The 136535-nt window shown below is 39.2% G+C and overlaps 4 protein-coding genes across 5 annotated transcripts; 2 read left to right on the forward strand and 2 right to left on the reverse strand.

The window, feature by feature from the left end:
- Positions 1-18867: 18867 nt before the first annotated feature.
- On the forward strand, positions 18868-22411 carry LOC142162326 (uncharacterized). The gene is made up of 7 exons (XM_075218671.1): positions 18868-19128; positions 19207-19341; positions 19447-19755; positions 20528-20656; positions 20817-20891; positions 20985-21330; positions 22254-22411. Exons 1-7 carry the CDS (start codon positions 18868-18870, stop codon positions 22409-22411), a joined length of 1413 nt encoding a protein of 470 aa, XP_075074772.1.
- Positions 22412-23258: 847 nt separating this feature from the next.
- On the forward strand, positions 23259-38365 carry LOC107790663 (uncharacterized). 2 transcript variants are annotated; one of them, XM_075249278.1, is made up of 13 exons: positions 23259-23398; positions 23522-23571; positions 31517-31565; positions 31644-31692; positions 33634-33704; positions 34261-34319; positions 34550-34651; positions 35028-35085; positions 35265-35401; positions 35532-35588; positions 36470-36567; positions 37177-37382; positions 38057-38365. In XM_075249278.1, the coding sequence occupies exons 2-13, from the start codon at positions 23560-23562 to the stop codon at positions 38125-38127; spliced, it is 969 nt and encodes a 322-aa protein (XP_075105379.1). In that variant the 5' UTR covers positions 23259-23398; positions 23522-23559; the 3' UTR covers positions 38128-38365. The 2 variants fall into 2 exon arrangements, with proteins under 2 accessions (XP_075105379.1, XP_075105382.1); XM_075249281.1 differs by having other exon boundaries at positions 23288-23425.
- Positions 38366-39212: 847 nt separating this feature from the next.
- Positions 39213-43170, reverse strand: LOC107790662 (uncharacterized). The gene is made up of 8 exons (XM_016612616.2): positions 42978-43170; positions 42836-42901; positions 42651-42719; positions 41801-41860; positions 41657-41722; positions 40660-41268; positions 39751-39822; positions 39213-39612 (listed from the first exon to the last, which is right to left on the reverse strand). Exons 1-8 carry the CDS (start codon positions 43089-43091, stop codon positions 39379-39381), a joined length of 1290 nt encoding a protein of 429 aa, XP_016468102.2. The 5' UTR covers positions 43092-43170; the 3' UTR covers positions 39213-39378.
- A 6369-nt stretch (positions 43171-49539) lies between these two features.
- Positions 49540-116769, reverse strand: LOC107790661 (uncharacterized). Its single transcript, XM_075249291.1, has 52 exons — positions 116449-116769; positions 112079-112182; positions 107113-107247; positions 106981-107031; positions 106100-106194; positions 105917-106034; positions 105294-105395; positions 105023-105211; positions 104755-104915; positions 104214-104384; positions 99542-99634; positions 99114-99435; positions 98774-98878; positions 98604-98699; positions 96431-96498; positions 95935-96055; positions 95650-95853; positions 95336-95539; positions 95132-95241; positions 89202-89292; positions 89024-89122; positions 87974-88138; positions 87810-87884; positions 87268-87720; positions 86833-87180; positions 86613-86744; positions 72874-72987; positions 72613-72797; positions 72268-72376; positions 71660-71803; positions 71254-71544; positions 69971-70621; positions 69667-69861; positions 68345-68448; positions 63435-63724; positions 63259-63340; positions 62865-63179; positions 61764-62604; positions 61258-61421; positions 60398-60554; positions 59804-60073; positions 58352-58549; positions 56776-56818; positions 55904-56025; positions 55322-55780; positions 54452-55225; positions 54279-54352; positions 53831-54176; positions 53656-53754; positions 53406-53561; positions 52653-52834; positions 49540-52549 (listed from the first exon to the last, which is right to left on the reverse strand). Exons 1-52 carry the CDS (start codon positions 116543-116545, stop codon positions 49852-49854), a joined length of 12972 nt encoding a protein of 4323 aa, XP_075105392.1. The 5' UTR covers positions 116546-116769; the 3' UTR covers positions 49540-49851.
- Positions 116770-136535: the final 19766 nt, after the last annotated feature.

The raw sequence follows: 136535 nt of genomic DNA on the forward strand, positions 1-136535 counted from the left end.
CTTAGATTCATTGAAGATACCTAGAACAGTCCACAACCCGGATCTGGCAGCCGGATTTTGTACTCCATGCTTCATATATGATAGGTACGGTCATGAGGGGGATTCAATAATCCAATCAACAAACTGTGCAGCAAAGGAGTTCGTCAGAAGTGGGACGAGCACAGACGGGTAGCGTTCATGATAATGTTCCTGGGTCTTCTGGTATTTCCAAGGAAAGATGGAAACATTGATTTGAAGATATCTGGGGTCGTCAGCACTTTACTCACGCAAAGTGACAGTACTCTCGCGCCAATGGTGGTATCTGACATCTTTCGGGCTCTCACAGCTTGTAAAGCTGGGGGAAATTTCTTCGAAGGTTGTAACTTGCTCCTACAGATATGGATGACCGAGCACCTCTGCCATCATTCCGAGATTTTGAGCCATGGTTCCCCGGAAAAGACCTGCATAGAAGAATCTTACACGAGAACCAAAGAGATCATTTTGCCCAAAGGAGTCCTGGCATGGACCTCGTTCTTTCAAGCTCTTACTGCCAGCCAAATACAATGGACGTTGGGATGGTTGCCTGTTGATGAGATCCTATATATGTCTGCAGCTAAAACTCATTTCTTACTGATGGGGCTTAAGAGCATTCAACCTTACGCACCCTGCCGAGTTTTGAGACAGTTCGGAAGATGCCAGACAGTACCTCATGAGGAAGATCTTAGCACTCAAGCAGTTGAAATAAGTCCTAACGGACAATTCCCAGAAGCAAAGATTCGCCAAATCTGGAGTGAGTGTCAATATTTGAAATCAGATACTTGCGTGCGGGATCGAGCCAAAGGAGAGACGGCGCCAGGTTACCTTGCATGGTATAGAAGGGAACTTGAGCATGAAAGGCCAGCTAAGAGACCCCACATCCGGAATTTCACCGAATCATCGCAAAGACAGTGGGATTGGTTAGCGAAGGAAAGAGGCTATTGCGCCGAAATCAGCAGGTTAAAGCAACAAGTAGAAGGCTTGAAATATGAGCACAATGTGCAAACTACTACCAATTTGGGAGAACGGAACAGGTTAGTTCAGGAGAACGAAATGCTCAGGGCCCAGATCAAACAGATAAGGGTGGATGCGGATAAACAGCCAAGGCGTCGATCAGACGAACACCTGATAAAAAGGCTAAAAAGTGAAATCAGGGAATGGCAAGATGGTTTGGAGAAATCTGAAAACGTCATAGCAGAGCTCAGGGCACAGTGGGATGCAAGAGCAGATGAGCATCGCCGATACCTGAATCAATTGGAAGGCAACCACGAGAAAACTGTTGCTAAAATAAAGAGAGAGATGGCTGCATCTGAGATCAAAGCAGTTAATCAGGCCAAGGTTTTCCAAATTGAGAGCAGATACTGGTACGACTCAATAGCCCAGATGAGGTTGGAAGTACGGCGACTGAAGCATCAGCATATACAGGATGCTCAAGTATTCAAGACATGCAGCGATCAGATAAAACGCCTACTCGTGGAGAAGAAGCAAACCAGAGATAGGATCAAGGCCATTGCCCATGCCATCACCAGACGATGTCTACGATGTGAGAACATGTCCAGCGTTACCGTCCTCTCGGCAGTAATGGGTTATGTCAAGCAGACTATGCACGAGCTGGAGCAACTTGAGAGGGATCTCACGCCTAGGACCGCGGCGAGGCCGAACGATGCCCCGCGGACACCAATTTTCAAAACCATAATGCACTCATAAGTCGAATCTGTATCTTAGCATTTTCTGCCTGTTTTTCCATCAGGGTGATTTTAGTCTATGTTGAGTCTAGGTTTATTTTCGAAGTTTGCTTTTTCTTTTGCAAAATGTAGTTTGTAATAGACCACTTCAACAATAAAAAGGTTGCTTCTTTTACGCTCATTTGTGTTTTTCGAACTACGTAATGATCTGATTCACGCAGGCATCGTGATACGTAGGCAATCCTCATCGGATCCGGTCGTATTTCTTTTACTGCAAAATAAAAAAAACATAAAAGAAAAACAAAAAAAGAGAAAAAAAGAAAAAGAAAAGAAAGGGAAAAACTAATAAGAGGAAAAATGCCGGAATGACGCATGCTCTCGTAGCAAACATATAGTAATCCACTTAACTGTATAGGTGCATCATGCCCAACGTGAGATTAGCTATCTGTTATTTGCTACAAATTAACCGTGCGTTTGTCGTTGAGTATTTCCAGGGTTTTTGAAAAGACGGTTGGTTTGGTGAAAGTCTGGCCTCGCACTCATACTTCACGAGGTCAAGGAGAAGTGTTCATCTACCTGTTGTTAGGACCAGAAGAAGTACTCACACTTACTTCACCAGGTCAAAAGTAAGTGTGGAAATGTCTTCAGAAATTCCATTGCAAACAATCCCTGTTTCTGAGGAAAGCTCGATCTCAGCCGTCCTCACACCTGAATCCGCAACTGCGAAGGAAAATAGAATCCTACGGCTCCGCATGTTGGAAATGCTGGACGATTGGAATAATGGGAAAGAGCCGCCAAGTGTCGTCCCCGGATTCCCTGAATTATTCTCCAGGTCAAGTGGGACTTCTAATGTCCCCATAAATTATCCTGCTACCCCATTCGGGTACCCAGCCACCTCAGCCTTCTCTGCTGGATCACCTTCCGAGCCTCATCCCCGAATGTCATCCACTGATGCAAGCATGAACATCTTTACTGCATCGCCTTGCCCGGTTACGGCACAGCCTACCACGTACAAGCCAAGCTTTGACTCATCCTCTTTTACATTCCAAGCACCATCGTTCTCAATGGAACCAACTAGGTTCGCTACCAGTACTAATCCTCTACCGCCTCAGTGCGAGCTTGCACCTGGGCAGGATCAGAACCCCAGAATTGCAGAACAAAATGAGATTGCCAAGAGAATGAGAAGCCTTGAACAAAGTTTGAAGAATATGCAAGGGTTGAGCGGACAAAAGAGCGTCTCTTACGCCGACCTGTGCATGTTCCCTCACGTGCACCTGCCAACTGGTTTCAAGACCCCGAAGTTCGAGAAATTCGATGGGCACGGTGACCCCATTGCACATCTTAAGAAATACTGCAACCAATTGCGGGAGCCGGCGGAAAAGAAGAACTGCTAATGGCATATTTTGGGGAAAGTCTAGTAGGGATAGCCTCGGAATGGTATATGGACCAAGAAATGTTCCGATGGCATATATGGGATGATCTCGCCAGAGATTTTGTAAAACAATTCCAGTATAACATCGACATTGCGCCAGACCGAAACTCTCTGTCAAATTTGAAGAAGAAACCTTCGGAAAGCTTCAGAGAATATGCTATTAAGTGGCGTGAACAGGCGTCGAGAGTGAAGCCTCCCATGGATGAAGTGGAAATGGTCACTACCTTTCTCCAGGCTCAAGAGTCTGACTATTTCCAAAACATGATGTCAGCCATGGGTAAGCCATTCGCGGAAGCGATCAAGATTGGAGAGATGGTGGAAAATGGCTTGAAAACAGGTAGGATTCTGAGTCAAGCAGCCATAAGGGCAACCTCCCAAGCCGTCCAAAGCGGGTCCGGAGGAACGACGAGGGGGAAGAAGAAGGAAGAAACGACTATGGCAGCCTCTGAAGCAAGGGAGTATCGTCATCCCAGGCCCCATTTTCCGGAAAGAGCCCCACAACACTACTACTCCCACTCAAATTTGGCATATGCTCATCAACCTTATATGGTCATGAATGCCCAACCTTATAACCATCCACCACAACAAGCCAACCGAGGCCCAGCTCCACCCCCCAGAAATCAGCCTCCTTACCACAACCGCTATAACCCACAACCCCCACAGAATAACTTCCGCCCTCAGGAGCCACCCAGAAGGCGGACTTTCACGCCCATCGGTGAGCCATACTCAACTTTGTTCCCAAAGCTGGTCCAGTTGGGTTTCTTGCAACCAATCCCTCAAACAAGGCAAAACCCAACATCGCCTTCTTACAAAGCCGGAGTCAGATGCGCCTATCATTCAGGGGCCGAGGGACATGATACAAATGACTGCTGGTCGTTGAAAAGAGTGGTCGAAAATTTGATAGAGCAAGGGAAAATAGTGCTAAGGGACGAGGAGATCCCGAATGTAACTAACAATCCATTACCTGCTCACAATAATGGGCCGCTGATCGGAATGATTTGCGAAGACAAAGAATTTGACCCTGCTTTGAAAGCCATAATTGCCATTGTCGACACGGGGAAGAGGCCTGAAATAGACCAGAAACCAGAAAAGGGGGAGGAGGCCAAGGCTATAAAGAACAAGCCTGAAAAGAAGGTAGAGAAGAAAGTGGTACCTGTAAAAAATGAAGTTCTTTACATACCACGAGGTCGAGCTGAGAAGACGCAGAACTTCGGGATCAAAAAGACAAAACCTATGTACGTGCCAAAAGGGGCCTATGTGGTCCGGGGGACGATTCAACCACCTCGGCTGAATGAGCCAGTGGTTATCGGACGCGTGCCACAAAAGCCAATGACCAACCCGTCCACAGTGCCGTGGAATTATCAAAAGACTTTGGTAATGTACAAAGGTAAAGAGGTCATGGGAGAACTTCCAGAAAATACTTTCATCGGAAGGTATTCAAATACCCAAGAACTGAACAACGCCACACAAAGGCGCTTCCCGCCAAAGAAGCCCGTGAGTGTTGAAGAAGCGGAAGTGTTCTTCCAACAAATGAAAATATCGGATTACGAAGTGATAGATCAGCTGCGCAAGTACCCTGAGCAAGCATCCATGCTGTCATTATTGATGAGGTCGACCGAGCATCAAAAGATCCTACTGAAAACCCTGAATGAAGCATATGTACCAGTTGAAACCTCGGTGGAGCAACTAGAGCGGATGACAGAAAGATTCTTCGCCGTCAACCAAATCTCTTTCAGCAAGAATGATTTACCCTCGGAAGGAGTGGCACACAACAAGGCTTTGCATTTAACAGTTAAATGCGAGGACTACTATGTCAAGCGGGTAATGTTGGATGGGGGATCAGGTGTTGACATTTGCCCGCTCTCCACGCTACAAAGGATGGAAATTGGGACCGGAAGAATCCGACCCAACAATGTCTGCGTAAGAGCTTTCGACGGCATCAAGAGAGATACCATGGGAGAAATAGACCTGTTGTTGGTCATAGGACCAGTCGAATTTCAAGTAACCTTCCAGGTGATCGACATGGATACATCCTACAATTTTCTCCTTGGCAGACCTTGGATCCATGCGGCAGGAGCCGTGCCTTCCACTCTTCACCAGATGGTGAAGTTCGAGTACGAAGACCGAGAGATCGTGGTCCATGGGGAAGATGAGCATGCCATTTATCGATACCCATCCATCCCGTATCTTGAACCGAGAGAAGGGAGCGAACATATGGTCTATCAAGCTTCCGAGATTGTACTGGCCGAGCAGCACGAAGAGGGAATACCCTGCCCCCAGCCTTTCTTGTCTAACGCCTCGGTTATGGTGGCCAAAGAGATGATCCGGCATGGATTTAGGCCAGGGAAAGGACTTGGACGAACCCTCCAAGGAATAACAGAACCCATTACCTTGCCAGTCACCAAGAAACCTTTTGGACTAGGTTTCAAACCTACTCCAGCAAACGAAGAATGGGCAAAGAAAAGGAGAAATGAGGGTTGGAAGTTACCTCAACCGCTGCCGGATTTATATGCAACTTTCATCAGGCCAAGGTACGTTGAAGAAGAAGATGATTAGGTCTTCACAGCTGAAGAAATCGAGGAGATATGTGGGGCGATGAGAGAGATGCTCTACGAGGTCCACATGGTTCAACCAGGTGAAGGCACAAGCACTGCTGAGATGCTGTACATGGGGCCGAGCGCCCAACTTCAAAACTGAGAGGCCACGCTATTCCCGACTAGACGGAAGTCCGGGTAGACCTGTCCTGCCACCTTTCCTGTGTCACAAGTTATCCCCAGGACATAACTTGAACGTTTTCTTCCTTTCAATTTTGTTTTGAATTCCTAAGTTGTAAACATTGTTGTCTTCTAACTTTCCAAAAATATAAAAAAAAAAATCAATCATTTCTTTCCATTCTTTCTTTTTGTTCTGATTTTTGTTATTTTTCCTTTTATCTTTCTTTTCAGTCATAATAATGCGGCTTTAAATATGACATGCTTGCGGACTTCACGCCCAGATCACAATGAGTTATTTAACTGCGAATTAACGAACCCAGAACCAGAATATGATGCGGAAGAGGCTTTTAGGGAGATAAACCGAGAATTGGAATATTTCGAGAATAAACCTAAGCCAAATCTGAATGACACTGAACCGGTAAATTTAGGAACCCCGGAAGAAATCCGGGAGACCAAGATAAGCATTCACATGGACAAGAAAATGCGAGAGGCGATAATTCAACTTCTTTTTGAATTCAAAAACGTGTTTTCTTGGTCATATGATGACATGCCGGGACTAGGTGTTGATCTAGTGGTTCATAAATTGCCGATTCATCCTGATTGTCCTCCAGTTCAACAAAAGCAACGAAAGTTCAAAATTGAGGTCAGTGACAAGATTAAAGAGGAGATCACCAAACAACTAAAAACGGGAGTGATTCGGGTAGTCCAATATACAACATGGTTGGCAAATGTGGTTCCAGTACCAAAAAAGGACGGAAAAACTCGAGTATGTGTAGATTACCGAGATTTGAACAGAGCAAGTCCTAAAGATAATTTCCCGCTGCCCAACATCCACATCCTCGTTGATAATTGCGCCAAGCACGAGATACAGTCTTTTGTAGATTGTATGCTGGGTATCATCAGGTATTGATGGATGAAGAGGACGCCGAGAAAACTGCCTTCACCACGCCTTAGGGCACCTACTGTTACCGGGTCATGCCATTTGGTCTGAAGAATGTTGGGGCTACTTACATGAGGGCCATGACTGCCATTTTCCATGACATGATGCATCAGGAAATAGAGGTGTACGTGGACGATGTGATAGTCAAGTCCAAGACGCAGGATAATCACATCCAAGACTTGAGGAAATTCTTCGAGAGATTAAGGAAGTATGACTTGAAGCTAAACCCAGCCAAATGCGCTTTCGGAGTTCCGTCGGGCAAACTTCTGGGCTTCATCGTAAGCAGGAGAGGAATCGAGCTAGATCCAACTAAGATAAAATCCATCAGAGATCTACCTCCCCCGAGAACAAAGAAAGACGTGATGAGTCTGTTGGGCAGGTTGAATTACATCAGTCGGTTCATTGCCCAGCTGACAAGCACGTGTGAGCCCATATTCAAGCTGTTAAGGAAAGATGCGGCGATCAAATGGACAACTGAGTGTCAAGAAGCCTTTGATAAAGTCAAAGAATACCTTTCGAATCCCCCAGTCTTGGTCCCTCCAGAACCAGGGAGGCCACTTTTCTTGTATCTGACAGTCTTGGAGAACTCTTTCGGCTGCGTCCTCGGGCAACACGACATAACCGGAAAGAAGGAGCAAGCAATCTACTACTTGAGAAAGCAATTCACCGGCTACGAGGCCAAATACACTCTGCTGGAAAGGACATGCTGCGCTCTCACATGGGTTGCTCAAAAGCTGAGATATTATCTCCAAGCCCACACTACATTCCTCATAAGCAGGTTGGATCCTTTGAAGTATATATTTAAGAAACCAATGCCCACTGGGAGACTGGCTAAATGGCAAATCTTGCTTACGGAATTCGACATAGTTTATGTCACTCGCACGGCAATGAAAGCCCAGGCGTTAGCAGATCATTTGGCCGAAAATCCAGTCGATGAAGAATACCAGCCATTGGATACCTACTTTCCAGATGAAGAAGTAAACACCGTAGAAGTGATCTCGGAGGAAGCTCATGTTTGGAATATGTTCTTTGACGGAGCCGTGAACGCCAAGGGTGTGGGGATTGGGGCAATTTTGATATCGCCTTTCGGTCAGCATTATCCCGCCACAGCTAGACTGCGTTTCTTTTGCACAAATAATACAGCTGAGTATGAAGCCTGCATTATGGGCATGCATATGGCAATCGATCAGGATGTCGAAGACTTACTGATTATGGGAGATTCTGACCTGATCATCCGGCAAGCTCAAGGCGAATGGGAAACTCGGGATGTCAAACTTATCCCATACCGACAACATGTGGAGGACCTCAGCAAGCGCTTTACATCAATAGAATTCAGGTATATTCCGAGGTGTCACAATGAACTGGCAGATGCACTTGCTACTTTGGCTTCAATGCTACCATACCTGGGCAACGCCCACGTCGATCCTTTGGAAATCCAAATCAAGGAAAGACACGGTTACTGCAATGTAATCGAGGCGGGATCAAATACGCAGCCTTGGTACCATGACATCAAGAAATTCCTGAAGACACAAGAATACCCCGAGCATGCTACCGGAGATCAAAAGAGGACCATCAGGCGACATGCAAGTGGTTTCTTTCTGAGCGGTGAATTGTTATATAAGAGGACCCCGGACCTCAATCTCCTAAGATGTATCGATATCGAGGAAGCGAGAAATATCATGCACGAAGTACACGCAGGTGTGTGCGAACCTCACATGAACGGGTATGTCTTAGCGAAGAAAATCCTTCGAGCAGGTTATTACTGGATGACCATGGAAAAGGATTGCTTTAGCTTCGTTCGGAAGTGTCATCAGTGTCAGGTGCACGGTGATTTGATTCATGCACCTCCCACGGAACTGCATCCCATGTCCGCACCTTGGCCATTTGTCGCCTGGGGCATGGACGTCATTGGACCAATTGAACCAAAGGCCTCGAACGGACACAGGTTTATACTGGTTGCCATAGACTACTTCACAAAATGGGTAGAGGCTGTCACTCTCAAGTCGGTCACTAAGAAAGCTGTGATGGATTTTGTACACTCAAATCTTATCTGTCGCTTCGGTATTCCTGCGACTATCATTACAGATAACGCAGCAAACTTGAACAGTCACTTGATGGGAGATGTATGCGAGCAATTCAAGATAACGCATAGGAATTCCATGCCTTATCGGCCAAAGGCCAATGGTGCTGTGGAAGCGGCAAACAAAAACATCAAGAAGATTTTGAGGAAGACCATCCAAAGTTCCCGACAGTGGCATGAGCAGTTACCATTTGCATTGTTGGGGTACCGCACTACGGTACGCACATCGGTGGGAGCGACTCCTTATCTTTTGGTTTATGGGACCGAGGCTGTAATACCAGCAGAGGTAGAAATTCCTTCGCTTCGAATCATTGTCGAAGCAGAAATCGAGGACAGCGTGTGGGTCAAGACTCGGTTAGAGCAATTGACGTTGATTGATGAAAAGCGAATGGTCGCAGTTTGTCACGGACAGTTATACCAACGAAGGATGGCCCGTGCTTACAACAAGAAAGTCCGACCCCGGAATTTCGAAGTAGGTCAATTGGTATTGAGGCGTATTCTGCCGCATCATGAGGAAGCAAAAGGGAAGTTTGCTCCAAATTGGAAAGGCCCATACATTATAAGGAAGATATTGCCGAGAGGAGCATTGTATTTAGGTGATATCGAAGGAAATGACCCCGACACAGCAGTAAATGCAGATGCAGTCAAGAGATACTACGTCTAAATCATACTCCAGTGGTCCTGACACATTTGAAAATGGCGAAGGTTTTATTCCCCACTACTCCCCAAACACTACCCAATTCCCTCTACAAACCTTTGAGCCGCTTACAAAAAAAAAAAAAGAAAAAAAAAAAGAAAGGAAAAAAAAAGAGAAAACAAAACAAAACATTGATTGAGGCCTGAACTACGTTTGACTTGATTCTGAAAGGATACGTAGGCAGCCTCTCCCTGAGGTTCAGTCACACCAACAATAAAATCTCATTCGCCCTGAAATTGAAACCGGGGCACGTCGAGCAGTTGAGAAGTTAGTATCATCTACCTCTCTTTACCAAGCACAAGCCTTCAAATCAATTACCAAATGTGGTGGAGAACCAATAAGCGTCACAAATGGAGACCAGCACACTCTGAATTGAGAGAAATAAAATGAGAGAGTCTCGTCGGTGAAAACCTTCGGGCACCACGAGGCGACGGGAGTAGAGAAACCAAAATGAGAGAGCTTGTTTAGTAAAAACTCACAAAGAGTGCTATCAAGCGATGACAGGAAGAGAAATGAGAGAGGTCAGCCAGCGAAAACCCGCAAAGGGCGCTGTTGGCCGGAAAAGAATGACTCCACCCCAAGGAGGTCTCGACAACGTTCCACCGGTTTGGAATCACAGATCCGTTCTGGTTCAGAGAAACGCAAGTTCATGGAATGGTCAGGCGCCCAGTCCAAAGAGCATGTCATGTCATTTAAAGCCAGCGTTATCTTCCTCAGATAAGTCTTTCTCGTCCCAAAAGGGACACTCTCTTCCTGAAATTTGTGTTCTCCTTTCTTTGCTTCTCTTCGAATCCCTTTTGTGTTTTAACCCCAAGTTCAGGATACACCGGAGAGGGCAGGTGGCAGGTTTGTTTGCACGGAATCCCGTCTCATGAAGGAAAGCGCCTCATTTCGTTGGTACGATTGCCCAAGCCTGATGAATCGTGACGTGTGGTGGTGTTTAAAGTAAAGAGGAAAAGAGAAATTTCCCCCCAGCAAGTCCACTTTCAGATAAATCCCACAGAGTCTCCCTCTGTACAAATCCCCACAGAGTCTCTCTTTTTGTACAATCTCCCACAGAGTCTCCCCAATATAATAATGAAAAAAAAAATCCCCGTTGGAATTTCCTCAGCACATCCCCAGCGAGTCCCTTTGTAAATATTCCCCAACAAACTTACCCCAACAAACCCTGGGAAACTCGTTTTGAAATAAATACCCAGCATGCCCCATTGTACAAACTCCACACAAAGAATCCACTTTGTAAATATCCCCCCACAGAGCTTCCTTTTGTACAAATTCCCACAAGAATACCTCCAATAAAATCCCCGTTGAGAACCTTCAATCAAAACGGGACAAAAAAAGAGGGAAAAGAAAAGGAGCCTTACGAGGCAAATCATCACAGAATCTGGAAATACAAAGCCTGAGTAGTCAAAAGAGTTTCGCCATTTGAATCCAATCAACGGCAGGACTTCGCGACAGAAATAAGGACGCAACAAAGCAACAGGAACGATCAAGGTCACCAAACCGACCGTCATTTCCGAACTAACAATTGTTCTTTGTCTGAAAAGTTGAAACAGGTATAATCCAAGACAACCGTGCAAGAAGCAGGTGTCACCCAAAGAAGAAGGTACACGGGTACAAGAAATACTTTGGCAATGATGAATTCACTCGAAAGGTAAGTTTCCACGAAACTCCCTTTTATCTTCTACTAAAACAAGAAAATTCAAAAAAAGAGATCGTTTAGTATTCTCGAACTTTGTCCCCAGCCAGTCAACATTAGGGTTTTAAACCCTAAACTGAACTTTTTTCCTTTCAGCCAGCATTACGGTTTTAAACCCTAAACTGAGCTTTTTCATGCAGTCAGCATTAGGGTTTTAAACCATAAACTAACCATTTTCCTTTAATCAGCATTAGGGTTTTAAACCCTAAACTGAACTTTTTTCCTTTCAATCAGCATTAGAGTTTTAAACCCTAAACTGAGCTTTTCCATGCAGTCAGCATTAGGGTTTTAAACCCTAAACTGACCCTTTTCCTTTAATCAGCATTAGGGTTTTAAACCCTAAACTGAACTTTTTTCCATTCAGCTAGCATTAGGGTTTTAAACCCTAAACTGAATTTTTCCTTTAGTCAGCATTAGGGTTTTAAACCCTAAACTGAACTTTTTCCATTCAGCCAGCATTAGGGTTTTAAACCCTAAACTGAGCTTTTCCATGCAATCAGCATTAGGGTTTAAAACCCTAAACTGAATTTTTCCTTTAGTCAGCATTAGGGTTTTAAACCCTAAACTGAACTTTTTCCATTCAGCCAGCATTAGGGTTTTAAACCCTAAACTGAGCTTTTCCATGCAATCAGCATTAGGGTTTTAAACCCTAAACTGAATTTTTCTTTTAGTCAGCATTAGGGTTTTAAACCCTAAACTGAACTTTTTCCATTCAGCCAGCATTAGGGTTTTAAACCCTAAACTGAGCTTTTCCATGCAATCAACATTAGGGTTTTAAACCCTAAACTGAGCTTTTCCATGCAATCAGCATTAGGGTTTTAAACCCTAAACTGAATTTTTCCTTTAGTCAGCATTAGGGTTTTAAACCCTAAACTGAACTTTTTTCCATTCAGCTAGCATTAGGGTTTTAAACCCTAAACTGAGCTTTTCCATGCAGTCAGCATTAGGGTTTTAAACCCTAAACTGAATTTTTCCTTTAGTCAGCATTAGGGTTTTAAACCCTAAACTGAACTTTTTCCATTCAGCCAGCATTAGGGTTTTAAACCCTAAACTGAGCTTTTCCATGCAGTCAGCATTAGGGTTTTAAACCCTAAACTGAATTTTTCCTTTAGTCAGCATTAGGGTTTTAAAACCCTAAACCGAACTTTTCCATTCAGCCAGCATTAGGGGTTTAAACCCTAAACTGAGCTTTTCCATGCAATCAGCATTAGGGTATTAAACCCTAAGCTGAATTTTTCCTTTAGTCAGCATTAGGGTTTTAAACCCTAAACTGAACTTTTTCCATTTAGCCAGCATTAGGGTTTTAAACCCTAAACTGAGCTTTTCCATACAATCAGCATTAGGGTTTTAAAACCCTAAACTGAATTTTCCTTTAGTCAGCATTAGGGTTTTAAACCCTAAACTGAATTTTCCTTTAGTCAGCATTAGGGTTTTAAACCCTAAACTGAGCTTATTCCTTTAGTCAGCATCAGGGTTTTAAACCCTAAGCTGAACTTTTCCCCAGTTGGTCAGTATCAGAGTTCCGACTCTAAAACCGAACCTCTCCCCAGCTAGTCGGTATCAGGGCTCCAACCCTGAACTGAGCATGCATATCCTCTTTCATCAATTTTATGAACTTCCTGGCGAATAATTAACGAAATTTTCCTAGTGAAACTGGGGCAGAAAATTTCGTTCGTTTGTTTTCTCCCGCATGTCTAGCCTCGAGCCACATGGATCGAAACGACCCACGAGATGAGTCCTAGTTCGGAATCAAAGAAGAAAAAGAAAAAAAAAAGAAGATGTCCCGAGATATTGGAGTAAAAGGAAGGCAGATTGACTCCAACATTTGGTTAAGGTTCTGAACCCTGCCAATCGCGTCTCACTCAGTATCTCAGAGATTAAACAAGTCGCCGCAACTCGCAAGCATCAAGATTCAGATCGGAGTCTACAAGCAGAATCAGCTAAGACCCAAGATCAAGTCATAAAAGAATCATAGATAGGAATCTTGTAACTAGCAGTTGACATGCATATAAGTAGTTAGTTCAGTTTCCAATTTTCGTTTGGTTGTAATAAGGCGGTCAGTGACGCAGCAGTGACAACAGCAACAGCAGTAGCAGCAAGCATTGCAATCCCATGGTAGTCCCAGCTACCAAAACTTCCCGAACTACATTGACCTGATTCCTGTTTAGCCCAGGATATGTAGGAAATCTTTGAAGCAAGATTCGGTCAGATCTTTCAAAAAAAAAACATGCTTCATACGGAGTAGTCCATAGGCAAAAATCGCTCATACACGCTCACTTTATCTTTGCACGAAAACTCTTCGTGTTTCCGAACAAAGAGGGGCAGCTGTGAGCACGTGATTTTTGTTTCGCGCGACAATTGCTCCAAAAGAAATAAAAAAAGTAATAAAAATTGATCCTGTTGTACAATTTTTGGATTCTTACATGGCACTTTGTTAATTATTTATGATTTTTTCCCATTTTTACTTTATTAAAACAAGATACAAAAAATGTACGTGTCATGCGTAATCTGAACCGTAACACGGTTGTTAAATAGAAAATCATAAACATGCATCTTTGTCCGTGATTTTGTTTTGTTTGATTTTTACTTGTTTTGAATTATTTTAATGTGTGTGCAAATAATTGTATTAAGTGTTTATTTAATTTTAATTTGATTAAATTGGCCCAAACAAACTCAGCCCAAAACCAGGCCTACCCGGTCCACACCAGCTAAACACCCAGAGCATCCAAACGACGTCGTATTAATCCAGGTTGATCTGGGCCGTTGATCTCAAATTGATCAACGGTCAAGATCGATTCCCCACAACCCACTAAGGAAACCGACCCGTCTCCACCCGGACCAACCCAAACCTTTTACCCTTGAAACGACGTCGTTCCCTGTTAGTCGAAGGATCCTGGCCCTTCATCACATCTCATCCAACGGCCAGGATCCACCTACCCACTAACTATATAAACCCTTTACCATACCCTGCCCCCCTATCCAACACCCCAGCCTTCGTCTTCACCAAACCCTTCCCCTTCAAACCCTAGCCGCCCCTGTGTCCTTCACCATGAAAGCCGGCGGCATGGACGTCGGTGACCCTACCCTTAACACCATAGAACCCCCTTGCCATCCAGAACACGGATCTGCTAACCACATAGTTCGAATCCCTTCCCACCTTCTCGAATCTTCATTTGAAGATTCGAGTCAGAACCCGATTTACACCAACCGACCTCAACTTCACACCAGACAGTCCCCAGACCCCCCTCGTGACCAAACCATGCTTGGTTTGGTCCGAATCTAACCAGGGAAACACGAATCCCAGATCTAATTTTTTGACCCCTAGTTCTCCCCGTGTATGTTCCGTGTCTGTTCGAGCCAAAGAGATTAAGGTCTAATGGACCTTAATCGAAGTGTTTCTCATCTGAGAAACACTTCGATTAAAGTCCGTTCAGCCTTAAGAAAGGTGTGTTCGAATCCAAGTCAAGATTTTCTGATTTTTTGGGTTTTAAGGTGAGTTTGCTTTTCTTTATTTGTTTTAGTCCGTGTGATTTGTTTTAAAAGCTGTTCATAATTGTTGAAATCTGTTGTTTTGAGTTTTTATTAACTGTGTCCTGTCCACCTTGCCCGAGCCTTTGTGTTTGATTATCTTCTTTCTTCTACTTGTTCACTGATAATGGCATGTGTAAGCTGTGCAATCAAGTGAGTATTGAATTGGTTCATTCATTTAGCTCCTAGGGCCCTTCTGTGTTAACATTGCAATATGAACCCCTTGTGTGATACTGTTAAATGTCTGATTTTTGGCTACGATGGTATGTGTTATAACTAATATAGTCGAGTCGACATGTGTCGTCAATTAGTTTCAGATGTTTGAACAATAAACAAATCGACCTGCTTCTGTTAAGCATTGCCTGAATCGATTAGGAACTGAGTTTAGTTACTTATAATTGCTAATTTGATTTCAGAAATCTAAGGTGTAGGCTGTAATGGTAATCTGAATTGGAGGGCATGTGCACTTGTGCACAACATGTGCATAAAGGCCCTTTTTAATTAAAATAGTTTGACAGCATATGCTGTCAGACTACATTCTGCTGCCCATACTTTACTTTAGCCTCAAAAATAATAAACATTACTTAAAGTGAATCTGCCAGGGAATATCATGGGGGGGGGGATTTGTTTATACTTAATTGACTAAGTGGAACTGAAAAGAGGGCAGCACATGGGAGGTTGTTCGAATGGTCTAAACAGGCTGTTTAAAGGGATGATTTGAGGCTCAATAAAAGGGGGGACTTCCATCAGTTCTGGGGGGAGGATTTGGAAAAGAGAGAGAGGGTGATACACACTGAGAGGTATACACACACAGACATACATAGAAGAGAATCAAAAAAGAGGGGAGAGCAAAAAGACATACATAGATACACATAGATACAGAAATAGAAAGAGAGTAAGAAAGAGATAAAACAGATTAGGAAATCAGAAACTTGGTTTTGTTTGGTTGAAGTTCATCTGTTGTCAATGTGTTAGGCAGTGTTGCTTCTTCTAAGTTTCAATCGAGATTATTATTAGTGTTTTGTTGCATTAGGTATATCTCGGAATTGGATTGTCTGGAGTTTTGTTTCCACCACACTGTGTGCTGCTCCATTTGGCTGCTTTCTCTTCAACTATAGCTCCACTTCTTGCAATAGAATCTGTTCTGCTGTGTTGTTTCGATTGCTGCTGTTATTCTGATTCCTGCTGCTGCTGATCTTCCCTGTTATTCTCTTCTTCCTCTTTGCATTTCAGCATTCCAGGTACACATTTCAAATCCTATGTGGGTGTAAACTGTAACAGTTCGAAAGCATGAAATGAAAGGAGTTCCAAGAAGTTTAAATGTCTGTTTGTAATGCTCATGGTCTATTGATTTCTTCGTATAAATTGATCAGTGTGTAATTCAATAGCAAAAAAAATCTTGTTAGTTAATACTTAACTGAGTTTTAGCCTCTTGTATCTTAGTTTATAGTTGTTTGTTGATATGAGTTAAGTAATGGTGCATGTACGTAGAATGTACAAATATTTGACATAGTGACTGACCGGATTCTTGTTTTAGCTATAATGATATGCATAGGATAGGATACTTCCACCTTACGCAATGATGTTCTGTTTTATTTTAGTTTCTTTCGTCAAAACCCGCTAGGCAGTATATAGGAGCACGTTCAAACCCCCAGTGATAATAATGCCTAGTGGGTTAATTCCCTTAACCTAGCCTAAATGAGTCTAGTTTGAATTCAATTCAAGAGATGTTTTGGATATGAGCATAGCATTTGTCATGTAATTTCTTTGTCAAAGTAGAACATTTCTCATAAAAGTAGGACGTCTTTTTTACTTTATAAATAATTAATCAGAAATTGATAAGAATTAGGCCCAAAGCATATACTTGAATTGACGTGTATCTTCCTTCTTCTATTTTAGACTGAACATAGTAGAAATGTAGCCACTTTAGGATATCCTTTCTAAATAGAGACGAGCCTCGCCAAATAAAAAATGCAAAATTGCGGGGCCCTCAATAAATAATCATAATAAATATTTATAATTCAGGATAGGCCGTTTAGTAAATTTCATGGCTTCCTACAAATAATAATGCGCTAGACTCTTTAGGCGCGACTTAATTAAATTACATTCTTAAACTCGGGTGCACATTGATGTGACCCGAATCCAAATCTCAACGGAGTCGAAATGTGTTAACAACTACGGGTGCATTGATTGTGACGTGGTTCGAGATGCATTTTCATGACGTTGCAATTCTATAAAAATAAATGATAATAATAAAAGCGGTTTTAAACTTAATAAAAGCACATAAGTCACAACATGTATTTAAATCAGATATTTAGCCATTATAACAATTTAAGCGACCGTGCTAGAACCACGGGATTCGAGGGTGCCTAACACCTTCCCTCGGATCAACAGAATTCCTTACTTAGAATTTCTGGTTCGCAGACTTCATTTGGAAAAGTCGAAAATTTCCTCGATTTGGGATTCAAGATAAACCGGTGACTTGGGACACCAAAAGCCAAACCTTTCCCAAGTGGCGACTCTGAATTAAATAAATAATCCCATTTCGAATATTGTCACTTAAATTGGAAAAACTCCCATCGCGCATTTAACCCTTCGGGGCGGGGCGCGGAAAAAGGAGGTGTGACACACATAATTCAGCTACTAAGGGACCTACTGCCAGCTCAGATGCCAACTAGGATGCCATGTGGACGAGTAGTTAACTTAGCATATTATTGTTGTACCGAAAATTCAAAAAGACGGAAGGGCGGAAAAGTTAGTTAGTAGGAATTTCAGCTCATTTGATCTTCTTTTGCATTTTATTTGAATTCCTTATATTAGTCATATAAATAGGATAAATGTAAGAGGGAAAACACATTATTGAATACTAAGAAAATTCTGAAATCTCTCTATCTCTCATCTTCTCTCTTCTCCTTTTTTCTTCTTATCTCTTTCTCTTCATTTCATCACTGTTGCATTGATCCATACCTACAATTTGGTATCAGAGCTCGTAAACAATGGGACCGCGTAGAGCTATTGATGTGGTGACGGAAAATCAACCCACTGATTTGCAGGAGCAATATGAAGATCTGGCTGCACAGCAGTTAGATCTCAGAGAAGAGCTACCTCAGAAGCAGCAGGAATTGCGAGATGATATTGATAAGAGACATGCTGAGTTGCTTCATATGGTAAGTTCTCTCAAAAGTTCATTCGAAGGTTGGCAATTGAATCAACAATCGAAGGACAGTGCGTCCACTTCGAATGCCAGGGATAAGGTGCTCCAATCCGGGCAAAGGATCTTAGGTCCCAATCCTTATTGTGCTAACACAAATCGAAGCCATTACTTACTTTTCCCTCGTTTCAATGGGGAAATTTTGAAGAGTTAGCTGTACAGGATCGAGCAATATTTCTCTGTTGATAAAACTCCTCTTAATCAAAGAGTGAGTCTAGTTGCAATAAATTTGGATGATGAGACCTTAGAATGGCATTAGTCCTATATGAAATGTCATGAATCACTTGAAGTGACTGACTGGGATGACTACTTAGCTTCCTTGGTTGAAACATTTAGGGAAGAGTTTTCTGATCCTATGTTAGAACTCAAACAATTAAGGCAAACATGTTCTGTGAGAGAATTTCAGTTTGCTTTTGCTCGACTTCTAGCTCAATGTGATTTGTCTGTCAGTCAAGCTATCTCTTGTTTCCTGGGAGGACTCAAGGAGGAACTAGTAAATCCTGTGAAGATGCATGAACCTCAGACTCTCTCTAAAACATACATGTTAGCTAGGTTGGCGGAGGCTACCTTGGCTGCTAATGCTTGAGCACATAGGTCCAATTTTAGTGGACAACCTTCCCTTGCTTTGAGACGATCTATTTATGACTCTTCACCAGCCAGACCACATATTCCTAATTCTGCTCCAAACATTAAGCTAGCTTTGCCTGCACCTAGAGCTCCAGTTGTTCCTAAGTATAGGAGGACAAGTTCTCCTACTGAGATGCAAGCTAAGAAGGCTCAAGGCTTATGTTACTTTTGTGATGAGAAGTATTCACCTGGCCACAAATGTACACTTCCAAAACAATTATTTGTATTGGACTTAGAATATGGAGAATGATGAGTGTTTAGAGGACTCAAACCTAAAGACAGAAGGTGATGCTACCAATGAAGATTGGTTTGTTAGTGACAGTGATCCTTCTATGATCTCCTTATCTGCATTGAGTGGAATACAAGGTGCTCAAATAATACATATGACTGGGTACAATAACAAAAGGCCATTACAAATTCTATTGGATGGGGGTAGTACTCACAATTTTATAGATTGTGAATATGCTAAAAGACTTGGTTGTACCATCTCTTCTACTAAGGTTGGTTATGTTAGCCTTGGTAATAATTCTATGGAGGCTACATCTTGAGTAGTAAGGGATTTCCAATGGATGCTGCAGGGCACTTCTTATACTTCAGACCTGATAGTCTTTCCAGTTGGGAGATATGATTTGGTTTTGGGAGCTTTGTGGATGAAAACATTGGGACCAGTCACTATGGACTACACTGACTTAACCATGTCCTTTACTTATCAAGTCAAGTTCCATTTGTTGAAGGGTGCCTCTGAAGAATGAAAGTTGTCCAGCACTAAGGCTATCAACAAAATGAATGGAGACCAAGTGCAACTCTTTATGCTGCAGGTTTTAGTTGTTGAGCCTGAGCTGCCTTCAGGAAATCAGTTTGTTGCATTTATCCAAAGAAATTCATGTTCCTGCTATAATCGAGAACCTTCTCAATCAGTACAAACAGGTGTTTGCAGATCAACATCCTTGCCTCCACAAAGAGGTACATTTGATCACAGCATCCCCTTGCAACCTAGGACTAAGCCTATCAATATTAGGCCTTACAGGTACTCTTCTCTAAAGAAGGATATTATTAAGAAGCTGATTAAAGACATGTTACAGCAGGATGTGATCCAATATAGCAACAGTCCTTTTGCATCTCCAGTGGTATTAGTAAGAAAGAAAGATGGAACATGAAGGTCATGTGTGGATTATAGGGAACTGAATCAATGTACTGTCAAGGATAAGTTCCCTAATCTTATTATAGACGATCTACTGGATGAGTTAGCAGGAGCAGTGATATTCTTTAAAATTGATCTTCGATCAGGTTATCATCAGATAAGAATGGTCTCAGCTGACATACCTAAGACAACCTTCAAAACTCATCTTGGTCATTATGAGTACTTGGTTATGCCCTTTGGCTTAACCAATGCCCCTTCTATCTTTTAGTGTCTTATGAACCACTTATTCAACCAATTTTGAGGAAATTTGTCTTAGTGTTCTTTGATGATATCTTAATATATAGTAGAAGCTTATCATAACATGCTTCTCATCTACAACATGTCTTTGATATAATGGTTACTAATAGTCTGCTAGCCAAACAATCTAAGTGTGTTTTTGGAGTCTCCAAGATGGAATACCTGGGGTACTTCATTTCTAGTAAAGGAGTCTCTATAGATCTTAAGAAGATCAGTGATGTTCAATAATAGCCTACTCCTACTACAATCAAACAACTAAGAGGGTTCCTTGGGCTTGCAGGATATTACAGGAAATTCATTAAGGTGTATGGTCTTATTAGTCGACCGTTAATTGAGCTTTTGAAGAAGGATAGTTTCAAGTGATCTATAGCTACTGCTCAGGACTTTGATGCACTAAAGTTGGCCCTCACTACTGCACATGTCTTAGCATTGCCTGATTACTCTATTCCTTTGTGGTGGAGATTGATACAAGTGGCATTGGAATTGGTGTTGTTCCGATGCAGCTTGGCCATCCTATAGCCTTTATCAGCAACGGATTGGCTCCCAGACATGTTGCTTTATCTGTCTATGAAAGGGAATTACTTGCCCTTGTATTTGCTGTCACTAAATAGTCTCAATACTTGCTTGGCCAACACTTTATTGTGAAGACTGACCAAAAAGCTTTGAAGTACTTATTGGAAAAAAAAATTACACACTGATTCACAACTTAGGTGGTTAGCTAAGTTGCTCCCCTTTGATTTTGAAATTCAGTATAAGAAGGGGAAAGAGAATGCTGTTGCAGATTCACTCTCCAGGGTAGATGGCGTTACATTAATGTCCTTGATGGTCTCTTCTGTGTAGACTGATTTATGACAAGTTATTTCAGATAGTTGGCAAAATGATCCTGAGCTTAAAGCTCTCATTGCATCTTTAGTACAGGCTCCACAAAAGCACTTTACTTGGATCAATGAGCAGTTACGGAGGAAGGAAAAACTTGTAGTAGGAAATGATGATATTATGAGGAAGAAAATCTTAACTCTATGGCATTCTACTCCTTCTGGGGGTCATTCTGGTATTGATGTTACTACCAAGAAGATGATGGCTTACTTCTATTGGAAGGGAATCAGGAAAGACATACTGGATTTCATTCATAGCTGTGATACTTGCCAAAGGAACAAGTATGATACTTCTGCCTACCCAGGCCTCTTACAACCCTTGCCTATACCTGCTACACCCTGGACAAACATTAATATGGACTTCATAGAAGGCTTACCTAAATCAAGAGGTAAGACTGTCATTTGGGTAATCATTGATAGGCTCACTAAGTATGGACACTTTATTGCTCTTGCCCATCCTTATACTACCCAATCCCTTGCAACTCTGTTCATGGATTACATCTTTAAACTTCATGGTTTTCCAACCTTTATCACAAGTGACATGGATCATATATTCATTAGTTCTTTCTGGAAAGAGTTCTTATAAGTTCAAGGTGTTACCATCCAAACTTCAACTGCCTATCATCCACAGACTGATGGTTAAAGTGAGGTGCTCAATAGGTGTTTGGAAACATATTTGCGATGTTTTTGCACTGACTCTCCTACTGATTGGTGTTCCTTCTTATCTATTGCTGAATGGTGGTACAATTCCAACCCTCATTCTGCTATTCAAACCACTTTTTTTGAGCTTCTTTATGGTTATCCTCCTCCTATACACCTCCCTTATCTTCCTAGTGACTCTTCCATTATTGCTGTTGAGCACATTTTGTTGGTTAGGGATTTCAAACTTCAGTTAGCTAAATTTCATTTGGGCAGAGCTTAGCAGAGAATGCAAGTTCAAACTAACAGTCATAGGTCTGATCGTGTCTTTAAGGTGGGAGATTGGGTGTTTGTTAAACTCCAACCTTATCGCCAATCCACACTCTCTCTTTCCCCTTATCACAAGCTGACTTCCAAATATTTTGGTCCTCATCCTATTATTAAAAGGGTTGGAGCTGTTGCCTATAAGCTTCTCTTTCCTCCTTAGGTTCAACTTCATCCTACATTTCATATCTCTCAACTAAAATTCTAGTACTCCTTACCTTCCACTATTATGCACCCTCCTGTTTTGGACTTGGCTAGTCTTTTATGTCCCTATCCTGAAGCAATCTTGGCTAGAAGACTCATAAAAAAGGCAATAAGGCTATTGCTCAATGCTTGATCAAATGGACAGATTTAGATTCAGCTCAAGCTACTTGGGAGCTAGCTTCAGACTTGCGCACTAGGTTTCCACAGTTCACCCTTGAGGACAAGGGTATTGTTCATCGAGGGGGTATTGATACACATAATTCAGCTACTGAGGGACCTACTTCCAGCTCAGATGCCAACTAGGATGCCATGTGGACGAGTAGTTAGCTTAACATATTATTGTTGTACCGAAAATTCAAAAAGACGGAAGGGCGGGAAAGTTAGTTAGTAGGAATTTCAGCTCATTTGATCTTCTTTTGTATTTTATTTGAATTCCTTATATTAGTCATATAAATAGGAGAAATGTAAGACACATTATTGAATACTAAGAAAATTCTGAAATCTCTCAATCTTTGATCTCCTCTCTTCTCCTTCTTTCTTGTTATCTCTTTCTCTTCATTTTATCACTATTGCATTGATCGATACCTATAATTTGGTATCAAGTATTGGCCAATGTGCAATACAACATCAACAACGACCCAGTGATATTTCACTAGTGGGGTCTAGGGAGGATAGCGTGTACGCAAACCTTACCCCTACCCCGAAGGAGTAGAAAGGCTGTTTCCGAAAGATCCTCGGCTCAAGAAGACAAAAAGACAAAAGGAGACAATATCAGTAACAACACAGAAATAATATGAAAAATAGGAATAACATGCAATCAAGAAGAAAGATACAAAGCAAAGGCGAAATAGTATACCTACCGAACTAGTCTCATAAAGTCATGACATAAGGCAAGACTCAACTACCTCTTACCTTACAACCCTAATATTCGACCTCCATGTGTTCCTATCAAGTGCAAGTTAGTAAAAACAAAAGATAGATTGAAGTTTTTTTTTTACCATTTTGACATTTTTGATGCCGTGAGTATTATTTGTCACGTCATCACCGAAAACCGTCTCAAACAAGAACTCACAATCCGGGGCTGAAATGTAATATTTAATACTATAGGGTAGACAAGTAAAATTCCATAAAACTAATACTGTACTAAAGAACAAACAAGAAAAGAAGAAACCTTTTACTTCTGTTTCCCAGTTGCCGGAAGATCAACAATTGGACGACGAAACATTGAAACGAGGGATTTTCATTAGTTCAGTTTGTGATGGAGATCACAGTAGCTTCTAAATTTTAACTGTTGGTTCATCACTTTTTTTTTTTTGGGTAGAAAAAAGTTTTAGAAACGATCTTCTTTATCTTTTGAAATTTGCACAAGTCGATTTTTGGTGTTGTTAATTTCTGTGTTTTCTTTTTCTGCAGTGTAATCAAATTGAGGAGGAGGATTGTAGCTGTTATAAATGGGAGAAATGGTAATTTTATTGGAAAACTTTAGTTTTTGCCTTTTTTGCTTAATTTTTATTTAATTTTGGATTATTTCACGTATTGGGGTTCTTTTTTTTTATCAGCTTTTAGTACAATGTATATTATGAAAGTAAAAGTCTATGTTTTTGTCTTTTGAATTTGAGTACAATGTTAATCAGTCATTACAGTTAGAAGAATTATGTTTTTGAGGATAGCCCTTTTGCATCAGAGTTGTTTCTCTTGATGTTTTTTCCACTTTCTACAATTAGGTCTTCTTGTTTAGCATATAACAACAACATCCCTTCATGTTAAGATAAGCTCAGACAATTTTGTTTACCGCTATTGCTCTGAGATACATGCATTTGTTTGGGTTTGATACCGCAAACAGTGGCGGAGCTATGGGAAAACCTCCTTCATTAAAAAATTATAACTGTTGAAATATACTGTGAAAATAGGGGAAAAAGAATATTTTGTTTATACATAAGATAATAAATTCCCTTGATAAAAGGAAAAAGTCCAGTGCAGCGGCAAAGGGGGTTCAAAAATTCCTTTAGATCACAGGTTCATATCCCATACGTGACATTCTATTTTTTTAACCCCCCTGTATAAATTTATGGCTCCGCCACTGTCCGCAAGTGTTCTTTTTTTTTTGGGGGGGGGGGGGGAGGAGGGTCAATCAGACGAGGGAATAGCCTGGTGAGAATCAGAACCTGCACGAATAGTACACTAGGTAGCAGTTGTAGTGTTGAAAAGTTTCGGAGTGGCAAAGGAGGATAGCAACATTGTAGATTACAGGTGAAACAGAAACTATGAGGTGTCATTGACAACAGATGCTAAAGGTAAATCCCTTTTTTTAACAACATTAGTGTCTGGGGCTGCTTGTGCGTGTGTTGATAGTTTTCCGGCTACCTATAACTCTTACCAGCACAGTTATTGGGTTCTGTTTACCATGTATTAGTCAAATGGCAAAACCTAGTGTTGCTTCCGTTGAGAATGGAAGCTAGACCCTCTCCCTTGAGGGCATGCGAGCATATTATATCTACTGAAGATTTAACATAGCCATACTTGTTAAGTAATACAGCAACAACAACATACCCAGTGTAATCCCACAAAGTGAAGTCCGGGGAGGGTAAAATGTACGCAGATCTTACCCCGACCTTTGTGAAGGTAGATATATTGTTTCCGATAGACTCCTGGCTCATAGAAAAATTAAAAGAGGCAGAAATAACAAGTAGTAACAACAACAAGATAAAGAGATAAGGTGATAGAATAATTAAAGCGAAAGAAACAACATATAACAAAAGCAATTTGCGGATAGGAAGTTACGAAAATACTAGACTAATGTTAATGCTACCAGCATGAAAAGGAGACACGCATGCCTATCTACGAACCTTCTACCCCAATTCCCAACCTCCACACCCGCCTATCAAGGGTCATCTCCTCAGTAAGCTGGAGCAGCGTCATGTCATGCCTAATCACCTCTCCCCAATACTTGTTAAGTAGTGTCACTCTTATTTGAAACATGCAATGTTAAATTGTGAGCGCATGTGTATTGTCATGGGCGGCTTTCCAGCCGTGCCCCATGACCCCTTGGGCGCGCCCCGTGGCGTCCTAGCAAGCCTTCCAATGCCTAGCGCCACGGACGGCCCCGTGGTCTTGGCCGCGCCAAGTGACAAGCGCGCATGTGCCTCTGTCGCCCCACCGATATCCCTCGCCAGCGCCCAACCGCAGGCAGATGCCAACAGCGCCGCGCGCGCAGACAATGCCGCGCGCGCAGACCCCGATGCCAAAGACTATGCTGCCGACAACGGACCTGTTTCCTGCCTTATAGCAAACTAAGTCTTTTTTCATTGTAAATAGAGTAGTTTTATTTCATGTAATTCCATTATGTTTCTCTAGCTTAATCAAGTCTAGTCTTGTAGCTTTGGATTATTTTTTTAAGCATTATTAAGGGGGACCAAACAATCAAAACTTTCTAGCAAGCAAACAATTCTCTGTACTGGTGTCTCTCCCCCTCGACACCGCATTGCCTTTCTGTAATAGCTTTCATTAATGCAATCAAGCTTTCTTTCATTCTCAATTCTCATTCCTGTTCTCTCAATTTCTCTTGACATTGGTTTTCCCGTACGGCACTGACAATCTAGTCTAGCGTACGGAGGGGACCTCAGTTGGCGGACAGCAACTGCACTGACATCAGTTGCTTAGCCTTACGTCGCCCTTCCAAGGAATCTCAGGAAGGCGCCGCGTAACAGTTGGTATCAGAGCCTAGGCTCGACATCGGACGAGGGAACGCATTGCCATTACCACCATTTCTGACCATGGTGAATCATGGGGACCGCATTGCGGCCCTTGAACAGACGGTTGACGGATTACTGCCCATCATGGATACGGTGCCTGAACTAAGAACCAGCCCAGAGCAAAGGTTGGATGACCTGGACCGCAGGGTGCTCCAGGCCGAAGTTGACATAGAAAACATCAGTCGTGACTCCGAGGGAGATCGGCAAACGGCAGCCACAGAGGCAGCCGAAATTTTTGGCAAATTCGAGGGACTCCAACAGGAGCGTGCCGAGGATTTAGCTCACAGGGCACAAGAGGCAGACAGGGTGACTCCCATGCAACAAACCATTGACGACTTGACAGACAAGCTCAATGTTGTCAATGCTGCTTTACAGGGCCTACTGCGAGGCGGTGGAAACCAGGTCGGGGGCGCTGCAAACCCCACCTCCGCGACACAAAAACTGAAAATTCCTGAGCCAAAGCCATACAGTGGAGCTAGGAATGCCAAGGAAGTGGAGAACTTCATCTTTGATGTCGAACAATATTTTGATGCTGTTGGGGGCCTAGAAGAAGCTAAGAAGGTAGCAACTGCTGCCATGTATCTTCAGGGTGATGCTAAACTCTGGTGGCGGGTGAAATACGAAGCCATCAAGGCCGGTGAAGATGCTCTCGAAACATGGGCAGAACTGAAGGCAGCCATCCGCCTACAATTCTTCCCCGAAAATGTTGAATACAATTCAAGGAGAAAGCTACGGGAGCTCCGTCACACCAAATCTGTGCGGGACTACGTGCGGGAATTCTCCGCACTCATGCTAAGCATACGCGACATGGGGGACAAAGACAAGCTCTTCACTTTCCTAGAAGGGCTGAAACCTTATGCCCGTATGGAGCTACAAAGGCAACGGGTAGATACCCTGCCCAAGGCGATCCAAGCAGCTGAATGCCTTGGGGACTATCAAATGGAAGCTCGGAAGGATAGGCCTCAACCGCCTGCCCGAGCGGGATTCAAAGGGGGCCAGTCTAGCAATGGTGGCCCTAGCAGAAGTGGGGGAGATCGGAGCTCAACCAAACCTAAGGCTCCCTCCACAGGCAGCAACAGTGCTGCGTCTAACAACAATGATCGGGGGAGGAAGCCTCCTTCAGGGTGCCGTCATTGCGGCGGACCACATTGGAACAATGAGTGCCCACATGCACAGATGAATGCCCATCAGACTTTTGATGATGGGACGGATGACGATTCAGACGATGCGGATCAGACTGAACCAGTAGGTGCCTTCAATGCAATTGTTGGCTCCATTTCTGAGGCATTAGCAGAGACTAGTGCTGGTATCCGTAAGAAGAAGGACCCATGTCCAGTCACCAAGAAAGGGAAAAAGAAGGCGGATGATGAGACTCCTCTTAAGCACGAGAGGACCTTAATGTTCGTTGAGATGAAGGTGAATGGCAAGCCCATTCGGGCCATGGTAGACACGGGTGCTACCCACAACTACTTAGCCTCGACTCAGGTGGAGCGCCTTCGTCTAGTTGTAGGGAAAGGTAGAGGCCGTGTCAAGGCTATCAACTCACCTCCCCAGCCAGTGGGTGGAATAGCCAAAGAAGTACCGATGAAGCTTGGCCCTTACGAAGGAAAATTCAACTTGCGCGTGGTGATCATAGATGACTTCGAGTTGATAGTTGGATTGGAATTCCTGAGGCAAACCAACACCATGCCTGTACCGTATGCTGACATGTTACTGATGATGGGAGCAAACGGGGCCAAGCCCTGCGTTATCCCGTGCATGCCCATGAAGATGGCCGTTGAAAACATCTCGGCCTTGCAGTTGAAGAAGGGGGTCAAAAGAAACGAACCTACGTTCCTGGCAACCCTCTGCATCGAAGATGTAGAATGCTCCTCGGGTCCCATTCCTGAACCCGTGAAGGAGCTACTACTAGAGTTTGAAGATGTCATGCCACAAGACATGCCAAAGCGACTACCGCCTAGGCGCACTGTGGATCATGAAATTGAGCTGGTGCCGGGCGCGAAGCCACCTGCCCGGGCGCCTTACAGAATGTCACAACCCGAACTCACCGAACTTCGGAGACAATTGACGGAAATGCTAGACACAGGGATTATCGTGCCCTCCAAATCCCCATACAGGTCCCCTGTGCTATTCCAAAAGAAACATGATGGTAGTCTACGACTCTGTGTGGACTATCGGGCTCTAAACAAAATTACTGTGAAGAACAAGTACCCTATTCCGTTAATGGCAGACTTGTTCGATAGACTGGGTGGTGCGACGGTGTTCACCAAAATAGACCTGAAGACAGGTTATTGGCAAGTTCGGATTGCAGAGGGTGATGAGCACAAGACGACCTGTGTGACAAGATATGGGTCGTACGATTTCCTGGTTATGCCATTCGGCTTGACTAACGCCCCAGCTACATTTTGCACTTTGATGAACCAAGTCTTCCGGGAGTACATTGATGAATTCGTGGTGGTCTACTTGGATGACATTGTGGTATATAGCCAAACATTGGAGGAACACCTGATGCACTTGCGGAAGGTCCTAGCTCGATTGCGGGAGCATGAACTATATGCGAAGCTATCTAAGTGCTCCTTTGCTCAAAAGCAAATTGACTTCCTCGGACATGTCATTGAGGAAGGGCGGATCAAGATGGACCAGCAGAAGATTCAGGCAATCACAGATTGGCCGCCACCTAAGGATATCCACGCCTTGAGGGCGTTCCTTGGTCTATGCAATTTCTATCGGCGATTCGTGAAAAACTACTCCCTCATTGCAGTACCATTGACAGAACTCCTCAAGAAGGTCACGCCTTGGGAATGGGGACCCAAGCGAGCGGAGGCCTTCAACGCATTGAAAGCGGCTATGTCTAGTAGCCCCGTCTTGGCCCTTCCTGATCTGGCCAAGCCATTTGAAGTACAAACAGATGCATCTGACTATGCCCTCGGTGGCGTCCTGCTACAAGAAGGGCATCCCGTAGCGTACGAGAGCCGGAAGCTAAAAGATGCAGAGCGGCGCTATGCCGCCCATGAGAAAGAATTATTGGCTGTCGTCCACTGCTTGCGCCTCTGGAGGCACTATCTGCTGGGAACCCCGTTCGTGGTCAAGACAGACAACACAGCTGTTAGCCATTTCATGACTCAGCCGAAGTTGAATGGTCGACAGGCCAGGTGGCAGGAACTCCTAGCTGAATTCCACTTCAACCTGGAGTACCGAAGTGGGAAGACCAATCATGTTGCTGATGCGCTCAGTCGGAGAGCTGATCTAGCATCAGTGTGCTTACTCGCCACCTTAAGGGGGAGCGAAGTAGCCACCTCCATCAAGGACCAGATACAAGATTTACTCATCAAAGACCCTGCTGCACAGTATTTGGTTGATTTGGTAGGACAAGGCAAGACTCGCCAGTTCTACATGGAAGATGGTTTTCTGAAAGTGAAAGGGAACCGACTTTATGTTCCTAAAGGAGGAGATCTACGAAGGACTCTTCTAGCGGAATGTCATGATACTCTGTGGGCCGGCCATCCCGGTGAAGAACGCACCATGGCGTTACTTCGCCGTGCATATTATTGGCCTCAAATGGCCGATGACGTTGCTCAGTATGTGAAGACTTGTCTAGTATGCCAGAAGGACAAGTCAGACCGCTTAACACAGGCGGGACTCTTGGAACCACTAGCTGTCCCAAAGAGACCTTGGGAAAGTGTTTCCCTGGATTTCATCACCGGATTGCCCAAGGTCGGAGATCTAACAACTATCTTGGTTGTGGTAGATCGGTTTTCCAAATATGCTACCTTTATTGCTGCCCCACAATATATATCAGCAGAAGATACAGCTCGACTCTTCTTCTCTCATGTCGTCAAATATTGGGGCCTACCGAAAGACATTGTTAGTGATCGTGACTCACGCTTCACTAGCAACTTTTGGACCCAACTCTTTAAGTGCCTTGGGTCGAAGCTGAATCACAGCTCAAGTTTTCATCCGCAATCTGATGGCCAGACGGAGCGGTTCAATGGTATGTTGGAGGAATATCTCCGTCACTTTGTAACCGGATCGCAGAAGAATTGGGTGAAGCTTCTGGATGCTGCTCAACTGTGTTTCAATTCACAAAAGAGCTCTAGTACAAACAAAAGCGCTTTTGAAATTGTTACCGGACAGCAACCGCTACTCCCACACACAGTCAATGCACCAAATATGTCTAAATCTCCTCGAGCTGCTAGCTTCTCTAAAGAGTGGAAGCAAAATTTGGAGATAGTGCGGAGCTATCTTGTTAAGGCTCAAAAGCGGATGAAGAGGCATGCTGATCAGAATCGTCGCTTTGTTGAATACCAAGTAGGAGACAAAGTGATGGTCAAAATTCCAAAACGTTACTTATTTGCGGGGGTCCATGACCCTCGCTTATTGCAAAAGTATATTGGACCCTTGTCCATTGAAAGGCGTATTGGGAAAGTTGCATACCGGGTGGATACCCCAGCTTGGTGGAAAATTCATCCTGTCTTCCATGTCAGCCTCCTGAAACCTTTTCGGGAAGACACGGAGGATCCTTCAAGGAGCCAGCTTACAATACCCAGTATTCGAGGGCCCAATTCAACCGGGAAAAGGCGTGTTGAAGCTATCCTTGATGATAGAGTGATTCATGCCTCAAGGAAAGATCACCAGGAGTTCTTGGTGAAATGGCAGGGCTGTGATGCAGAGGAGAACACTTGGGAGGGGGGAACAAACCTCAAAGCCTACAAGAGCCTAATTGAAGATTATCTTGCAAGTAAGGCGCCGAGGACGTCGCCAACTCAGGTGGGGGAGAATGTCATGGGCGGCTTTCCAGCCGTGCCCCATGACCCCTTGGGCGCGCCCCGTGGCGTCCTAGCAAGCCTTCCAATGCCTAGCGCCACGGACGGCCCCGTGGTCTTGGCCGCGCCAAGTGACAAGCGCGCATGTGCCTCTGTCGCCCCACCGATATCCCTCGCCAGCGCCCAACCGCAGGCAGATGCCAACAGCGCCGCGCGCGCAGACAATGCCGCGCGCGCAGACCCCGATGCCAAAGACTATGCTGCCGACAACGGACCTGTTTCCTGCCTTATAGCAAACTAAGTCTTTTTTCATTGTAAATAGAGTAGTTTTATTTCATGTAATTCCATTATGTTTCTCTAGCTTAATCAAGTCTAGTCTTGTAGCTTTGGATTATTTTTTTTAAGCATTATTAAGGGGGACCAAACAATCAAAACTTTCTAGCAAGCAAACAATTCTCTGTACTGGTGTCTCTCCCCCTCGACACCGCATTGCCTTTCTGTAATAGCTTTCATTAATGCAATCAAGCTTTCTTTCATTCTCAATTCTCATTCCTGTTCTCTCAATTTCTCTTGACATTGGTTTTCCCGTACGGCACTGACAATCTAGTCTAGCGTACGGAGGGGACCTCAGTTGGCGGACAGCAACTGCACTGACATCAGTTGCTTAGCCTTACGTCGCCCTTCCAAGGAATCTCAGGAAGGCGCCGCGTAACAGTATGCATGTTTTTTGAAGTGGAAAAGGACTAGCTTTTGCGATTTCTTATTGTCTTTATTTATATTGTCAATGCTTATAACCTTTCTTGAAGTGGAAAGGACTAACTTTTGGGATTTCTTATTGGCCACTTTATTTATATTTTCAAAGGTTATGTAACCTTTTATTGGCTGCTTGTTAGGTTCTTATGCGAGAGGAGGATGTAAATCTGGACGCTGTACGGGCTAGATGTAACCTTCTCTTCTTTTGTGTCTTTGGTTTTTGGCCCATACATCATCCCACATTCATATTACTCCTTTTGCTGGCAGTTTCAAATGTTCTCAAAAGACATTCGGAGCTAGCAGAGCGTCTTTCTAGGTATTGATTCTTAAGACTTGATTGGTATTTACATGATCTGTTAAGTTTTTCATTAAATCACACATCTTTTCTCGAATTTTTGCTACGAATGACACATAGTAAAAGTTGCAAGCAAGAGAGTCTTCCATTCTTTTTCGGTCAAAGTTTAAGAAAGGAGCTGAAGTGTACACGTAGTTGCAGGTTGGATATTTGTGATGATAGGATGGCTAGGGTTTGAATAAGTGAATTCTTTAATGGAAGAATGTGAATAGAGGATTGTAAAGGTAAGGAAGAATAAAGGAATTCGTGAAAATGGAAACGCAACTAGAAAAGTTGAAAAGAAGATTTATCAGCATCCTTAATCTACTTTATAATCATGAGAAGACTTTTTGGCACAGAAATGTTGGAGTAATAAATAGAACTTCCTGCAATTCATTGTGTCTTAGCATGTACGACTTAAAAAAACAAATTCCAATGGTTGATCAAAAGGAAATACTCTTTGATTTTCTGCACTTTTTATTAATAGAATAGTCAACGATATGAGTTGTTTTTGGTTAGCAAAACACCAAGGAATATCTTGAGTTTTAGTTTCTAAAGAATAAAATTGAAGAAAATGTTTATTGATAAGATTAAATGCGGATTCCGTCAGACATTTTTTGTCATATAGAATGCTTCCTTTTTAATGTGCGACAAAAGTAGGACTGGACAGAAAGTCTGACATGTACTTTCTTAGGGGATGGTAAATAGGGCGGGGCGGGGCGGGGCAGGTGAAGCTTTACCCTGCCACATATTTGACCTGCCCTGCCGCGTTTAACAACTTCTCTTTTTTTAACCTGCCCTGCCCTACCCCGCTTAGCCCTGCCTCGCGCTGTTTAGCTTATTTTTTTTTTTCCTTCATTTTTTAAGTTTTCATGTTCTTATTTATTTGGACGGGTCTGATTCTAATTTCGATTCGAGCAAAAGTAAAAGCATACAAAGTCAATGGAATTTAACTACCTGTAAAATCTGAAACTTGTTAAAAGAAAGGAAACTCTAATAAAGAAACAAATTATATTATTTGAGGAAACTTAAGCCTGTACTTCATAAGATGTATATTTACTTGGGAATATTTTACAAGTACTTGAAGAAGAAATTAGAGTGTGTCTGTAAAAATAAATAATAATAACCAAACCAACATAGTATCATGTTTGACTCAGTAAATGTTCATGAAAGTTTGGAGTTGGAATTGGAAACTTTTTGATGTTGCAATATTAACATTTCAAATATTTGCAAGGAGAAGAAAGGACCAAATATTTTACTAAAGAGAAATCAGATTGTCTGCTCTAGGGACTTTATTTGATGTATCAGTAAAACACATAAGCTTATTAAACTAAGTGCAAATAACAAAGTAAGAAAAGAAAAATAGAAAATAACAAACTAACAAGTTAGTGATACTTCCACCAATATGCAATCCATTTGCATGTTCCCAGTGAAAACACATGGTATTGAAAAATGAAAAAATTTCAGTTTATTTTTATCAATTTTGCAGCTAAAACCCTTGCCCTACCACCTGCCCTGCCCCATTTATAATTTTCTAAAAATGTGCTTTGACCCGCCTTGCCCTGCCCTGCCCCGTTTAAGTAATCCCCTCCCCTGCCCTGTTAAGACCCTACCCTGCCCTGCCCAACTTTTGCCATCTCTAACTTTCCCAATTAAATTTACCTTGAGCTTATGACATAATTCTCAGTATAATTTAATTAGGAGCTATTTCATCAAAAAGAATTTTATTAAGAGCTCAAACTTTTGGCTCAGATAAAGTTACATGTTTATATCTCCCGAGCATGATAGCATCTTTGCAAGCACTTAGATTACTAAGATGGAGCTGAAAAGAGTGGTGCTTTCTTTCTGTTTCCATAGTAGTTGTGTTTTCTGCATTTACATTAGTGCGAATCACCAATAACTGTGACAATTATGGTTCTCTAGGGACTCTGACAAGTCAATTTTTGAGCGTCTACAGAGGGAATTTGAAGCCGCACGTGCTTCTCAAACTCAAGGTAACTTTGGTAGAATTCTAGAGCACATCTAGTCTTGATGTTCTCTTTTCTCTTGCTCTTGGTTGTGTTCTATTTAAGTTGTGAGCACACAAATAGTACTTGAATGGTTCGTTTATCATATGGAACGTAATGTTTAGTCTAATACTTGATTTTCGCTTGTTATTTTCTGCAAGTGTTTCTTGTGCCATGTTGTTTGATATCTGATCTAAGGAGCGCACCTAATAACAGCGGTATATGGCTGCAAGTGTTTTAAAGACTGCTACTTGAAAAAAAGCGCTTCTTAAGTACTTGCTCCTTCATTTTTGATTTTATGATGTTTAAACTATGTATTTAAAGAGTGAATTTGTAAAAAGTTGTTTCAGTAGCAATTGTATCGATCACGATGGGGATAGCTTATAAGTCAGCACTGCATTTTGCTGCATGTTACTTCTTGTTCCACATATAGTGATGAGTTCTTTTCCTCGATCGGTCCTGTTTGATCCTCAGTTATCCTTGAAATGTACTTGATCTAGTCTGTACAATATGTAACTCCTGTCTCATTTTGATTCTTTTGCAGAACTTAGCTTAGAAGGCGAGCAATGGAATGATGGCTTATTAGCAACAATAAGAGAGCGGGTATGTACAGTTAAATTATGTGATCCAGAGTGTCGGTTCTTCTCCAAGCTTGTTTATTCCTTAAGATATTTCTCTTTCCAACCAAGCAATCAGTAATCTTTCCTTTTTTGTCATCATATTAGAGGATGCCGGATTCAGACAGCTACATGTTTTAGCTTACTCTACTACTTTTCTGCTCCCGTTCTCAGATTCTATCACATAATTTTCTTGCATGGTTCAATCAATCTTAGGTACATATGGAGGCAGAGAGAAAGGCCATGCAGATGCCAGGGGACACAACCCAGTTGCCAAATCCTTTTCATGAAAAGATTACGTACAAAGTTGGGAATAAGGTATGTTGTGCCTGGTAGCTACAATTTATCATGGCTTATAGGAAAAATTATTTGTGAAAGATCCTTTAAGATCTTTAAGTTATGTGTTCTGATTTCTGGATTTCAAACCATTTTCTTGTAGTGTCTAATTCATTTGTTGATCTACTCTTCAGATTTCTTTCTTATAAAAAAAATTGTCGATCTACTCTTATTATTTGAGTAGTTTTGTGCTTTCTTTTCTTACTGCATCTTGGCTTTCCACATGTAGTTTAGTTTGGCTGGGTCTTTATTGTTTGCTGTGTTTACTATCAGGACAAGTTGGCAGTGCTGGAGGGGCTTGGAATTGTGAGGGATGTATACCTGACCTTTTTTTTTTAAATCCTATTTTTCTGTGCAGTTTATTTGTTGCTTAGATGGAGCAAGGATTGGCATACAATATGAGACTTCATTTGCAGGTACATCACGTGCTATTGTCTAGTGGTGGCTACAATTTTCCAGTTGGGAACATTCCAATACATATCTTGATATACCTGTACAAATTTCCCAAATGAAGTTTATTCTGTTGTAGGTGGGTTCAAAATTTGATTCTTCATCTAGATTACTAGTGAATGATGTCAATTTATCTAATTTACAGGCGAATCTTGTGACCTATACCACTGTGTGCTTGAAAGCAAGTCATTTCTTGAGAAGATGACTGTTCTGGAACATACAGTTCCTTTTTTCTTGCCAATACGTGAAGCTGAAAATGAGTTTCTCTCGTCAAATGCAATAGTATGGTCACTGCATCATTTGTGTTAGATCCTATTCTAACATGGTCATTGCTTCATTTGTATTAGATCCTAACTTTTTCCTGTATAGTACTGACTGGATACTTCTGAACTTGCATTCATGATTTCTTCAGAAATTTATTGACCATGTCGGAGATCTCTTGCAAGCCTATGTAGATAGAAGGGAACAGGTATGCCCTAACTTAGAGATAATGAATTACCAGAGTTCTTCCTTTTTGTTTGGGTGAACGATATCACTCAGCAGTTTCTTGCTCAGTCATGGCCTTAAATCACACACTTAATCTCCTTTCCCACTTTGCATTGGAGACTGTCTCCGAAGTCGTTAATCATTTGCTAGTTTCACAGAAGATTTGGTGGAATAATTAGGACAAAGTAGAGGCGATAGTTGAATTAAAGAGGTGGAATCACCATTGGAGTTGGACATTGGATGATGAAGAAAGGAACCTACAGATGCAAATACAGAGGATTTCAGCTTAACATTGTACTCCCTCCGTTTCAAAAAGATTGGCACTATTACTATTTGGGAAGTCTACGGTTGTTTTTTGACCACGTTTTTCTTAAATATTTTATAAATATTTTCAATTATGAATTATTATGACTTATAATATTTTTTATGTAGTTTCTGAAAGTATAAATTTTATTTAAAAAACTTGAAGAATCTATGTCCTAATTCACAGTCAAAGCTAAGGGCTTTGACCCTCGTACTCCGAACTACGCCATTCTTTTTGAAACGGAGGGAGTAATAAAGATAAAAATCTGAAACAGAAGATATCAATGGGAAAGCAGAGTAGAATGAGGCTTTTGGAATGTAGGGTATTTTATAATTCAGTACTTCAAAATAGAAAATCAACAATCTTTTTAGTATTCGAATGAAAATGATTTTGAGGGGGATGGATCTACTGTATGATGGATAACATACAGAGTATCCAGCTTTTGTAGTTCTTTAATAGGTTTTTCTTCAGTGCCGTTTAGGTACAAAGCTATTTTACCTCTCAAAAATATTTTTCATTGGCATGTTTGTATTGGTAAAATGCAACTTGTTCTTTTGCAGGTTCGGCTTATTAAAGAGCTGTATGGAAATCAAATCGGTGAACTCTATCATAGTCTTCCATACCATATGATCGAGTTTGTGCTTGAAGATTTTGATTCGTATGCTTTTCTTCCTTTCTGTTATTGTATCTTCCGTTTCACTATCCTTCATGAGAGGTTGGCTTTGTAGGTTTTATTCTCTTTTTTCCAACTTGGATCTTCCTTTTGTCATGGGTGGTCTTGTGAAGTACTGGACAGAAGCATTAAGTGAACCGGACTATGTTATTTAGGCTGCAGATGTAGGAATAAAGTTAGCTTTCTAATATCACTACTCAAAGAAACTAACAATACCGTGAACTATGAAGCGGCTAACTTGTATGGTATAACAATTGTGGTGCACAACTTGATTTAGCTTTGACTGGTGATAAAAGGTTTCAATTGTATCTCCCTATGATGCTCTCAGCCTATAACATAGCCTCACCCCGCTCTCCTGTTCGTGATATGTAGCGAATTTCTTCATTTTCTGGTTGGATCTTGTGTATACATGACTTGCCTTTGCGTGTGTCTAACTAACTACATTTTTGGATTGAGTGTTTCATTCAGATCTCATTATCTGTATGTATGCCAAAAGCGAATGTTTGATCTATAATCTTGGTTACTGAACAGACTGCAACTTATGGTTTAACCTGCAAACTCCAATTCTTACCAACATTTGGTTTCTTCTTGCAGGAAGGTGACAGTTAGTCTGAGATATGCTGATCTGATCTCTACACTTCCCTCTGGGGTTAGTGTCTTGGCATGGCCTATGCACCAATCCAAGAGATCCTCCGATACAATTCCCTCGAGTCAGAAAGGAAATGGAGTAGGAAGTCACCCTATCCCAGCACTTTTAACATACGCAGAGGATGCACTCCGGACCATGAGTCTGCCAGAAGGTTTTGCTTCTTTATCTGAATTCCCCCTGTTTACTTTACGTATTATTTGTTTGTCCAATGCATATTCTGTGTTAACCTTTAGGAAGAATTCTTAATATATTTCCTTTACATGGTAATGTAAAGGCTGAGTCACAAGAAGGCTTCTGGTGACTACATCTGCCTGTATGCTTTCTAGCTCTGGATAGATCAAGTTTAATTAATAAAGAATTACTGAACTGAGGTTAAACCCCTTATCTTATTGCCGAAGAGATGCATAGGATATTAAAATAGAGATTGAACCGATCCATGAGGTGGCAAGGCAACAATTATAAAGCTTTACTTTATATCAGAAATAGACTTAAAGTGGAGATGCAAAACTTTTTGCCTTCTTACTATTTGGAGAGCTGAAGACAATCTTCTTTAACCTCAGTTTTCAGGTTCTTTTTTCTGAAAAGTTATTCTATGAATCACTTTTTTTTCTTTTTCTTTTTGGGTCAAGGGTGGCGAAAGCAGTTAACGAAGTACGGCATTGATAAAATATGGAAAAGAGTGTCTTACCTTCTTCTCGAAAAAAAAGTATAGAGTAGAGTGAGAGTAAAGAACTCCCCAAGCTTCTTTGGATGTTGATTTACATTTAAAGTTGATTTTATGTATCGATTTGGACAAATTAGCAGCTGACACCTTGCTTCTTGCAGCATATGCAGAAATCGTGTTGAATCTTCCTCAAGCTCTGCAGGACATGTTTGAGCACACAAGCTCTACATAGTTGTATTTATTCATGGCCTGGAGTAGCAGCTGCTTCATCGCATTCTCTGTAGTGAATGCTGTGGTTGTTAACTGTATATTTTTACTTTATTTTTGATACTTGTATATTCTGAAAATCCAGTCTAGTGATTGTCTTCTTCCCTTAATATTGACTCTTTTACTTAGTTCAACAATTTGCCTTTGATATGTATTATATCCTTCATGTTTTGGGGAAGAAATGGGAGAGAATTTACAATTCACACATTGTGGGAAAACACATTTTGCTTTCCTTCCCTAACCCCACTCCCTTTCCTGCAAATGACAGTGCACCAGGTGAAGATAATATCAAGTTCTCTGCCTTATGATCTGCGCGAAAAGCTGCTATGGGAAACAGTTCGATTCTGAACTTGAGCTGCACTGCCGCATTCCGGTTGCACTTTGCTAAAGATGATAACCTACAAGTTTGATTGTTGAGCAACAGATGGTACTGACATAGGAGTTGTTTGCCTCAATTAACAAATTTATAATCCCATCCACCCCCCCCCCCTTCCAAACCCCAGTACCTTTATGCATCTGGTATCATTGATCCGACTAAATAATCTGCTTCACATAGGGCCCAGTGAAAGGGAAGCATTCCCAAAGAGTTTCTCCATATTCAGAGCTCGGACTTGAGTCCTACAGTAAAAAAAAAAAAAAAAAAAGGAGGGTGGGGGCGGGGGGATCTCAATTATTCAACCACACTCAGTGGTATTTATAAGGGGTTGTTCGAAGCATTCCCTATGAAATATGCCACAAAAGAGCAGAATTAAACTTGAGGAAATATTTTATACTTGTTACATATTTGAGGCTATCCACATGTGCATAACTATTCCCTCAAAACTCTCTAGTTTGGGTGAAGAAGGTGCCTGGTTAAGGGTTGATTTTGGATAGAACACTCTTGTGGGAGATCCAACAAGTTTTAGCTCAATTTGAAGAAGCATATAACAAACCAAGTGGTCACTGTCGAGCAGCAACAACCTTTATATTAGCTTCAACTAAGAGAAAAATATTCAGCATTTTCATTTCACCAGCAGTTGGAATATGAAAGCATTAAATACACACGGATCATACCGGGCAAGAATATTTCCTAAATAAAAGGTAATATTTCACAAACATACATGGTCCAGTAATACCATAGTTTTAGTCAATCATTTTGCTGCTTACAGTAGAGGTTGCAGCAGCTAGGAGAATAGTCCTTTTTCACATAAGCAATCACAGAAATAATGTGTGGCATTCAACACTCAGCCACAGGAAAAGCAGATCCAATGTTATCTCCCAAACGATAGCATTTAATATTAACAGGATATGGACCAATCTCAACATGGTTCTCTTCCCCTCCAACAAAGAAGCATAGAGTGTAGATAGCAACTTCAAATTCAGGGCTAACTCCAATCAAACTACTTGACACAGATTTTAGGACGCCGTTCCATTCAAACTGTATGGTCAGTAACTGAGTCTCTGAGTCGGGCTGCATTAGAAAGAAGGCAAAAGAGTTAACATGCTGAATGAATACAAATAGATACAGGAAAAACAAAAGTAGATATACTATATTTAGAACCCCTAGACTTCAGCCTCTAAGACCCAAATTAATAGTTGTATGACTTACAATCTCTCCGCGCCTTCGGGGGAAGATGTATCCTTGATAGTCAACACTGCCCTTAGCTTCCTCTAAATAGAACTGCAAACAACATAATGTATAAGAAGAATATATAAGCTCGCTAATTTCCCTTCTATAAGTCAGAAATTCTGCACTCACAATGCAGTTTATGGTGAAAAGCACATATACTAAGGAAAATTGGTAGAAGTTATGAACTCTATTGAACGGTGATTAGGCGAGTTGTTGTCCTGAATAAATTTGAAAATGCGCATTCTCTTTTGCAATGTCAGAATTAATTTTTTAGTGTAGGGGAAGAGTAATGTCATATATATACAAAATAAAATCCAGCTACTGAAGAGTGCAAAAGGTACTCATTTGGGTATGGCTCTTCAATTCTGCATTTTGTATTCAGATTCAGCGTGAAGGGGAGCCTTGGCGTAACTGGTAAAGTTGCTGCCATGTGACCAGGAGGTCACGGGTTTGAGCCATCGAAACAACCTCTTGCAGAAATGCAGGGTAAGGCTGCGTAGACCCTTATGGTCCGGTCCTTTCTCGAACCTCGCGCATAGCGGGAACTTAGTGCACCAGGCGCCCCTTTTATTCAGCAGTTTTAATCTATTTTGTCTAACTCCAAGATGACAAAGCTATATTCTTGAGGATCTTAATAGCTCTCTTTCACTCTGAAAGCTAAAAATGTTTTCCAGAAACTAATTCTAATCTTACTCAAGAACCAAAACTTGCCAATATAAGTCAGCAAACAGATAAAGCTGCTTGCTAATTTCAACTACTATTAGTTGGAGTTAATGAGAAATGCATAATCAATCAATTCCAACTATTTGTCCCTTTGCATCTAAAAGTCTTGTATATACTAGAGTATAAATGTAAATGCATCAAGTAGAAGAAAAGAATGAAGTGCACCTGAAGCCAGTTGTGAAATCCAGAAACTGATTTTTCCCCGTGCTCCTTTATCTCTCCAACAAAAACATGTTCAAAAGCTGAAGAGCTAGCAGATGTACCACCTCGACTATAAAGGTCGAACCAGAGATGAGTCATCATTCTCTTAAACTCTTCATAATCACCAGAAACTACGCGTTTCAATGATAGATACTTGTGCAGATATTTTATTGGCGCAGTTCTACTGATCTCTTCTATGAATGCTGTTTGTTCTTGCTTCTCTTGAGGTGTTACATTCTCCTTACAACCCTGGTGCGGATTATAATTATCTAAAAGGGAACAGAAACGAGAATAAGTAGGCTTGTTAAATACATCGTCACTCAACCAGGAAAATAAACATCCTTCGGCCATATCTTCCTTTTGGTAAACCTTCTTTCCTTCACCGCAATCAATCTGGTAATCCTTTCCTGGAACTAAGCGGTTAAGATCAAGTTCCCAAAGCTTGTTGCATGCTCTCGATAAATCTGAAAGCTCTTCTTCGGAGGGTTCCATGCCAACTCCATATTCAACCTCATTTGAATATTCTTGCTCATCAACAGGCTTTTTGTAATTGTCCCAATAATCCATTTTAACCTGTTGCAGCATTTCAACCATTTCCATATGATGACAAGCGTAAATTTTAAATGCACAACTGAAAAGCTTGAAGAATTGACAAGTTGCTCTATCTGTTATTTTTCATCTGAGAGAAGTATATTTAGTTTCCCCTTGCTCTTTTGGGTGTATATACGGAGCAATATAGTTTTTTTCTCAGGGTAAGGTCTGCATACACACTACCCCGACCCCACTGGTGGGATTTCACTGAGTTTTTTGTTGTTGCTGTTGTTGTATATGGAGTAATATAGTTTTCCTACACATCTTTTACTTAGTAACAAGAAAACATAGCTTGTATTGTGGAAAGACATCTACTCCTTGTCTGTGTTTTAGACAGTAAAACTAGTTCACTAAGTTGTGAAATAATAACCTTTTGATGCCGTTTAGTAGGCTTTTTCTGGACCGTCTCCCAGCCGTCATTGTTTCCCTCGTCCTCCTGCAGGAATACCAGTAAAACATGAGGATACCTTCATGAGGAAGATCAAAATAGATATGATACTTGAGCAAGGCCAACCTTTTGATTGAAAGTATCCTGCCTCTCATCGTCATTTCTTTCGTACCCCTGAGGTGAAGCCTGCATGTTTTGAGATGGCTGAGAACCGTGACCATTCAAACAGAAAACATGCTACTTCACACTGACTACATAAGTATTTCACACCTGTGATATGATTATACTTATCTCTTCAATCCACTTGAGATCCTATACAAGACATGTCCTTTTATTTTTAAAAAAATTAATATGAAATAATTAAGGTCAAATTTTGTGGCCCTCCAACCAAGTTAATTGGTTAAAAACTTGCACCACATGCTGATGCAGTACCAATCCAACAGTTTTTTCTTATCAATTGGTGTTTACATTCTTGTTCTCTCAAATCGCGTAAATCAACTGTACAAGCAGCCCTGCACCTTCTTTGCACAAACAATAGTAGGAAAACAATCCCTGACCACTCCACCAAACACGTTCTTTGTATTAACTAATGCTACAGCAACAACAACAACTGTGTCTCGATCTCAAACTAGTTGGAAAAAACTATACGAGTCCTCTATATCTAATCCACTCTATTTGGTCCTTCTCGTTCCACTACATTTGGGTTAATTCATAAAGCAAGAACATCCAATCACACAACAGAAACAGACTCTATCGACAGATCAATGCCAAGTTAATCATCAATGCTGTAAAGATTCAAAATTTATTAATGAACTATATTTTAACCACAAAAACTACTCTAAAAGCAGGATTTTTTTTTTAAATAAGCACAAAATTCAAGACTTGGGTGTCTCATATTCATGAATTTTACACTACAGAATCACAAATACACTGTTAAAAATAACAAAATCAACCAAAAAAGAATACTTGTATGCACCTTTTGGGGCATCATGTGAGGCCTTGATTCACTTGATTTCCACTCCTCATTTCTCCCATATCTCCCCTCCTGCCAAAAATTCAAAATTAATAATTAAAAAAAATCAAAACTTTAATTCAAAAGTTAACAATAACTTATTTAATTAATTTAAAGTCAGACAGATCAAGAAAAACCAAATTAAAAACCTCTCTATTATATCCATGTTTACGATCGCTGCTAATCCCTTCATCTTCTTGATCCCCTGACACCACCTGCACATATTAGCATACTCCATTAGCACAGATTAAAAAAGGGAAGTTTTTTAAAGTGGCAGTGACGAGTGCTAACCTGCGCCCAAGTAGATCTTGACCGTTCATCACGATCACCAGATTGATTGTTCCTATCATCATTTTCATCATTGCCCAAAGCCACATTCAACAACCCCTTTACTAATCCTTCCATTGATGATCAAATCAACAACTATTCTTTTCCTCCTGTTTTTGGGAGATTGTCTTGAGAGAAATTGGTAGTGTGATCGGATTGTGTTTAATAATAGCAGTTGAATGAAGTTGGGATAGGCGGGTAATGGCATTTATGTGAATATTTTGAAGTTTGAGGTTTTTTTGACAATGTTTTGCCGACAGTAGGGACTTAAATGACTTAATGGAGAAAGTTGTTTGACTTCAAACTTAAGAAAGTCAAGAATATCTCAATACACAAATAAAAGCCAGCCATTTGTCATGTTTGATTTGGTTGATAATATAAGAAATATATTTAGCAATATCTCAATATTTATTTTAGCTTATTATATATATTACATAGAGAGATCATGGAAGCGGAAAAGGAAAGTGACAATGTGAATTAAACTTACGCGTAAAAACAAATTCATTGATAGTAGTTTGGCACAAAATAAATTAAATCATTTAGAAGTTAAGAGATAATTTGGACTATCTAAATTGCTCAAATTGACTCATAAGATAACTTTGTTAAAATACATAAATGTTGGTCTGGTTCGTGTTCATTCACTCTCTCTGTGAGAAAAAAAAGGTATTTATATGAATGGATAATTATTTAATTAAGAAAATAGTTAACAAATAAAAAAAATGAGTTTGAGTTTAGCGAGTTTAGCGGATGGGTTATAATACATTGTTTAGTACAAATTTTGGAAAAAAATAGGTCGTGATATGTTGTCCTGTCATAAATTCTATCCATATATATTCTAATCGTCAAGTTATACTATACCCGATTGCGTCTACACAAGAAAAAGCTGCCACTCGTTGGTTATTAGCGGCGTCTCAAAAATGTCCGGGTTAACTCAACCCATTTCGATGTATCCAAATTTCATACAAGCGTCAATTTGTGGTGACATATGATTTTCTCAAATTAGTAGGAAGCTTGAAGTTTGGATCTTTCCAAAGGAGAGTTGTGTTCATTATGCAATTGCAGTGTTTGAATGTAAAAAATCATATAAAAAATCATCAATAGGGGAAGATTCTTGCAAAGTTGTAAAGCGAATATGCGATACTACGGGCTAGCCACTTTTCAGACTAGCAATCGAAAAATAGCCAACATTTGTAAAGTTATTGAAAAATAGTCAATGTTTTGCTGAAACACATAAAGTTCCAGCATAATATGCAGGATTATGGAGATCATGCGTGTAAACTTCCAACATATTATGTTGGAACTCCAGCACACGTAAAGTTCCAGCATAATATGCGGGATTATGGAGCTCCTGCATATAAACTTCACGCATATTTTATGTTGGAACTCCAACACATTATGCTAGAAACTCATATGTAAAAAATTCAAACCCCAGCATATTATGCTGGAATATTTCCGGATCTTTAAGAGTGTTTTTGTTCAAATTTTATTTTTACATGAAAAAATAGCTAAATTTCCATTACTTTTGAATCGGTGACTATTTTTCAATTACCAGTTCTACATCTGGCTATTTATGATTTTTTTTCTCAATTTATTAAGGTTAAGAAAGTTATAATAAAATTTTGACAAAATTGTACAATATATTGTGGAACATATCACTGTGCCAAAAAAAGAAAGAATTATCTGGTCGACATTTCAATCTGTTTTCCTATTGATTCCACCTTTAACAGGAAGGTTTGGAAAAAGAAAACGCGTGACAAAGTTCATTAAAGACAAAAAATTGACTAATTTGCAAACTCAAACATGTTACTTGAGAAATGATATTGTTTTACAATCCAGTGATGTGGACACTTAAAGAAAATTAGGGCATGTTCAGAATTCTCTTGCCTAAACTTAAGACGTTTGAATGCAATCACAAAATACTGATAGGAAGAACTATAGCCATTTTTATTTTCATATTAACCAAAAAACAGAGAGTACCCAATAAACTTATACAATAAAGGAAAGCTTACACAAATGTCCCAAATAAATTTCAGCTTACCAACCTCTAGCCATTAATCATAGACTTACCAAAACTAACCAACAAAAATTGAAAAACCAAATAATAGAGTTCTTTCTCTCAAAGAATCACATGCAAAAATCACCTTCCATATTTTTAAGCATGATTAACAACACTAGATACAAGACGGAAAAGAAATTTTATAGATGAGGTAGTAAATAAGGTGATGAAATACAAAAAATATATACAATATTCCAAAAATCTAAACAAAAAAAGGAACTTTTCCAATGGGTATAGTTGAAATTCATTGAAAATATATAGATAAGCCAATATACAAAATTTGAGGAAGATTGGAGGTGGTTTGGACTGATTTTGTATCAAATTTCTTAATTAAATCGAGTTCAAAAAAGTCTGTTGCGACACATGTATCAAACATGTATCTCACACACAGGTATACATGGATATACATGTGATACACAATAGATATAAATATGATACATATGTGATACACAAATAATACACAGAGTGATACACATCATTTTTTTTCATATTCAATTTTTACCGAATTTTTAATTCAAACCACCTCAAAACTTCACCAAATCATTCCAAAGCTGAGATTCAAGATCCTTAAGTTGTGCCCAATCTATTCTAATAACACCCACTCAAAACAACGCAGAAAAATGATATTTTTTTGATATAGATAGCTAATTGGCTAATTTAGTAATATTTTATCAATTGGCCAATTTTTGTAATGACTACCTATAAATGGACATAGCTAGTAATTTCCCTACAATAAATTTCAACTCATTACATTGTAATCCGAATTATAACTTTATTGACTCTCAGGCTCTCCGTTGGGACACTCAAAGTCATAAAACTAAGTGAAGGTAAAATTTTAAAATATAATAATTACCGAGATTGAATATCTAGATTAGGGTATGCAAATAAGTGATGCTAACTTTGCCAAACTAGGATGTGTTAGTAATGTTGGTATTAGTTATGATCACATTAATTATGCGGGCAATAGTTATGCTGACATATTTTTTATCCATAATTTGGTTTAATATATTACAGTATTGCACAATTTCTAAAAGAATTATTTGTTTACAAAAATACCATCATAACTAGTCCATCATTGTTTTTAAAAAAGAAACATATGTTGGAAAATGTCTTTATATGAAAAAGCAGGGGCGGCTCAACGAAATTGGTTGCTTAAAGCTGAACATTAAGAAGAGGCCCAAAATTTATTTAATAAAATTTTATATATTTATGATTTCTTTTCTTTCTTGTTATTAATAGTTTTATGGACCGTCTTGTACGTATTTTGGCCCTTCACTCGGTTACCTGCTAGCTTCCACCATCGAAGATATCTAGTAACTTTACTCACATTGGTTTCAATTTTTTTTATAAAAAATATATGCAGTAAAAAAAAATATTTTTATAAGTTCCAAGCATCTAATGATCATAATTTTGTACTACTAAAGTATATTTTTAAAATAATTTTATACATTTGAAAGAGTTCAAGTTTATTTGAATTAAAAAAAGAAAGACTTGATCTACTTTTTATAAGAAATAATTTACTTTAAAAGATATTACAAAAGATTTGTTTTGTCTTTTTTTTTTATTATCAATGTCATCATCAAACTGCTATTTTGCCATATTGTATGTTTATCATGAAATTCAAGTATTTAACTAAATAACCTCTAACTACTATATCCAAAAAGAAAATGCATAAATCTAGTGTCTTTTTTAATAATTTTTTTTTAATAATATAAAATTAACTAATAATGAAAAATTGAGGCTTTCAATTAGGGTGGGGGGAGGGGGGGGGGGGTGCTAAAGCAATTGCTTTAGCTGCCTCCCCCTTGGGCCGGCACCGTGAAAAAGATTTAAAAATATTTACTTGATTTATCTACCTATATTGTAGTATATAGAATTGAATATTTATTTATAAAAAAGAAACTATACTAAGTATTTATTTATCTACTAGGGATATAATCTTATATCTCACTTTCTTGAATTATTAGGCAAATGAAGTTTGAATTAAAAAAACAAAAGGAAAATGAATTGATTACAAATGCATTTCAGTACGTAGTAGTAGAATACAAATTTATAAATTTACAATGAAATTGACGGAGTGTAGATATAAATAGCGGGAGTAATTTCAGTTCAAACTTTACATCAAATTTGCGTTAATATAATAGCATATTTAATCAAGCATAAATTTTGAAGGTCAATTTTTTCTTAAACTAAATTAATGCATGCATTACAACCCATTATATTGTTAGTAGGCCTAATACATACACAGACCCTGGAACTTGGCCCGAAATTTCATTTTGGCACCTTATCTCCAGCATGTTCCTATTGAACACCTTATGTTATGCTCAAACTATGTCATTTAAACCCTCATGACTTGCTAACAAAATACCAAATAGGATGTATAACTAATACTAAGATAATACCAAATAGGATGTATAACTAATGCATATGTTCAAAAAGCGTACCAAATAAAGTAGAGAAATTTTTATAAAGCACTATCTTTTAGTAGTAATTAGTCATCTATAGATACCATTTGCTATATTACGGATTATAAATATCTTTTCTGTGGTTATAAGATGTATTTGATGTATTTAAGCTATTGTATTCATAAATACAGTAGCAAGAATATGCGTTAATCATTGAAGTCCAGCTAATCAGTTGTTGTATTCTAGTGTATTCGACTGTATTCATGGAGTGAAACATGGGATTATAGCTGGACAGATTATTGTATTCTTATTGTATTCGACTGTATTCACGGCGTGAAATAGGGGATTACACTGTTTTTAAAACGAAAAGTGAATCAATTAACATAATAAACTCCTAATATAACTCAACAAACTCAATTACAACATACAAATCTTGTATTTTCAGCTATAAAAAAGATCCTCAACCGAAAAATACCCTAAAACATAGCAATCTTCAGAGAAATTATATAATACATCTGAATACATAAATTATATTAATTAAAAAAATACATGAATACATTCATGGCATATAGCGAGACATTGAATACGATGAAATACATAGAATACAGCGGGATACATTGAAATACAATGAAAAAAAGGCAGTGAATACAATGAAATACATTGAATTACAATGAAAAAAAGACAATGAATATAATGAAATACATGAAAATACATTGAAATATATTAACAGAAAATAAGTTGCTCAGCCCCAAACTCCGTCGTCTTTGTTCAAGAACAAACTCTAATTTCCGGCGAATCCGCCGTAGCAACGTTTGAAGATACAACACGCAACACCTTTGAGATTTGAAGGTACAACACGTGCCTTCTTATTTTCATTACCTGCTTTTAGTGATTTGGTTAGGGATTTGCTTTGCTTTTAGTGACCTTAACAGAGAAATCTCGTTTCTTGATCTCCTAAAATAACTCATAGCTACCAAATCCACCATCATTGTCCCAATTGCCGCAACCATTGCTATAAACCCTGCAAAAGGGAAATCACCCCACGGTTTTTCAGGAAGGCAAGGGCTAGACAAGCTCTCGAATGCATCGGGCAATATGTGAACGAAACCCGTGGCGAGAATTGATGAGAGAAATCGCAATTCAAATATTCGGTGCAAGAATTGATCGGAATGCAAAGAAAATAGTGTGGGTGAGAGGAATTTTGAGATTGAGCATCGTGTTTTCAGAGAATGGGAGAAGAGAATGAGATGTATCAAAGTAGAGAGAGAAAGAAAATAATGTAACTGAATAGCGTATTTAGTGGCTTAAGGCTAGGAGGTAACCAAAATTAAATATTTTGCTATAAACCTTAAAATGTATCTATAGAATATAATTTTTTTAAATGGTATTTATTTAAAATAAATAAGGTGTTAACCTTTACTATATGAAGTAAAAATTCCAATAAAGTATTATTAATACTACACAAAGCTAATGCATGCATTATTTTATCTAAAAATAGAGGCTTCAGAAGTACATATCTTTTCAACGCCAATATTCTCGACATCGTTATGGATGTATTTGAAAATATTCTCGACAAAGGTGTCAAATGATCAGAGACCCTCCACTGTGTTTAGCTATTGACATTTGTGTAATTCTTTCATGGTATTAAGAATAAAGATTATTAAAATGCAGAGACTTCTTTTTGGGTTATTGAGTACCTTTACTTGTCTGAAGCCTATTCGATAAATCGGAAGTAGACTTGAAAGATCTGTAGCTCAGAGATTTGCTGCCTTTTTTTAGCGTAAGATCTCTCTTATGCTTTCAGTCTAATTGTTACGAAAGCTGAATATCTCCATTCCAAAACGTTAACATAAGTCCTGAGGCAAACTTCCGGCAAAAATACTCTTGCCTTTTCCAATATTTCAGAATGTATTACGGCTCTATCTATTCATAAAATAAAGAAATTCCAACATTTAGTAATGCTAACGCATGTATAAACGAGGTACACATACGGCAAAACAAATACCTTACATAATATAGATTCCTTTTAGCCATTATAAATTTCAATAAACATACGAAACAATGAAAAATGAGGACCACAACATAGATAACCATAAGCTTCTAAGGAGCTTTTGAATGCTCGAAATGATCATTTCCAAAATTGTGGAAAGCAGCCTCTTAGGAAGATCCGTAATATATCATTGTGATCCCAAGGGTACAATTATGTACATGAATACACAGTTCTGACTCTACAAACTACTCAAGACAACTTTTCAATTAAGATGGATACAATTATGATGGAAGCAGTGCCACAAACCAGCGTTTCTCCAAAAGGGAAAGCAAAATCAAGAAAGCTGCTTTGTTTATTGGGTTAGTACCTGGAATATAATCGAACTTCCTAGAGCTCAATGTGAAGCTGTGGGTCATCGATAACTCTCATTGGCTTCCAATCCGATTCTTCTCTGGGCTGCCTGAGAGCAACAAAATGAAGTGCATCACTGCGCACCTGGTAGATATGACATGCCCAGGGATATGAATCTGGCGCTGTCCAGATCTTTTGTTCTTCAAATACTGTCTCCTCGGCCAATGTTTCTGCGACACAGTATGCAGCATTTGGTTCCGGCTCAGCAAAATCAGGTACAGCAACACATCCCGGAGATACAAAGCCCTCAGGAGCACGAGGATGCCAAATTGATACGGGATTGGTGTAGTCATCTGAGCAGTTCCTCCACACCAGGTCATAACCGACTGGGAGGGCGAACAACTTGTCAGAATAACGGTATACAGCTGAAACATTAGGAGGATGACAACCAACACGAGTAATATCCCCAATTGAGATGTACCCATCGGGTAAACAAGAAGGGCGCCAAATACTACAGATTCCACCATCTTCTGAAACATTCTTCCGGCACAATGTACAACGACCTTTCAACTCTCGTTCACTGCTCCATACCTTGGAAAATGTGATAGCATGTTGAACAAATTTTCTTCTATCAGAGACAGCACCCCAGGAAGCCAGCTCCCTTGATTCAATTATGGCCTTTTTCTGGCTAAACGAATCTCTTCCATCATTATCATTTGAAGCAAAGGATACATGCCTCTGGCTTGAAGGAACCTTCAGCTGCAGACATGCCACGTCAGTTTGGTGTGCTTTCCATATTTTACGCACAACCGAACAGATTCTTACAGCTTGAGGCACCTCAGTTTCTTCTTCAGTGTTGCACTTTATTACACGGACAAACTTCTGAGACCTTCGGAATTTTTTGATATGGATGATCAAGTGAGAAGGTCTAGGGTAGCCAGCTTTTGCTAATTCAAGTGCCATGAGTTCTTCCCAAGGTACATCCCACATGATTTTACAGGGCTTCTTGTCCATCTTATCAGCAGACACACACTGGAGGAGCATTACACGTTTATTAGTCACTAAAACAATCCGCTGATAGGGAACCATAAAGTGATTTTCATAATAATCAGACAAGGCAAATTTAGAAGGCTCTTTAAAAAGTTCAGTGCAACCGAAATGTCGGCTTTCTTCAGCAAGGTGTAGTATCACTTGACCTAGTGCTTCTCGCTCGCTGTAATCTCTAAGTATATTGTCTGCATGAATAGCACGGGGATTTCTTATCCTATGGAAGGTGGTCTTGTTACTAAGAATTTCTATGCAACGAGAACAACTTGCACCAATCCCATCGACAGTCAATGAAAAGAAGTCCAATGCTCCACTCACTGGTTGAGCAACGAATCCCACAACAGCTCGTCCAAGCCCATGGGCAAAGCCAAGAAGGCCATCTTGTCTAGCACTCTCCACAGGCCTTGTCACTACCCCAGAAACTCCAAATGCAACACCTTGTGCTAGGGCTTCAGTCCCTTGCCTGATCCCTTCACCAACTCCGGTTATTCTTCTTGACCATACCTGCTTTGAACGCAGCTGCAAAAACTGTCCATCTGTTGATAGTTGAGCAAAGCCTTTGCTGAGAGAGGCTAAAGTTGAACTTGTCATACCCAATACATCCACTGAAAATATTAAGTGCAGAGGGTTATGAATTAAATCTCTCCAAATACGATTTCCTACTGCAGAAATGACAGAGCTTTTTCTCATAAATCTGTCTCTGCGGATCACTTTCCTTAAATGGATCTGTATTTTAAAGGCATTTCCAACAGCCGACAGCACTGGGCCCCAAACGCCTAGAACCCCATCTGGTCGCTGAGCAGGTGCACTCTCCAATGAAACCTTCAGCCTTAGTTCAGATATATCAATCAAGTCTACACGTATTTCAGGATCAACCTGGCTGACACTAGAACTGTCTGGTAGGCGATCTAGTTGAAGATTGTTGTAGAAATCTACAAAAGCCCAAATTATTGGCTCATGAATGTTAAGCCTCCAGCATTTATCTGTTACCCTTACATAAACATAAGGGTATACCTGGACACCATCAATGTTCTCATTGCGCACTGTAAAGGTCATCTTGAAGACTGGATGATGCACATCAATGTTTTGTTCAGGTGCCAGCAGTACAGGCATCAATGTGAGAGGCAGTTGATTGTCAAGCTGCAAGAACCCCAATATAAGCTTAAACCTGCTTGTGGTTCCACCATCATATCCCGTAGAATAGGATATGAAGACTCTGTCCAGATACAAATAGGATAGCTCTCTGGGTCTATGGTCCACAAAAGAAACCCCAATAGCACCCAACTCAACTGTAATTTCTAGAGGAGATCCATTCTCCTGCATCTGGTTCTGTATGTGAGAACTGCCAAGATTTCCAACTTCTGCAAGAGACATGTTCCCTTCTTTTGAAATTAATAATGCTGCTCCCTCGTCAATAAACCTAGCAACCCTGACATCAGCCATATCTATAACATGGAAAAGCAAGCCTGATCCATCACATTCAGAACAGAACCCTGACTTCTCCAAATCAAATTTCCAGACCATAGAGCTATCGCCACTATAAATCTCAGCATCAATAAGTTTTTGGCCATAGGGATTCTCCCATGAAAAGTTTGTGGTTGAAAGAGGCAGTAGCTGGATCCATGCATCATTGCCAAATCCAGATTGATGAAGTCTAATGACCATCCTCCTCGTCCTGTTCTCAATCCTATCAAGCATATATAGCAGATTAACCAGATAGAATTGGAGTTAATCAGAAGCTTGAAGTAGCAGAGCCTGCGACCGTAACTAAAGCAAGGTTAATTAGGTACCTAATTGGACCCCTTGTTGATCCAAGGCGGAAAACAACTATGAAACGTGACCCCTCCTCAAAGCCACGAATTTCCATCTTCAAAAATCTTCGCGTGCCATCGTTTCTCCTCAAGACAAGAAGAACTGTGTCCTCCTTAACAATTTGAATAGGAAATGACCAATTTGTATCATCCAGTCGGACCTTCAAAATTGACATGATATTGTAAGTGACTTGCAAGCTATCAGCTAAAATAATGCAGTCAACTCTCAAAAACTGCAATGGCTAACAATCAAGAAGGCAGAAAAAAGAGGAATTATGCGGCATTATTGACATTTCCCTTCCAGAATGAACACGCAAGAAACTTCACCAGGAAATTTACTACATATCCACTCTTTCAATCTAGCACAGCCTAAGGCCACAATTCTATGCCATGGTTCATAAACTATGGTCACGCAGGTAATCCAAATAGTACCTTGTTTAAACAAATAGTCTAAAAGTGGATGGTAGCATCTATAATGGAACAAAATTACTTTAATCAAGACATCAGTAATGCATATAATACTTATATAGCACCATAAATACACTAAATGTCCATATCATTCATGTTTTCAGAAGACGGTTCATATCATTCATGTTTTCAGAAGACGGTAAGAAAGAAAGAACAGTGGACGATGTGTAAGACACACCATATTAGGGATTGATTTTCCAGGGAAAAAAGCATTCTTTAATTTAATTAGCAGTTCAGATAACACGTTATAGAGAATCTACTCACCTGGAGTTCATCAGGTCCACCCGTGTCGCGATATATAAATGAGACTCTGGCATCAGATGCACGCAAAACCTTTGGCTCATCTTCGCTGCTCAATTTCAAAAATATGTCTTGACCAAGTCTATTGGTAAATGTAACAAATGGTCGAACAGTAATAACCTGACAAAAGAGCAGGTAAATAATCAATAAAAATGTTTGAATTTGATTTTATAGAAGTTTGAGAGCGAAGCTGCTGCTGTTGTTGAAACAGAACCTTTGTTGGAACAGTTTGATAAGGGCAAGGTTTTGATGATACAAAAAGCCGCATGCAATTTCCATCAGCGCTGTAGGCGCAGAAATCCAGCGAGCCATCCTAATATCGAGGACGGATGGATAAGTTAAAAATTTGGATAAAACATAGTATACCACACAAGATTAAGATTCTTTACCATGTCACCCAACGGAGAAAGATCTTTAACAGGACCAAAACTCTCCTCACTAGACATGTTAATTGATGCTGAAAGGCCTAATAACTTGAAGTTTAAAACAGGCGCAATTGTATTTCCTTCATATATTTCCTCCTCAGAGATCTCCTCCAGGACAAGTTCATTATTCCTTTTAGATAGCAAAGGGAAAGCAATCTTCTTTGTTGTCCGCCCACTCAAATCGATAAGCCTGAAAGTAATAGGTGGACATCGTCCAACTGAAAGCCAGAAAGGAGCATAGACCTTGGTGATCTTTGCTTGCAGAGGCCTTTCATGGGTATGCACATGTTCAGCAATTACTTGAACAATCCTGCAAGAGCCAGTAGCTTAAGGCATTAAGCATGAAAATTAAATTCACCTATTTCACAATATTAAAGGAAAGAACTTAATCAGCTCTTATTTTCTTTAAGACCTTCCAGAAATTGAGCTTCTTAGATTTATTGTCTTTGAAGGTGCCTTCTTAGGATGGGATATGAGTATAGCCTCCTGTAAATAATGTTAAGAAGTTAGTATCATTTTAATGCATTCCAAGAGACACCAGAATCAACTGAATTGACAGAATACAAAGTAATCATAACAACTAACATGTAATGGCAACCATCCTCTTTGCGGAAGCAACGAAAAGTACAGAGGATTCCTTATGTTGGCATTATAAAACTTGACAGATTCACCAGGACAGAATACCCCTCTATCGCAAGTGAGAAAATGACCATCGACTTGCATCTCAAGAACAGAATATTCAGCAGTAAGAGGAAGATAATTGGTAATCGCAAGTGGTGGCCTGATCACGAGGGTCCAATCTTGAATAGGATCAGAGTGCATGTCCTTTGCAATCTCTGTTGCTTGTATGCTCAAGCAGAACCACATGCCCCGGTTACTATTGGATGAGGTTCCACTAACTACAGGGCAGTATAGGAGTTTCTCAGACTCACTGAGAATGGATACAGATATTCCAGAGTTTTCTGCTGGCATCCCAAGATCCTGAGTGTTTCCAGACATGTCCATTACAGAACTCCACGAATATTCTTCAGTTTTTTCCAGGTTTGAAGGCCTCACTTGCAGTGCATAAAGTCCAGAATGGGTCAGGACAGATAAAGGCAAGGGAACAACTTCACCAGGCCTTACAGGCCCAACATAAATATGAGCCTGGGGATCTCTCGGCTTGCCTTGCCTATTCCTAAGCCACCTCCTCTGTCTTGCATAGTTTACAGATTTTAGTGGATTGGACGACTCTGGCCATTTCAAACTATTGAAATCTGGAGCATAAACCCATCCATCAGCAGTGTTCACAGAATTCTTATCTACATGCCATTCATCAACCCATTCCCAGCCTGATGGAACCTCAACTTCATTTCTCCCCTGCCCAAATGACAGAAGTTGATGGCTTAAGACCAGAAATAAGAGAAACCAATTGCTACATTCAGGCACAAAAGAAAATAAAATCTGGAGGCATACCTCATTAACGTCAAACCACCCAATATCACGATTATATTTTTGGGTCTCAAAGAACTCATCTGTCACAATTTCATCACCATAAACCTTTTTTCTCTCATCATCATCTGGTCTTTTTTTCTCATTTAAAGCACTGAGCATGAGCTGTAAATCCAGCGTAAATTCAGTGTAGTTACGAACTGAAACTAGAGATCTAATATTGACATATCGATTTCCATCAGCTATGCTCACTTCACTGGCAACAACAGTATTTCCCAGTCGCCAACAAGCAGCAGGTGCAGCATAATTCAGCCTCACAGCAGTCCAAGGTCCCTCCCTGGTAGGACTAATCTGGATAAACCCAGATTTTGTCCGAGTGTTAAAGGACTTCCCACTCTTTTCAACTTCAAGTTGAGGAGACAAGTAAACAGCCAATTTTATTCTTCCTGATGAATTCATTTCTTTTCCTTCACTAGTCATCATCTGCATTTCATGGTGAGATAAGCAAGACACCATAAAAAAAGAAGCTAAAAGGGAAACAGTAATATTTTCCACATTTTCTTTTCAAGAGTAATATACAAAGAAGAAGCAACACGAGAAAATCACCATAGACCGCGAAGAGGACAATGCTAGCCAATTGAGTTCAAGTGAACTATTGTAAGACACTGGATTCTCCTGGGGTCTAGATATATGGTTTAGAGGAGCTGATGAATAACCAACAATATCACCTGCAAAGAATAGTTCAAATTAAAAATATAGCACCACATATTGAACTAATCCGTATCAAGTGGCCAACTCAGGTGCCTGTTAAGCTATGGATACCAATACAACAGGACCGGTAGAAATTCTGATCAGGCTTTAAGCATTAATTCTAAAAACACATTCTCTCATTTTCCGTACAAAAAAAGTTTGTAGTTAATGAGAAGACCTATCTTTATGATTCGATAAAAGATCCCTAAGCTTAAGCTTGTGGACGAATAAATCCAATTAGGGGAATATTGCAATAGCAAGGGCCACCTCAGAAGCCAATGAAGAGAAACTAATGAATGTAGTAGGGTCAGTTAAAAATCAGGTTTCTACTACAAAAACTCACGCTTTTACTTGCAATTCAAGAAAATATCATGGGATATACGCCCCACAAATTTCTGTATGGTTTTAAACTCATTTCATGCTTCCAAATGTTCTATTTTATGAATCTGTATGAGGCCTTTACCCAAACATGCACAGCTACACGTCTTAAGTTTAACTTTTATCTAAACATAAGCTGGCTGCAATTAACCAGATTCTGATTCTTTCTGATAAGCAGATTCAAGAATGTAACTAGACTTCCCAATTACTGCTCTTGACCCTATCATAATAATTTTTTCACAATCATTCCACTCATTATACAACTGTTTTACTGATTAACCAAATCTAAAGAAGTCCGACAGTTCTTAAGTGTGACCAACAAAGAGAAGATTTTCGGTAGCTAAGAATACCTCTTCCCATATCCATCACGACAAGCTCCAGAATGAAAAAATCCTGTTTGGAAATGGAAGCACATGATCGAAAATTTTCAGAAAACAATGAGAAAAAAGCCAAACTTTAAATAAATTGCAAGATAACAAAAACTCCAAACAATCTAGAAACCAAAAACATAAGTAGTATATACAGAAATTCTAGAGAGGAGAATATACCATAGACAATAGATCCAAATGTTACGACATCATAACCTTAAAAGACTTGTGTCTTATATGTGTTAGACATAGATGGCAGAATTTAACTAGTAAAAAATATATGGCAATATCCATCGACAACTACACTTCATGCACGTAGGTGGAAAATGCTACACTTATATTCCGAATTATTGGAGGGAAGGATGGCTTGGAGAGGGGGGAGGGTGAAAGGGAAAGGGAGCTGGGTGCCCCTACTTATCTATATTTGAAAAACAAAATTATCTATTTACTTAATCCTTCATAATTCAGATGCTACCTTCATTTAATGTCCTTTACTATATTTCTTTTGAGATCTAATATAATGACATGGCCTTAGGGTACCAGTTTGGCTCTCAACTACAGGGTGCAATGGAAGGAAGATGTATCTTTGATATGCTTTCTCTCTCTTTTGTGACCTCTATATGATCCTAAATGGTACCAAGCACACATCGAGAGGGGGCACAATGTGCTAGGCAAGTGAAATGGATTTTCTCCTTGTTTTGGTGATTGAAGATCCTCATGATAAAGCACATTGAAGAACCTTGACTCAGAGAGCCGTTCAGTGTTTTTATTATATCTGACAAGTGCTATGTGATCACCAGTTGTATACTTAATAATGTATGTTCCAGCGACTCCAGAAGCAGACATAAAAATGTTGTGTTTGCAGGAAACACAGAATATAAGATTGCAGTTGGTAAGCATAATATGAGCAGATTGTTTTTTGTTTGTATACAATTGAAAACAATTTTCATTAATAAACCCTTAAAAGACTTTTATTTCTGTATCAAAAATGGAATAAGCAAGAGGCATACAAAATCGGCACCATACAATGGAGTTCAATTCGAGAAGTTCATGTAATTGTCTATAAAACTTGGAACATCATGAGGTGCTAGATATATTACCCCCCCCCCTTACCCCCCCACCCCCCTCAAAACATAAAAAGAGCATTATGGAGTATAAAATAATCTGTTTTCAACACCTTCAAAATCTCTTCCATTTCTGCCTCACTGTTCACATTGTAATGATTCTCTCATTTGTATTTGCTTCTTTCAGCCATTTCCAAATTCAAGCTATAGAAAGAATGACTAAACAACTTAACATAAGAATCTTGCGAGCTGAAATTGAGTTACCCATTACGGCCAACAATTCATTGAATCTGAACTTTTAGATGATTATTTATTAAAGGATCAATTGATTCAATTTTAAACTAAACGCGACCTCTATGGCACTAAGCATTCTATGAGCAAACAGAGGTGATATGTGGTAATTGTTTATGTATAGGGCAGATGTAATATCATAGTAATATGATTTCATGATGTACAATTCCTACAAGACTTTTGTGGAGGCAGAGAGTACAGACCGGTGAATCAACTTTGAAGAAAAATACTTCATTCCATTTCACTGAGATTACATCAGAAGATATAGAACCATATGAGTTATTGCCACGAGTACGTGCACTTTGTTGAGTGGACAGAGATTGGCAAGGGTGACTCTCATCTGGAGCAAGACGGACTTCTACTGCATACTCATGAGAAGACAAGCCTTCAACCTGTTGGAACTGCATTTCAAAGCCGTAAGTGTAAGCTAAAACACAACAACTCATACAACAAGATTCCCAAGATTTCAGACAAAAATGAATAAACATGTTATAGATGAGCCAACTTGTTAAGAATTAGCTGATTCCAACTTAAAGTTTAAATGCCCAGGGCAGAGTATTCAAAAGCTAAAAGCGCCAAACTCTGTCGGAGCTTTAAGCAAAAAGCGTAATTAAAGCTTGGGCTTTAGCGACGATAAGAGCCAATGCAGAAAATAAAAAATAGAAATGTAATGCATTGAAGAATAGTTATTTGGATAAAAGAATGGAAAAACTATAATTAAGCTCTATGTATGCCGAAGTGACCTTAAATCTAGAACCTATGGGTGAAGGTGCTCACGCCTTAACAACACTCGGTCAGATACAGGACACTTTTCTTTATTTATTAACCAGTTCGGTTCGGTAATTTATTCTTTTTTTAAAAAAAAATTAAAACATACCCTAATTATTCAGTATGGTTATAGATTTAAAATGAAACCTACGGTTTATTTAAAAAAAACCTTGGTTCGGTCGGTTAGATTGGTTTTCAAAGAACCAATGACACAACCATAGGCTATGTTCGCACTCCATACTGAAGACATACTTCTAATCGCTAGATGTTATAGAGGATAGAATCTCAACAACCACTTCCCCGGTCAATGTTTCTAGGTAGCATATCACTTAGACCCCAACTACTTCGCAGGACTACCAGTCAAGAAGATGATTTTCTTCTCTCTCTCTCTCTCTCTCTCTCTCTCTCTCTCCAGAGCACAACATGCACAAGTATCTCGGTTTTGTTGAATTGTTCAATACACGTCCTCATGTGTATGGTTCAGAACTTTTTCCTTAGTCCAAGTCCATAGAACTATTTTTTTTATGAAGGGTAACAGTGAAATTCGACCTAGGATCTCTGCTTGTTGTAACACAATATTGAACTGTGCAAAAACCTTAGCTACACGCAAAAGCTTTTGAAGAGGAAACACGATTTATTTATTTGTCTTCAACAATTTTATTCTGTTATAGAAAGTTCTTGATAAAGACATGAAATAGAGCAGAATTTACATAGACAGTCTCATGCCTTGAAAGAAGAAGCAATATGCAACTCCACAAACATCAATTATGAAACAGCTAGTAATTTTCTTAATTTCCACGTCCTCTATTAAACACAACTCTCTGAGTCATTTGGTGCTGATGTATTTTACACTTAGCTTTTCTATTAGCATTATCACAGAAACATACCTCTGCCTCTGCTATTATTATTGTCAACATGGATTTGCCTTTTTCAAAAAGACTTCCGTTCAAGTGTGAATCCAACATATTCTTTGCAACAGGTACTTTAATTGGTTTGCTATCTCCAGACGGCATTTTAGTTATGCTAGGTAGGCCCCTGATTTCCGTAGCTCTTATGAAAATGTCCTGACCAAGTTTATTCTGTGGGATAATGAAATAATTTCTTCTGTGATGAACATCAATGATGGACCTGCTTCCTCCAATTGGTGCGACTGCATCCTGCCAAATAAAATTCGAAAAACGGGGATATGTCTGTCACTAACAGAAGGAGGAGGATATGCTAGATATCTCATACACTATCTTATGAAGTACATTTGATTGGATATTTGGTTTGACTAATTTCTTAAATTACTCAAGTAATGTGTCCCAGATATTCTGTAGCATGAAATAAAAAAGTGGTAATATCTCATGTATATGTACAAGTAACAGCAGGTAGACGGAGTGAAATTTATAGTGTCAAGTAATGATATCCTTGAATGTGTGTGCTACATGATGAAGAAATTGATACCGGGCTAGAATATTTATTAAAGAAAGAAGATTTGCCTGGTAGGATTCCTTGACATTGCTCAGATTATTCCAGCTGGCATAAGCCTGAAATATTGTGTTGGCATTACACACAGATATATTTAAGTTCAAATCCCCAGTAGATGCAAGACGAAGCTGCGAAGCTGCACCAGGAGCATTCACGTCGTACTGATACCTGAATATTAAAAAAAATCAGTCTAAATAATAAATCCTAAAACTGAGGTCCTCTAATACATGCTGAACATTCTGCAAAAAGAAGGATTATATGCTAGGCTGAAACCAAATAGCCCCAGCAACTACATCTCTCTGATAAGGACTATGCAGAATGTTGAACCCGAAATATAAGTAGACCTCTCACAAAAGCAAAGTTTGCCAGTCAAACACAGGCATGGAATTCAGAGTAGGAATAATTTGACAAATCATTCTTGCTTCCAATATACACACAATTCGTACTATGATGGCAAGGTTGAAACAAGTTAGTGGTCCAGACCACAGTTATGATCCAAATTATCAAAGGCCGAAAAAAGGTCATTGCAATTGCACCTGAACAAGTATAATATGTTAATTATTGGAAAATGAAACAATATTTGGGCAAATTACCACCAAAAAAAGGGATAATATTTGGCAAGACAAGAAAGTAACTTGCTGTTTGTCCACAAAGTAGATAAGTTGAATGGAGTTAAATAACTTGCATATAAACAGTCGTTCCACAAGCAAGTAATGTATTGATTCATCTAAGAAACATGAAGAGGAAGAGAGTATTTTATACGGTGTGTCATGGTAGAGTACCAGGGTCCCAAAATTCTAGTTTCTATTGCAAGGAAAATATTAATGTAAGAAGCACTGGGAAGTTCACAAAAGTTTCGAAGAAGAAAAACCTCAATAATCCATCAACTGGTTCCAAAAGAGGCTCCCAAGAGTCATACTTATCATTGTATGATCTAGCGGCCAAGGAGAAGGTCGCACTGGAATTCAGATAGTCAGACCTTTGATGTAGATTGAAAGTTATGCCACTGAAAGACACATTACATAGAGGAACCATCTGCAGATCGAGTAGAACAGTAGAGATGTCAGTTGACAACAGATAGACCCTGTGAATGTAATCCAGAATAACAAATAGCATGTAGAAGCATTAAGTCAAGGAAATTTGGAAACTTATTTACATGCTACTACATCAAAAGGTGATCATACATTACTTTTGATATTATAGCAAGGAGATGCCACATAGGAGAACCTTCTAGTAATATAAGTTGAACAGAAAATGTTTTGCGGTTTACATGTGTCTATAACCTAACAGAAGTATCGTCAACACAATTGCTGTTTATACTATCAATAATACACCTAGTTGCGGAAGAAATTAAAGCTACTGGAAAGCTTAGATTACCAAGCCACCATAATCATCAAAGAGGGCTGCAGAGAATGTTCTGATTTCTGCGTCAACCACCATATCATCTGGACCACTAGCCATATCTCGATCAGCAATCTTTAAAGCAAGCCTCTTTGGAGGCTTCTTGAAACCACTGCGAACAATAAAGGTTCCTGACTCATCTCCAATAACCCATAAACTAAATGGCTCCTTCATAAATTTAGCATCAGATGTATCCCAAATGCTTTGTTCCGAAAATTGATCACTGGCAACAATATCACTGCGGATGCATCTTAAGGAGTCAAAATCAGATTGCTTTGGTGCACCTTTACAAGCTATACAACCCAAGGACACAAAGCCTGGAGGAGGCTGAGGCATCCAAAAAGATATACTATCAACTGATCTATGTTTCTTCATCTGTCCCACAAGCTTAAAATCTGAAGGGGCTTGGTAAAGCTCATCACAATCATGAAGTACGATACAAGTATTTGGAGGCTCATACCCTTGAACTGCAATATCACCAAAATATACCTTCCCTTGAGGAATAATAGGGCGCCATATAGATAATTTCTTTCTAGATCCAGAACCTTGATTCCACCAAACTAACCTAAATGTTGCAATGGCTTCAGACCTGCGACCAGAGTTTACAGTGGATGACCTCTCTGATTGAACTGCATGATTTCGACTAGAGGAAGCCCTAGTTTCTGAGCTCTTTGATGTTTCAGAGAAATCTCTGGGAAGCCCAAAGAAAATATGCCGAAGATCATATGCTCTGCCACACAACTCCAAAGTAGTTGGATCTGAAGGCAGGAAGGTACCAATGGAATTATCCACGCGCCAGAATGCCAAGTTGGAAGATCTGGGACAAGACTAACTACAGGTTAGAATACATTTTATATTGAACTGAAAATCATATGTTGATATCTGTAACTGCATTACAGACCAGTAAAATTAAGTACAGGCATGCAAAACTAATACGAGTCGTATGATTAGACTTGAACTTCACTTGGAAGAAATGCACAAGATGAGAACAGATTTGTTTTACCACAGGTGTTAAATACTACTTCCACCTATGATCCCATGAATTAGAAAGAAAACAAATCAAATAACTTCACATACCTACTCATAATGTCAATATTAACACAATCTCTCAGATCACATGGTGAAACTAAAGAGGCTAAGATGCACCAGGCTGACGATATTGGAGGTTGCATCCTTCCAGGAGAGACTACACAGCCCACTGCAACATAACCTTTAGGTGCTTTAGGGAACCAAATGGAACAGGTGCTATCTTCTTCAGATAAACACGTGGTTGTACACAATTCACCATCCTTGTATGAGGATGAGGGCCAAATAAGCAAGAAAGACTCTGGCCTCTTTACTCTGACAAAGCTGGTATTCACAGCGATGATTCCTTTTGTGGGTGGCTTGTCGCTGTTGAACTAGAACAGTTAGTATCACAGGCAAATTTGCAAAGGCAATAGAGAAAATGAATCTGCGGAGATTTACTAACGTTGGTGTCAGATAGTCACCAACTGTTGCATAACCAGGCGGAGCACGAGCTCTCCAGAAAGCATATATCTGGTTAGACGGACCTGTGATGAAACAATCAACAAATGTCATTTTCATCAGTTTAGATCTATCTTATGGATAAAGTAAGTTACTCTGTTTGGATGCACTGTGTCATACTTTTGATTGTCCCAATTTTGTCAAACTCGGAGCACACCACCGTCATTTTCTTTGATGTGGTCCTCAAAAATGCCAAAATATCGTCCTCAACTTCCAAAAACAGTCTTAAGATGCTGAATGAAAAGTTCATAAAAATATCGGAGACAGCCAACTGTATATTTGACTTTCCGGAAGCATTAGAGAACTTCACAGAGGTATCAAAAGGTTCCACTATTCTAACTCCATTGCTCTCCATAGTTAATCCAAGAACATTTGCATTCACATCAAAGGTATCGCCTTTTAAAACAATCCTGGAAACATCATGGTCAAGTTTGTTACATAATACTTTTAAGAGAAAGCAGAGCAAGGGACGACCAGGCGTCCTCAAGTTACACAGTGAAAAAACAATAGAAAGACCAGATAAATTGATTACTTGATAATATAAGCTTTCAGAAGCTATGGTATTGGAGCTTCAAGTTATTAGATAGTGCATGTATATATTAGTAGGCTTAGTGCCCCACATTGGAACATAGGTAGTATGTATTGTGTAAAGTATATGTATAAATAAGGTTGAGTGTAAGGAAATAGTTGAGACACATCGCAATAATATTTTCCCGTGCCTATATTTCTCACATGGTATCAGAGCCGGGACAATACCAATTCTTCATATACCCGATGTTGGGCCCCAATTATATTATCCACGCTCCAGATATCCCGGTCCTGAGCATGCGGGGAAGTGTTGGTTTCACACATGATAACAACTACTACTACTGCTAAAAATAACTTGAAATTAAAAGTAATATTAAGAAAAAGTGGAAACAAAGACTTGTACTTTATCCCCTGCATACACCAGAGGCCTATTTTTTAATTTCAACAACATTGCAGTTACGCGAGCTAAATCCATCAGTCATTACAGCGAAATCCACAAGGACTGATGGAAAAAGATGAGGCAAAGACCAATATGAGATTTATTGTTCCAAACATAAATCTTAAGTGTTTAGATGAGGTTGATTCATTCAATTAAACATAGGACCTGAGCAAGCAGAGGTCTTGTATTCAATATCACTGTCACCCGTCATCAAAAAGTTTTCACAAACTTAGCCATAAAAGGAAATCAAAGTAGGGGTAAGGTGTGCGTACACACTACCCTCGTCGGACCCCACTTTGTGGGATTACACTGAGTTTTTTGTTGTTGTAGCCATAAAAGGAAATCAAGCACATGAAGGAATGCATTGCAAATCCAAAATAAATAGAAGTGCTCACAGTTTTAAGCTTTTAGAGGAGGCAATTTACACAAATGGACAATCTTCTTTCTTACACTTAATGCAACAAGAAGGAAATATCATCCCTGTTACCACTAAATTGAAACAAGTAGAGGATCCTTAAGGAGCATGAAGGGGGGTAGTATGAGACCTCTCATCTAGAAGGAACATGCAAAATTGAGAAATTGCGGAGCTCCAAGATTTATTGACACTGCTATATGGGCAAGACAGGCCTCAGCCATCTTGTGATTCTTGGAGATGGGGTTTGCGTGGTGATGGTCTGTTCACCGTAAAGTCCTTTTACCAGAGTATGTTGGTGAGAGAGGAGGCCTCTTTTCCATACTCCTCGATCTGGATTCCTAAGGCGCCCACGAAGGTGTGCTTTTTTGCATGGCTAACAGCGAGGGGAGAGATTTTGACTGCTGAGAATCTGCGAAAGAGGGGAATTACACTTGTTAGTTGGTGCTATATGTGTAAAAGCTCAGGGGAAGAAGTTGATCATCTTTTGTTGCATTGCCCTGTGTCCTCGGCTTTGTGGAGGGTGATCCTGAACCTTTTTGGACCGTAAAGAAAATGCTATATAGTTGGGCTGGTTTCCATAGAAGAAGAAAGCAAAAGGCGTGGAAGTTCGCCCCGTTAGCTCTCATGTGGATAGTTTGGGGGGGGAGAAATAGGAGAGCTTTTGAGGGGATTGAGTCTCCTTTTTCACATCTTAAGAATAGTCTTTTATCTTTGATCGCTTTTTGATGTACTCATATAGCCCCTATTTGTATAGAAGATTGGGCGTCTTTTGTAGAGAATCATGTTCTGATGTAAATTCTCTACTTTTTGATATACTTCCTGTATACGGGAGTTCTCTCCCTTTTGATTAATACAATTTACCTTATCAAAAAAAAGTAGAGGATGCTTAGTCTGCCGTGAACCTCAACCCATAGAAAATCTTGAAAGGAGGCTTGCTTTGCAAATGAAAGTTAACACAAGAGCTCTTGTACACTAGAAAGAACAGATGACAGAACACTCATGATAGCATATTAACCCGATTAGTCTTTGATAACTATATATTAACCTATTCTGAAAACCAAATTCTACTAATTATAGATTTTTGTCCAACATACAGGGTTTTCCTTTAGACATTGTGAGAATGCACAGGAGAAAAATATAATTATTAACAATGATACAATGAGTATATATAATACATATCCTACTCCTACTACATATGGGACTAGGACTATTTACACATAACTATCTAACACACTCCCTCAAGCCGGTGAATACAAATCATATGTACCGAGCTTGTTACATATGTAACTAATACGAGGGCCAGTGAGGCACTTGGTGAAAATATCTGCAAGCCGATCATTCGACATACAAGGCCACTAGACTCCCCCTGAGCAACAAAACCAGGTGATTGCTCATAAATAAAAGTTGGCCGAAATGTTGCTGGAAAATTTTGAAAATAGTGAGACTAAGCTGAATTCCACACTGCAAAATAGGTTTAAAACACTACCAGAAAATAGAAACTTTTCTGGGGAAAAGTGCATTGTTCACACCGAAAAAAATTGTCAGAATTTGATGTAATTTATATGGGTAGGCTCGGGATCACCGGACGAGTAAGTTGTCCTGAAGAAGTTTTGTCAAAAAGTGGCCAGAATGGCTCACACGTGCCGGAAAAGTTATTGTAGCTCGCTGGAATCCTAGTTCCGGCGGCGCGTGGAGGCGCGCGAGCGGCTTTGTATCGGAGCGATTGACTGGGATTGTCGCCTGACTTTTCCGAACATGTGGTTTTCGCAAAACACTTACTGATGAGGAGATAACGCAAATTAATCTTGATTCGTCAACCGGGAAGATGCACGGTGACTGACTTTTCTATTCCGACGGAACTGGAATTTCTGGGGTTTGGTCGCACAAGGGCCTCGGATCTGATGGTGGTACTGGTATATGCACAGTACCACTGTAGCAGTGATGAACCCTGGGAACAAGACGAAGTTGCCGGAAAATTGCACGGTGATGAGATATTTCTTCCCGAATGTCGCTGGAATGACGCACAACGATAATTTTCTCACTGAAGCTCAAATACCATGTGAGAATGCTTGGGAGAAAAATCCAATTATAACAATTATACAATGAGCTCTATATATAATACATATTCTACTCTTACTACATATGGGACTAGGACATATTCTACTACTACTACTACATATTAGACTAGGACTATTTATACATAATTATCTAACAATCATCATCCTTTACACAGAATAATTTCTTTTTAGTTGAAATTATCATTATTTTGACAAAAATTATAACGGTCCCGCGCACATTGGTAACCCATTTTCATGAGAAAGTTGGCATCACAAGTTCAATCTTCTGGCTTACCTCCATAGCGATCCAAAAAAGAGGATAACCCAATAGGGTCATAGACTCATAAGTAATCAAAAGAGGACTTCCCAACAAAAGCATCCCCAAGTAAGAGGACAACACAGAATGGTACAACAGACAATGGAAGCTAAAATGTCAAATCTTAATATTAAACTACTTTCACCTAGAAAACAGAAACACCAAAAGACACTAAAAAGGGGTAAACATAGAAAAGAAAAGACCACTATGATTAGCGAGTTGTAAATCAAGTTCCCCTCAAAGCTTCAAATGCAGGATACCTTACTTAATGTCCAACACAAAAACAAGAAGCTGATTGAGATATATAATTGCCTCAAGAGAGTATATAAAGGCAACAAAAGGAATTTGTAAGGTGGGTTTACAAATGTCGTGAGCCATCAATTGCCTCAAGATTTTTGGTTAGATGCATAAATATATTTCAAAAGGTATCAGAATCAACCTTTTATAGGCCGTTCTTACTACCGTAAATCTGTATTTAATAAACTTGTGAACTCTAAAGTTGAGCCCCACGTGAAAGAGGGTGTTTGGAGATACATTATTTTTTTTCAAGGGAATTCAAAGAGTTTGAAAAAGATCTTGAGTTACTCTACCAGTTCGCTTATAACTTTCGACTGGATACATAGATTCTTTCCTGTAAACTACACATGATAAGTTAATTCAATCTTGTAGATGCATTACCAAGACTAATCTCGATCATCATAGTAACAAACGAAGGAAGAACTGATGAAGTAATCCAATTTCACGTGTCATACCAAAAAACACTTTAAAAAGTAGCAATTGGTTATTGCGGTAGCTAGCATCATTCACCAACTCATTTGAAAGTATAATAATGTCAAGTATCTTCATTAAGCATTCTTAATCTGAAGAAATTGCATAATCAAAAAATTAAGAGAGCTTGCTGAACACGCCATTTGTCGCCGTCTTATTGATAAGCTTACACTGCTAAAATTCCTCAAAACTAATGGAGAGTACCATTTTAGAAACTAATTCAACAAACAAAGAATCAAGACTCGAACCAATCAACACATAATCAGATAAATCATCAGTAGACTAATATAAGTATTATTCTAGAGAGAAATGGAAGGACATGTTACTCCTCCTCGATAGGCCTATCTAACCAACTACCATGTCCCACGGAAGCTGATAGAGGACTTCCATGCACAAATTGGAAATTCCATGAAACCAGGTAGAAATATGAAAAACATGCAATCCCCAACAAATACAAGTAAAAAAAACAAAAATGGAACACTGTAATGCTTAGCAGAGAGAACCAACCTGCAGAAGGCGTCCAACTGCGTGTGCAATAATTTGTTCGAAAGGGAAGCAGACTCTCCCACACTTCTTGATGTATTATAGAAGGTAAGCTCTGGACCAATAGCCTGCATTTTGTTCTCCATAAGATGTAATTAAAATTATAGCAAGTTCAAATTTCTATTAAATGACTCCTCCTAATTCAATGTACCAGATCATCAACACTATGTTTGGTCGAGATGAAACGAGGACAGGTGGGAGAGAGGGAAATAACACAGGATCGTTATGGTGATCTCCACCACTTAGCAAGGAAGTTAAGGACGAGGGGTAGTTAAAAGCAGACAGGTCAGTAATCAATTTCCTATCGCTTTGAAATTGGACATAAACGAGGAAACACTTTACTTGCCCTCAAGTTGTATCAAAAAGACTGGATCTAAATGAGTAACTCACACCAGAAGAAGCAAAACCAAGAGGTTTTCTCCTTTTTATCCTTCTTCTCCATCATAGTATCAAACATAGTGCAAACAAACTTCACATGCTAAAACAACAAAAACAAAGCAAGATATATATGTTGTATAGTAGAGTCAAATTGCTATCCAGATTGTAGACATTCTAAAGATAAAAGGAAAAGCCTCCGTTGATAAAAATGGCTGAAATTCTTCGACTGTGAATCATGTCAGCAATGATAAAATTGAGAGAAGAAACAAGTGCGCCTTCCATGTGACAAAAGTTTGCTTAAAAGATGCAAATTTTGGGGGCAGAGAAAGAAAGCAGAACTTGGGAAGACCTTGTATTTTTGGTGCTAACAATCCTCATATAGATTAACATTTTTGTCTAGCAGACTTCAATGATACTTATTGTACGCAAGATCTTTTACAATCACTGTTTCCCAACAGATTTTGAGGTAATTATATCCAAACTGACTATGTTGAGAGGACCCATGATCTGAACCTAAGGCCACTCATGGACTGTCAATCTGCTGTTCTTCGTTACTGAAAGGTCTTCATACAACCGCTGTTTAAAAAGGTTACAGCCCTAAACAAACAAATGGCACCTGCTGGAGGAAGGATACATGAACACCAAAGAGCAGCAAACACTCATAAATGACTACCATCAAACCATGGTGTGATTCAAAGTTATATCATAGATAATAAGTGCCTTTAACTTATCAGATATGTGCACAGGCCTCTTAGATTGTAGATACTGAAGGTCATATTTTTTAGAATACTTGAAGAGACTTATGCACATGGCAGAAAGGCCATATATGAACTATGTAGTGTATTGCTTGAAGGAAAATCTTTTACTGGTATTGCAGAAAGAACAACAAAAATAAGAGAATATTTGACCTTCAGCTCAAATATAAACTCTGCAGATCTGCTGACATTAGTATTCTGAGATGGCACAGCATCTACGGTCACTCCAGAATCATCTTCTGATGGTCCTTCACATGAAGCTTCATCAAAGAAGACTCCATCATCCTCTGAAGCAGAATAGCTGCTATTGGATCCAAGTAAAACGCATGAATCCAAATATTTTCCATTCTGAACCACAAAGAAAAAGAAAACCAACATGGTAATTCCATCTCCGTCAAAACAATAAAGCTTCATAATCAAGATTCGTATAAATGAAACATCCGTTTAGAGGACACACCTTGATCTTAACATTCTTAAATTGCAACTTCTTTCCACTTCCAACATAAATTACAGCCTCTTCACTCGGAGAAGAGAGATTTTGTCCTCTCCTATCTTGCAAAAACAAAGTTCCACCTCTGCCATCATATGTGAAAAAGTCATAACTTTCATCATCGGCAACCAAAGGTTTCTGAGGAGAAAGTGAGAGTTCAGCAGAAGGCTGATTGTAAACTGAGTCATTAAGAATAACAGCATCTACAGCATTAGCAGAACTTCCATGGTCATCGTTTGCCAGCATACTTCGAACATTTGGTACAAAGAACTCAACAACAGCAAGCAGAAAATCAAGTGCAACTAGCAGTTGTGGCCTTTGAATGAAGAGAGAAAAAGATGTCAAATTTTCATAGAATCTTGCATCAAGAATAACCATTGAAGGTACGAGTTTCATGTCCTTGTCACTACTTGTACTGAAGGCCATGCCAGCATATTCACCAGCATCAGTCACTGACTGTGAAGGATTGTACCAAATTGTTTCAGGCTTCCGAATTGCCAACCTGAGTTCCTGTTCTATACCTTCACGATTATCCATCACAGTGAAATCTTCGAGTGTCGAAGACAGAAAGCCTTCTCCTGCTGTATTGGATTTGTAGAGAAGCCACAGACCACTTACCTTAAAAGCAAAAATAAGATCCGCATTCAGAATTTGGCAGGCATAAAATTAATAGATTAAATGAAAACAAAGATTAAACATATTTGGAAGACAGTGACGATGTGCAAAATTTATGATTAAAAAAGGGAGATTAATAAAAATAGATATGATTCAAATTCCAAGAAGATCATGAACATCACAGTATGTACACAACTATCCAAAATATTGCACTTCATGCATATTTAGTGGAGATCAATTTACCAATAAGTGACACAATACGTGTATGCTTAACTGCCTAACCAGAACAAAGGTAATATACTTCATGCCGATATGTTCGTATTCTAGCATCTCCTGCTCAAATTTACTTCACTAATTAGACAAAAGTGGCTGACTGACAAGTGTCAAGCATGCAATAAGACCTATTTCCTCACTATGTCTTCAATGAAAATGCATGCGAAAATCAGCAACCTGTTTTGAAGATGTGCCCATTATATTGTCTTAGTGACATCTATTGACCCAAGAAACATCTAAAGACATTGTTCTTTCCTTTCACAGAAGCATGAGATTAACAAACCGGAATAGCAAGATGAAAGTACAATTTGAAAGGATAACAATAATAACAAAATAAACTTAAATAATGGAGTCTCAATTACCTGCATCGTGGCAAGCGATGCATCCCTTGTCAATCCATAGTGAAGACCAAGCTCAACCAGATCAATAGCAATAGAGACCTTGGTTACAATCCACTTATCTTTATCTTCAGCTTCAGATTTAACAACATCAGAATTTCTCACTGACAAATGTTGTGTCTTGACAGCTGAAGATGATGAGGCGTCATCTATTAGAGGAGGCACAACATTAGGAGTCTCTGAAAGATTTTCCTGCGCACATTCTGCAATTATCTCATACTCCCTGCTTGATAGAGCAGCTTTTAATTCTTCAACCTGAAATATTCAAATACCATGAGATTGGGACAATTTGATCTCCAAAACAACAAAATTCTAGGTAGTGAACGATAGAAAGAACCAAACTACAGTCAGAATTTTAGTATTAAAGTACCTTGATAGCAACTTCGATGCTAGGGATTTGATGCAATAGGTCCCTCAGCGATCGCTGTATAACAATTGAAATTCCATTGACATCTTGGACTATACTTTCACCCAATTCTGAGCCAGCACCCACATTTAAATTGATGTCCTTGACCTACAGGAAGGTAAATATCTGACAAATTCTCAGATGAACTATGTATGGAGAGTAACTTAAAGAAAGGGACAACTAAAAAGAATACTATTATGGTGTCTATCTATGATACCATTGAGCTTACATTGTATAACGCAAGCCAACCAAATTAACAATCTGCAGATATCTATAACTTCCCTGTTTAAAGGATACTCTCTCTGACAAACTTGCACAACCTTTTCAAATGCTATTACATACAAAAATTGAGCTTCAAACAGGTTCCCTGATTGGCAATATGCAAATTTTTGCTTCATGCAAAAAGCATGCAACTTTGACAGCAAAAATGAGATTTTTATTGAGCTAAACTATTTATTCTCATTCTTTGTTAAATTCCCTTATCAGTGTAAGAATATTGTGATATTAGGCCATTAGCAACTTGCATCTAGATCAAAAACATAACCAACGGAGATAAAACATAAAGATCTTACAGAGATTGTTAATATTTCCATGTGTACGGCATTCATTTCACTTTTGCTACCACAAAACCACTGAAACCTGTTTTGGACAGTGATATGAACAACATCGAGCTTCAAATAACTGCAAGAGGAAACTATGAGATCAGCTATGATTATTGTTCCACAGATGTGATTAAAGGGTATAAATGTCTAATCCATAATCCATATATCCCCACAAAACAGATCACATAAAACATGAAGATACAGGAAAAATCAAGGCAATACATTAGACTTTTAAATTAGAGCACTGCTAACAGGTGCATATTTTAACAGAAGAACTGACTGGAAAGCATCATCACCAGAGAATTATTAACTCACTCAAGGCTATCAGTCCTTCGAGGCATTAAAATTATAGGCTTTCTTAGAGAAAGATCCAGCTTTAAAGCAGGCGATCCTTCAACCTCACTTCTTGTAAACCACTTCTCCGAGTTTGTAACTTGATCGTTTATTCTGACAACATCATTAGAACTGTTTGGAACAAGACCCATGAAGTAACTGACAATCTACAAGAAAATCATAACATATCATGAGATCATAAAACACAGGAATAGCCAAATAGAAAAGCTAAAGCTGCATTACCTCTTGGATAAAGCGATTCAAATAAACAATCCGCACTTCAGACAGCTGGCCTATAATGCTGTAATCATAACCCATGTAGTCTTCATCATCAACATTGAATGAACAAAATTCTAGCTGCAATCCACAAATAATCCGACCGATTAGTTCAGAGAAAATTAATACATGACAACTCCAAAGAAGTGTATCAAATGACAAACCAGAAGAATACATAAAAAATCAAGGACAAAGCAAATTTATGCCAGAGCGGCCAATATCACTCAAACTGTTTGTAAGTTTTGCCTGTTTTACTATATTTTGCATGAAATAAGGCGACGAACAGTAAGTATAATCTCTGCCAAAATAGATCAATCTAAGAATCCGTAGATTCTACATAATCTGAACAAGTTTATGTCCACTTCTTTATTGGTACTAATACTTAAGGGAGAGCGAGGCGGTTGATCTAACTCAAGTTGAATCTTGATACCAGTGTTATCAAAAGCGAAAAGTGCAAAAAAACTCTAAGGTCTGTTGGGGCTTTAAGCGCTGTTAGAGATAGCTATGTAAATGTTAGAGATAGCTATGTAATTGTCCCACATTGGAATAGGAGTAGTATCCCCTTTGTATAGAGTAGCTATAAATAGCACCTCTTGTATTGCATCACACACAATATCAATATATCATATTTTCTCCCGTGCCTTCTCACATGGTATCAGAGCTATCGTGAGAGATTTATCGCTGTGCATAAATTCCAGCGATTCCGGGAAGTAAAATCAGTCACCGGAACCCTTTTTTTTCCGGCGACTATCAAAGTTGTTTTGCGTCTGCTTTGTCTCGGTCAGTGTTGTGCACAAAATCCAACACTACCACAAGAGTAGTCACTGTCCGGCGACCAAATCCCAGTGAAAATCTCTGGCGATACTGTAGCTGTCCAAAGAAAATTTTCCGGCGAAGTTCCAACGTTGCGTGGGCTAGGGCTGTGCACGGATCGGATTGGATCGGATTTAGCATATTTCGGATTCGGATTTCGGATTTCGGATTCTGAAAAGGGCAATCCGAATCCGATCCGAATTAACATTGGATTGGATCGGATTTTAAACTTTGGATCGGATAATTTTTCGAATTGTCGGATCGGATTGTCACAAAAATTTTCAACAATTTAAAGTTCATTCGGTGTCTCTATCTCATCTTCCATCTACCAAAACAAACAAAAAAATCAAAAGTTGAAGAATAGAACATGAAATAGACATAAAAGACAGAAGAGAAGAGAAGAGAGGCGGAAGAAAGAGACATAAAATCAAAGTAAAATCGGAAGTTTGAGTCATTGAGACTCTTTTAGTCTTCACTGAAGAGAAGAGAGGTGCAAGAGAGGCGGAAAAATCTAAGTGAGTGAGGGGGTGTGTGAAAAATAAATAAGCATAACCCTAAAATTTTAGTGTGTATTTATATAGGTACATATAATTTCGGATATCGGATCGGATCGGATTAAAATCATACCAATCCGAATCCAATCCGAAAATCCGAAATTTCATAAAACACAATCCGTATCCAATCCGAAAATCCGAAATTTGAAATCCGAAAATCCGAAATAGAGTGGATCGGATCGGATTTCGGATATCCGATCCAAATGCACAGCCCTAGCGTGGGCCACCTTCCGGCCATTTTTTGGCGACGACTCTTCAGGACAGATTATTTCCCTTGCAATTCCGAGCCTACCCATCCAGGTTACCCAAATTCCGACCACTTTTTTATTTTTCCGGCGTGAATAGTGATTTCAAAAAGTTGACTTCCGGCCATTTTTTGAAAAAGTTCCTTCAGAACAGTTGGGTCTTCTGGTAATTCCGATTCTACCCCTACTGTTTTTATTTCATTCCGACCACTTTGAATATTTTCCGGCTGCAACAGTAACTTTCCAACTGCTACAGTAGTTTACTATTCTGGTTCAGTGTTCCTTACTCTATTTTCAGTGGATTACAGTTGATTATTTCTCTTATTTGGTAATAATTTACAAAATGTCTTTGGGAATTGATGTTTTTGGGTCTAAAAGCATGAGTTCTGGAAACTCTAATGTTATGATTACCTCGGAAACTTTAATGGAAGGTTCAAACTACTTAGCTTGGGCTTCATCTGTCGAGTTGTGGTGTAAAGGTCAGGGTGTGCAAGATCATCTGATTAAACAGTCTAGCGAAGGAGATGAAAAGGCGATAGCGCTTTGGGCAAAAATTGATGCTCAATTATGTAGCATCTTGTGGCGTTCTATTGATTCTAAGTTGATGCCTTTGTTTCGGCCATTCCAGACATGTTATTTGGTTTGGGCAAAGGCTCGTACGTTATACACTAATGATATATCTCGCTTCTATGATGTGATATCACGGATGACAAACTTAAAGAAGCAAGAATTAGATATGTCTACTTACTTGGGTCAGGTACAGGCAGTCATGGAGGAATTTGAGACATTGATGCCAGTTTCTGCTAGTGTGTCAAAACAACAAGAGCAGCGACAGAAAATATTTCTAGTTCTTACACTCGCTGGACTTCCTCATGATCTTGATTCAGTACGAGACCAGATTTTGGCGAGTCCGACTGTCCCTACAGTTGATGAATTATTCTCTCGATTACTTCGCCTTGCTGCAGCACCAAGTCACCTAGTGATTTCATCACAGATACTTGATTCCTCTGTTCTTGCATCCCAGACAGTGGATGTTCGGGCATCAAGCTATGGAGAATAGACGAGGAGGCGGTCGTTTTGGGAGATCTAGACCCAAGTGTTCTTATTGTCACAAACTTGGACACACTCGCGAAATGTGTTATTCCTTAAATGGCCATCCACCCAAAAATGCCTACGTTGCTCAGAGCGAGACTACAGGTAACCAGGGCTTTTCTGTATCTAAAGAAGAATATAATGAGCTCCTTCAGTATCGAGCAAGTAAGCAAACATCTCCACAAATAGCCTCAGTTGCCCAAACTGACACTCCTATTGCTGGTAATTCTTTTGCTTGTGTTTCCCAGTCTAGTACTCTTGGACCATGGGTCATGGACTCAGGCGCTTCTGATCATATCTCTGGTAATAAATCACTTTTGTCGAATATTGTATATTCACAGTCTCTTCCTACTGTTACTTTAGCCAATGGATGTCAAACTAAGGCACAAAGAGTTGGACAAGCCAACTCATTGTCTTCTATCACCCTAGATTTCCGTTCTTTATGTTCCTGGTTGTCCTTTTAGTCTTGCATCTGTTAGTCGTTTGACTCGTGCCCTCAATTGTGGTATATATTTTATTGATGATTCTTTTATTATGCAGGACCGCAGTACGGGACGGACAATTGGTACAGGTCGTGAATCAGAAGGTCTTTACTACCTTAACTCGCTCAGTCCTTCCACAACATGTCTAGTTACAGATCCTCCAGATCTAATCCACAGACGTTTAGGACATCCGAGTTTATCCAAACTTCAAAAGATGGTGCCTAGTTTATCCAGTTTGTCTAGATTAGATTGTGAGTCGTGTCAGCTTGGGAAACATACTCGAGCTTCCTTTACGCGTAGTGTTGAGAGTCATACAGAGTCTGTTTTCTCCTTGGTTCATTCTGATATATGGGGTCCTAGTAGAGTCAGTTCAACTTTGGGATTTCGTTATTTTGTTAGCTTTATTGATGATTACTCAAGATGTACTTGGCTTTTCTTAATGAAAGATTGTTCTGAGTTATTCTCTATATTCCAGAGTTTTTGTGCTGAAATCAAAAACCAATTTGGTGTCTCTATCCGCATTTTTCGCAGTGATAATGTCTTAGAATATGTATCTTCTCAGTTTCAGCAGTTTATGTCTTCTCATGGAATTATTCATCAGACATCTTGTCCTTATACCCCTCAGCAAAATGGGGTTGCGGAAAGAAAGAATAGGCACTTTATCGAGACTGCTCGCACACTTCTAATTGAGTCTCGTGTTCCTCTGCGTTTTTGGGGCGAAGCAGTTCTCACAGCTTGTTATTTGATTAATAGGATGCCTTCATCTCCCATCAAGGGTCAGATTCCACATTCAAAATTGTTTCCCCAGTCAGCCTTATACCCTCTTCCACCTCGGGTTTTTGGGAGCACATGTTTTGTTCATAACTTAGCCCCGGGAAAAGATAAGTTAGCTCCTCGTGCTCTCAAGTGTGTCTTCCTTGGTTATTCTCGTGTTCAGAAGGGATATCGTTGTTATTCACCTGATCTTCATAGGTACCTTATGTCAGCTGACGTCACATTTTTCGAGTCTAAACCTTTCTTCACAACTGATGTCACTTCTGCTGACCACCATGACATATCTGAGGTCTTACCTATACCGACTTTTGAGGAGTTTAGTAATCCTCCTCCACCTTCAACCACAGAGGTTTCACCCATACCAACTTTTGAGGAGTCCAGTGTTATCCCTCCTAGTTCCCCAGCCACAGGAATACCACTCTTGACTTATCATCGTCGTTCGCGCCCTACATCAGGCCCATCTGGTTCTCGGTCTGCACCTGACACGGCTCCTACTGCGGATCCTGCTCCTAGTACACCGATTGCACTTCGAAAAGGTATACGGACCACACTAAACCCTAATCCTCATTATGTTGGTTTGAGTTATCATCGTCTGTCATCTCCCCATTATGCTTTTATATCTTCATTGTCCTCGGTTTCCATCCCTAAGTCCACAGGTGAAGCATTGTCTCATCCAGGATGGCGACAGGCTATGAGTGACGAGATGTCTGCTTTACATACAAGTGGTACATGGGAGCTTGTTCCTCTTCATTCAGGTAAATCTACCGTTGGTTGTCGTTGGGTTTATGCAGTCAAAGTTGGTCCTGATGGCCAGATTGATCGACTTAAGGCACGTCTTGTTGCCAAAGGATACACTCAAATATTTGGGCTAGATTACAGTGATACCTTCTCTCCAGTGGCTAAAGTGGCATCAGTTCGCCTTTTTCTATCCATGGCTGCAGTTCGTCATTGGCCCCTCTATCAGTTGGACATTAAGAATGCCTTTCTTCATGGTGATCTTGAGGATGAGGTTTATATGGAGCAACCACCTGGTTTTATTGCTCAGGGGAGTCTCGTGGCCTTGTATGTCGCTTGCGTCGGTCACTTTATGGTCTAAAGCAGTCTCCTCGAGCCTGGTTTGGTAAGTTCAGCACGGTTATCCAGGAGTTTGGCATGACTCGTAGTGAAGCTGATCACTCTGTGTTTTATTGTCACTCTGCTTCAAGTCTATGTATTTATCTGGTAGTCTATGTTGATGATATTGTTATTACGGACAATGATCAGGATGGTATTACTAATCTGAAGCAACATCTCTTCCAGCACTTTCAAACTAAGGATCTAGGCAGATTGAAGTACTTTCTAGGTATTGAGGTTGCTCAATCTAGCTCAGGTATTGTTATTTCTCAAAGGAAATATGTGTTAGACATTCTTGAGGAAACAGGGATGACAGGTTGCAGACCTGTTGACACGCCGATGGATCCGAATTCTAAACTTCTGCCTGGACAGGGGAAGCCGCTTAGCGATCCTGCAAGCTATAGGCGGCTGGTTGGTAAATTAAATTATCTCACAGTGACTAGGCCCGACATTTCTTATCATGTGAGTGTTGTAAGGTTGCAGACCTGTTGACACGCCGATGGATCCGAATTCTAAACTTCTTCCTGGACAGGGGGAGCTGCTTAGCGATCCTGCAAGCTATAGGCGGCTGGTTGGTAAATTAAATTATCTCACAGTGACTAGGCCCGACATTTCTTATCCTGTGAGTGTTGTAAGTCAGTTTATGAATTCTCCCTGTGATAGTCATTGGGATGCAGTTGTCTGCATTATCCGGTATATAAAATCGGCTCCAGGTAAAGGATTACTGTTTGAGGATCGAGGTCATGAGCAGATCGTTGGGTACTCGGATGCTGATTGGGCAGGATCACCTTCTGATAGACGTTCTACGTCTGGATATTGTGTTTTAGTAGGAGGAAATTTGGTGTCCTGGAAAAGTAAGAAACAGAATGTAGTTGCTCGGTCTAGTGCAGAAGCAGAATACCGAGCAATGGCTATGGCAACATGTGAACTAGTCTGGACCAAACAATTGCTCAAGGAGTTGAAATTTGGTGAAATCAGTCGGATGGAACTTGTGTGCGATAATCAAGCTGCACTTCATATTGCATCAAATCCGGTGTTTCATGAGAGAACTAAACACATTGAGATTGATTGTCACTTCGTCAGAGAAAAGATACTCTCAGGAGATACTACTACGAAGTTTGTGAGATCGAATGATCAACTTGCAGATATTTTCACCAAGTCCCTCGCTAGTCCTCGCATTGATTATATATGTAACAAGCTCGGTACATATGATTTATATGCTCCGGCTTGAGGGGGAGTATTAGAGATAGCTATGTAAATGTTAGAGATAGCTATGTAAATGTTAGAGATAGCTATGTAATTGTCCCACATTGGAATAGGAGTAGTATCCCCTTTGTATAGAGTAGCTATAAATAGCACCTCTTGTATTGCATCACACACAATATCAATATATCATATTTTCTCCCGTGCCTTCTCACATGGTATCAGAGCTATCGTGAGAGATTTATCGCTGTGCATAAATTCCAGCGATTCCGGGAAGTATGTGTAGTCCAAGACTAATATCTATAAGCATGAAAACCAAATATATGGACAAAAAAATTGAAGAAAGTTTAGAATAAAGTGAAATATCAATTGTTTAGTATTGCCTCTTTAGGATTACGCTCATTGGCAAGGAAAAGCATGCCTTAGAGCCTTGATTACAATACTAAAGCACCTGTTATGCTAGGCGAAGCGCTCAACGTGTTTTGAGCCTCGCTTCAGGGTTTAAGCATACTTTAAGCGCGCCTTTGATAACACTGCCCGATACTATTGTGTGTTTCGAGGGTGAAAAGCGCAAAAAGCGCCAAGATAAGGGAAGGGTTATGCAACTGTTCGATGATGCCAAAAGGGGGGAGATAGGTTGTGCTTTTTACTGGACTGTGATATTTATAACCTAATGAACCTGGCCCTTAATGATTAGTGACTATAAAATGAAAAGTGTTCTAGCTTTGTGTTGATGCGGAGCTGAGTTGAAACAGGGCTTATGCTTATGAAAAGCACAAAGTTTGTCATCATAAAAAAATGGAAATTTGTTGGCCCAAGTGAAGTTTGTTTTGATGATTGACAAAGGAACTCAAGCATGAACCAGGTCCATACATAGTGTACACAGACACGGGCGGATTCGAGCATAAGGGATGCACGTGAAGGAGATAAGATTAAGTAGTTATATCTGATATCTCCTGATCAAAAAGTGTTAGCGGAAACGTAAAAGAAAGAACACAAGATTTAATGTGGTTCGGATCAAAATAATCCTACGTCCACCAGAGAACAATTGCCCTTTTTAATATTAACAAAGGAAGGGGAGATTTCCCAATTACACTTAAGAGAATTTCTCTCTTAACTCTCTACTCACTACAATGTATTGTATTATTTTGGGATGATTTCTACAAGTGAAGGAGTGCATCTATTTATAGAGGTAAAGACCTCCTCTTGATGTCATTGGTGACATCAAACTACCTCCTCTTGATGTCATGGGTGACATCAAAGGAGGAAGCTTCCTCCTAGCATCCACACCAACTCTTTCCACCAACTCTTCCAATTGGCATGCCATTGTTGACTAAACATAAACCAACATTTTCAATCTCCACCTTGGTTTGCGTTTCGAGCGTGTGAACAACTCTGGCCAAAACTTCTAAGCTTACTGGGCAACCCCGTTGTAAGAAACAAGAAGAATCAAACCATTGTTGAACATACCACCTCCACCTAGCAATTGTTCTCTTCGGAGTTGCATCAGTTGATGCACACCCCCGCCAAGTCCTTGCAGTGTGCAAACTTAGCGAGCGGGACTATCTTGGTCAACATGTCTGCAGCATTATCGTCTGTGATAACCTTCACGACCTTGATAGTTCCCTCATCAATAACATCTCGAATAAAATGAAATCTGACATCAATGTGTTTAGTGCGCTCATGAAATCTCTGATTTTTCATTAGATGAATAGCACTCTGACTATCACATCTAAGAGTTGATTCCAGTTGAACCAAACTCAATTCCGCTACTAAACTTTTCAACCAGATAGCTTCCTTTACCGCCTCCGCTGCTGCCATGTATTCTGTTTCTGTCGTAGACAAAGCGACAATCGACTGCAAAGTCGACTTCCAACTGACGGCACTGCCAACGAGGGTAAAGATGTATCCAGTTGTGGACCTTCTTCTGTCAAGATCTCCTGCATAGTCAGAATCCACATAACCGAGAATTGAAATACTTGTACCACTTTTTCGAAAGGTAAGACCAACACCAGAAGCTCCTTTGAGATATCTCAATATCCACTTGACAGCTTCCCAATGCCTCTTTCCTTGGTTGGACATGTATCTACTTACCACACTTACAGATTGAGCAATATCTGGACGTGTGCATACCATAGCATACATAATACTACCAACTGCACTGGCATAAGGAATCTTTGACATATGCTCCACCTCATCCTCAGACTGAGGCATTTGTGACTCTGAAAGTTTAAAATGAGGAGCTAATGGTGTACTTACAGGCTTGCACGTTTGCATATTGAATCTCTCGAGAACCCTTTCAATATACCTCTTCTGAGAAAGATGTACAACATCGTCTTCTCTTGAAATCTCCACACCAAGGATTTTCTTTGCAGCTCCTAAATCCTTCATGTCAAATTCCTTACTCAATAGTTTTTTCAAAGCATTTATCTCTGTAATGTTGTTAGCAGCAATAAGCATATCATCAACATACAACAGTAAATAAATCATTGAGTTACCAGACATCTTCTTGTGATACACACAACTATCAAAGGCACTCCTTGAGAATTCATGTGTAGTCATGAATGCATCAAACCTCTTGTACCACTGTCTAGGGGATTGCTTCAAACCATACAAAGACTTCTTTAGTTGGCATACGTGATCTTCTTTTCCCTCAGCTAGGAAACCTTCAGGTTGATCCATATAGATTGTCTCTTCTAGATCACCGTGTAAGAAAGCAGTTTTGACATCAAGCTGTTGAAGCTCCAAGTCAAATTGTGCAACCAATGCTAGTAGCACGCGAATTGAGCTATGCTTCACGACCGGAGAGAAAATCTCATTGTAGTCAATTCCCTCCTTTTGGCTGAAACCTTTTGCAACCAATCTCGCCTTGAACCTAGCATCTTCCACTTCAGGAATTCCCTCTTTCTTTCGGTAGACCCACTTGCATCCAACTGTCCTCTTCCCCTTTTGTCTTTTCACTAAGACCCATGTCTGATTCTTGTGAAGAGACTCCATCTCTTCAGTCATGGCTAACCGCCATTGTGCGGCATCCTTGCAAGAAGTTGCTTCAATATACGAAGAGGGCTCCAGATCTTTAATCTCTTCTTGTGCAGCTACGAACGCATATGCAATCAAGTTTGCTTGATTTATAAGGCGTTCCGGTTCTCGTGTCTGCCTCTTCTCCCTCCCCTTCGCAATTGTGTATGGTTCATTGACAGCAAGTTCTTCAACGCCTACATCTTCTGACTCATCTTTAACCTGAGTCTCTTGATCCTTTTCCTTGGCAAGCTCCACCGGAAGCTCCACCTGCTCGTTGTTCTTGTTTCCTGAAAACTCCACGGAAACTTTACGGGGATCAAGTATAGAGGATTCATCGAAGGTGACATCTCTACTAACTATAAATTTGAGTAAAGACAAACACCAAAGTTTGTACCATTTTACTCCATCCACATACCCTACGAATATGGCCTTCTTAGCCCTTGGTTCAAGCTTTCCTTCATTAACGTGATAATAAGCTGGACACCCAAATACTCGTAAGTATGAATAGTTAGAGGGTTCACCTGACCATACCTCATTCGGAGTCTTAAAGTCAATTACCGATGCTGGAGATCGATTGACAATATGAGCAGCAGTGTGAACTGCTTCAGCCCAAAATACTTTGGACATTTTGGCTTGTAGGAGCATACAACGAGCCTTTTCAAGAAGAGTTCTGTTCATTCTCTCGGCAACTCCATTCTGCTGTGGGGTATGCCTGACAGTCCTATGTCTTGAGATCCCATGAACCTTGCAGAATTCATTAAACTCTTCATTGCAAAACTCCAAGCCATTGTCTGTGCGAAGATACTTGATTTTCCGCTCCATTTGATTTTCAATCAAAATCTTCCACTCTTTAAATGCTTCAAAAGCATCACTTTTTGCCTTCAAAAAATACACCCAAACCTTTCGTGAGAAATCATCAATAAAAATGAGAAGATACCTCTTTCCGCCCTTCGATAGAAGTTTAGAAGGACCCCATAAATCTGAATGGATGTAGTCTAGCACTGCTCTTGTCTTGTGTTTGCCAATGCTGAAGCTGACCTTCTTCTGCTTCCCTAGAACGCAGTGCTCACAGAAGTCAAGCGTGTTGATCTTCTCACCTTCCAAAAGTTTACGATTGCTCAACATCTCCAGTCCACGTGCGCTCATATGACCTAGTCTCATGTGCCAGTCTTGCCTTGTCATCATTAGATAACTGCACTGTAGATGCATTTGCAGAGCCAACAATGGTGCTTCCGGCCAATGTGTAAAGGCCGTTCTCCAGCTTGCCTTTCAGCATGACTAAAGAACCTTTAGTCACCTTCATAGTTCCTGCTTCGCTCATGTACCTGTAGCCTTGTTCATCCAGAGTACCCAAGGAGATCAAATTCTTCTTCAGATCAGGAACATGACGGACTTGTGTAATAGTCCTCACGATTCCATCATGGCAGCGAACCCGAACTGAGCCAATGCCAACTATTGCACAAGTTGCATTATTGCCCATTACTACGGTTCCTCCACTTTTCTCGTAGCTGCTAAACCAGTCTTTTCGGAACGTCATATGCAGAGTACAAGCAGAGTCTAACACCCATTTGTTTTCATAACTACTATTATTATTACACGATGTTGTTAGTACATAATCATTATCAAAATTATGTACCTGTTCAACTGTAGATGCACTCGCCTTTTCCTTGGACTTTGACATTGGGCAATCTCGTTCAAAGTGCCCCTTCTTGCCACAACCCCAACACTCTGTATTCTTCTTGTTCACACGAGACTTTGATCTGTGCTTTGATTTGGTCTTTCCCTGTTGGCTAGTCCGGCCTCTTACAAAGAGGCCACTTGCCTGGTCATCTCTATCTCCTTCAATGTGCGTCCGCACATCACTAGAGTTAAGTGCCTGCCGCACTTGCTCAAGCTTGATAGGCTCCTTGCTATACATCATTGAATTCTCAATATCACGATATCCTGAAGTCAATGAAAATAGCAAAGCACATGCAAGCGTCTCCTCCTCCCTTTTAATTCCTGCAATCTGTAAGTCCATGACAAGTTTATTAAACGCATCTAAATGATCTTGTAACGAAGTACCCGACCCCATCTTAAATGTGTGAAGACGCCGTTGTAACAACATTCTTGTTGTCACTGATCGGTCTTGGTATAGCCCTTTTAGCTTTTCCCACAACTGTTTGGCCGTCTCTTCGATACTCGTACTCACTTCACAAAGCACGTTAGGTGCAAGGGATAGTTGGATTGCACTCAATGCATCCCCTTCAATCTTCTCCTTGTCGGGAGCTGATATATCCGTAGGATACTTTCCGTCAATAGCATGGATTGAACCTTCCCTCCGCAGTAACGCCATCATCTGGATCTTCCAGATATTGAAGTTTTTGCGTCCATTGAATCTATCAATTTCAAACTTCATGGAACTCATATTTGCTTGTTCTTTCTCCTTGGATCGTTAAAGAATCCTGTCACTCTGATACCAATTGTTAACGGAAACGTAAAAGAAAGAATACAAGATTTAACGTGGTTCGGATCAAAATAATCCTACGTCCACCAGAGAACAATTGCCCTTTTTAATATTAACAAAGGAAGGGGAGATTTCCCAATTACACTTAAGAGAATTTCTCTCTTAACTCTCTACTCACTACAATGTATTGTATTATTTTGGGATGATTTCTACAAGTGAAGGAGTGCATCTATTTATAGAGGTAAAGACCTCCTCTTGATGTCATTGGTGACATCAAACTACCTCCTCTTGATGTCATAGGTGACATCAAAGGAGGAAGCTTCCTCCTAGTATCCACACCAACTCTTTCCACCAACTCTTCCAATTGGCATGCCATTGTTGACTAAACATAAACCAACATTTTTAGCATGCCATTGTTGACTAAACATAAACCAACATTTTCAAAAAGGTTGCACAATTGATGAAGAAAGGGACTCCTTACTCGAAGAGAACTTATCCAAGATAAAGGGAAGGGTTAGAAGTTGAAGATAACTAGAACTCTTCCACCAAGGAAGAGTATAGCATTGGAACTCTAGTTATTTCCTATCCTACTAACTCTTTAAATTACAGGATATTCTTACTTTACGGGTACGCACAAAAGCTGAAGTTAAACGTGAGTTGAGAGCAAAATAGCAAGGCATTTTGCAAGAAATTTTTGTGGGATTCAAGTGTGCGAACCTGAAGCTACATGAACCAGATAGAAGAATCAGTTCCAAGTGTCTTGTCTTTTATTCTAGTTTCATTATAGTAGGTGTTTTCAAATTGTACCTTTCAGCTTTATCTAGAAGCAATTGTATTAGGTACTCTGAGTATTCTAGAGTTAACTTGAAGTTATCGCAACAGTTAGAGGCTGGTTGCCACAACGGGATTAGAGGTAATCCTTAGGTTTACAAAGAATTTTGAAAATGCTGTTTGGCTCAGTGATTTAGTCAAGTGTTGGGAAAAATCTTACTAAGTAATAGGTCGTGATTTTTACATCTTTTGAGCCGGGTATTTTCCACGTAAAAATACTTAGTGTTCTTTACTTTTCGCATTTATTATTTCACGCAATAGTAGTATAAGGAACACATAGAAGAACCAGGTCCTTCTATAATCTGTGCACGCGAAAAATTGGACACCACACAAATCATCTCCCCTCCTCCCGTGTGGCATTGAAGAATAAAACATCACCATCTGCATTGGTTTCTTAGTTTCTTGTTGTGGTTGATGCTTGTTGCTACTGCTTCATTACATCTATTTTCTGGCTCTTAGTTTGTTGTGATTATCTTTCTGGCACTTGGTGATGGTAACGCTTGTTTCTACTATTTCTTTCTTCCATCCTAAGCCGAGGGTCTCTCGAAAACAACCCTCTATCCTCCCAAGGTAGGGGTAAGGTCTGCGTACACACTACCCTCCCTAGACCCCACTTGTGGGACATCACTAGTTATTGTTGTTGCTATCTTTTTATAATGGTGTTGTATGGGCTAGCTTGCATACACCTCGACTATTCCATCGGGTACATCAGTACATACTACCTCACACCAGAACAAGTATTAGGTAACTCTGCCAACAAGGCTTAGGCACACGGGAAGAAATAACCTAGTGTTTCACTGTTTTTTGTTTCTGCTAAGATTTGAACCCTAATCTCCAAGGATTGCACTTGTTTCATTGACTATTCCCTCCCACCCACCCCCCACCCCACCCCCCGGGTGCAAAGATTTTTAAAATTTTTATTTAAATAAAAATTTCTAAAGTTTCAAAGCAGAAAAATACACAGCCGGCCATTTTGATCAGACCTACAGGAGTAACTAGCAAATAAGATGTTAGAACTTCACTAATACTATAACCATAGCCAAAAAGACAACAATTACGACAACAATCAATCAATGACATTAACAGCAACAATAGCTAGAACAACGACCACACTAGCTATACAATGAATTACCTCTACGAAAGAACTACCACCAGGATTCCTCATATCACATGCCCAGAAATAAAGGTGGCTGCTAGGGAGGCTGTCATCACTAATTCTCAGATTTCCAAGAGATGCCTTTATAGTAAAAGAAGATGGAAACACCTATCCGAGGAGAAAACAAGATTGAAAAGTTGCACTCACATAATAAATATCACAACGGAAAAAATCAAAGTTGATGGAAACAACAGACCTTGATATCAGTAAGAAAATTATCCTGGGACAAGGTAGCGAGCTTAGATCCATCCTCTTTCATCAGCAAGATCTGGGCACGAGCCATGTTCAGTGTCAGACCGAAAATAATTCTAGACTTCCCCTTCCCAAGCAAACCTTTCACTGCAGGCACATCAGCTATCTCAAACAACTGTGAATCAACCACATTTTCCTTGGAACTATCATGTTGTGTAATGGCTGATGAAGAAGTGTCACTGAAAGATTCACAGCTTTCCTCCCCCACATTTATGGCATTTACAAATTCCATTACTGCCAATATTGTTGGCCTACGACAGAAAAAAGACAAGGTAGCAAGTGTGACGGCTACCTGTAATAACCAATATGCAATTAAGTTAGAAATCCTAAGTGCAGAACAAAGTAAACAGATTTAGCCAGATAAGAAACACCAGCTGACCTTTGTATCAATGCTAGTATAGCGAGGTGACTTCTGGTCATAAATAACCACTTGAGCCTTCACAAAACTATCTAATGTATCAGTCAGTTTTACAGAATTAGTTCCATTATCATGAACATCAATAGGCAGAAGACCAGCAAAACGATTAAAACTAGGAGCCTTTGACACGGTCTTTTCTGATGACAAAAAATTTCCAGATGAATATGGACTATCAGCCAGGTCATTTAAATTTTCAGATGCCTCATAAAACTCCTCTTCTCCATCATATTGACTAAATTCATTGCTCTGGCTTTTGACATCATTCAAAAGGGGGGGTGCACCAACATTTCTGATGAAGGATCGTGCTAGATAACAAGAGCCGGATATCCCTGTCTGGCACACCAAATCTTCTACCTCCAGAGCTTTCAGGAGAGTCCCTATAAAAATATCATTGCCTCTAATTGAAAGCTCAACCTGTGTCAGACATAAATTTAAAGCATTAAAGCAAAAGATTAGAGATCAAGCTAAAATAAGACCGATAGCAAAACCTGCAGTAATCTTACCCGACCACCCGTTGCTCGAAATTCAAATAAGCCTCTCTCCTCAGCTAGAAGTGCCTTAGTAAAACTTTGATCATGCTAGACAAAGTGGAAAGCATATTATACATGTCAGTGGAGTCACTGCTTTTCAAGAAAAAGTGTCCTTGATAGTTTTCACCAATACTCACCTCTGGACTATAATTGAAGCACATCTTTAACTCATCAAGAATACCGGTCAAATACAGACTCTCCATTTTCGACAGATCCATTAAATCTTGATTGTCTGCGTGATCAGCTTCATAGTCTTCAGACTCAGATGATGATTCAGATAAACCAGCAATTGGAGCTGATCCCTGCATGAAACCTCACTTTTGAGAAGTTTCTCATAGGAAAGCAACAACATGCAAGGACTTGATGAATATATACTCCTGTTTTCCCCGTACAACACCCCCCCCCCACCCCACCCCTCAAAAAGGGGATAAAAGTACTATCCTGAAAGCAACCAATAAAGACAGTCCTTAAGATCTCCTCAAATCCGAAGACTTAAACTGCCAAATCTAAGTGAAGTTATGATGAAGTTAAACTAAGACATCTTGTCCTAGCTCTTAATCCACACCAAAAACCTATTTTCCCAATGCTTCTAATTGATCCCCATTTACTTATGGTAAGGATCTCGATCCATTAACATTGTCCAGAGAAAAGGAATTAGAGAGAGGGAGGGAGAGAGAGAGAGAGAGAGAGATACTCCTGCAAGTTTTTAGGAAAAAATCTTTTTGTCTTGAAGGCAACAGGTTTATCATACTATAGTCTCCAAGATCAAATTCTGCTGACCACTCACCACTCACCAGAGTCTTTTTTTCCAAAACCCGTGGGGATACCTGCTACTTCCCACCACCAACAAGTACCAGATAACTCTATCCACCAAGGCTTGGACAGATGAGAAGAAATCACCTAGTGAATTTGACTCTGCTGGGATTTTAACCCGAGACCTAAGGTTCTCAACTCACTTCATTGACCACTAGGCCACACCCTCGGGTGCTTCACTCACCATATTTTCACCTTAATTTAAACTATTAACAGCAGTTTCTATTCATCAATTCATAGTTTGTCATAGGCACCTACAAAGGGATGTTATCTGACAAAGACCATCCAACCACAATCTTATGACTCTAGCTATTGGCATGTCAATAAGCAATCAATTCCAAATCAGCATAAAGAGAAATAGCACAAAGGTCTACCGATGCACGATAGATGGCCCCCAGCAAGTGGCTCTGCCATGTCTTCTTTAAATCTTCAGAGTCACAACGTAATATTAGAGCATTTGCATCTTCCACAACCTACAAGCAATGATAAGGTAAGGAATGTCAGAAAACAGAATCTGCACAACCAAAAGAAGCCAAAGATTTTGAAAAGTACGTTGGTGGCTCTTTCAGCACTATAGACAGCCAACACATGTTCGTCGCCAACATCATTTGGAGGAACTTGATATAGTTGCTTTCCTCGTAAACTGCAACAAGGCAGTACAACAATGAAGTTAAGGATACGAAGCACAGATAAAAGATGGATAAGCCAGGTGAGCAATAGGAATTACAGTCAGAAAACCTAGATCGGCTTCACATGGAGGACCACCAGAAATCTAGACATTATCTCTTTTTTTCCTTTTTTTTCCAAATAAAGTACCATTGGAGATGAAAACATGCTGTACGTTCGAATTAGTTGCTGAGATAAAATTCTTGATTCTATAAACCAAACCACATTGTAATAGTATATCATTTATCTCATCTTCAAGGCATAATATAAATTCACATGCATTTAGCTAATTTCATGTTCTAGCACTATATCTATCTGTCTTTCCAAAGGCATGAAGTAGGATAGATTTTTGTACATTTTTAATTTTTTGGGATCTGTATTTAGCTACCGGTCCAACACAACCTCTGTGCTGAAGATTAATATAACTGTTACCATTCTCAAAAAAAAAAAAAAAATATGAAGCCATGAAGTAGGATAAGAGAGCTCATGATCCAATAATACATTTGGGTTATCCCCTCCCGCCATACAGACGTAAAAAGAGGAACTCCATTCACGAGCATGGTTAATAGGACATACAACTTCCCAATCTGTGAACCTTGCTTCAATTTTGATTTTTGCTCCATGCTATGACAGCATACCAAACACTAGACTACTATTCGCGGGGAAAAACAGCAACTTCAATATGTTTTTATCCTTTTTGGGGTTAATAAACAGTATTTTGATCAAATTATGAGGCTGAACGCAAAAAACATAAGCTTATGATGTCATGAAAAAGGTAAAACCAAATTCCGAGAGGATGTGGATACCCCAGTACAAGGAGTCCCAAATTACCAACAATGTTATTGGGGAGATCTCAATAGACATATGCGTAGATCTACAAACAAATTTCAATCGAGCATATGGGGAATATGGTTATGGTACTAGAAATGAAGTGAAAACTATTTTTTTTTTTTTGGCAATCCTCTAGGCAAGCGCCTAGGGCTAGCTTTTTATTAATAAAAGAAAAGAAAAATACAACAATTAGGAAAAGTACAAATAAGGGGGACAATAGCACCGGTATTGTTACCCATATACCTTGGCTATATAATCACTCCTCTGCGCCTCACATTTCCTTATGATGGCAGCCTCACATAGTGAAAACTATTTTAGAGTTTGCCTTGTGATTTATTTTTAACTAACACACTTTTAAAAGAGGGAATCACATCTGGTAACATTTAAGAGTAGCTGTAACTATAGTCAAATAGACTTCATCTTGTAAGTGACGAGGCCATGTATAAGGATTGCAACGTTATACAAGGAAAAGCCCTCCCCCCATCACAAACTGATGAACATCATCCTTGATGTTCAGTAAAAGAGTGCAACAGAAAAGGGCAATAATTGATTTAACCCAAGCAAACTTTGGGCAGGTCGAGTCATCATCAGCCTATTGATTTGACCCATTTTGACCCGCCCAAATTTGACCAACCCACCCAGTTGTTACCTCTACTTATTATTCCAAAAATATTTTTATATCAAGCTCTTAACTAATTTTCCAAGTAAACCATGATTTTTCCGTTCATCACATAAATTTTATATCCTTCACAGATGACTCATATCACAAAAAGGGCTATTAAAATATGATAATGTAAAGTCTGATCCTCCATAATAAAACAATGGTAAAGAATTGTTTGTTTTCTTTTTTTTTGACAAGTTGACGACATGATGTTATTTTTAATAAGGTAAACAATCCATTAATGATGGGGAAACCACGTATATTAGCAGTATACCAAAAAGCAGAGAACCCACTAAAAATATGGCTATGTACAAAAATACCGAATCATCTATACAAGCTAGGAGCTCATGAGTACACCAAAAGAGAACTAAAGATAAAAGGCTATGCTATCAACTTACAAAGTCATTTTCTAACCCTTCAAACAGTCCCTTATTTCTATCTATCCATACAACCCATATAAGAGCTAACAAGGCAACATCTCATGCCCTAGGTCTTCTCTCCTCCTTCTACATGCCCAGATATGTAAGAGCAGCTATGTAAGCGCTTCTTTGACAGTGCTCTGCATAACCCACTGCACTTTTTACCAATGTAGGACCACCCACCACAACTGTGACGTTTAAATGCAACATGAGATGATCTGCATTTTCACTCGAATGTTTGCACACAAAACACCAAATGTCGTGAAGAAACGAACCTTATTCGACACCCCGATAAACGAATCATTTGGTGCAGGATCTCCCAACAATCTATAGTAGTAAGATTTGACTATATATAGGCCATCCCTCCTAAAACCTCACCCATCTCCATAAGTGGTGTATCATTCAGTGTAAGGTGCTTGTGAAGCAGCTCCAATAGATGTTAAACTCGCTCATTTCCCAATCTTAAAAGTTTTTCCTAAACCTCAAATTCTGATAAACTTCCCTGCTATGTATGTTTCGGCTCTGTTGTACTGTCATCTTTGGCACGTCACTCTAAAGAAATTAGGGAAGCACTACTTAATATCTGTCACCACACCAACTGTGTCTACAAAAACTTATACTCCCTCCGTCTCAAATTAGATGAGGTACTTTCCTTTTAATTTGGAAATAATTCAACTTTAAACTCTTCATTTTACCCTTAATGAGAAGCTTTTATAACCATACAAATATCATGACCCCACAAAGTTTTTACCCCTTAAGCTTTTAAGACAACAAGTTTCAAAAGATTCTTCTTTTTTTCTTAAACTCCGTGTCGAGTCAAACTACCTCATCTAAATTGAAACGGAGGGAGTACTACTAACATTCTCTGCCCTAAGTGATAAATAGGCTAAAGTGTTCCTACATAACATGCTCGTCCACCCAGATTTCTAGAGCTTCTTTCTTTTCTTATTTGATGAAGTAAGTGGTTAAAAAATACTCTCCAGAGCTTCTTTCTAGTAAGCTTTATTGAAGATCCTAAGATCTTCTACTCCGTGATCTTATTCCTTTGAAGATATCACCGATCCGTAATTCATTAAGCAAAATTTCCTAATTCGACTTGCGTTCTCCTTCAAAATTCCGCCATGGCGACTCCAATTTTTGTTTCAGTAAGATCAATGTTGCATCAATGGCATGTAATATGTGGAAGGCATGGTTGATTAATACTTCATTTCCTTATTTGAACAAATACATATTTCGCCACCTAGCTAGCCGCTTTTCCACCCTCTCAATCAGCATATTCCACTCTACTGAGTCCTTACTGAAAGCACCCAGAGAAAGATGGACCAAGGTAAGTAGTAGGTAGTGCTCCTACCTTATTCAACACGTATGCTAGGTCTTCAGCATTTGCTACCCCGTCCACCGGTTTGATCTCGCATTCCCTAAGGTTGAACTTTAACCTAGATAGACACCACCTGCAACCACATAAGGGTTTGTCTTAAATATTTAGCTGGGCCACACTTGCATTGCTGAATACAAAGGTGTCATCCACAAATATGAACTGGATAACCCTAATGAAAATTTTGTTCCTCACCGAGATAAAATGTCTCTTAAAAATCCTCCATCAATTTAATTCAGCGGTTTTATCCCCAAAAAGAATAGCATCGCAGATAGCGGATCCCCCTATCACCAGAAGGTCCTCCATTCACTAAGACTTAGAATCTAACAATAAAAATGCAAAATTGATCCACCTCCTCTTGTCCCAAATATGTCATAGTTATGATGTAGTCCAAGAGTTCCTAATGCATATCAACATAAACCTTGTCAAGGTCCAACTTGCATCCAAAAATTCCTAATCCCTAGCTCTCCCTTCTTCCTTCTAGGATCAATCACTTCATTCGCCACCAAAGTTGCATGCAAACTCTGTCTACTTGATCAAACGCATTCCAGAAAATGGGTATTGCTTTATTTAGTGCTTTTTAAGTATGTTAGAAAGCGCCTTAGGAATTATCTCATATATGATACCCACCAAACTACTATGCATGTAATCCTTGTGCTTATAACCCTCATCTTTCAACATAAAAAATATGATGTGTTGAGGCTTCTTTGAACTCACCCGTTAAAAAATGTCATAATGGTCCGCATCAAGTTCCCTTAAATCTGCTTTAGCACAGCTGGACAAAGGCCAATGTGAACCCATTTGGTCCCAGGATCTTATCTCGGGCACAACTCACCTCTTGTTCTCCTATAACCCTTTCTAACCACTCCCTCCTCTCGTCTCTTATTTGGTTGAACATTATCCCCCTCCCCCCCCCCCGAAACTTTGGTCTCCATCTAACCTCATTTTTATACAATTAATATTCGTACTCCAAAATATTCTGGACAAGGTGGGAGTAGCCCCTGGGGTGGATAAGACGTGGGAAGCGAAGCTGAGATGGTTTGGTTATGTGAAGAGGAGATAAGCAGATGTCCCGGTCAGGAGGTGTGAGTGGTTGGAAATGGTAGGGCCAAGGAGATGTAGGAGGAGGCCGAAAATATATTGGGGCGACGTGATCAGGCAGGACATGGCACGTCTTTAACTCGCCGAGGACATTGACCCTTGACAGGAGAGTGTGGAGGTCGAGGATTAGGGTAGTAGGTTAGTGAGTAGTTGAGCGTGCTTCTTTCTTGTATCTGTATTGCCTTTCTATACCTGTAGTACTAGTGTATTCTCGTATTTTCTATTATTAGATTTCTAATACTACTTGTTTCTTTTGATCCGGGTATCTTATTACGTGTTTTCTTCTATTTACATACATTTGAGCCGAGGGCCTATCATAAATAGTTTTTCTACCTTCACAAGGTAGGAGTAAGGTATGTGTACACACTGTCTTCCCCAAATCCCACTTATGGGACATATACACTAGTATGTTGTTGCTGTTACTCCAAAATTGATAGCATACCTAAAGGATAGTGTACCTGGTGACATCACCTGTTCCACTACTCCTTGACTCTATCTCTAAAATCAAGCACCTTGAGTCACATGTTCTCAAACAAGGGCGGATCTAGTGTTAGGATACCGGGTTCATCTGAACCCAGTACTTTCGACGAGAAGTGTAAAAATTCGCTAAAATTGCAATAAATAGTAGATATGAAATCATAACTTTAAAGATATAATGGGTTCAATGCTAAGAACCTTAAAAATTAAACCCCTAGAATTTAAATCCTAGGTCCACCTTGGTTCTCAAACTTGGAAAGAGTACTTTCTTCTACTACTCCTTCCGTTTTAAAAAGATTGGCTCTATTTCCTTATTAGTCCATTTCAAAATGTTGGCACCTTTCAATATTTCCTTAATAGGAAGCAATTATAGCCACACAAATATTATGGCAGATTTCAGACCACAAGTTTCAAAAAAAATTCAGCCACACAAATGCTATGGCTTATTTAAGACCACATATCTCATAAGTCTTCTCTTCTTTATTAAAGTTTATGTCAAGTCAAACTATGACAATCGCTATCTAGCAAGATAGGCACATAGTCAGAAACAAATCTAAACAATGGAACTAGCAATGCATCCAGCATCATCTCATCCCATGCAGTAGATACCAAAAGCTTATCCAGCCCTTATTTTGAAATAGACTCATGGTCTGATCCATGTAACACTTGCTCCTATTAAGGGTAAATCAATAAGAGGTATTGTTGATAAAACTCCGAAAATTCCTCCATTTCCCTAGACACCATTATACTCTCCACTCCTTCCTCCCAGAACCTTATTGTATTAAAGTCTTCCTAATACCCATGGAATCTCCCACTCGGCCATACAGTTGGTCATCTCCCAAAACTAAAGAAAATTATCGATGTCAACCAGCCTAATGTAGTTACTTTTGCGGTGTTTTGTTGGGGCTCGATTGTTTAGGTGATGCCACAAGACATGGAGCATAGTTTTTACCTGGTATACTGCTTGTAAGATCTAGAGCCAGGATTTTCCAGTATATAAAGAAAGGTTCCAACTATACATAGGTATCTCCGCTGCCATACAGCCTCCCTACCACCAACACCCTACAGTGAAAAAAAAATAATTATCAGAAATGTACAACTACTAAAGCACATATCAATATGCAACAAAACTTGGATAGGTTAATCTAAAAGTAACCTTCCAGGTAAGAAGACCCAACCACCCTTCAAAATCAGATTGAGTCCAAGGACGATAAACATCTGAATCATTTCTTTCCTCTCCTTCAAATATCTTTGCAACTTGCATCAACCGATGATACCGAGCAGGAGAAAAATGGAATCCTAAAGAAGGAAGACGCACTGCGAGTCTCGTCGAAGGAAAGGCAGGATTCTCTAGCCGAATCTGGAAAAATTGGAATATGAGAGGTGTTGCACCCAAAGTTGAAACTGTGAAAACATACTAAGGTAAATTATGTGAATGTAAGATCATGTTTAGAAGAAATGTGCAATCACCTGTTGAAGCTTTAGAACCACTGCACACTTGTCAATAACAGGCAACCAAGCAACAAAGTTAGACCTAGATGGCCCAACTCCATTTGTAGGGGTTTGACTCCAATAGTAATCACCATCAACCAGGAAAGCAGAAACATCACTGAGGACCATATCAAACTGAACATACATATTCATCTCCTCAGGTGCGATAAATTCAGAATCATCCTGCCCAAATTACAGAAACACGGCACTTTAGCCAACTGAGGGATATCTGGTCCTATAGATTCAGACGATCCTTAGATTTACCTTTGTAGAAATCACCAAATTTCCCAAGTCAAGAAGCAGCTTAGTTGAGTGAGTGTTATCTGGAGAGAAATCTGTAGGAATGGTAATTTTTGGAGCCGCAATATTCAAATCCAGGAAGAACCTGGTAAAAAGCGGATATCAATTTTAAAATTATCAGGATGGTATAAAAGAATACAACATGTTGATATCTACCACAAGATTTGTTTGGGTTCGAAGGTTGATAATGCTGCAACATTAAACAGAAAAAGATAGAAAAACCTAACAAACTTATAGGGAGACATGCCTAGACCACTGAACCATCAGTCTTGATCCCTGTCCGCCACTCCATCCCTCCACAAAACCACCTATTCTTTACATCAGGATCACATTTGCAGATTTTTTTACTGGACAATAACATGTAGCAATTTTTCTTTTAAACTGCTCAAATTACTGTGAGGGACCAGTAATCTCAACAACATCAGGATACCAGTTTGACATACAAAAGAAAGTATCTAACCTGGACTGATCCTTAAGAGCTCTGTTTACTTGTTGCTGTGCAGTTCGTTTGACTTCATCAATTGTCATCTAACAACAGGACAAATACACATCATATACCAACACGTTTCAAATGAAAACTGGGAATACAAACATAAACCAAGAATCTCTTGCATAAATTAAATTCAACATTTTTGAGACATTAATATCCATATTACTAGGTTGAGTGGCAAAGAGCAATTAAACAAGTAGTAACAGCAAGAGTTGATATTAAAAGGTGAAATAAACGTCTTAAAGGCAATAGTCGCCCTATCCCAAAATGTTCCCCTTCCTTTCTGGGTTGTTTCAAATTGTTGTTCAATTCCCCCATGGAAGTTTCAATTCTTTTCAATACCACAAAGTTTCTAAGCCTCTCTTTTACCTTTCTCAATACAATATTATCCTCAACTATTTTCTGATAATGGCGGTGTCTAGACCTATGTTGCTCGAACTCTTCAAAAATGTTGCCTGGTGCGTGTCGGATTCTCCAAAAGCTGTGCATTTTTTGAGAATCCGACACGGGTGCGACAATATTTTGGAGAGTTCGTGCAACATAGGTCTAGACTAGCTCGTGCGCACCTGACTATTCAACCGAGTACCTCTTATCTTCCACTAACACATGTAATCGGTAACTCTGCCTAGCAATGGCAAATGTGAAGGAATTACCTAGGTCGTTGCCTTTGCTGGGATTTGAACCCTGGTTTCGCATAATCTCACTTCAATTGTTAGGCCACACCCTTGGGTGCTAATATTATACTCTATTCTACCAATAAAACTATAACATGTTATCAACAGATTAAAGATATCCTTGTAAGTTTTTGTAGTAGGGGGATTCTTTACTGTTTTTGGGATATGTATTTTGTCACTTCTACCAGCACAAACTTTGTGCTGTTTTCTTTCATAAAATGTTACCCTTGTCCAAAAAAAACGATTAAAGATATTATTAATTTGGTAGTTCCGATCTCTCGCTTAATAATTATAGCTAATCTAAAGGTATATGATTATTTTTATGATCAAGTAATAAAATTTCATTATTTATTGGGCCAAAACAAAAGCGCCTATATGCTAGAAATATACCAAAAAGGCAGAAACCCACCAAAATATATTGTTCTCTACAAAAGACACCCAATCTTATGTACAACAAGGAACTCCAGGGCTTGAGGAACTTACCAAGCAATTCATTCTCGAAATTTCTTCCTTTTCTCCTTTATCTTAAAAGTTAAAAAAAAATGAAAAACTTACCAGAAACCGATATCCAACAGCGCCTTCATTAGCAAGAATCATATTTTAAAGACTTGCTATATGATTCCTCTCCCCCCCCCCCCAAAGTTCACCCAAAATTAGACCAAGTATGAAATTTTCTCTCCAACATCAACTGAACTCAACAGCTAATATAGAAGGAAGCATGCGACTGACAGTCCCAACCACCAGCCAAAGGCAGCAAATAGCAGCAGAGAGCTGTCTGCACGCTTGCCACACCCTTAGCCCACTTGTTGGCACAGTTATGCATGGCCAAGCCAACTACCAGTCTTGCAAGGATGCTTTCTATGCGCATTGTAATGTACATCCTCCATGTCCTGCGTGTGAGCTAATGGCCTGCCACACTCATTATATTTACCGAACTGCTTTATGTATAGTTGCCACCTTTACACACACCGACAAAGCTTTAACTCTGCTAATAAGCAGAATATGTTTACCAAATTTTGCATTCTCAGATCCATTTGGTTACAACAACCATGTCTTTTCAGTTTCAGGGGAAAATAGAACAAGAAAATGTCATGGTCAACTCTTCAATCTTCTCATTGGGATCAGTTCCAAAATGCCGTTACGCCCTAGCACACCTTCATTGACAATGTTTGATGAAAGAAGAAGGCTAACAATCAAGGACAAACTTCTTATTGGTTCATCCGCATTCATTGCCAGGAACAACAAGATCAAGCAATGAAGTGGAGTGCACAAGGAAATTTAGTCAGGTTTTTTTTTAATGCTCAATTAACTCACTCCTCTAAGAAGAAAATGTTTTATGACCATGAAATAAGCTGTGATATAAACACCAATTCAATGAACAGGGAACAAAACAGATGGAAAAGGAAAAGTAATGTCAAAATTGAGCTTTGAAACTACGTTTGTGAAGAAAATAAGGAGCTAAAGCTGACCTGTACTGCAGCAGCTGTTTCCAGAGCTATGGTCTGACTTACAGCAGCATTACTTTCAAAAAAGTTGATAATTTGGTCAATGGAATCCTTCAAATACTAAGGAAAAAATTTTGATCAGTTAAAGCGCTAAACTGTTGCAACTGGTGAACTAAAATAAAACTTCAGCTTACAGTCACATAGCAGGGAGAAGCTTTAGCCGCTAAACTCCAGTCAATGTTGGAATCGAAAGGCTTGTAGCAGAATGCAGCAACCAAGGAATCACTGACAGTAGCGCTCTAAACAGAAAATATTACCATAAATGAGGCTGTCTAACTTAACCACACACACACACCCCCCCCCCCCCCCCCCCGAAAAATGAAAAAGAAAAGAGAATAGAAAATATTCTCCATAATATCGAAAGCTTTCGGTTGTCGACTTTTCACCCTATAGCAAAGGTATATTTAAATAGAAAAGAAAAAGTAATATCCAAAATTTCAAAAACTTTCTAACTTAGAATGTAAAGATTCTCACCTCAGCGAGAAGGCCATTTGGAGACCATAATTGATATGACCCTAGTTTTACGTCAAAAACCTTTGCTTCTGAATAAAGCTTTATATAACAATCAAGGTTATCACATGACAAATCAGCAAGGCAGTTGTGAGTATCACTAAGCTTTGAGGCATTGTGCTTCATGTGAACCTCCAAGGTGGTATGTGGCACATCTCTCCTGTCATGAGTTGCCAACAGTGGTTCTTCTTCACCTTCTTTATACCCAATTATATTATTTAACCTCTCCCAGTCTTCCTCAGTAAACCCTGCTTGCTCACTTCCATCTTCAACTGATTGGCTGGTCCTGAGAAAGTTGGTCAACCACATAAGACTCCATAGAAGAAAAAACAAAGAAAATAAAAGCATTTCACAGTACAGAAATCAAGGGAGTATAAAGATCCAGTATTAACCAGCCAAAAGACCACCAAGATTTCTTTGACTTTTGCTTTTTTAGGTAGGAATCTGACTCTACTGACTGCTGCACAAACTTGTGCGCCATCATCCTGTGGAAAAGTTAAAAATAAAGGTCATTCTCTAATACAAAAATCTGTGTAAATTCTAAAACATCGGCAAGAAAGCTTCAGTAAAAAAAAATCAAAATATTGTTGTCATGGCTCTTCCTGGCATGTACGATTATTTGTCCAATTAAACACAAGCAAAAATTCTGGAACACTCTTACACCCAGGAGCTGCTTTACAAAACACTTGAAATATCATGAAGGAATAAAATAAGTCAACCAATAAGTTTCCATTCAATCAAAAGAACAAATCTAGCTTAGATACATGAAAGAAAAATGATAGGTATTCTTAAGGAAAAAAACTTTGGACTCAAATCAACCACAGAGCTAGCTCAAGTAGTGAGGTTTGGAGCCTACATGTGGGATCCTAATTCCCCCCTCCCCAATGCCCAGGTTAAACATCGGGAAAGTGAAGTAATATAAAATAGGTGGCCCAACATCAGGAATGGATGCAACTTTAATACCATCTGGAAAATCTGTGTATCCAACCCAACCTTTATAACTGCGAGCGGAGTGGCCTAAAACCGTTATAAACTCCTAAGTGAACGCCCTCCCTGAAGAGTAATTTAAGTGTTTTGGAGTTCACATATGAACATTAATCGGGCACGAGAATGGACTTACAAAAGGTGCTCTGGTATCGTACTAAGAAAACGAACATTGAGCTTAACTCAGCCACAAGAGACTCAAGTGGTGACTTTGTACAAAATTAAACATGGAGACTACAACCTTAACTGATGTGGTACCGGTATGATTCAAAAAGGAGCAAGCTAAGGCATTAAGACGGACATTTGAGAACTTCTGATGAATTGATGACTTTTTTTTTTTGGTAACTATTGTATATATTAGAAACATCAGTACATAGGTTGCACTGAAAACCAAATTTACATGAAGAGGATTAGTAGATGTTCTGATTTGAGACCTAACAAGATCCTAGTATGTCTATGATTGTCAATGTATCTTCTGTGTAGATCTGTTTACACCAAAAACAAAAAAGAAGAATACAATTGAGTTTAATCTTCTGCACTGGATTGCTTCTATCTTCAAAACATCTAGCGTTTCTTTCCCTCCAAACTGTCCACCATATACAAGCCGGGACAGTCCTCCATCTATCTCTACTAGTTGCTTCAGCTCCAGCTTCTTCCAGCTATAAAGAACGTCTTTAAGACTGTATGGCATTGACCATGAAATACCCCTAGTTGGTCTGTAATCTTGCAATGTAGAAATAAATGGGTGACAGTTTCAGCATTTTCTCCACATAGAAAACATCTAGAACACAGCGAAATTCCCCTTTTAATGAGATTATCCTGGGTTAATACCGCCTCCTTTGCTAGTAGCCAAGTGAAGCATGCTACCTTGTATGGAATCTTTGTTTTCCATATATGTTTCCAAGGCCATGGGTCTACCATTTGATTATTATGATTCAAAATCTTATATGCATCCTTCACCCGGTAAACCCCTCTGTTGTGTCTCTGCCACCAAAGTAAATCAAACCCTTCCTGTAATCCTTTAAATGCTTCCAGCTCTTTGTAAAGGTCAGCTAATCTTGTTATCTCCCAGTCATTCAGCTGTCTTCTGATAGCGATTTCCCATCCTTGATGACTCCTCATATCAGCTACTGTCTTGTGCTGGTTATGTGCTAAACCAAACATATCAGGGTATCTTTCCTTTAAGCTTCCGTGTCCTAACCAGTTATCATTCCAGAATGATGTGTTCCTTCCGTTGTTCACTCTAATGGAGGAGTGGTTCTTCATTATAGGCCAAAGTTCTCTGATGGATTTCCACACACTTACTCCATATGATGTTCTGACTTTTTTTGACACCCAGATATTTTCCTCGCCATACTGAGCTTTTATCACTTTGCCCCATAAAGATTGGGGTTCTTGAGAGTACTTCCATAACCATTTCATTCTAAGAGCCTTGCTTTGATTCTTCAAATTCCTTATTCCTAAACCACCTTGTTTTTTAGCCATTGTGAGTGTCTTCCATTTAGTTAAATGGAAGACTTTTTTCTCCTTATTACCTTGCCAAAGGAATGATCTTCGTAGTTTGTCCAATCTCTGTAAAATGCCGGCTGGAATTGGGAACAAAGACATCATACAAGTAGGAAGTGAGTCTAATACTGAGTTGATTAGAACTAGCCTTCCCCCCAATGATAGGTATTGCGATTTCCATCTTGACAACTTCTTCTCACACTTTTCTATGACTGAATTCCAGATCTCTTTTGATTTGGATCTTGCACCAAGAGGCATCCCAAGGTAAACAGTTGGTAGGGACCCAACTTCTCCTCCCAATATCTGTGTCAGTTGCTCCATGTTGTTAACTTCATTAATGGGGAAAATATTGCTCTTTCTCGAGTTGATGTGTAATCTTGAGACTCCCTCAAATAAGACCAAAATGATCCTTAGGAATCTAAGTTGTTCCTTTTCAGCGTCACAGAAGACTAGAGTATCGTCAGCATATTGGAGATGTGTGATCTTTAGATTGTTTGCCCCACTCCTGTTTACCTCAAAACCTTTAACCCATCCACTGACTTTAGCCGTTTTGATCATGTTGTTCAATCCTTCCATGGCTATAATGAATAGAAAGGGAGATAAAGGATCACCTTGTCTTAGACCTCTGTGTGAATGGAAAAAACCTTTAGGAGATCCATTTATGAGAATGGAGAATGTTACAGTAGATATGCAAAATTTCATCCATCTATTCCATTTCTGCCCAAAACCCATTTGTTCTAGCATTCTGAGTAGGAAGCTCCAATTTACATGATCATAGGCCTTCTCAATATCTAATTTGCATAAGATTCCGGGTTCTTTCTTTTTTATTCTTGAATCCACAGCTTCGTTGGCAATCAACACTGCATCTATTATTTGTCTTCCTTTGATGAAAGTCATTTGTTGAGCATCGACAATTTTCCCTACCACCCTCTTAAGTCTTTCAGTCAAGACTTTTGAGAGCAGTTTGTAGAAGCTCCCTATCAGACTGATCGGTCTGAAATCTCTCAATTCTTTCGCACCTGTCTTCTTTGGAATCAAAGCTATATATGTTGCATTGAAGCTTTTCTCAAACATCTCCTGCGAATGGAAGTTGTTGAAGGCCTCCATGATGTCTTCCTTCAAAATGTCCCAACACTTTATGAAAAAACCCATTGTGTATCCATCCGGACCTGGGGCCTTGTCACTTGCACACATCTTCAGACAGCTCAAAACTTCTTGTTCCTCAAAGTTACTCTGTAAAGACTCCCTCTCTGATTCAGAAATTCTTGGGCTATTTTCGAAATTGACCGTTGGTCTCCACTCTTCAGGTTCTGTGTATAACCCCTTGTAGAATTCAATGATCTCGTTCTCTATTCTGGCTGGATCCTCGACTACTTCATGTCGAATCGATAGTTGATCAATGTTGTTGTTTCTCTTGTGTGCATTGGCAGTACGATGGAAAAATTTTGTATTCCTGTCCCCTTATTTGAGCCACAGAGCTCTTGATTTCTGTCTCCATGCACTTTCTTCATTCTTGAGTTGTTCCTCAATCTCTATTAGAGTAACTACTTTCCTCACTGATTCCTCCTCTGTCAGCGCTCTTAGTTATTGTGTTGCCTCAAAACCTGCGAGTTGACTCAGCAATTTTGATTTTTCCAATCCCAAATTACCTTCACAACTTCTGCTCCATTCTTTTAGCTTGCCCTTGAGCGCTTTTAACTTGCAAGCTAAAATGTAATCTGGTCTTCCTGAGAATTCAAAAGATGTCCACCAGTCTCTAATTCTGTCATCAAAACCTTCCACATTCAGCCACCAATTTTCGAACTTAAAGTATGATTTAGCTTGTTCCCAAGCACCACAGTATAAAGCCACAGGTGAATGGTCAGAAATCAGCCTTTGTTGGATAGTTTGATTGATGTTTCTGAAGCTTTCATCCCATTCTTCTGAAATGAGAAATCTATCAATTCTTGAAGCGGTTGTATGATTGTCCCTTTTGAACCAAGTATAGTAGCCTCCTTCAAGTCGAAGGTCTATCAACTCCATATCTTCTATAAAATCTGAGAATTCCACCATCGCCCTGGACCTCCTTGAACATTCCCGTTTTTCAGAAGGGTACCTTGTAACATTAAAATCACCACAAACCGCCCAAGGACCTTCCATCAATCCTCTCACTGCACCAATTTCTCTCCATACTATTTTCCTTTCTATTCTACAATTTGGGGCATACACTCCTGTTATGTGACATTGAAAATTCTATAAAAGAGCCTCGAACTTGCAAGTCAAAATGTATGCACCAGTCTGTAACATCTCCCCGAGGGAGAGAGAGAAACACACACACACACACAGAGGGAGAGAGAGAATCACACACACACAGAGAAACATCAATGGAGAAGGGGGAAGATTGCTCAGGGTCACCTGACAAATTGACTAAAAATATACAGCTCACCAAAAGTGTATCCAGTAATGCTGTCGAGACTAATAGAAAGCAAGTTAATCCCACAATGTTGCAACACCAACATATTGCCTTTGAATTTGATGCAGTCCATTAGCCAACAATTCATGAAATAATATAGAAAAACATGCAGCACAAATTACCTCCATTGAAGAATGATTTCAGCATCAAGCGTGTGATCCAGTTCTTCTAAATCTTTACTATCATCTATTACTATCCGATCAGGATCAGATTTCAGCAATGAAGCATACAAAGAGATATATTTCTTCCGCAACCTCGTATATCGCAGGACCTGCTCCCATGACAATTTTCCACTACAAACAATAATGGTATTATTAATTGAAGACTAAGAACCAAATCTTCTCCACGTGCATACACATATATATCTACACAACTTAACGAAATAAGAGAGAATGATATTACATCTTCTAAAAGCTGTAACATTTTTTCCTCAAAAGCCCTATCATTTTTTATCAAAATAAAATAGAGCAAATATGGTGAATGCGTAAACGAAAGCATTAGCATCTTTTTCAGGTCCAAGAGAGATTATGAGGACAAGTAGAAACATGTTAGCTCCTCTTTTATCGCGTTTGTTTAGCCTTCGCATCAGAGTGTTGTGAGGATATCAAAATGTAAGAGGAAGTTTGGCGAGTCTCTTAATTCCTTAAGAAACTAGTTACATACCTGGCCTTCTTTATCTGATCAGATAAAGCTTGATAAGCATACTTCCACCAAGATTTTGGATCAGATCTCACCGGGACATGTGGACGAAGATGAGCATATTTCAACCGTTGATTGAAGGCAGCAAAGTTCTCAGCCAACTTTAATAAATCCCTATAGCCATTCTGCACAAGTTACATGCCAAAGTAAGTGAAAAAGCCAAAACAAGCTAGATATCAATTCCACATGGACGAGAAATAAAAGACAGAAAAGAAAAGTTAGCAAGACCAGCCTTTGACAAACAAAGAGTCACATCATCCAGAGCCACAACTGCCTTTTGTAGAGGTTCCGTATTATCAAGTGAAGGATTAGGGCGCTGTTTTGAGAACTTAGCTTTCCCAGTCACTGGTTGCAAAATGTAAGAATGCTCTTTAATGTGACCATCAGCTGGTTTGCCATTATCCGTTCCATATCTGAAAATCTGAGGATTGAACTAGGTTTACGAATAGGGACAGATCAGAAAGAGGAACCATCAAATGACAACCAGAACACTCGAGAAGTACCTTGACCCACTCCAGTGGTAGCAAATCTGCCCAAGGTTTGTCAATATGCCACGGACTGATATCAGAATCGAAATAAACAGCTAGCCGTTCAAGTTCTACGGACTAACACGTCAAAAAACAAATCAATAAAAAGTGTGAAATAAGAAACCAGAAGGACATTTTATCAAGAAAAACATAGGAAGAATTATCACATCATATAAAAATCTAGACAAGATAATAAGACTTCATTAAAATACATATGCACTTGGCAGTTCCCTTTTTTCATTGTTGACATGATTTCAGAGAACAGCTACAGCCAGAGGCAAGAGAGATGCAGTAGAGAGGTAGGTAATGGACTGCAGGAATGATATGATCAAGGACCTAGAATCTGGTTGAAGAGAGTAAAGGGACACTAAAATTGCTTCAGCGAAAAACCACTAGTTTTGCACGACTATAGTTGCTAACTAATCAGCTATAAACAGAACACAACGAGGGCAAAAGTAGACAAGGCGCAAGAAAATTGGGGAAGTTGAAAATAAGAGGTTTGCTTAATGTATAAACGCATACCATAAAGAGGTCATTGGGTAGGGGGTGGTTAAGAACTTTTATCTTTTCATCAACTTAAAAGTGCGAAAGAGACGGACCTTCTGTATAAAATCCAATGCATTTCCAGTTACAAAGGTTTCACTCCCGCTCTCATCTACCGTCATAGCTGATAGTTTCTCTAAGGTCATACCAGCTGCAAAAGAGTGGCCAGGATTGCTGCACGATGAAAGCTAGTCAGACTCATCACAAATTCAAAGAAATCAACAGTTGAACCTCCTTACCTCTCAAGATCTTCATATCTGATGTGGATATTTGAAATTGAAAGCTTCAAATTCCCAATTACTGTGTTGATCAAAGACCCCAACCAGGACTTATTCTTGAGGAGAAAGGCAAAGAAGAAAATTGGTTACAGTGATGATACTTGATGGACAATATTCTGTGAAACTGCCATTCCATACAAGAACTATGATTTACATTTGTTTCCCATCCGTGGCAATGTCATAAAACGAATCAAAGAGGATACCTTAAGATGTTTAAAGATAAAAAAACTAAAACAGAACATTCCAAGCAGCCTTTGGAAATCTTATATGGTAAAACTCAATCGAACTTAACATATATGAGTGCCACACACAACAAGCAACAGGAATATCTTAACATTGATGTCAAATCTCAGTTCATTTAAAGATGTGGGTACTAATATCTAAAGATTATAACATTAGAATCCCTGAACTATACTTTCTATAGAAACTGTAATGCCATTTCTTAATTACTCCTAATCTAGAACCATAAGCATGGATAATGCTGAACCAACTGACATTCTTAAGAAACTATAATGCCTCCTCTCCATTTCAGTATCTAGAAGCACAGGAATACTAAAAACAATATTATGCTGCAGTTATTGACGCAAATTGACAGCCTCTTACCCGTATCTCTCACTTTTCACTTTCATCAAGAGAAGAAAAAAACAAATCATTTTTCACTAGACCCATAAGTTCACGTCCAAAAACAAGAGGCAGCATCAGCAGTCAAAGTTAGTAAGCTAGATATCAGATTAACAGTTTACTACTGACAGAAGCAACCAATGAACCCATCATTCTGAGCATCCAAGTTGGCACACATACGTCAAAGTTTTATGTATTTGACAAAAGACAAAAAAATATACCATTTCTGTCTGTAGGATTCGTCTACTCTCCAGAAGCTTTGTTTCCATGTCCTAGTTGCGATCAAAAGAGGTAACATCAAAAACATTTCCTGTCGACATGCAAAAAATTTTACTTGAGACTCAAAACCTTACTCGTATTCTACTCTTCTTAGCTTCTTGGACAGCATCTTCGGTAGATCCTTCAACTTGGGTTGCTGGCTCAGCTAATAAGAAAATACGATCCAGGTGAACTTGAACTGGATCTTGGCCAAGCCTGCTCCATGGTACCTATAGTTATGGACTAATTACTGACATGCAAATGACAATACAATTCCTTAATTAAACAGTCACCCATAAAGGGGATACCAACTGTCCCAATGTTACATGGAAAATGATAAGAAGTCATAAGAAAAGGTAGAAGGAATGAAATATTTAGAGATACTATAGAATCCCTAGTAGGTGGACACACTGTAACTACACCAAACAACCCAGAGTAGTCAAAAGCAAAAAGCACAGCGAAGCACCATAATCTGTTGGGGCTTTAAGCACAAAGCAGAAATGAAGTGTGGGTTTTAACGAAAAGCTCACCAATGAAGAAAAACAACAGATATATATATATATATATATATACACATACACATATACATATATATATATAATCATGTATACACATACACAACTATATATGTGTGTGTACATATAAGGCAACAGAAAATACCTACAAACAAGCACAATAATTATTTTGACAAAAGAATTGACATAACTATAATTAAGCGAAACTTAAGATGTAAAAATCATATCAATCAAGGTGAAAATACATTTTATAAATATCTGATTTATGTGAAAAGGTGTACTTTTTTTCTGATAAGGGTGTGAAAAGGTGTACTTTTATTTCCTAATCGTTAAAAACTCACTCTTTTTTCTTTTGAAATGGTAATTTTTTATTTTTTTGAAGGTAACAAATTTTATAAATAAGATAAAGTAACCCTTAGCGCAAAGAAAGTACTAAGAGTAAAACATAGTTACAAGACCCCCAAAAAGAACAAAAACCTAGTCTTGTAATAGTTACAAGGACCCAATAGTGTCCGCTATAGGTGGTAAGTATTATTATAAACAAATTGGCACAATGTGCCTGGTTACATCCAAAAAAAAGCCCCAATAGACCAAAAGAAGAGAACCTAACATGTGTAGTGAAGATTCGACAAATGATTTATCAATTTACCAACTATAGTTATTGTGCCCTCCAATAGGTGATGAGGTGCATGCATTAGCACCTTAAAGCTTTCGCTAAAGTGCTGCTTAAGCGAGATGATGCGCACAGCCTGACATTATCTTATTTTTTAGGGTTTAAGAGCACCTCAAATGAGCTTTTGACAACACTGAAACAACCTGCAGCAACTTACATTCCATTGAAGAGCAAGCAACCTCACAGACAAACAAACACGGACAAGGGAGGAGAAGTATCTAGGCTGTGAGAAGTATGTGCTTATTTCTTAGAGAGCATTGGAACTCTTAACATGCTAAGCAAAAAAACTTGTTTGTGGTTCATGTGGACCAAAGCTTAAACTCCAGGTTTGTTGATCAAAAAGATGTAATAACCTTTTTTTTTTGGCCTAAAGATCAACTTCATTTAATACTTCTAATGTTTTAGCTATCAATTGGATTGATTTGAGTAATTCAAGGAATACTTATTCTCATCCAGAAGTTGAGATCCTTAAAGAAGGACTTGACAACCTGGAATAGAGAGGTGCATGGCAAGTTGGAAGACAGAAGGAACAAGGCACTAGATGAGTTAAGACTCTTGGATCAAGTGGCTGAACATAGGGTACATTCTCCAGAGAAAAAGCTGAGTACTTTCAATCTCAAATTGGAACTTCAACAGATTGCACTAGCTGAAGAAGTCTCTTGGAGACAAAAATCCAGATGCCTATGGCTAAAGGAGGGAGACAGAAACACAAAGTATTTTCAGAAAATTGCTAATTCTCAAAGGAGGAACAATAGCATTGATAGGCTCAAGGTGGGAGAAAATCTAGTTGAAGATAAGGAGCATATCAAACAGGAAATACTGGATTATTATCAGGCTTTGTACAAGGAGAGGGAGCCCTGGAGACCTACAGCAGAGTTCGAGGGGTTACCCTCATTATCTGCAGATGAATGTGTTGTTCTAGAATCACCTTTTGGGGAATCAGAAGTCTTGGCAGCCTTAAAGTCTTGTGCTCCTGATAAAGCACCAGGCCCGATGGGTTCACTATGGCCTTCTTTCAAAAGGCATGGGACTTTATTAAATGGAGGCTCTCAATCACTTCTATCATAGCTGTCATATGGTCAAATCCTGCAATGCTGCATTTATTGCTCTTATCCCCAAAAAGAAAGGAGCAATAGAACTAAGGGACTATAGACTTATCAGTTTAATAGGGAGTATTTACAAGATAGCTGCAAAAAATTTGGCTGAAAGATTAAAGGTCATTGCCAATTTGATCTCTGGGCAGCAAAGTGCTTTTATAATAAAAGCAGGCAGATCACAGATGCCTCCCTGATTGCCAATGAGGTCTTGGATTGGAGAATCAAAAGTGGTGAAACAGGTTTGCTGTGCAAATTAGACATTGAAAAAGCTTCTGATCAACTGAGTTGGGCATATCTCATCATCTTAAAGAAGATGGGATTTGGAGATAGGTGGATAAGGTGGATAAAATACTGCATATCAACTGTGAAATATTCCGTGTTGGTTAACAGAAGTCCTGTAGGTTTCTTTTCTCCTCAAAAAGGCCTCAGGCAAGGAGATCCACTCTCTCCTTTTCTCTTTATATTGGCAATGGAGGGTCTCTCGTAGATGCTAGGAAGGGCAAAGGAGCTTCAATGGATACAAGGTTTTCAGGTTGGGAAAAATCCTGCAAATTCAATCAATGTATCACACATGTTATATGCAAATGACACATTGATCTTCTGTGGTGCAAAAAGGTCACAAGTAATCAATCTCAACCTCATCTTACTCATTTTTGAAGCATTGTCTGGGCTACATATCAATATGCTTAAAAGCATTATTTATGCAGTGAATGAGGTTCAAAATTTGGAGGAATTAGTTGAAATACTTAGCTGCAAAACTGGCTCCTTTACCACAACTTATCTAGGACTCCCCCCAGGAGCCAAATTCAAATCCACTGAAATTTGGAATGGAGTCATTGAAAAAGTTGAAAAGAGACTAGCAACCTGGCAAATGCAATATCTCTCGATGGGGGCAGACTCACACTGATCAGTAGTGTACTTGACAACATACCAACTTATTACATGTCTCTGTTTCCTATGCCAAGCTCAGTCCTGAAACAACTAGACCGGTTAAGAAGAAGGTTTTTATGGGAAGGAAACAGTGAAACACAAATTTTCACTTGTTAGGTGGCCAAAAGTAAGTCAACCAAAGTCTTATGGGGGGATTGGGTATCAGGAATCTTAAGCTTCACAACAAATGTATGCTAATGAATGGCTATGGAGGTATGGACAAACTGAAGCAGGTTACTGGAAGGAGATCATTGACGCCAAATATGGAATTCAGAATCACTGGAGCCCCAAGAGAAGTCCAGCACCTCATGGAGTGGGTTTATGGAAACACATCAGCAGCTTTCAAAATGATTTCTTTCAGAATACATCATTCAAAGTTGGTAGTGGTGTTCATGTGAAATTCTGGAAAGACATATGGCTTGGTAATACAGCACTAAAGGATTCATACCCAGGTCTATACCTAATAGCCTGCAATCAGGACTCAAATATTGCTCAAAACAGAGAGAACAACATTTGGAATCCAGTGTTTAGAAGAAATCTTCAGGATTGGGAAATCAATGACTTACTTGCTCTCCTAGCCACACTGGGAGATTTCATCACGGAAGATCAACAACCAGACAGAATCATCCGAGGGAATTCAGAAGAAGGAAAGTACACAGTCAAAGAGGGCTACAACCTTATCTGCTCACATAATGGAATACTAGATGATTGGCCCTGGAAACATGTCTGGAGGACCAGAATGCCACTCAAAGTAGCTTGCCTCACATGGACTGCCCTCAATGAAGTTGTTTTAACACAGGACAATCTTAGCAGAAGGAGCATTACTTTAGTTAACAGATGTTATATGTGCCAACAGAGATCAGAAAGTGTTCACCATCTTGTTTCTTCATTGCCAAGTCACTGCTGATATTTGGAACTTCTTCATATCCATTTTTGGTATAACTTGGATCATGCCTCACACCATCAACGAAGCCTATATTAGCTGGATTTTTTGGAGAGTTGACAAAGCCATCAAATATGGAGAATGATCCCAGCAGTCATATTTTGGATTGTTTGGAAGGAAAGAAATGGTATATGTTTTGATGGAATATCAACTCCAACACATTCCCAAAAGCTAAATGTTTAGTTAGTTTGTTCAGTTGGAACTTTCTTTCCCCTGTTAATAGGGTTGACAATTTTTTGGATTTTGTTAGCTCCCTGGTTCTAGCATAGGCACTCTTAAGCTTACAATGTTTTTTGTCTTTTGTACGGGAGCTAACATAATTTATGTTCTTGTAATTTGGCATCTTCCTGATGCCATTTCAATGATATTATCTTACTTCATCTAAAAAAAAGGAAATATACTTACAAAACCACGGGTACTCTTATTAGGGATAGTTCCTAAAGTTACTTCAATATCCGTAGGAATACATGTTTTTAATATGAATTTAGATAAATAAAGCACTTTAAAAAAATAGCATGCGAAGTTACGAACCAGGTTCCTTCAAGGATGACCTAATTCTAAATTTAGCTTGCTTTATTGATGTTATTAGGTTTATTCAACTCAACTTTCATTTAACTCAAGGGTTGAGATAGTGATCAATCAATCCTCCTTGTAGAAACAATAGTGACTCATCATTATATTAATCACTGTGATGTGTGCACTTAATTTCCAAAATCACACAACAGTGGCATAAAATTACAACTGAAACGGATTCAAAATTTTATAAATATGCCCTCGAGTTCAAAATACTAAAGTCATAAGCAAAAGCATCCACAGCCAAGAACAACCAATATACTCAGTTCACTTTCAGGTATTCAAAACTTCAAAATAACTCATTCAGAAGTCACATGTTAGGGGTAGAACCTTGAGTCTCACAGATCCAAGAAATCCTGCCTTGACTTTTACAGGTAACTTCAATGCATTGAGAGCCTCTGGTTTTAATTGCATATTTACTAGCTCTACGTCACCTGTCACATATGCCACAATCTGTTAGTAACCAAGCAAATTTTCAATCCATACCTGCATTGTTTGACTGCAACAGATATTGTCAAGGAAAACACTTAAGAACTGTATTATATACAATGGCATCCCCCCTAAAAAAAGAAGACCTAAAACTTCCGCTTCCGTGGATAGATGTATGTTCAAGGCAGCGAGTGCACCTGCATCACTGCTTTTGCTCGAGCCATATATATAGAGTCAAAAAAGTTTTAAAATAAATCTGAACCCGTTGCCACAAAGAAGTAGTCGGTGACTCCGCACCTAAAATTCTGAATATACATCTAACTTGCCAAATCAATATGTCAAAAAGAAAAATTTTGAACTGAATTGCGCTTAAAATGCTGTCTTTCGACATCATTGAAGGCATTAAAAACAATTATCAAGAGGGGAAAAATAATAAAGGCAAGGGCAAGTTACTTGAACAAGATGTTAAAGAAGGGGGGCTACTTATTGGGTGCTTCCCTTATTGGAGTTTGAACATCTATTATCAGCTTTAAAGATGCTATTTTCATTACGAATGAACTCTTTACTATGACCAGTAAATGCAAAACAGAGATATTCAAACTAAGACTTTTTTTTTTCTTTTTGGCCATAAATTGGATGGCATTTCATCGATATCATACCAATCTGGTGTCAAAATATTTACAGCAACGGTAAGTGGCTCACCAACTAAGTCAACATAAACCTTATGTGTCAGGTCTCCCAAAACATTAACCATCTACACAAATTGATATTTCCATCTTGCAGCAGAAGTTAAAAGCAATAGAAGAGAACTCTTAACCTTCAACACTGAACCCTCTAGTCCATCAAAAGTTCTCTTATTTCTAATCCTCCCCAAAACCCAAAAGATGAAAAGTGTTGCTGTCCTCCATAGCTACTTTTTCTTCCTTACAATGAAACTCGAGCTCCACCCTACTACTATTTAGGACAAACCCAATAGATCTTGAAGGTTGTAAATATCGAGGTCTAAAGTTCTGCATCACACAATTCAATAGAATGTAATCCACCTCCTCGCATGCATTTTGCACATGCAACACCAGCTCCCATGATATATCCTATTTTTCTCAAACTGCCTACAGTCGGAATAGCTTCCCAAGCGGCAAACATACAAAAAAACTAACTGTTTTAAGTTTCCAAGAAATCAATATATCTTTCCACATGAGGCTCCACTCCCCACCAATAAACAAACATCTATAATAGGACCTGACTTAAGTGTTTCGATGAGAACCTTTCCAAATCAATACTATCTACCCAAACTGTGTAAAGCCGTATATAAGAACGATTCAACTCCGAAGCATGTAGGGGTTTCCTAAAAGAGATGTCTCATTCCTTCCCGCCTTAAAGTCTCCGCTACGAGTGTTCAATGGGAAAAAATGAGGAAAAATAACTAAAAATCCAACAAATCTACAAAAGAAACCAACATATACTTTGGGTAGGTTTGGTTTGGAATTACATTTGGAAAAAACAAAAACTATGTGATTTGATTTGTTATTATACCAAAAAAGAAATCGAACAAACCCGACTATATACCTAACAAATTATAAATCATCAAAAATTGTATATAAATATTGTGTGGAATTCCAGCGGGTGTGGTCTAGTGGTCAATGAAGTGGGTGAGAACCATAAGGCTCAGGTTGAAATCCCAGCGGAGGCACACTAGGTGATTTCTTCCCATCTATCCAAGCCTTGGTGGATAGAGTTACCTGGTACCTATTGCTGGTGGGAGGTGGCAGGTATCCCGTGGAATTAGTCGAGGTGCGCGCAAGCTGTTCCGGACACCACGGTTATCAAAAAAAAAAAAATATATATATATATATATATATATATATATATATATATATATATATATATGGGGGGGGGGATTCAATTGAGACAATACCTATAATCATAACATCTGAAGCAATATCATCTAGTCTGGCAGGGAGGGCATAGAAATGGGCCTGACCACCCCCTGATTTGTGGTGCTCTTTCATTGGACATGCAGCTTCTTTGGTCCTGATTCATATCATTCATATGACGCAATTATATGCTTATGTGCTTGGCAAATGTGAAATCTATTGTTTGTTCTCTTTTCTATTTTCTTCCCTCTCCATGTGTTTCTTGCCCACTTTAGTATCAAATGTCTTTAGATTTGTCTCCATTCACATAATCTTGAGTAACTCAATTAATTTTTTGTTGATCCATTCTGTTAATTGTTACTTTTCTTTACGTTCCAATACTTCCTCCTCTTGTATCATTCAAATTTTCCGTAGTAATCACTTTCTGACTTGGGATCCTGTAAATGCTCGGGAATGTGAATCTTTCATAATATTCTTTCAAAAGTCTGCACACAAATGCAAGTATGATGTATATAGTCCTCCATTGCCCTTCCACATTCCTATACTTCTCCACTACCATCTCCCTACAAAGAGCATACTTCTCAATCACGAATCTCCGTAACCATTAGCCTAATAGAGCATTGTTGAATACTCAACCTTTTACCTCAAGACCTCCGATTTCATTGAAGAGTCCGCTGATTAAGTGAAGCTTCAAAACCCTATATTTCTGAATCCCATTGGAAGTAAAACCTTCCTCTATAGAGCGTGTTGCTCAACCAAATTCTCCATAACAATTTTCTTAGTAGCGCCTTGTTGAAAACTGGAAGACGTTTCATCCCAAGAGCTCTCACTTAACGTCCTCCCAATTAACTGAGTTGAGCTTCCTAGGCCCATTTGTCGAATCCCATTGGAAGTTCCACCTCCCCTCATAGAGCGTGTTGCTCACGCAAAGTCTCCATAACCATTTTCTTAATAGGGCCTTGTTGAAAACTCGAAGACCTTTCACCCAAGATCCCTCCCGCAACATTCTCCCAGCTGACTAAGTAGAGCTTCCTAACCCCATTTCTCGAATCCCGTAGGATGCTCCTTTGGAGTCTTTCCAATTTACCAGTGAGTTGTGACATCGTCCAGTGCCTGAAACAATGACATGAACTACACAGAGATGCTCGATATGTACCTCTTTCACCATGCTGCCAGTCTTTTCTCAACTCTCTTAATCACTGGGATCCATGTTGCTAGGTCCTTATAAAAACCTCAGTTGCTCGAACACAGTGCAGATATCTGACACTGGTGCAGATGTAAAGATCGAAGTCGTCATAACATAATGACTTACGATTCCCGTAGGACCACTTAAATTTTATGTTGTATGAACTAGAAGTATCTATTACTTTCTGACGGGGTTTCACTGGGGCTTTTTGCGGGTTCCTCTTTCTTACATCATGTTATCTTGATTCTATGAAGATTCACATCCCCTTGATGTGTTTCCGTGAAATTTTGTTTACTGAATGGAGGAAAAACTAATCCAGATGAACTATAAAACTGTTGTGGAAAAAATAAACCAACCACTCGGCAACATGAAAGTTGGACCAGATTGTTTTGTTATCCACTTCCAAATAGTAGACTAATGTACTTCATTGTAATTGAACAAAGAAACTATACATGGAATAGGTTGTACAAGATTTATGAAACAATGTTGTTTCCCTCAGACAGTATAACTGGAATACAACTAGCTAACAAGAAAATTTAACAAGTAGGAGTCAAAGGGACCACGCCTAGCAGAACAAAAGAATAATGAACATGGGTTAAGCCCAAAAGAAGATTCAACCACACGGGCTAAGCAATGTTGTAGAACCAGTATACAACCAGGGAGATGGGTAAGTCCATGATTCGCCTTCAAAGAGTTGGATAACACCTAAATTACAATGGTGCAAGAAGGATTACAGTTATTAACTGAGTCAAGAACAATTTTTACAGCCAGAAGACTCAGTCAAATAACCACTTCTCCAGAAAATATGAATAGAGGAACGTCGACTGAACGTGGGAGAAGACAGTTAGCCGATGTAGCTCTAAACAATGCACCACAAGAATGACCAACCCTACAGCTATAAATAGATAGCCATTTGTGAATAGAACACGCAGCAAATTAACTAAAGATACTTTTGTCCTAATCACTCAAACATTTATGCGCTTTTGCTTCAACACTTTCTTCACACACATGCCTACTTCAGCCTATACTATTTAACATTCAATAAACCTATATATGATGTGAAACGCCGGATAACAAAGTAATACAAATCCAAATTATACCGTTGAAAGCACTTTATTGCACAAATTCATCACACAATTTGAAATCGAATTACATAAAGGCTAATGGTTAAATAGAAAATCAACTGTACATTCAGAGAATTAGGAATTTACCTTGCCAAACACTGATTTTGAGAGCTTCTTTGTTGAGTCCTCTAACATAGTTCCCCAAATACCTCTGCAACAAGTACGCTACCTGATCTTCCAACATCTTCGCGAACTTTCAACTGATCAATTCTTCAATTCAAATATCTATTAACGATGTGACTGTGAATGTCTACAAGTTTCTATATACAACTTTGAATGTCAAAAAGTGAAGTGTTCCACAAGTTTCCATGGCGAAGAAGAAATGAAGAAAGAGAGAATTTTAGAATTGGAAATTTGGAATCGCACGATCTATTTTCTTTTTCTTTTAATTTTCTTTGTTTCTTATTCTATTTTATAAAGATATAAAATGTCTAAAAAGCTTAAGTACGGAGGGGTTCTCCAGTTGTTGTAAGCTAAAATCTAAATGCAGAATGACGAGGAGGGGTTTGAGATATTTCTTTTAATCTTAATATCTACACGTGGAGCAGCTAATATCTTGCCGAGTAATTCAAAGCCAACGATGAAGGGAGGGGATCATCACGTGTTTGCATTAAGTGTTTTTATTAAGGAAGGTTTTCATCGACGATTCTGTGGCGACTTCCAAGGTCGCGTCTAAAGGTAGGTACCGACATGTACATCGCCTTCTAGAGTAGCGACCTACCGATATTTGTGGCGCTTTTTTACTTTCTATGCGAGTTTCATCACCACAAAGCTTGCATGTTTTATTACTAACTAGGACGTTCATAAAATATTCGAAAAATCAAATCAAACCGATCAAAAAAATCGATACTTTTTAGGTTTAATTTGATTTTGATTTTGATTTTGATTTTGATTTTAAATTTTAAAAACCGATCAAATTTAATTTGGTCTTGGTTTTAATAAAAAAAATAACCCAAAAAATGAATCAAACCAACTATAAAAATAGCTATTTAAATTTATTATTACACCTATATATATGTATATATTTTTATATAAAGTTTCTAAAATTTTATGGTACATATTAGTCATTTGTATTTTTATTCTAGTTCTTTGCTATTATAATAGTTTAATTCTTTACCTTCACATTCTAATTTGATTAGTAGTTTTCTTTTGCTAAGTATAAGAGTTTATTTCATGTTAAAAATAATCGATTTTTAATTGAGTGCTTAAATTATTCATCACTAGATTCAATTATAATCAATATATCTATGTAAATGATAGATTTTTCAAAGAGCAATTGATTTGATAGTGCTGCGTCGAAAATGTAGTCGCCGGAATATGCATTTGGTAGTGTATGTCTCATATTTAAGAAAAAACCTAATAAATAACTGAAAAACTGACCCAAACCGAATCATGAATACCCCTATTATTAACTTTTTATGACGACTAAAATCGCCAGAAAAGTATGCAAATGTAGAAGATAAATTTAAGGACCCGTTTGGCCATAAATTTTACCTACATTTTGGTAAAATTCCAAATCCCAAAACCAGCTCAATAGCTGCTGGTTTTTGGCCAAAATATCACTATTACATTTTTAAAAAATTGCCCCAAACTTTTGTATTTTATAAAACAGCCCACCATTTATTATTTTGTACAATATTGTTTCGTCTTCTCGGTCATTTGATAGTGCATCATGTAGTTCATTATAAAAATGATAATTTTGAATCAAATTTATTTATGTTCAGGACTATGGTTTGCAATAATATAATGTATGTTATTGATAATGGTATTGTTGGGTATTTGTGATAGTTTTTAGAACTTGTGGGTATAAGTCATGTTTCATGTTTTTCCAAAATAAATTTGGGAAATATGTTTTGAAAACTAATGTCCAAACACATTTTCATCTTCAAACCAAACTTCACCCAAATCAGATTTTTCAAAACAAATTTGAGAATTTATGACCAAACGCTAGCTAAGATAGGTCACTACTTGAAAGAGCAATATATAGTTTCCCACTGAAAATATCACTTATTATGGCGACTTGACACTTATTTTTGATGGCGACTAAGTAGGTTGCCTAGAACATCGTCACTGAAAATCTTGTTTTCTGTAGTGTTTGTTTAGAAATTTCAATTTGATCATTTGACTAAATTGGATTAAAGTTTAGTCCCTAGAGTCGAGATTAATACATTTAATCACAATTTTTAAGACAAGTCAAGTCATTATTTCACTTTTAGCATAGATTTTTTTTGGGGGGGAGGGGGGAACCTAATGCACAATGTATTGTGTTTTCATGCAGGATTGAGGAAAGTACCATATCACAAGGGTGTAATGTATATAACCTACCTTAATACAAATATCAGTGGTTGTTTTCATGACTCGAACCTCTAACCTATAGGTGTAAATAAAAATTAAGATAAAATAAGCCTTAATCATTCTCAATCATTTCATCCATTACACATCAAATTCTTAATATATTAAATTAATTTTTTTTCAAGATATAGTTTAACCAAGAGTTAGAGTTAAATTAAGGGTGTCAATATATCAGGCTAAACAAACTTTAAATACTTTGATTTTGGCTTCAAAATTAGAGTGTGCATTTATACCAATAAATACTATCTTACTCCCTCTCGTGCACTTTAATTGATTTTTTGACCTTTTTTGTGATGCACAATATTTAATTTTTTAAATATCAAGAAGGAATTGATCTATTTTTTCCAAAGATTCCCTTGGAGTAAGGAGTATAGGGGTATTTTTAATGAATAAATTAAGGTTAATATGGTCAATTTTATTATTAATTAACTAATTTCTTAATATGTGTAAAAATAGCTTTAAAAATCAATTAAAATAGACCAAATGATTATTTGTTAGTACGGCATATGACATCATCATGATCAGTTCTCTAACATATAAAGACTTTATATGAATATTTTCAAAGAACTTTATCAAAATTGAACTTTTACTACTTTTTATAAGGTCATCTCCAACCTTACCCCATTTTCCTATAATAGGGGTAATTTCTGGGGTATTAAAGTTCCAACTCTCCCTCATTTTTGTCCCAAAAATGGAGATGAATAGTGTTCCCTCAAATATGGGGGTACACTATTCATTGAGTCCGGAACCTAAATATTATTTTTTGGACTCAAATTACCTTAATAGGTGTTTAAAAAAATACATTTCTATATATAGTGTCACACCTCCTTTTCCCGCGCCCGAGGGGGCGCAGGGGAGTTTTTTCCAATTAAAGGACAATCGAAACGGGATTTATTTATTAATTTCAGAGTCGCCACTTGGGAGATTTAGGGTGTCCCAAGTCACCAATTTTAATCCCGAATCGAGGAAAAGAATGACTCCATATTACAGTCTGCGTACCAGAAATCCGGATAAGGAATTCTGTTAACCCGGGAGAAGGTGTTAGGCATTCCCGAGTTCCGTGGTTCTAGCACGGTCGCTCAACTGTTATATTTGGCTTGATTATCTGATTTTATACAAGTATGAACTTATGTGCAAATTTTAACTTTTAACCGCTTTATTATTATTGTTTTTACAAGAATGTGAACATCGCTTAAAACACGTCTTTGGATTGCGTCACATGAAATGCACCCACAATCCGGAACGCATTTTATTTGATGTTTTGAGATTTGGATTTGGGTCACATGAAATGCACACCCAAGTTCAAGAAAATAGATTATTAAACACGCGCTTAAAGAGACTATCGTGTTATTATTTTGGGAAGGCCGTGAAATTCGCTAAACGGCCCTCCTGAACTCTAAGTAATTTAAAACAAGTATTTACTGAGGGCCCCACAATTTGTATTTTTATTCGGCGAGGCTCATCTCATTCTTATTTTTGAAGGAATTTGCAACGTCGTGGAAATGCGTCTCGGGCCCCGCCACAATCAATGCGCCCGTGACTAGAGACATATTTCGACTCCGTTGAGATTTGGATTTGGGTCACATAAATGTGCACCCGAGTTTAGGGAGATAACATTATTAAAGGCGCCTCTAAAGCAACTAGCGCATTATTATTTTTGGGTAAGGCCGTGAAATTTGCTAAACGGCCCGTCCCGGAATCTAAATATTTTAATAAGGCTCCTTATTAATCCCAACTTTGCTAGCGTATTGTTATTGTTATTAAATCCAACTTCTATTACTAAAAATGAGAAATATGACTTTAACGCCAGTAGTCATGATTTTTTCATTCAGACGTCCACATACTTATTGCAACGAGAGTACATAATACACGTGAGTACATACATTCGCAACAATTCACTGGATGTCAAATTGTTCCCTTAATAAACACAAATATATGCATGGAAGTAAACATTCTCGTAAAAACTTAAACCCACGATATATTCTCTCATTTACTTTAAGCATATGCGGTAACTAACCATGAAATAAGCTTTTTTTTTTCTTAGCAAAAGACACAACGAAAATGCATTATTGACATACATCCATATCAAATAATACTCTTTATTCACCTTGAACGATAATATGCGAAATGAACGGAATGAAACAAAGGATGAAGAATACTAACCTTCGAACCTCGACAAACCTAGAACACAAACAAGACCCCGACGGGACTCAAGCTGGACTTCACTGAACGAGGAACAACAACGAAAACTCGGAACGACCTCGACGTTCCGGACCTCGACGAACAACGACGACCTCAATAGAGACTGAAACCTCGGCCAAGACTGCCAACGCACGAAATGTTGGTTGCTGCTGTATTTCTGTTTTTCGACGCAACAGACTGATACGCGAATATGAAGCAAAAGGGGTCGTTTGGATGCTGGACTGGGGATTGCGAGCTGGGCAGCAGCAGTGGGTCGTCGGGGCGATGGGGAAGGTGAGGGAGTTGGTGTTTTTGCTGGACGTGAGGAGGAGGGGGTTCGACGAGCAGGTGGGTTGGTTGAAGGTGGTGTTTGGGAGCTGAAGGTTTGACGACGATGGTTATGGAGTTGGGCTGGGGGAGGTTAGGCTAGTTGACGGAGGTGGAACGATGGTGGGTTCTTTGTTCTTGACAGTAGGGTTTTTCGACTAGTTTGGGTGAGGAAGGAGGTGGTGTTTTGTGGTGGGTTGGGCAGTGGTCGACGGGAGGAGCTGGTGGTGTTCGGTGGTTTGGACGACGAAGGCGAAGCAGCAGTACTCGCCGGATTTAATGGAGGATGGAAGCGATGGTCGTTCGGACGTGAGGGAGTGGCGTCGCGACTGGTTTTTGGGTTGCGACGGGTGTGATGGAGCTGGGCGTCGTTGATGGTGACTTTGGACGTGGGGGGTGGTGGTTATGGCGTTCATTTGGTGTTGGGTTTGGACGCGGGGAGGTAGGGTTTTTGGTCGTCAGTTTTCTGGTTTTTCCGGGGTAGGGAAGAAGAAGCCGGGGAAGGTGATGGATTGGTTGCGACGAGTAGTGGTGGTGTTTGGACTGGTGGTTTCCGGCGAGGGGAAGTGAAGGGTTGAGGAGGAGTCCGCTAGGGTTTTTGCTTCTTCTTCTTGAGGAAGAAGAAGCGTGAACAGTACCTCCCTTTCAAAAATTTCCAAAAGTCCTCCCTCCTTTAATGTTTTGTCCGTGTATTTGATCCCTTTGGCCAAGAAAAATGAGCCCCACGCGTGGTGGGGTTCAAGGCATATGTTCCCCACGCGTGGTGGGGTTCCCCACGTGTCCTGAACACGGTTTATTGTGGGCTAGGTCCGAAAATTAGGCCTAAAACCGGGTAGTTTGAACCCGAATATTATTCTTTTGCCCGGACCCGAGAAATAGGAACACGTTGCTTAACTAGTCCTATGTAAGCAAAATAACTACCAAAAATAAGACTAGTATTTAAACAAAACTATATATTTTTAAATATTTTTCAAGATTTTAAAATAGCTACAAAAATATTAATAAAACTATTTTTTTGTAATTTTCGTTTTTAAATATTAAGATAAAATATGAGGTAATATTTTTGTATTTTTCAAAGTTAAAAATGACTATAGAATATTAATAAAACTATTTTTTGTAATTTTCGTTCTTTATATAAAGTACCAAAACAAAGTACAATTTTTGTATTTTTCAAGTTTATGAGAAATACATAAACTAAAATTTATATATATATTTTGTGATTTTTTTTCTTTTTGCAACGAAATAAAGTAAAATAGTGAAAATGGCTATACTAGTCCTAAATTAAATATTTAAGCTAAGAGCGTAAAAATTCCCGGGGAGGGTCAAAAATCACGTGCTTACATATAGCGTGCAAATACAAGACGCTATACCTTAACGGTAACATCTGTCGTTAAGTTATAGCATCTTGTATTCATACGCTATACATATAGCGCCAAAAAAAAACGTTATACCCTGAATATGAACCCACCAATAAGTGAACTGACAAACACAATAATTTAAATGTGTATAGCATATATTTAAAGAACGCTATACGGCAAAAAATTTCTATATCCCGGGCTAGCCATTTCCTATATAAAGTGGTTAGGATTTTAGAAAAATTTGTTCACATAAAATTCTAACTCCCGTTCAATTTTTTCTTGTTGTTAAATTCTGAAGCATTTTTTCGTAATGTCTGAAGAGCGTAGAATAAGAGTTTTATTATATTGGGGGGGTGAGGTTGTGATGGAGAATAACTACGTGAGGTATAGTTTATCTCCACAAGGTCATGTTAAATTACCACTTACAATAGAGTACGATAAATTGATATCGTTGTTATGCAAAAAAATGGGTGTGAGGAAACGTTCTGTGATACTTAAAGTAACAGAAAGATATCCATATTATGTCACTCCGCAAGGGGCTACTTTTTACTCAGAGTTAAATATCTACGATGATGAAACTTTGAGGGATTTTCTAAGGACTCCGGATGAATACCGGGAATATCTTGTAATAAATATGTTGGATATGTACGTCAAGGTCGAAGACGTTCCAAATAATGAGGTTGCCGGACAGGTTCCGGATAACCCCCAGTCATCTATTCTGGAGGAGTTTTGCCTGACAGGTTCCGGATGAAAGAGTTTTCCTTGATTTAAACTTATCCCCACCTGCTTTACATAATTCACAAGACGAGTGGTAAGCTTCAATTTTTCTTTGTGTTACGATGTACATTTTTGTTGTATTGAATTTGCATTAACGCTCATATATTTAACAGGGGGTACAGGCCGGATATGAATTTTACAAATTATGAACCCAAGCATAGTTTTGGTGTGTTGGACATGGTGGTCCATCCGGGAGCCATCACCTAAATGAAAATGTCTATCATGGAATTTCATCACATTACGACTTGTAAGTGAAGTGATACGGCTATATGGAAATTATTTATTAAATTCAGCATCTTATTATTTTGTTGATTGTGCAGTGAAAACGAGCAAGTTGAACCAAATGTACTCATTCAATTGCCCGAAGACGACGTATTAAATCGGGATCTGGCAGATGCACAGAGTGAGAAAGAGAACAGTGATTACGACAACAATGCTGATGAATCTGGAGACGAGACACCCTTTCCTCGTGAGGATGGTGATGAGGAGGATGAGGAGGAAGGACCTGATTTGACAAGAGAGTATGCTCCACCCCCTAGACGAAGAGTGTACGAGTCCCAAGTGTTGTTACATTCAAGGGAGATTCCTTACCTTGATAACTTGCCAAGCATGCCGGATATGGAAGCTCTCACAAGGGATTTTGATAAAATTCGGACAGCAATATGGGATGAGTCTAGACCAACGGTGCTGGCAAAGGGCATACTTTTTCCTGATAAAGCGCGCCTAAGCAGGGCTTGTAAAATGCACAAAGTAAAAGAGTGTCGTGAGATGACGGTATGGGAGTCAAGTCTGGTTGTATACAAGGTTGTTTGTCGCATGTGGTTTTGGCCATGTCATTGGATGTTGCGTGCGAGCAAGAAGAAGACAGGTCCGTGGAAAGTGGGTAAATACATTCCCACCCACATATGCGAAATGGACGCATTCAACGGGAATCACTGCAACTTGGATATTGACTTGATTTCTCTTGTTCTTATTCCACACATCGAAGCGTCCATAAGGTATAAAATCAAAGAGTGCATTACAGCAGTCCACCAGGAACATGGCCATACCATTACTAAAAGAAAGGCATATCTCGGGCACAAACGAGCATTTGAAATAGTCTATGGTAACTGGGATAAGTCATTTGCAGATCTGCCTAGGTACATGGCTGCACTGTAGCAGTTTAACCCCGGGACGGTTGTTGAATGGAAGCTTTAGCGTATTTCAAGTAAACCAGAATATATATTCAATTATGTGTTCTGGGCGTTTAAACCAGCAATTGATGGTTTTTCGCATTGTTGGCCCGTAATATCCATAGACGACACTCATGTCTATGGAAAGTATGATATCAAGTTGTTGATAGTCGTGGCAGTAGATGCTAATGGACAGATATTTCCTCTAGCTTTTGCTATTTGTGCCAATGAAAGCCAAGAGACATAGATGTTATTTTTGAACCACTTGAAAGAGCACGTTGTCAAACAGCATTTCGGTATTTGTCTAATATCTGATCAACATGGTGATATCTTAAGTTCTGTGGAGAACTTGCCTGCATGGCAAGAACCTTATGCCTACCATCGTTATTGTGTTAGGCACCTTAAAGCCAATTTCTAGAAGGCATATCCCAACAAGGATCTGCATGATTTGATGTGGATGGCAGCAATAGACCACCAACAACATAAATTTCGGAGGCACATGGGATATATCAGGCAATAAGACGAGGCAGCCTATCGTTGGTTAATGCGACATGACCCTAAAAAGTGGACGTTGCATATGGATGGTGGCAGACGATGGGGAACTCTGACTACAAATGTGTCAGAGTCTTTCAACGGGTTATTGAAGTCGGTAAGAGGATTGCCTATCACAGCCATGATGCGGATGTCGTTCAAGCAGATGGCGGAGAGGTTTGTTGAAAGGTCTGCAGCTGCAACGTCATTGATGGAAAGGGGTGTTGAATTTATGTCAGTGCTGATGCAAAGATTTGAGAAATACAGACGGCAAGCGCATTGGCATTTATTTTTGCAGTATGATAACGAAAGAAATGTTTTTGAAGTTCGCACCGCTATCCATCAAAATCGGGGTAATAATGTACATACGGTAAATCAATCTACAAGGTTATGCTCTTGTTGGAAATGGTCCATCTACCACATGCCTTGCTCATAGGCCATCAAGTGTTTTCAACAAGTTGGTTTGGGTGTAACCAACTATGTTGATCAACAATATAGTTTTGTGAAGTACCTAAACAGACATAGTGGGCAGTTGCAGCCAGTGGGTGCTAAGCATTATTGGTCGTCTGGACCATTTAAAATGGTGTGTAACAAGTCCTATTTGCGTCAAATACAGGTGAAGAAGAGAACGCGTATACGGAACCAAATGAATGATAGTGATACCGTTTATGCGCATAGATGTGGTATATGCTCGCAAACAGGATATGACCGTCGAAAATATCCTTTGGGTGGCAACATTAATCAAGCTCGGGGTGGGTGTTCTTCTATTGTGCCTAACTATCAATGAGTTTGTGTTGTAATATTTAGTTGTTTTATTTATGTTTCAAGATTTATAAAATAAAATTATGTTTGTTAATTAATTGTTGAATTTCTCCATTTTAGTTTTTTAATGATAATAAAAAAAAATTATATATTCGGAAGAACTGGAAACAACATTGAACTTTCATAAATCTGATTAATTTATGACTGTGTGTTGTTTTGTCGATCTGAAAAAGCTGCTCAACTGACATAAAGTTATTTCGTACCCGTTAGAACATTTAACATGCAAAGCATAGCGCGAGTAAATACTACGTTATGTGTGTCTGTTGTCTTGTCGATCTGACATAAAGCTGCCTAACTGACATAAAGCTATTTTGTACCCGTCAGAACATTTAACACGCAAGGTATAGCGTGGTTAAATATTACGTTATGTCTATATATATCGCGGTTAAATATTACGTTATGTGTATTGTCTTGCCTATAAATGACGAGCTCATTCTACATATTTTCTTTGCTCAAAAATAACTAATAGCAAATCTTCCTTGAAACGCAAGTTTTTTTAACAGAAAAATGTCTCAGCCTATTTATGTCCCAAGGTGCAAGTGCGGAAAAAAATGCCAGATGCAAAGTTGCAGGGATAATGGTGCAGCTGGACGCCACTTCTGGGAATGTTTGAACAAGTTTTATAAGGTTCCCGGCGAACCTATTTGCGATTTTGAGGTATGGATTGATGAACCTTGTCATCAGGAATACTACAAAGGATTGTTGAACGATCTTAATGATTTGTGTTTAAAACAGTGGGAACGTGAAAAACAACTTAAAAAGAGGTTGTGGAGTTGAAAGCGAAACTTAAAGAGGTAGACGAAGAAAAAAATAAGATGTTAGAACAATTTAAGTGGTTGGAGCAGAGAATAATGGGCGGGAATGACTAAATGTATGTGTTTAGTGTATCAATTTATTTTTATGTGTGTTGTCGTGTAATTTTATTAGTTGTACTAAAGCATTTTTTTTATGTTAAGTTGCTATATTTGTGTTCGTGTTGTAGTATTAAGCTAAAGTAGTTGTAATGAACTTTATTTCCAGTCATTGTAATGGAATTTTACTTCTTTATGACTTGTGTTTGTGTTGTAGTACGAAACTAGCTAATTAACGGAGAAATAAAAAAGTAATGCACATATTATATAAAAGTTGTTGTTAATGTATATACCAAAATATTATTTACATATAATACAAAAAAAAGAATAAAATCAATGTGTCCCGCATCCAGTGTGCTTCAACGCAGCCGCTGGCCTGAGGCGCATCGCATCCCGCCTAGGTACGCTATCGGGATTGTCATTATTAAGTCGCCTCCTTATAGCCGGATGCGCCACTGCATGATCATCAGTGGTGCTGACAGGATCAGTAGAAGGGGCCATTGTCGCGCTCCTTTTTTCTCGCGAAATCGGGTTTATGACATTTGGGAGGACAACTCGTTTCCTTTCGAGAATTGGGTTTGAATTGAAGAGTCGTCACCTAATGATTTAAGTGCATTAGGACACTAAGAAAGGTTTGATTTGAAAAACCAGAGATTGGGTAAGGGCTTGAAATTATCCCAAGGGGAAGGTGTTAGGCATCCCTCAGGATCCACTAGTGTGGTTCCCGGCCAGACAATTATTGTGACTTAAGTGCAAATAACACATAGGCAAATAAAACTCCAAGTAAGAGGGAATTTTCACATAATGGTTACAAATGAGCAAAGTTAGAAAAAACAAAAGGGAAACTGATTTTTTCTTAGAGTAATAGTTTAAGATTTGGAAAAGAAGCAAAGAATCAAAGAAATAAAGGGAAGGGGGTCATAGGTTTATAAATAATATGGATCACCCCACACAACATCCGGTAATCACTCCTCAGTGAGAGGCTACACGTGATGTTATCGCGTGGTCATCATATCCATATCTACCCTTTCCCACCCCGTTAAGGTATTAAAGCGCGGAGTGGTCTCGTATACTTATTTCATGCTATTTCCCGCCCCAATCATTATCAGTCCCAGAGGCATTTAAGACTAGTAATCCTAAAGGGAGGGGATATTGGGCTCACTTGTGGTTTCAAAAGGTAAAAATACTAAACATATAAATATATATGGCAAGTATGGGGAAGCATATAAACAAATGAAAAGGCTCAAACAGACCCCATTTAAACCAAAGAAAGCACATAATTTAGCATGACTTACACATACTGTTTAAGGTCTGATTAAAACTTAAAGGTTGAGGCAGACTGATTTATTACATGGTTCAAATAAGAAGCCCGAATCAGGCCTGCCTGCTGGTTGTAGCTAATAAAATCTGGTTCAGTTTATAATTTTACCCTATGGCTTGCCTAAGTGTTAGACGAAACCTATAGACATGATATCTACTGATTTCAGAAAAAATGAAATAAACTGAATACATACTGATTTAAGAAAAGTCATCAGTTATTAAAGAAAAGCAAGTTTTAGCAAGAGATCATAAGTTTTGCAACTGATGGTACGTCATTATTACTGGTTTTAGACTTGTAAGCGAGTGAAACGATTCGGACTTGATTAATAGCTCCTATAGGCATGTTTTCTATGCGTTGTTTATTTTAAACCCATTTTAACAGACGTGGTAAAATGCAGAAACCCTATAAACATGATATCTGAGTGTTGAATTTCATTTAAGGCCTAAGAACATGATATCTAATTGCAGTTGATTGATTAAGACCTATAAACATGATTGCCAAATGAAGAATGTATATGCAAGATTCAGAAAGACCTATAGGCGTATTTTTTATATGCATATGCAGGATTTAGATTTTCAGGTGATTATAGACATGGTATCTATATGAGAGAATGCAGAATTCCTACAGACATGGTATCTATATGAGAAATGCAGAATTCAAGAAGTAACCTATATGCATGATATCTATATGAGAGTGCACAAATTCAGAAATACACCTATAGGCAAGTTATCTATATGAGAGTGTAGAAATTCAGAAATACACCTATAGGCAAGTTATCTATATGAGAGTGAAGAAATTCAGAAATATACCAATAGGCAGGATATCTACCCTTCGCATACATAGTTATCCCTTTCTTTTCACTAGCCATCCCCAAGAGTTTATTACAAAATAATTACAGCCCAAAATGAAGATAAAAGAAGAAAATACATCAGAAATTAAAAGATACAACCAAGGAGAGCCTGATTCAAACTTCCTGTCTAAAATATGAAGTAAACCAACTCCGAGAGATCATGATCTAAAGCCTTTCTCCCATTTGGATGTGTCGAAGTTCCCTAAGAGCCTCGAAAAGGACTTCGGGCAATGCTCACACCAAAATGCAATGTCAGATTAGGACAAGTGCAGTGTGGAAGGGCCATCCCTCAAGTGTCTAAGTTCAGAGGGAACTCAAGGGCCCAAGGAAGGCTCACAAGAGGGGGCAAAACCTAGGGACTAAGAGAAAGTGCAAGTGCAGAAATAAAGTGCTGAAAGAGGGGAAAGGGAAAAGGAAACAATTACAAATAAATGCACATAGGGGTATATGGGAGGTGGTAAAGAGGCAAAGACAGGCGGGCGGGCATACCCAATAATGGGAAATGCTGGCACACCCATAAGCCTGTTAGAACACACTGTTTAGAGATTAGGATCCCAAAGGATCAAGTTTAATTCATGGACAATAACTTACATATTGCCATGTCTTAAACCATATGCTCAAACACATAAGGGGGGGTAGGGAATAGGGATTCATAGCAGAAACAAACAAAAAGAAATCAGCATGCTAATTGAAATATTGAGCTCTACAGAAACAGTAAGTAGACACAGATACACAAACTATAAATAAACACATTGTTGTGATGCTGAAGCTTAAATCAGGACATACCAATTTCAAAGAAACAAGTAAAGAAAAACAATAGGTCTTGTAAACAGGCCACAGTACAGACAAGAAGAGAGAATATTATTGTGTGTGAGTATGAGTTCAGAGGGATTGTGAAATTGTTTGAGTTTGCGAAAAAGTTATGCATTTATAGTGTGAAAATCAGACGGAAATAAGGTAAGAAAATAGTTAAGGAACTGAATATCAATTAAGTATCAATCACACAAGACTTCCTTTAATCAAGGAATTCAGATTCAAACGGGTAAGAACTATTTAAGGAAAGAAATTAGCTAAGCACTTTGTGCAAAGTAGGCAATTAGGGGTAAATACATAAGAGAATTATTTAAGGACAGAATTTGAAATACACGGTTGTACAAATAAGGTAAGAAAATCAATTAGTAGCCAGTAAATCAAAGAGTCTGAGATTTTGCAATTATGGTCCATGAATGAACTGAGTCAGAAAAGATAAGAAAAGGTTTTTTTAAACTTAAGTCGAATCACAAGGAAATCAGCAAACAATGGAAAGAAATCAATCAGACCTGATAAGAAGGAAGTCTGAACTGGTCACAACTTTGAAAGCTACTTTAGAGGGAAGTTCTTCATATATAAAAAGCATACAAACATGTTGAGTTGAAAGAAGATGTCATGCCTTTGCAAAAATCAGTAGGTAATGGTTGTCACATAAACCAGTAATGCAGAAGAGAAATAACATCTAGTAGCATACAAAAGATCCAATGCAAAAGATGTTAGAAGAGTTTAGCAAAAAGGTCAGAATCATATGAAAACAAGGATGTTCAAACTCAGTTCAGAAACTCGAAATTGTCTGAAAGAGTTGAGGGTTTTTGAAATAAAACCCTAGTTCAAGCAAATCACATAGTCAGACTTGGAGGAACCCCCAAATTCTAGGGTTTCCACCATTGATCGAGTGCAAAGATGAGAGGGAAAGTAACTAAATCGAAACAGGTTCAGAGGTCTCAAAAAGAACTGAAACTTCTAACATGTTTCTTTCAGCAACAGAAACTCATGAGAAACATGATAGAAAAGTAACATGCAGAACACAGTAGAAGAGCTCAAAGAAAACAGAGTAGAAGAAACTAATTCGGAACATAATGGAAAAATTGATACGAACAGTAGGAGAATCATATTAAGAAATTTTATTAGAAGAAGCTTAACTAGAACTCAGTAGGTGGAACTCAATAAGAATACTTAAGAACATAATAATGGAAAATACAGTAGGAGAAACACACAAGAACACAGTAGAGGAAAATACAGTAAAAAAAGCAAACGAGAACACAATATAGGCAAATACAGTAGAAGAAGTATACAAGAACACCGTAGAAGAAGCATACAAGAACATGGTAGAAGAAAATACAAGAACACAATAGAGGCAAATACATACAAAAAGAAAAAGAAAGTCAGAGAAACATTTAAATACTTTCAGAAAAAATCCTAGGCCGGAAAAGAGATGATTTTGAAAGTAATTTTGAAAGAAAAGTCAGGAAAATCGTTTTAAAAACTTAAGGAAAGGATGGATCTGGAACAGATCTAAGGAGATCAGAAAAACCTTGAAGGATTAGGGTTTCAGAAGAACCCCAGTACTGAGAAGGCTTGGAAAAGTTACTGATCTAAGCCGGAGAAGTCAAAACTAGGCTCGAAGCAGGCATGGCTCGCCGGAGCAGGCCGGAGATGGCCATAGATCTTGAATCAAACGAAGCCTGGACCAAGCTTCTTCGTGGTCAGGCCTTAAATCTTCAGAAATTAGGCGTGTGGGAGTCATAGGAGGCCGGTGTAGGACTCTGATGGCCTTGGAAGCCATGGATTCTGGTGGCCTTAGGGTGGAAGTGGTGGGAGGCGGCTAGGGTTTGAGAGGCTTCGAGAGAGTTTGAGAGAATGGGGGGGGGGTTCAAAGGCGGCTACCAGTGACAAATGATTAGGGTTGGGGGTGTTGGCAAATTAAAAAGGAAAGGGAGAACGTGAGTCGTTGATCTGTTTAAAGGGGGGCCGGGTGGGTTATTTTTAAAGGTTGTGGGTCAAATAATTTTGGAATTGGGCTGGGCAATTGAAATTGAAATTGGGTTGGATTAGGGGTGCCAAATCTAGCCAAAATCGAAATAAAAACAAGCTAACATTTAAATAGTCATTTTCCCTTATTTATTTTATAAAAAATAGTAAAATAATTTTTGGAAACAAATTAAAGGTACTAAATTAATTAATAATATATAAATATTAGACTAAAAAATACTGGAGCCAATTTTGTAATTACAAACGCAATTAAATTTTAAAGTAGGCTAATATTGCAATTATATGCAATTTAGCTTTTAAGAATACTAAATAAAATTGTAAAAATGTGCAACAATAATACTAGTTATATTTTAGTATAAATATGAGAATCCAATAAATGAATTACCAAAATGCCAATTTTGGGAACACTTATTGGGTTTTTCTTGATAAAATAGGGCAATAAAAATTGATTTTAAAATCTTTACAAATTTGAGAAAAATAATAGGACCTTGGGACATACTTATATATGTATATACATTCCATTTTGAAAGGTATTTTACATATGAAAATATACAGGAAAAAATTGGGTATCAAGAACCGTTAGTCCAGTAGAAACCTACATAAGAATAAATAACTCAGAATAGCAATGTATATAATAAGTCACAACAATTTGAATTGTCGTACCACTATCTCGTCAGGCTCCTGAATGTAATCATCTATCGCAGCCATGTCAACATCGCGTTCAGCCTTAAAAAGGAAATTAACATAGTTATGGAAAATAAAGACAAATTCTAATTCAATACTATGAAAACCATACCTGCGAACGTGATGATGAACCATAACTCAGCCGATGCCCACTATGTAAATCTCGGGTCGGTCGCTCTTCAGCAACAGTAGACATGCCTGGAAAGTATGTATCCCAATCCACTCCAGAAAGGTGCGTGCCCATATGTATCCCAATCCACTCCAGAAAGGTGCGTGCCCGTGATCAATAATTGACCTGAACGGGGTCACCTGCGAAGTCTCTAGAGTGAGATCCATCCCAAGGTTGTATGACGACATGTCCGTCTTATGTAGGCCACCAGGCAGATCAGCATCAACATAATCAGCAAGGGCCTCAATGCCCCCTTGCTGGGGACCACCTCCTCTCCGCCCACCACCACGTCGTCCGGCACCCCCGCCTCGTCGGGCACCACCACCTCGTCCGGCACCTCCACCTCGTCGGGCACCACCACCTCGTGCCACACCAGGGCCTCGCTCATATTGCTCTGGCTCGACATAATCAGGCATGTGTGTCAAACGCTGATCTTCCCTGGCTCGCTGCAGTGTCCGAGGAGCCAACTCTACAAATCGACGACTATAATCCTGCAAGGCGTCCGCAGGATCGCCAACATAATCCTACATCTGCAGTCTCATCTGATAGACTGTGTGTAGTCCAATAGCCTACACAACATATAAAATATAAACTACGTATATTGCACTAAAATACAGTTATATAATGAATAATAATAGAAAACATACCAAGGCCTCGTATCGCCCAGCGTATGGAACGTACCGACCGCCAGCCTAATGAATAGGGTTCCCGATAAAAATTCGGGTGACGTGCCAGTACCAGGACATATACCTCTGAAGATCCACCTCCTAGATATGTGTAGGTGGGGGCGGAATCATCTGATCTCGATGGTCCCAAATATGGATCTGCGCCGCTAACCATGCCATAAATGCGTCGTCCGCCTTGCAACGATCATCCCTCTAATAATGTGTAGGCTCCTATATAGGCCCCCTCCGTATATACTACGAGCGGCCAAACTGCCTAAGTACCCGCTCCGAGGCATGATGCTCCACAATATCGAGGCATATGAGTGGGGCAGAAGTGCTCCAAATCAATCGGCCAGCCAAGCAATAAGGTGGCAGGGAAGCTATCAAATCGTCGATGTATGGCATCCAGATGAACTATCAAATAAGAACATGAAACGTGAGTATGCGCAATACTAAGTTAATCTACACCAGGTAAGTTTAGGTACATATTTACCTGTGCGCCCTCCAGCAGATCCAACACATCACTGCAGAGGGGGAGATTATGATGAGCATCATACTCTCGTGAAAGTGTACGACAGAGAACCCACCTCCTGGCTAGAGGGAGAAACAGAGGTGCTACAATAAGAGGTAATTGTGGTTGCGGTGGCTGAAACTGCAATAACCGCTCCCAGGCCCAAACCTAACATACAAAGTTGACGTAATGTTTAAGATAAAATCTAACTAGGTAGAGTTGGAACTGATGAACACTTTATTTGAATATGTTTTCACCTGTAGAAGCAGCATAAAACCACAAACATCTCTCTGAGTGCCCATGCTCGCCCAGCACATCTGCCTATACATGTAGCCGAGAACAGCAGCACCCCAGCTGTAATAGGGTAACTCATCTAGCAGCTGAAGATGATGCAAAAATCTAAGGCTGACTAGGTTCTCCGAAGTGTTTGGGAACAAGACCCCTTCAAATAGAAGAAGCAACAACAACCTCGTATACTGGGTGATATGTACCTCCTCTGTATTGTCGGTGATATCGGGGTGGAGTAGCTCCAGGTGCTGTCTAATAGGGGTCAAAGTCAACCGACTAGCACCCGACGATGTAGTCTCGTCTTGTGGCCCGAAACCCGTGAGCTGCTGCAGCATGTCAAAATAAGCATCACGTGACACAGATCTCATAGCAATAGGCAGTGAAACGGGCATGCCATCAACGGGCAGGCCATAAAAAACCTCATCGTCCTGCAGCGTGATGGTAACCTCGCCAATGGGCAGGTGAAAAGTGTGCGTCTCTGGTCGCCACCGCTCAATCAACGCCGTGATCAAAGCCTAGTCAACCTGTATCCGCCTGATCTCAATAATCCTATAGAATCTCGTGGCCTGGAGGCGATGGACTACACGCTCGTGGAGAACTCTGTGCCTCAGAAAATCCCACAAGTCGTCCACTCTCCTAGCGCGGAGAGTCTGGGAAAGTAACTCTCCCTCCCATATATGGGTGGACCTATGATCGCCCTGAAGCACTAATAACTCACGAGAGTTAGGGCCCTTTATATAGGTGCGTCCATGTCGTCAACTGTAAATTAAACAACATTAATTGTATGTTTATTATTTAATTGTACAAAGTATATATAACAATTGGGTTCCAGGCTCGATATTTGAGGCCCAGTAGCACCAAACTATCATGAATATTTATGTGTGTCAAATTTAATTTTTTGATAATTTTGTGTGTGTTTGTTTTATAATTTAAATTCTAAATTTTTAATTATTTAATTGTACAAAGTATATATAACAATTGGGTTCCAGGGTCGATATTTGAGGCCCAGTAACACCAAACTATCATGAATATTTATGTGTGTCAAATTCAATTTTTTGATAATTTTGTGTATGTTTGTTTTATAATTTAAATTCTAAATTTTTAATTATTTAATTGTATAAAGTATATATAACAATTGGGTTTCAGGCTTGATATTTGAGTCCTAGTAGCACCAAACTATCATGAATATTTACGTGTGTCAAATTCAATTTTTTAATATTTTTGTGTGTGTTTGTTTTATAATTTAAATTCTAAATTTTTAATTATTTAATTGTACAAATTATATATAACAATTTGTTTGTTTGTTTTGTTGTAATCAGGTTCACAAGCAGCAGTTTCACAGGGGTCAGTTCAAGTGTTGGAAATCAGGAGCCCACCTGGAGAACAAAGGGAAGCAGTTCAAGTTTCAAGGGAAGCAATTCAAGTTTCAAGGAAAAGCAATGCAAGTGTTCAACAATCAGGAGCCCACCTGGAGAACCAAGGGAAAGCAGCAAGGTTCAAAGGAGTTTAGCAATCATGAGCCCACCTGAAGAACCAAGGGAGGCAGTTCAAGTTTCGAGGAAAAGCAGCGCAAATGTTGGTAATCAAGAGCCCACCTGGAGAACGAAGGGAAACAGCAATGTTCAAAGGAAAACAACAATCAGGAGCTCACCTGGAGAGCGAAGGGAAGCAGCAATGTTCAAAGGAAGACAACAATCAGGAGTCCACCTGAAGAACGAATGGAAGCATCGATTTTCAAAGGAAGATAGCAATCAGGAGCCCATCTGAAGAACGAAGGGAAGCAGCGATGTTCAAAGGAAGACAGCAATCAGGACCCAAATGTTGAATTATACATGATTATAATAAAAATGAAAATATATATATATTCAATCAAATCTTTTTACCTTTGTTTCTAGAAAGAAAAGAATTTGGAGAAATTTTAGGTCTCTCAAAAATTTTCTCGAATCACGTGTTTTTCTCCTCGTAAGACCGAGAGAAATGAATAAATATGAAATAAAAAAAGAATCAAATCGCACCATCTCTATAATAGGTAAATGCCTCTTTTTCTCCTGAAGTTGTCGGAATTACTCGTAATAAGATATTGGCTACAATTGAAAAGGAGCCCACCTGAAGAACGAAGGGAAGCAACAATGTTCAAAGGAAGACAGCAATCAGGAGCCCACCTGGAGAATGAAGGGAAGCAACAAGGTTCAAAGGAAGACAAAAATCAGGAGCCCGCCTGAAGAACAAAGGGGAGTAGCAAGGTTCAAAGGAGTTCAGCAATCAGGCGTCCACCTGGAGAGCAAGGGAATACAGTTAAAGTTTTGGTAATCAGGCGCCTACCTGGAGAGCAAGAGAATACAATTCAAGTTTTGGCAATCAGGCGCCCACCTGGAGAGCAAGGAAATATAGTTCAAGATTCAAAGGAAGACAACACAGGTTTCAAAGGAAAATAGTTTAAGGTAACAAAGGGAATACAATTCAAGTTTGGTAATTAGGCGCCCGCCTGGAGAACAAGGGGATGCAGTTCAAAT

This window comes from Nicotiana tabacum, chromosome 1, assembly GCF_000715075.1.
Source record: "Nicotiana tabacum cultivar K326 chromosome 1, ASM71507v2, whole genome shotgun sequence".
Lineage (NCBI taxonomy): Eukaryota > Viridiplantae > Streptophyta > Magnoliopsida > Solanales > Solanaceae > Nicotiana > Nicotiana tabacum.

Excerpts from the sequence above, each read along its gene's own strand:
- LOC107790663 (XM_075249278.1), top strand. Across the intron at positions 33,705-34,260 it reads ACGTGCTTCTCAAACTCAAG|AACTTAGCTTAGAAGGCGAG; the intron begins GTAACTTTGGTA and ends ATTCTTTTGCAG. Across the intron at positions 34,320-34,549 it reads TAGCAACAATAAGAGAGCGG|GTACATATGGAGGCAGAGAG; the intron begins GTATGTACAGTT and ends AATCAATCTTAG.
- LOC107790662 (XM_016612616.2), bottom strand. The coding sequence starts at position 43,091 with ATGGAAGGATTAGTAAAGGGGTTGTTGAATGTGGCTTTGGGCAATGAT. Across the intron at positions 42,902-42,977 it reads CAAGATCTACTTGGGCGCAG|GTGGTGTCAGGGGATCAAGA; the intron begins GTTAGCACTCGT and ends TAATATGTGCAG. Across the intron at positions 42,720-42,835 it reads AACATGGATATAATAGAGAG|GAGGGGAGATATGGGAGAAA; the intron begins GTTTTTAATTTG and ends AATTTTTGGCAG.
- LOC142162326 (XM_075218671.1), top strand. The coding sequence starts at position 18,868 with ATGGAGAATGATGAGTGTTTAGAGGACTCAAACCTAAAGACAGAAGGT. Across the intron at positions 20,657-20,816 it reads AAAGGGAATTACTTGCCCTT|TATAAGAAGGGGAAAGAGAA; the intron begins GTATTTGCTGTC and ends TTTGAAATTCAG. Across the intron at positions 20,892-20,984 it reads TTACATTAATGTCCTTGATG|GCTCCACAAAAGCACTTTAC; the intron begins GTCTCTTCTGTG and ends TCTTTAGTACAG.
- LOC107790661 (XM_075249291.1), bottom strand. The coding sequence starts at position 116,545 with ATGTTGGAAGATCAGGTAGCGTACTTGTTGCAGAGGTATTTGGGGAAC. Across the intron at positions 58,550-59,803 it reads TAATAATAGCAGAGGCAGAG|TTCCAACAGGTTGAAGGCTT; the intron begins GTATGTTTCTGT and ends TTTGAAATGCAG. Across the intron at positions 52,835-53,405 it reads GTGGACCTGATGAACTCCAG|GTCCGACTGGATGATACAAA; the intron begins GTGAGTAGATTC and ends TCAATTTTGAAG.